Source organism: Euleptes europaea, chromosome 10, assembly GCF_029931775.1.
Source record: "Euleptes europaea isolate rEulEur1 chromosome 10, rEulEur1.hap1, whole genome shotgun sequence".
In the NCBI taxonomy this organism is placed as follows: Eukaryota; Metazoa; Chordata; class Lepidosauria; order Squamata; family Sphaerodactylidae; genus Euleptes; species Euleptes europaea.
Genome location: NC_079321.1, coordinates 23,441,967 through 23,586,145, shown reverse-complemented (window position 1 = coordinate 23,586,145; position 144,179 = coordinate 23,441,967). Strand labels below are relative to the sequence as shown.

Genomic DNA, 144,179 nt, shown 5'->3' with positions numbered 1-144,179 from the left:
GTTCTGGAACTCACTTCCTGGTCTCAAAATTCCAGACTAATTCAAGACTAAAGACCCCTGCAACAGATGAGCTTGTTCCAGATGTGAATTAATCTGACCCAGAAGTTTAACCCCTGAAGCATATGATATCCTTTCTTAATTATGCAGAGTTGAGCCACGACCTCAAGAAATATAACTTGGAGGCAGTTACCCTGACACCAACAGGGTTTAGGACCAATTGATATATGCATATCCATCACATGAATACCTGCATGTGGGAATGAACCAGAGCCAAAACAACTAACAAAGAGAACTTGATACCACCTCTCACATCACCTCAAGCGCTACCATGTGCTGAAGACAGCTTGTATGTTCATCTGCAAGTTACCAGTGTCTGCACAAGCGACACGAAATAACATGAATTAACCCTTGCAGAAATGTGGTTAAGATGATCACTCTCACACACACAAGCAGTTGTTGCCTTGGTCCTGACAGCTGATGCAGAAGACAACAGTTCTGATATTTTACAGCTTAAAACTTAAACCCTCCACTGGAGAAATGTGTGCTGTAGCGGCTATTCCAACCGACTACATGAGAGATTCAAAATATGTGGCTTTCTACAAACCAGCTAAAAGACACTGGGAGTGGCAGTTATGAGATCCGGCATGGTTTATTCGGTGGCGACATCTGCTGGTTGCAGCGTCGAGGGGAAAAATTAGCAGTCACTCCCTCTTAACAATGAAGTTCATGGTCAAATACCTATCAGGAAGGCAGTGAAACAGAGCCAAGGTCAGGCTTCCTGTGCACTCAGTGGGATTCCCTAGGCATCCAAGACAATATGGTCCTACGTCACTCAAACCAAACAGCCCGACGAGAACTGAGCATACTCAGGAGCCCTTGAAATGTTGAGGCTAAATGAACAACAGCCGAGGAGAGGGAATTGACCTTGAAATATTTGGACACCAGGGATTTTTTCCCCCAAATCATTTTGTCCTGCGCTCTCCATCCCTGATTCCTTGCACACCCTCAGCTTGTGAGAGAGACAACGGCAAAACTTTGACAGCTGTAGCGCATTCAGAAGTGTACTGTCCAAATTGGCTCACTGTTTCAGTTTTTATCACACAGTAAAACTTGTGGAGTGGGAAGGGGGGGAGAGAGTCGAAATTCCTTGTGAATACAAAAGGATCTCATGAATGAGCCTGCTAAAATACAAGGCACTGGTTCTGATGTTCAGTGCTGAAACTCTATGCGGCCCTGACCATGGGACTTACTCCCGAGTCAGCACATCTAGGCAGCCTGAATGTCTTCCAATATGCCATACTGAGGGAAGCCATGTCAGCGATTAGCAAGCAACAAGTATTACGCTGGCAGAAGGGAGGAGAAGGCAGAGAGAAAGTGCAGCTTTAGTGCTTGCATCCAGGTTTCCTGTTCTAATCCCAACAGCCAGAAAAGAAAACCAAGCAATCTTAAAGCATACAGTGTTTCGTCTATCCGGAGGCGCCGATACAGAAAACTGCAGGCATCTTACCAAGCACCTATGCCCTCTCCTGATGATACAGAGGGAGAGCAAGTTAACCATTATATTTAATTGGGAGGGCATCAAGAAAGCCAGCGCTCTTGAGAAGTTTCCTGTCTGCATTCTAGTCTTTTAAGTGTCAGTTTTACAGCTGGTTATCTGAACTATTTGATTCAACAAGCTTGAGAGAGGAAGAGGGGAGGAACAAACCGAATCAAATGCACGGGACACACAAATCTTGCTTGTGCGAGCAAAGGGTGGGGAATCTCTTTGAAGACATAATTAATACTCCGAGTTTAGGTGTTGAGTAGTTCTGTGGTTTAAATACTCCCCCCCCCCAAGACTATAGTCCTATTCAGCTTATCTGGAGCCTAGGCAGGACAAGTTCTGCTTTAAAGATCCATGTATCCAGTAAAGGACCAGTACAGAAGTCTACTCCTGCTTTGGTTTCCAAAGGTTTAGAGCTATTGCATGTTTCTATAATACCAGGAAAGGAAGCCATAAACACTTGAATTCAGCACATCAGTAAGTGCTCTTTGGTGCCTTCCTTTAGCCAAACAAACACCGTCATGAGCCACAGAAGGCACTGCTGGGTTTAGCAGCTACTGTGGCGCCCATTCACTCAACACTCTTTCCCAGTACTTCAGGCCATCAACGACATCTGAACAACTCTGATCTTTGCAAGTGGCCTCCTTTGGGAAGTCATCCCAACGCAAGCCGTTTGCGTGACTCATTTGCAGATATCACTGCTTCCCATTATGTGAAAATGCAGTTTTTTGTACACGTGTATAAAAGAGTTCACTCACACGAACACACACTGTGAATTAGCTCCAATCTGGAACAAGACCATCTCTACGTGGGAAACGGCAGCCACTGGATTTAGGGCTAGGGGCAGGGGTGCCAGATTCTCCCTGGCCACCGGTGTGGAGGTGGGGGGTAGGGGTGCCAGCTCCCTTGGAGCTGGAGATTTGGGGGTGGCGCCTGGGGAGGACAGGGACCTCAAGCGGGGTGCAACGCCACAGAGTCCACCCTCCAACACATCCATTTTCTCCAGGGCAACCGGTCCCTGTAGTCTGGAGAGCCGAGTTGAAACGCAACCCTCGGGGTCCCACCCGGAGTGACAAGTCGTTCCTCCGCCGGAAATTTTTAATAATTCCGGCACGTTGCAAATGATCAAGCTCGTCCTTTCATCCGTGCGGGATAGAAGATGTCTGTTTAGTAAGGCCTGGTAGACAGATAGGCCATTCATTCATGGAAGGTTTTGCATTGAATTTGCCACTCTTTAGATGTACTTTCCCCCCATCCATATTCTCAAAACTCAACAATAAGCCGCCATGCAGAGTTTTGAGAATTCAGATGGGGAAAATGTGCATCTCTAGAGTGACAAATCCAATGCAAAACCTTCCATGAATAAATGGCCATAGCGACGGTTGCGAGTTTCCCAGGAAAAATCCAAGGTGGGTTCATGGCTTTCTGATAGGCCCAAGGGAGAGAAGGAACAGAGGACCCCGCGAGCCTCCTTCGAGGGATTGCTGCTACAGAAGGGCAAACTCTTCGAAGGAGCAGCCTGGAAAAACGCAGAGGGAAGGGGGAGCCGCGCTTCAGGGGCAAACCACTCCGCTCCCGTCTCCCCCGCTGGGCCAGAGTTCAAACCCCAGGGCCCGAAAGGGCGCCCCACCTCGCCCAACCAGCCAAACATCCGGCCGGCCAGCGCCACGGAGGTGGGGAGAGAGAGAGGGAGCGGCGCCGCTCAGCGCCGGCGAGGGGAAAAGGCGCGGAGGGGAGGCAAATTCCAGTCCGGTTAGGAGAGCCGGCGGTCTGGTTTGGATTAAGCCCTTCAGGGGCGGCCGACACAGTAGGCCTTTGACCCCCCCCTCAACGGGGGGGAGGCTTAAGCCGCCGCAAGCCCCCGAGAAACCCCGCGGCAAGGGAGGGGCGCAGCTCCCAGCAAAGCGCAGCCCGGGGGAAAGGGCGAGGAAGGGGGCAGGAAGGCGCCTCTCCCCGCGCGCCCGGCCCCAGCTGGAACCGCTTTGCAGGCACCGAGGGGAGTAGGGACGGGACCCACGGGCTGTCTCCTGTTTGGGCTCCTCTCCCTCCAAGCCCGGGAGCGGGGGGAACCAGAGGGGCTTGGGAAACTTCCCCGCCCGCCCAAGGGCTGGAAAGGGACGGAAGGCGAGGGAAGGAAGCGGGCTCGCGGGGCTGCTTCTGGGGAGCAGCACACCCAAGCCCCTTCCCCCCCCCCGGGCCGGAGAGCGGGCGACCCCCGCCGGCGCCTTCCCGGCCACGTGCAGCCAAGGGCGCAAAAGGGGGTCCGCGGCGGCGGCAGCATCGCTTGAGCCGGTCTACTCACCGCCTGGAGGGCGCAGACCAAGGCGCACAGCAGCCCAGCGCGGAGCAGCTTGGCCATCTTGCAAGCCGCCTCGCTTCCCGGCCCAGCAGGCGAGTTTCTCCCTCTCCTCCGGAGCGCGCCGCGGGAAGCTCGAGGGGGGACCCGGGACGGAGCTCGCGCGCCTTCTAGCCTCAACCCGAGCCCACAGCCCTCACCTAGCCCGCAGGCCCCGCCCCCCCCTCCCGCAGGACCCCGCCACGCCCCCTCCCCGGCCCGGCCCGTCCAGCCCCCTCCCCTCTGCCCATAAGGAGCGCTTCCTCCGCCCCGCGGGGCTCCTGCCGAGGCTGACGCAATGGCCCGGCTCGCCCCATCAGACCTGCCTCACCTCCGCCAGAGGTTGCTTGCTTGCTCGCTCGCCCCCCTGATTTCACACGGCCCTGCCCTTGGGACCCGCCGGGGTTTGCCCGAGCGCGGCGCGCGCTGCGGGTTCGCCTCCCCCCTCCCCATCTCGAAATCTGGATATGGGGGGGGATTTACTGGGGGGGGGGTCCAGGGCACAGAAGGGCGGGAAATCCCGCCCCCCGCTGAAAGCCTGGCCTCTCGAGGCCGAGGAAGAGGATGGCAGCTGGTAGTGGCTGGAAAGCGATGCCGAGCGTCTGACGCTGCGGTCTCCAAATGTTCGGCTCAGGCCAGCCTTGCGAACGCTTCGGGTTCCCTTGCTTGCGTGTAGACAGCCTAAGCAGGGCTGCTCCGAAGTAAGTCTCCCTCTCCCCCCCCCCCCGTCTTTAATGCTGCTCGCTCCCACAACAGAACTCATAGGATCGGCTCCAGAGGTTTCCTGGCTGTAATCCGAAAGCGATTGATTCAGAAGCCAAGCCCCGTCGAGGCTGCAATCTTGAAGGACACGTGTGTGGGTAAAGTGCCTTCAAGTCGCAGCGACTTATGGCGGCCCCTTTTGGGGGGGGGTTTCATGGCAAGAGACTCAGAGAGGTGGTTTGCCAGTGCCTTCCTCTGCACGGCAACCCTGGTCTTCCTTGGTGGTCTCCCATCCAAATACTAACCAGGGCTGACCCTGCTTAGCTGCTGAGATCGGGCTAGCCTGGGCCATCCAGGTCAGGGCATTTGCCCGGAAGTAAAATCCCGTTTTTTTCAGTCGGGTTTACTTTTGAGTAGACCTGTGTAGGATTGCTCCCAGCGTCACTTTCCCCTCTAGGATATCTCGTCCGGATTGGTTCTACTGCAATACGGTGCAACCCTATGCACGCTTAACCAAGAGAGTGACTTCTCAGTAAACGTGCATAAGGTTTGTAACGTGAGAGTGCAATTCTATGCACGCTTACCGGGCAGTAGCCCTTGCTTCTGAGTAGCCACGCCTACGGTTGTGCTGAGACGCTGCATGCCGTCTGCGATTTATTCGGATTTATGCTCGGTTTGGTGTCTTTGTTTTATTTTGTTTAATTTATACTCCCGCACATTTCTTTACTGTCTTTAATCCCCCAAACCACCTTGGATGAAAACCCGATGCAATTGATCTGAGCCTGGCTGATTGATTTTGGTCGAGTGCACACACTGAGTCAGGCTTTCGACATCTTTTTGTTCGAGACACTGGAGACATATTTGATTTTTCTAAAAGGAGACGCACCACGGGGAAGCGCCTAACCCCGGAGGAGATTAAAATCTAGGCAACATGATATCTTTTTATTATACTTAAAAGTGACTGCACTGCTTCTCCCCCTCCCGGCTCCCGTGCCTTTAACACCTGCCTGGTTTGCTCGAAGGGAAATGAAGTGACGCGAAAGGTTTTTTTCCCCTAGCTGTCAGGTCGCTCTTAAAGGCACAAGACTCTTTTAGGGTTGCCTCTTTGCCACCGGCGGGAGGTTTTTTGGGCGAAGCCTGAGGAGGGCGGGGTTTGGAGAGGGGAGGGACTTCAGTGCCATAGAGTCCAATGGCCAAAGCGACCATTTTCTCCAGGTGAACTGATCTCTATCTGCTGGAGATCAGTTGCAATAGCAAATCTCCAGCCAGTACCTGGAGGTTGGCAACCGTAGACCCTTGCCAGAAAAAGTTGGCAACGCTAAGTGGGCCGAATAGTCCAATATGTATGACGCCAAAGCTGAAGACAGAAGTCCATCAACACTGAAGAAAATCCAGTGACGAGTTGTTCCTTCATCTGAAATTTTAAAAATTCTGGCACATTTTGAAGGATTCAGTTCCTCCTTTCAGGAAATATGATGTTTGTTTAGTAACGACAGAGCATAGGCCTGGTAGACAGGTGGGGACGGTTGCAAGTTTTCCAGTTTCACCAGGTAAAATCCAAGGTGGATTAACTGCTTTCTGCTACATGTAAGGGAGAGAAAGAATAGAGTACTCTGAACATGCTCAGAAAGACCCCCTTCTCTCTTTTTTTTCCCGGCCAAGTTGTGTAAGTAGCTTCCATGTTATAAAATGAGGATGGGAACTCTCCTCTCTCCATCCTGGTCCTATCAATGTTTACACGGAAGTAAATCCCACTGTTTTCAAGCAAATATGGCCGGGTTTGCAACTTCAAATTCACAAGTGCACCATCTTTGCAGAAAACTGCTCTTCGTTTAGTCTCAGGCGTGAGCTGTATTGAGCAGGAGTGGGGATTTTAAAAACCGCCTCCCTCCCTGTGGAATGTGGGAGGACAGGGAGGGAGTTGGATACACATCCCCCAACTCTAAGTTCAGACCCCCCCTCCCCATTACCCTTCTGTCTGCAGCTGAAAAGTTCCTTGAGTGGGACTATGACTAATTAGAGTTGGAATTCTTCCCCTTTTATCTTAAATAATTCCCCCTGAGGACTCAGTTAGCTTCACGTTGGTCAGAGCTAGTGAAGTGACCAAGTCCCCCGCCCTCAGCTTAAACAGCTAGTGAAGTGACCAAGTCCCCCCCACCCTCAACTTTCCACCGCTATTGGAGGACCATTGGTTCTGCATTTCTTAAGACCGTTTTAGTTCAAACGATTTCTGTTTACGGTTGTCAACCTCCACGTAGTAGCTGGAGATCTCCCGCTAATACAACTGATCTCCAGCCGACAGCAACCAGTTCACCTGGAGAAAATGGCCGCTTTGGCAATTGGACTCAATGGCATTGAAGTCTCTCCCCTCCCCAAACCCCACCCTCCTCAGGCTCCACCCCAAAAACCTCCCACTACTGGTGAAGAGGAATTTGGCAACCCTATTTCTGTTCCACCTGATCTCCTTGGACTCAAGTGGTGATGATTGGGGGGGGGGGTCTTTTTCAAAGTTTGCAAGGTATTTATTTATACCCTGCTTTTCACTCCCCTGGGGACCCAAAGCAGCTTACAACATCATTCTAGCCTTCTCCATTTTATCCTCACAACAACCACCCTGTGAGGAAAGTCAGGCTAATAAAGGGAGAGGGCAGAAGATGATTCCCAGTTACTTACAGGTATCCCTTATCCTGACTGCTTGGGACCAGAAGTGGTCCGTATTTCAGACCTTTCCATATTTTGGGATTTTTTGGAATTTTTGCATATACATAATGAGATATCTTGGGCATGGGGCCCAAATTCATTTATGTTTTATATATGTTTTGTATACACTTTGTACACATAGCCTGAATGTAATTTTAAACAATATATTTTAATAATTTTGTGTATATTGAACCATCAGAAAGCACAGGTGTAACTATCTCATCAGACTTCGGAGAGGCCGGGCGGCGTAGATATGAGTCAGGAGAGGCTGGGCGGCGCAGATCTGCCTACATGCCGGCTTGAAAGATCCAGTTTTCCAGTCCGTCTGGATAACGGATGTCCGGATAAGGGATACTCGACCTGCATTTGTACTTCCTAGTTCCTTATTTGTGAATCCAACTGCAGACGTTAATGATACTTAGAAAACTCTACCACCACTACCCAAATAAGCCATGGACAAAGTACAAATTATATCTCCCCACATTGCGGGGATTCTGCCCTGCAAGGGGGCCTACCTACGCTGTTTCCTGGCTCAAAGCTGGGGGGTTTTTTGCCCTAACTTCTCCATAATTCCATGTCCCCAGAAGAAATGCCGGTAAAGAAACTGGAGATGCCCACCAAATAAGCTTAGGGCCATCCCAAATTATACACCCAGACACTATGGGGACTATGTGCTGCTAGGTGACAGGTCTTAGGGGGGTCTTAGTAGACCAGACACTGAAGAAGAGGAAGAGGAGTTGGTTTTTATATGCTGACTTTCTCTACCACTTAAAGGAGACTCAAACCGGCTTACAATCACCTTCCCTTCCCCTCCCCACAACAGATACCCTATGAGGTAGGTGGGGTTGAGAGAGCGCTAACAGAGCTGTAACTTGCCCAAGGTCACCCAGCTGGCTTCATGTGTAGGAGTGGGGAAACAAATCCAATTCACCAGATTAGCCTCCGCCGCTCAGGTGGAAGAGTGGGGAATCAAACCCATATCAGATTCCACCTCTCCAAATCACCGCTCTTAACCAGTACACCTCGCTGGCTCTCTGAACATGAGTCAGCAGTGTGATGAGGTAGCTAAAAAGGCAAATGTGATCTTGGGCGGTATCAACAGAAGTATAAGTGTCCAGATCACGTAAAGTGATGGTATCACTTTACTCTGCTCTGGTTAGACCTCACGTAGAGTATTGGGTTCAGTTTTGGACACCACAATTTAAGAAGGATGTAGACAAGCTGGAACGTGTCCAGAGGAGGGCAACGAACATGGTGAGGGGTATGGAAACTTGGAGAGGAGATGACAGAGGTGATATGATGACCATGTTCAAGTACTTGAAGGCCTGTCATATAGAGGACGGTGCGGAGTTGTTTTCTGTTGCCCCAGAAGGTTGGACCAGAACCAACAGGTTGAAATAAAATCAAGAGAGTTTTCAGCTAAACATTAGGAAGAACTTCCTGATAGAACGATTCATCAGTGGAACAGGCTTCCTCAGGAGGTGGTGGGCTCTCCTTCTTTGGAGGTTTTTAAGCAGAGGCTAGATGGCCATCTGACATCAATGCTGATTCTGTGAACTTAGGCAGATCATGGGCGGGGGGCAGGAAGGGTTGCATCAGTGTTTCACTCTTGTGACCCTTTTTTACATGCCCAGGGAAATGCCAATTGCCACTTTGGGGTCAGGAAGCAATTTTCCTCCAGGCCAATTTGCTCATGGATCCTGGAGGGTTTTTTTGTTTTGTTTTGCTTTTGCCATCTTCTGAGCTTGGAGCAAGGGTAACTGGGGGTGTGGGAGGAAAGTAGTTGTGAATTTACTGCATTGTTCAGGGGGTTGGACTAGATGACCCTAGTGACTCTTCCCCACCTACCTCACAGGGTGTTGGTTGTGGGGAGGGAAAGGAAAGGTGATTGTAAGCCGGTTTGATTCTTCCTTAAGTGGTAGAGAAAGTCCGCATATAAAACACAACTCTTCTTCATGCCAACGCTCGATCCCCGATCCCCTCTGAACAAGTTGGCAACCCTCTGCAGCTGCATTTGGGCACATCACAATAGTGGGGTTGTTTGTCATATGGCACTCAGCTGATTGTGTGTGGGCAGGGGGAGTTTCAGGTTCCGTTCAGGGATAGGGACTGCCTCCCACTGCCATTTTGTTCTCATGTTCTGGCTGGGGGGGAAATGGTGAGAATGGAGTAGCCCTGGCCTGGATGGCCCAGGCTAGCCTGATCTCGTCAGATCTCAGAGGCTAAGCAGGGTCGATCCTGGTTAGTACTTGGATAGGAGACCACCAAGGAATACCAGGGTCTCTGTGCAGAGGAAGGTCACCTCTATTAGTCTCTTGCCTTGCAAGCCTTACCAGGTTTCCATAAGTCAGCTGTGACTTGACGGTGTTTTAGACACACAAGAATGGGCAGCATCACTTGAGACTACAGCTTGCAATGTTCCTTGGCTTTAAACACATTTCATGCAAATGAAAAATAGGGTTGCCAACTGCCTTTAACAGAGGCTTAATGGGATGCTATTTACCCAGTGACTGTTTTTACCCCCATGCCATGAAAAGCTTCAGTTGTCCATTTCCACACATTAAACCTATATGAAAGGGACAAGACATTTTTTTCCTCCAAGCTAGCTGGCCACCCTAAAAGTAGAACATCAAGAAAAAAGTTTCCAACCAATCTACTTGCTTGCTAGGCTGGTTTTCTACGTTCAGGGAGTTTTTAACACAGGGGAGCATGGAAAAAATGTGTCTGGAGCAGAGCATTCCTTCCTATAACTGCAACAAATTCATTTCCCTGACTGGGTAGAACAAGTTTCCCCAACGACCCTGGACATCCTGGCCCTTTAAGAGCTGGAAGTCCTGTCCTTCCTCCCTCTGAATTCCCGCGTGGTGTAGTGGGGTGGACTGTAATCTGGAGAACCAGGTTTGATTCCCCACTCCTGCACATGAACAACGGTCCCTAATCTGGTGGACTGGGTTGGTTTCTCCACTTCTCCACATGAAGCCTGCTGGGTGACCTTGGGCTAGTCACAGCTCTCTTAGAGCTCTCTCAGCCCCACCTACCTCACAAGGTGTCTGTTGTGGGGAGAGGAAGGGAAGGAGATTGTAAGCTGGTTTGATTCTTCCTTAAGTGGTAGCGAAAGTTGACATAAAAACCAACTCTTCTTCTTCTCTAGTAGGAGTTTCCTTTGCTGAGGTGAAAGTGTAGGTGGCTGAGCTTGTAGTTTTTAAAGCGTAATCTGTATGGTTGTGCATCTTCTTTGGCAAATACATCATCTGTCATCAGTCTATGAGCTGTATTTGAATATACTAAGTAAGTCAGGATTGGGGCAGGATATTAGCGTCTTGTTCCTTGTGAAATACGCAGCTTTGAGTATCTGAATAGCCAGACACCAAAAGTGAAATGCTTAACCAGAAATATTTCAGAGGCAAATGTTTAGGGTATTTTTCTTGTTGCAAAATAAATTAGGGTTTGTGAACAATCTAGTAGGTTTAATGCTTTGTTTGTGAGCTTCCCAGAGGCATTTCTTTTACCGCTATTGGAAACTTCATACTGCATTATTTAGCTTGATCCCAAGGGGTGGCTGTGTGCTTAATGAATTGTGTTTGGATCAGGCCACTTCCCCAGATTTCTTCTTGCTAGTTCTTTGATTATGATGTCGAGCAAACCTGTTGCTGATATATAAGGGATGGCTCTCGATTGTCACAAATGCCTGGCTTGTTTTCTGCACAGCATTTATAATAGATATGTTATTCCTTTTTTGAGCACACGATGCTGCCTTGTACTGAATTAGACCATGTGGCCCATCAAGGCCGGTATAGTCTATTCAGGCTGGCAGCAGCTCTCCAGGGTCTCAGGCAGAGGTCTTTCACATCACCCACTGCCAGATCCTTTTAACTGGAGATGCCAGGGATTGAACCTGGGACCTTCTGCACACCAAGCAGAGGCTCTGCCACTTCCCAAATCCTTCTTCCCAACCTTGCAGGTTCGTGGAGGATCCCTTTCCCATCTTTGCACTAAATGAGAAGTGATGCTCCTACTTGTAGGGTTGGACTAGTGGGTTCTGGGTTAGGGAGACCTTCCTCAGGCTCTGCCCCAAAAACCTCCCGCCTGAGGCGAAGCGGGACCAGGCAGCCCTGGGTGAGCCAGATTTTTCTGTTTCCCTGCAGAGGCTGGGAGCCCTGTGGTGAGATGCCTGAACTGGACAAGCCTGGTTTAGCTCTAAAATGTGTGTTTGGAGAGGTGATCCAGCTCGCCTCAACAGTGAAATATTTCTGCATTATCCCTAATTGGTGCTAGAAACTGTGCCTACTTTAATTTATGCACCCTGCTGTCTTCCAAGGTCTGGAGGTAGAGGAAGAGTAATTATACATAAATAAGCGTGAGCCCCTTAATTATATGTTTTAGGAGGGGAAAACGGTACCCCAGATTGTTGTTTCTAGCTTGTTCATAACCTCATAGCTGCTTTGTACATACTATATTTGGCATGCAGATATCAGAGTACAAAAGCCATGCACAGCAGGTCGTTTTGGGAAGGTGTGTCTGTTGCGTATTTAAAAGAGTGGCTGCAGTTGCTACCCCTCCGCACCTTCCAATACTGGTTTTGTTCTTTATATTTAGTACTAAGGTATCTGCACCTGAGTGCAGATTTAGTCCCGAGAAGCAAAAGCAGGTTGGGACCAGCGTAGAAGAGGAATTGAGTTTATGAAATTGGGGTGTGGAAAGAAACAGAGGCTGTGACACACTTCAGTGTTAACGTCGCTGAGAATCTCTGTGGCTCCTCCATTCCCTTTTCCTTTTTAAATTGCATGGCCAGAAAACAGAAAAAGAACCCGGCTAGATTCTTTTGTTTCTGGAATGGACAGAAGGTGCAGGTAGCACCAATGGCCCATAGTGAAACCTCGAAATAAAATCCATGGGACTCCAAATTAACACTGTGCAAGGTTTAATGTTCAATCTCCCTGTCCAAATTCTCACCATGGTTTAAACAGTTTAAAAGGGATCATGTCGGAGCTTCATACCTGGTCAATATCCCCTTCCATAACTTCAGAATAGCTTTTACCTCCCTCCGGTTCCAAACCATGCCAACGACTTGGATAGCTGGACGTTACTCCTGAACACCATGGGCCTCTCGCCTATATATTTGTGGAGCCGCTCCAGAGGACCTAATTCATTATACCTTATTCTGTCCTCTTTACACAGAGCCCAGATTTACATTTCTCGCAGCGTTTCTAAAGGGCCTAAATCTTTTGCCAGATCCAGAGAAGCTGCTCTTTCTCCTATCAGACACCGATCCTGATGTTTCCTTCAAAGTGTCACTCTTTGCTTTAGCAGCCAAGAAAATCCGAGCTAAAGCAGTTTTTAATCAGGGAACTTAACATATTTAAATACTAGCTTCTTGGGGGTCAGACTGTTTTAAAATTATTTCAATGTTATTTTGTTATTTTAATGTTATATAGTATATAGTATAATGTTCTCTAGAATGTTCTTCATCAGGTTGAATGATCAAAACCTATTGGGGGAACGGGAAATCATTTCCCTTGGCATTCTCCAGCTACAACCTGTTGAGATTTCTCCCTTCAGTCTGTCTAGCAGCTTCCTCCTCCCAGTTCAGCCCAGGAGCCTGCATTTTGCACGACTCTCGAAACTATGCATCTTAATCGCCACAGTCACCCAGGCAGTCTGCCTGGTGGCATTGCGGCTCCTAATGAATCGTCTGTCTAGGCCATGCCACTTCCTTCCTGGAGGGTGCACAGGAAAATGGTGGCAAAAGCCTTGCAGGAGTGCCAGGCCAAATGTCTTTCCATGCTGGCACCTTCCCTTGCGGGGATGGGAGAGGTGAAAAGTGTGTGGGTGAACGGTAATGAAGGGAGGAGGAGGTGTTGGCAGAGAATGGAGAGGAACAGTGGCACCGGAAGGTAGTGGGCAAGACGTAGGGTTGCCAACCTCCAGGTACTAGCTGGAGATCTCCTGCTATTACAATTGATCTCCAGCCAGCAGAGAAGAAGAATTGGTTTTTATATGCTGACTTTCTCTACCATTTAAGGGAGATTCAGACCAGCTTACAATCACTTTCCCTTCCCCTCCCCACAACAGACACTCTGTGAGGTAGGTGAGGCTGAGAGAATGTGACTAGCCCAAGGTCACCCAGCTGGCTTCGTGTGTAGGAGTGGGGGAAACAAATCCAGTTCACCAGATTAGCCTCCGCTGCTCATGTGGAGGAATGGGGAATCAAGCCCGGTTCTCCAAATCAGACTCCACTGCTCCAAACCACCGCTCTTAACCACTACACCACGCTGGCTCACCTGGAGAAAATGGCCGCTTTGGCAATTGGACTCTATGGCATTGAAGTCCCTCCCCTCCCCAAACCCCACCCTCCTCAGGCTCCACCCCAAAAACCTCCTGCTGGTGGCAAAGAGGGACCTGGCAACCCTACCAGGATGAGACCAGGACAAGGACAAAGAGTATGCAAGAGGCAGGATCTAGAGTTACAAGTCAGCATCATCCTTAGCATTAGTGTAACGCTTTTGAGTATTCTGAGCACCTGACGTTTATCATGTACACAGGTAGTAGAATAAGGTGTTAGGTCCTGAGTTGGTAGACTGTGTAGCTGCTCAGACTACGTGGATTGTCCTATTTTTGAACACTGGCATAGTTGAGCCCTGGTGATCGGCAGGAGAGTCTGGAGGCAGGGACAGTGTTAGTGATATCACGCCAATGCCATGACATCACTTCTGGTGCAAACCCAGAAGTGACATCACCACTTTGGGACAATGGCCCTGCCCGACCAACTAGCATTTATGTCATATCCGGCCCTTGTAACAATTGAGTTCAACACCCCCAATCTAGGATTCACCCTTTTGGGTGAATCCTAGAGTGGGGGTGTTGAACTCAATTGTTACAAGGGCCAGATATGACATAAATGCTAGTTGGTCGGGCCGGGCCATGCCTTGCCAGCCCAGATCGGGACTGGGTGTGTGTGGCTGCATTTGCACATAACAAAATATGTATTTTATCAAAGTAATTGTTGAACTGAAATACAATTGAGAAGAAGTATATTAATAGTGAAATAATTATTAAGCTCTAATTTAAAATTATTTTTTATTCATAACAAACTTAATAATGCAAACACTGTTGCTGTATGTAGGTTTTATTTTATTTGTTTTTTATCTTATATTTTGGAAATGTACAACCATTTTTTTCCCTTTAAATTTTTTTGGAGGGGGGCCAAGAGAGTGGGGCCCTAAGCTATAGCTTGTTTAGCTTAGACTTAAATCCGGCACTGCTCAGAGGGCCAGATCTGACCAGCGGGCCTTAAGTTTGACACCCCTGCTCTAACCACTACAACACACTGGATCAAAGTCCATCTATGGGCAGAAGTCCTACATTCCATTTTAGGGCCAAGGACTTCTACTGCCTCAGTCAGGTGTACATATAGACCCCAGTAATCCTTACAGCACTGTTTACTTCCACACAGAGTTATTTTCCCTGACTTTAATTCAAAGATGGCATGCTTGAGGTGGGGGGACAGCGGGGACGGGGAGCCAACCACCTGACTGTCAGGATCCGTCCTGATGCCTGGCTCTGGACATCAGTCAGGCCCGTTGCTGGATCCCTGGCTCTTGACAGCAGTCAGGCCTGTTGTGCACACTGCAAGTGTTTCCCTCGCTGCGGCCCCCTGATCTGTCCTTGACTCTCATGCTAGCAACTCTGGTGTTATGGCTTGCTCACTCCATTCCTCCTAGCTGGTGGTGTTATCTCCCTGTTCCCAGGCCTGCCTAGTACTGCACCTGGGATTGCGTTATGCTTATAGTTTAGGCCTGTAGACTGAACTGCCATTAGCAGCTTTGAACCTGTGGGTTGCTTATGCTTTACCTGCGGATCCTGAATAAACGTTAACCTGCTTTGGACTGGCAGTCTGAACGTGTGACTTTTTGGGATTACCGAGGGGAGCTGGAGAATCTCACACGGATATTGTGGCTCTGATTGTTCTTTCCTCATCCCCCAATGCACTATTTCCCAAACCTGCTGTATGCCAATCTTACTGGAAAGAATGCATTGTAAGGACATGACCGCATCATTTGGAAGGAATTAAGCACATTCCCCTGCTGCAAAGATCCTACCCACATCTGTGCCATTTTCTCAACTATCTTTCCCCCCCCCCCCTGCTTTCCTTTCTCTAGGGTTGTAGCTCCACGCTGGTAATAAAGGTTCCACCCTACCTGCCCTACACTTACCTGTGCTCACATTTATTCCCAGGGCCTGTTCTAGGAGCTTACAAAGGACTGGTGCCTGTCTGTTGAAGACAGCATAGGGCTCCTTTTTGGAGACAGTGGCCATCTGTTACTATGCCCAACTCTATGGGGTGATGCTGTTATCATGGCATTGTATAGCCGTCCTCTTCTTTGTCCTGCGATTGGTTTTTTTCATACTTGAGTGGGCAGTTCTACGATTCCACCTAATGTGTAGGGTTGCCATGTCCCTCTTCGCCACCGGGGGGAGGTGTTTGGGGCAGGAGCCTGAGGAGAAAGGGGTTTGGGGAGGGGAGGGATTTCAATGCCATAGAGTCCAATTGCCAAAGTGGCTGTTTTCTCCAGGTGATCTGTCGGCTGGAGATCAGTTGTAATAGCAGGAGATCTCCAGCTGCCACCTGGAGGTTGGCAGTCCTACTAATGTGGCAGTTGCAGAATCAAAATCTGGTGGGCATGCATCCATGAGGTAGGCTTTGTGGGAGAAATCTAAGAAGTGTCCTGCTGTACTTGTGTGTGTGTGTGAGTGAGAGAGAGATACATGCAAGCGCTCTTCTTTACACTTGGTGTACCATTGTTACCCATAGACCATTTATCTGTTTTCACTCTTGTGGTCTGACCTTCTGCCACCCAGTGGCTGGTCTCGGTATTAATTCTCACCTTGTTTTCTGGGGGTCTCAGTGCAGTGGTGTGGTTTCCCTTGTCAGACTGCCGCTCGCATCTTGCAAGGGGACTCCTAGCAATGGCTCTAGGCTTACCCTATTGGGCTTTGTAGCAACCAAGACTTGCCTGCTAAGAGCCCATGTTGTGCTTCAATCCCAATGCAGGGTAGAGGAACTGTACTGAGGTAGCTCACTGCTAGGCTGCGACCAAGCTCAACAGCTCTAATAATAATATTAATAATAATAATGTATTTGTACCCCGCCCTCCCCCAGCCAGCCGGGCTCAGGGCAGCTACCAACATAGTTAATAGACATAAACATTTGATTACAAAAAGTAAAAACATCAAAGCATTCTAATATGCTGCAATTCTTCTAGTATTAATTTTAGCGCCCAATTTGTCCCTGTAGGGAGACGTTATTGCGGCAGATATGGATTGCTGTAACACACTGTCCATATATCATAGTTCATATCTCATATCATATCCCGCTTGGGCAGGCTACAAGTTTAAGGCTGCATCTGAGGTAAAAATGGTGCTCCTAGTTTTCAATAAAAACCCCTCAGGTTTCCCGAAAACATTTTGACAAGCAGTCTAAAAACACTAGCAAGGCAGTTGAGCACCTTCCCACCCCGCTCTGATGGTTGACAACTCTAGTTTAGCATAGTGGGGCCAAGTTACTACTCTGGCAAAAACCTAATCTAACTTCCCTCAAACTTAACAAATACTACATATCTAATTTTTGTGTTTATAGTCTTTTATTTAATTGTTGTAATTTATATATGTGTGTGTGTGTGTGTGTGTATTTTAATGTTTGTTGTCTGAAATGTTTTAATGTTTGCTGTTTAAGGGACCCTAAATTGGGTAGAAAGGTGCAGTAGAAATGTTTTAAATAAATAAATGCTTAGCAAGTCTTTGGGAAGAAAATTAAGGAATAAAATTGAACTTTAATACCGTCATTCATTCATTCTCTCTCTCTCTCTCTCTCCTCTGTCATTATTGCCACTTCAGATATGTTAGTAAGCCAATCTTTTAAATATATTTTTAATTTGTCATGCAGGTTTTTGTTCTTGTTTCTTCTCTGCTCCTCACGTTTTCGGCCCTCAGGGCCCATGTCTGTTTTTAGTCCAACCCTTCTCTTTACTGCAGAACTAACTGTGGTGGTGGGGACTGATGGAGCTGCCTGAAGAAATGATCAGCCCAGTACACCTGTCATAGGGGTTTGTAGATTTAGCGATGATACATCTGCACAGAGGCTGTTTACCAGGAGTGAGGTTCATACATACCCCTTTTGGATGGGATCAAATGCACCCGAAAAAGACCCCTTTTGCAGGGCTGACGGAATTTTTTTTTAAGATTATTAAATAATGAAACTACTATAGATTTTTAAGGTAGTGTCTCTTCTGGAAGAGTGAAGAATAGGCAGGACTTCCTCTGCAAAAGAGTGTATATTTGAAACTAAGATTCTGTAGCTAATTATTCTTCATAATGCACTCTGAATTGAGAGATTCCAACACTTGCCAGTAACAGGAAGCAGAACACTGCTTTATTCAACAGATTTAACTTAACTATACACTCTACGCTTTCCCTCTTGTCTCCTCAAGAAGTGCTCCCCTTTGAACTCTGAACCGGGAATTATTCTCATACCTTTCCTATTTTCTCCAGGTGAACTGATCTCTATTGGCTGGAGAGCCTTTGTAATAGTGGGAGATCTCCAGCTACTACCTGGGGGTTGGCAACCCTAGCGTAGCGGCAGATAGGGACCCTAACAGCCCAACCACAAAATATTGTGAGGTGCTGAGTTTCCACATGAGGGTAAGAGGTTCAAAGCCAGGTGTCTTCTTATAATGAAGGCATCTGTTTCCAAATGAGTGATCGCTGTAAACATAAAGGTGATGCTTCCTGGGCTTTTCTGGGCCACCTTCTATTCCACTAAAGTAGAGCCAGGCACAGGGAAGTGATGCCTTTGGGGAAGAAACAAGTAACAGCGTGCCAGTAACAGAGAGCCAGTGTGGTGTAGTGGTAGGAGCGGTGGACTCTGATCTGGAGAACCAGGTTTGATTCCCCACTCCTCCACATGAGCAGTGGAGGCTAATCTGGTGAACTGGATTTGTTTCCCCACTCCTACACATGAAGCCAGCTGGGTGACCTTGGGCTAGTCACAGCTCTCTCAGCCTCATTTACCTCACAGGTTGTCTGTTGTGGGGAAGGGAAGGTGATTATAAGTTGGTTTGATTCTTCTTTAAGTGATGGAGAAAGTTGACAATGCATATAAAAGCCAACTCCAACTCCTCCTCCCTCTTACTCCTCCTCCTCCCCACCACCACCACCACCACCACACTGGTGGGCACTATGGCTGAATATCAAGTGTAACTATTGATACTGGAATGACTGCAGAGGATATGCAAGTTATACACCACCACATTTTTTAAAAAAGTGTTCTGAACTCCAGCATTGTGGGACACCTTCGCTTCCTTTTCTCCTCCTTTTATGTCTTCATCCATTTTCTGGATGAAAAGGCCATTTTTTTTTGTAATTATGGCAGTTTTAATTAGAGCCAAAAAAATGTGCAGCTGCATGGCTCTAGGCATAATTTTACTGAGCACATTTGTAGGGATCGTTTTTATTGTACATGCTTTGCTATAATTAGTTGGTAACCATTATTTTCCTTATGGTGAGTTTCTGAACCATGCAGGATAGCAAATTCGGCTTGGATTTTTTCTCTCCCTTCCCCATCACAAATCAAAGGCAAATTGTTAGGATAGCAAGGGAGCTTAACAATCTTGTTTAAGGAGTATCCCCAGATAGCACATAGTTGGACAGTTTAGGAGACATTATCAGCCAGAGCCATAGTTAATACTGTCTGTAGAGCAAGAATCCCCAACATTGTAGAACCTCTGGGCTCTCAGTCATAATAGGGATCTCTCTACCAAGCACTATCTAGTATGAATACTATATCAGAATGACAGCAAAGAAGGAAATGTGGTATGTGTATGGGAAGGGTAAGATAATCGCTGGCTGTAGAGAAGGGGGAGGTGCCCATAGAGAAGATGTGGTTGCACAAAAAGTTCAGTCTTCATACACTAAACTGCAAACGCCACATGCATGATCTCACAATACTCAAGAGGACTAGAAACTTGTTCTTCCTTCCTTCTTCCCTCGCTCCCTCCCCCCTCTCGTAAGATATTTTGCAAGTTAAGAAAAGTTCTGGCAACAGACGGAAGAAACTTATCCTTTGATGTAAATAAATAATATATCCACAGTGCAGGTACCAAAGCAGTCCCAGTAACACCATTTCCCAAAGGAGACTGTGCAATAAACCATTGACTTCAATGAAGTTAGAAGGGTGCAACTCTGCTCAGGATGGCACTGTGTCAGTGCCTCCCAACTTTTCTTTCCAGCGCTGGAATCCTCTGTCCTATGGGGGGAGGGATAGCTGAGAAGGCCAATTGAGTACTGTGAGGAAATGGCCAATGAGGGAAGCATTCAGTGATTTCTCTCCACTGCCTTCCCCCTCCCCACTTTTACAAAAGGACTTGGGGGAGGATATGAGGGACCACATGGAATGGAAATAAAGCTGGAATCCAGTTGCGTAAAGCCAAAAAGTTTTATTCCAGCAGAAGCTTTTGTGAGTCAGAGCTCAGTTCAGCAGGAACATTGGCGTATATATCCATTAGGTGGATGCTTTTATATTTACAACAAAAAGAGGTTGGTTTAAAAAGAATCAGAGAGGGTAAGGGCCAACTCCCAACTGTTATTAGTTAGACAAAGTAGGATTAACATAAAAAAAGGTACAAGATAAGCTGGTGTGTGCGAGGGCTGGGAAACAGTCTTGAATTTGTTGATGAATTCTAACCCAGCAATTTCACATTGGATTCTACCGTTTAGATTTCCTTGGTTGAGAACAATAATCTTTGATCCGCAACTGAAGAGGGTATGTTTGGCTTCCTTTCTAAGCAGCACTGCTTTCCAAGCAGATAGTGAGTCAGTTCATGTATGAATGATGACTACATTGTCCTGTCAGAACTTGCATGTTCGAAAATGGCTACCGCCAATCAAATATCCCTGCTGGAGCTCCCCTATCATCTAAAACAGTGTGTTTCAACAGAGACTATTCACGCAGCCGACAATGAGTCAGTGATGGATGAGACACTGAATATGTACAAGCAAGTATGAATCAGCCACAAGCCACTCATCCTCAGAGATATTCACACAGACAACGTAAGTCGAACCTGCTGACACAGACCTGTGGTCCATCTAGTCCAGCACAGCAGCCAACCCGTAGCCATGGAGGGCCAAACTGTTCCCTTTTATCACTGTTGTTAAAAGAACTTCACAATACCTCCTGGGATTGTATAATTTTGACCAAAATAAGATCTATCGGAGTTTCTTTGGAAGATTTGGCTCCAACTACTGAAGCCCACATTTTTAAAATTATTAAACAACGTCTCCTAGATATGGAGCTTCAAATGATGCATCCAGTCCATCCTTGTTTGCTCTTCAGCAATGTTGGGTCTTATGAATAAAATTGACAGTATCCCCCGCTACTTATATAATCTGGATATCCCTATCCTCCGTAGAGCATTCTCTCTTGCTAGGATCAATGCTTTTCCATCAAGGATGCTGTATGGAAGGTTCCACCAAATCCCAATACAGGAATGGATTTGTCCCTGTAGTTCCAACTCCCTGGATATGAAAAGCCATAGAGTCCAATAAAGACAATTAGGAGGAGGTTACAATCAGTTCTTTATTTAGCTAAACAACAGAGCTGGGGTGAAATAGCCCACAATTAAGATGCAGGGTACTCACCAGAGAGACAAAGGAAGCATCAAACCTTTATGCTTTCATATGGGGGCAGGCCCATGGCTATTGACACAGAAAAGCCCCAATCACACTTTAGGGATATACTTTACTTTGATTAGACTATCCTATAGATTTTGCCTGATGTTGTTTCTAGGCAAGCTCTAGGTCTTGTGATCTTGGAAGTAACTAGATACCACATTTCTCAACGGAAAGGTAATTCCGAAGATACGCTGCTTACTGGTGAAAGCCTGTATCAGCCACAGACAGCGTGAGCTGGCTGATTCATGGCCCCCCGATGCCAACCTTCCCAAAGCTTCCATGTGTGCATTATGAATACACAGTATTCCAAACCTGCTTTTATACTTTAGGCCTAGCTTTTCCAGAAGAGCAATTATGCAAACTGAACACATAAGCATACAATCATGATTACAGGCATTACAGATACAATTGAACATATACTGTTTGACTGTTCTCTATAAAAAACACCCCGTGGGAAATGGTTAAAGACTTGGTTATATTCAAAATATCACCTGTCAAAGTAAAATGTCAATTTTTATTGAATGATTCAGTACCGGAGATTACTGAGGATGTTGCCAATTTTCTAGTGGATGTGATGAAAGTGCAAAAACTTGCAAGCTCTGACATTTGATTAAATTGTTCTTTGTTTTATTTCTCTGATTTTGTTTTATGATCCCTTTTTGTAACAATTGTAATAATTATTATGCCATTAAAGCTTTATGATGATGGAGGGCCAAACAGAGCATAGATACCGAGGCTCTCTCCTGCCGCTGCCTCCCAGCACCGGTATTCAGAGTTTTGCTGCCTCTGAATTTGGACATTCCCTTTAGCCCACATCAGTGGCGGACTGGCCAGGGTGTCAGCTTGCCTGTTGGCAAGTGGGCCCCCTTAAACATTAGCCAATATGTTAATGACCTTTTAGTAGCTTGAAAATATAGATTTATTTTAAATTATTTATTTAAAATTTTAAAAATTAAAAATTCAATTATAAAAATCTGTATTTACTGTATACTGCCAGTAATATGTACAATATATGTACATTGTAATTACTAAAAATATATACATTTATTTTGCAAAAAAAATTTAATTGTACTTTTTTCTACTTATTTTTTTGAAAAAATTATTTCTTATAAAAATTAAATTTAATCCATTTAAGTTTAGTTCATCATTCTAAATGGAGTCTCCAACATGGCGCCACGGAGCCCTCTGACACCTTTTGTGGTGTCCAGCAAGCATTTTTGGAAAGGAGGCAGGCCAGGTGGGGCTTTTGGCCAGCAGGGCTTCTGATCGGTTATGCAAATTAAAAAAAAAAAAGTTTCTTCAGCAACAGCTGCTGTGACAAACGCAAAGATCTTCACTGCGTGACTGAAGGTATACAAGAACTTATTTTTAAACACTATGTTCATTATAAAAAGGCATCCTGTTAAACTGAGCTTCTGCCTGAAATGTTAAAACAGTTACTATGCAAAACTTCACTCCCTGACATTTTGTGGTTGGCTCTGCTTCCTGCAGCAGCCATTTCTCAGTTGTCCCCCCACCCCTTGTGTCAGAACTCCAAAGGTGTCCCCAGGCTTAAAAGCCTGATGAAGTCTTCACAAGGAGTTGAAAGCTCCAGATCAAAGGTGTCGAACTCAATTGTTACCAGGGCCAGATATGACATGTCACTTGGTTGGGCCGGGTCATGCCTCGCCAGTCCAAATCGAGAGTGTGTGTGTGTGTGGGGGAGCTGCCTCACAGACAGGATAAGAGCTCTCAAGGGGCCAAATCCAGCCTGCGAGCCTTATGTTTGACAACCCTGCGCTAGATGCTAATTCCAATTGTTCTTTGAAATTAGCCCAGAGATAATGTTTGCATCCCCACCCCGTTTGTACCAGCGTAGTGTAGTGGGTAAGAGCAGTGGTTTGGAGTGGTGGACTCTCATCTGGAGAACCGGGTTTGATTCCCCACTCCTCCACATGCGCAGCGGAGGCTACTCTGGTGAACTGGATTTGTTTCCCCATTCCTACACATGAAGCCAGCTAGGTGACCTTGGGCTAGTCACAGTCTCTCAGTCCCACCTACCTCATAGGGTGTCTGTTGTGGGGAGGGGAAGGGAAGGTAATTGTAAGATGGTGTGATTCTTCCTTAAGTTGTAGAGAAAGTTAGCATATAAAAACCAACTCTTCTTCTTCTACCTACCTTTTTGTGCAAATGGCCAACCTCGAGGTACCAGCAGTACAGAATGGTCGGCAGGGCTTGGCATTGTAAGCTTTGGTTAATTTTGCCAGATTACGTTTCACATGCTGTGTTTGTTTTAAGGACAACCTTGTCCAGACAACCACGTTGCAGTTGAATGATGCTAAAAACATGCAATACGTATCATTTCTGGGACTAGGACTCTAAAGTGATAAGTGAAGCTAGTCCAGACCAGTTATCAACAGACACTTAACGTGTAAGCGTGTTTGGCAGAAGCTAGAATAATAAAAATGGAATATTTCCCATAGAAGGTAATGCTCAAAAGGTTGCAAGATGACACAAGAAGCTCAATGAACAAAGAATGCACGGTCCACCGTAGAAAAGAACTGGACTGAAACAGCAAACACTAATTTATTGCTACAACTGAGCAGCACATAGGAAAATCAACAAGCAGGTGACTGATGTGTACTATCCTAAATACAATAGTGGTCAACAGTGTCAAGAAGATGGAAGGACCAGACATCCTTGCCCATCACCTCATCCCTAATAAAGTCTCCCCAAATACAGTTTATTACAATTCCTCTAGAGAGGAAAGTACGCCTGTTATCTTTCTAATGCATATACCTTGTGATCAGAGGCTGGGACAGGACAGAATAGCAAGAGGCCTCACGGCTATACCTTCAGCATTGTGATCAAGTAAATGGAAACTTTTCATTTGCTGAATAGGTTCTTCAATATCAAACGCAAGCCTAGAAAGTCCACCATTTATATTACCTATTTGTGGGCCCTGACCTGGATGACCCAGGCTAACCCAATCTTGTCAGATCTCGGATGCTAAGCAGGGTTGGCCCTGGTTAGTATTTGGATGGGAGACCACCAAGGAATTCCAGGGTCGCTTTGCAGAGGCAGGCAATGGCAAACCAGCTCTGAATGTCTCTTGCCTTGAAAACCCTATGGGATTGCCATGAGTCGGCTGTGACTTGACAGCACTTTCCACCACCACCAGAATTTGTAGTCCACAATCCTACAGATCTGGCTACCACTAGAGAACAGTGTTGCTTGTCCTATAGAATCCTCAATAAGCAGAATGTGTGTTTAAGACAGGATCACCAGTCTTCCCACAGTGACATTTTACTCTTTTTGTCCTGATGGATCTATTAGATACATGAATAGCAGTCAGGCCCTTTACCTAATTAACCTGTAATAGACCACCATATCTTTAACGCCGTTAGCACCGCCAGCATGCAATTACTGGTTCTCCAAGCCCTTTTTGCAGATATTGCCTCTTGATCCTAGGCCAATAACATTCACTATCCACTGCTTCACCCTCTCGGTTTCTGTACACAAGTTGCCCAGTCTGCACACTTATCAGGCGCGATCCTATGCAGATATCGTACCCCTTCCATCCCATTTTAAGCAGCGAAATGACCCTTCAGTATAGATAACACAGCAAAATGGATCCTGCTTACTGAAATCATTGCAATCCATAGATACTAATAAAAAGCCCACACAATAATTGACACCTCCACACGATAAGAATGTCATGGTGCCTGAGGGCTGAGCCACACACGCGCCAGTTCATAGTTTAATTCACGACTTACCTCCAGATTAGACTTACTGTAACTTGCTCTATGCAGGGCCACCCTTAAGACTGATCCGGAAACTTCAATTGGTCCGGAATTCAGCGGCGCGAGTCCTTAAGGGGACCCCACAGGGAGCACATATTCGACCAGTGTTCTGCCAGCTGCATTGGCTCCAGATTTGAGTACCGAATCAGGTTTAAGGTTTTGGTATTGACCTTGAGTGCTAACCAGGCATATGGTTGAGGCAATGGTTTACTGTTGGAACATATTTATCCTTATTTCCCTCTGTTGGCACCCACTATGGTCTTAGTGTTATGATATAGGATTTAAGGGTGCCTGGATTTTTAAAAGGATGTTATAGCTTAAAGTGTATATTATGATTGATTGTAACCTGTGTAAACTTGTTGTGAGCCACCCTGAGCCTGACTTGTGAGGTAAAAGTGGCATAGAAATCTAATAAATAATAGTAATAATGATTTTCATCTGAATATATGACCATACTCCTGATTGAAGAATGTTAACATTGGGCAGTCTAGAAGTTCTGTGATGATACAGATCTTTCCTTGAGGCTATTATTTACCAGCAAGGAATATGATGCATGGATGAAATTGCACCAAGAATTCCTACTTTACAAGCATTTTGCAATTCTCTCTCTCCTGGGTTGACTTCATGTTTCTTGTTTTTGTTTCAGCAGGTAAAAATGATTATACAACATTCCCTTACCACAGAGCAGTTGTCTGCTTCTGATTTGTGCTTGGAACACCAGATAATCAGGAAGGTGGACAGAAATGTTGATTTGCAGAAGCACCTTGCTTTGCACAAAGCATTATCATTCAAATGCTATATTTTGGAATCTGCTTACTGAATAGTTCTATCATACTTTCAAATCACCCAGTGAGAAAGGCAGCCTTTAAATCAAAATATAAAATAAAGCAATTGTTTAACTCAGTCAAACAGGATGGTATAATAATCTCTTAAATCCCATCAAATCAGAAGAAACTCAAACCAGTAAGGGTCTAATTTAATTGGCTGCAAGACGCACAGTACCTTGCATGTGCAATTAAAACTCATGCTTCCCTTAAACTTGCTCCCCCCCTTAGCCTGAATGGCTGGGAAATGTCCAGTTTTCTGAGTAAGCAATGCTCTGTGAACCACATAACCAGCAGAGATCTCTATTAGAAGTAGAAAACACCCCTTCCAAGTAGTTGGATATTTGATTAGGCACAGGATTAGCTTCCTTGTTTCCTCAAAGGAAATCCAGAGGAACAAGAGACCTTTGAATTGATGCAGACAGATTAAACAAACAAGGGGAGCGGCCCTGAAAGTGCAACGTGTGACTCAACATTATACAGACAAGAAAGGGCGGAGAGACTAACCTGAAAGCCCGCAGCAAGCTGCAAGTGAAACAATCTTGCTGGTATACTTGATAACAAGGAAATGTAGGTGGCCTCCAGTCGCTCAGTGGGGTAACATCACATTATAGAAAGACTAATTAGGGAACTGAAAGGCACAAGTCGGCAGCTTGCACTTCAAGACAAGTAATTGACTGAGAAGAACAAACGAAAACCTCATTATGTGAGACACTTCAAGAGCCTTGTATTCACTGTAAGAACTTGGGTCTGGATCCAAAGAATGAGTGCTAGTTCTTCATCGACAAAGGGGCCTTGGAGTCATTCCTTGAACACTTCTGCATGTACCCCTCCCTCATGTCTTTCAAAAGCACTGTGATCTGGCCTGAAAGGGTCTGTCATTCACACATAAGTAGTTCTGCTGGACATGCTCAAACCCTTGGGGTTGTGGGCTCTGATTCTAACACTCACCTATACTGTATCAGAAACATTTTCCCACCAGCCTTGAGTGTTAAAGAGTATAGCCGCCTACTTAATGGTTATGTCTTGCATTTCCAAGCTCACCCAGGATTGCCTCTGTATTTTGATGCATAGCCAGTACTATTTCAAATTTATCTAAAAATATTTTACAAAGTTCTAATTGTACTGTGGCCATTGATTAGGTAGTACAGAGAACTGTATAGTGTGTCTATAGTTTTGCTGAACAACCACATTTCCCAATAAGCTTAACATCATCCATATGACACTAGATGTAGTATTTTACTTAATTGAAAGCTGAGATTGTTAGCAGTAGATAAGCAAGAGAGCCAAACTTGGGATGGAAAGGAGGACAAACAAGTTCCTAAAACCAGAAGTGTGTGCATTCTTTTATGCTTATCTCCAGAGGGATTCCTGTGCTCTGCATTTCTTGTTTGCTTTCTGCTATCTTATACAGATTTTACAGATGGAAAGCAGAACAGCAGCGACTACAAAAGAAAAAAAACCATGTATGCTTAGAACTGAGATTCTGTAACTAATTATTGTTTGTAAGAATTATATTTAGTATTCTGATACAGCAGTGTAACACTTTTCTCTGATTACGAACTGCAAACACAAGAAATTTAGCTAAGTTATGTAAAATGTTGGACCTACCATGTTTTTCCCTTCCCAATTTAAACTGTTTTTAAAGTCTACAGTAATTACACAGGAACATGGTTTGATAGCAGCCTCTTGTGACAGAGGGCAAATTTTACTATGTCAATTTAGCTAAATCATTTGGATGCAAACCATACGGAGGGACAGGTCAAAACAGTAAGTACAAAAATATGGGAAACCGAAGGGAAAAACCCAGAAGTCTCCCAAACTGCTGAACCATAGGGGAGAAAAGACAATTTAATCTGGTATTAAATTGCTGAAAGGTATAGCTAAGGGGTTGCCAAAGGAAACTGACCAGCAATGATAGCCAAGAGTATAATACAACTGTTTTTGGAAGGAATTAAAACATAAGACCAAGCATGTTGCATAGTTATTCACACATTTTTCATTTTGTTGTTTTCTTTACAGCATATTACAAGTGAACATTACATTATTTAATATGAACTAAGAGCAGCCTAGAGGCAGAGCAGACCTAAACGCACTAGGCAAAGTGTTCCATAATCAAATCTACATAAGAGAAAAGACTGAAACAAAACAAACATGGTGGTTCTCAAAACTAAAGACATTTCCTATATTTTAAGTGAGAAAAGGTACTCCTGTTTTTCACACAACTGTGTAAATATATTTAATAAAATTGATTAGGAAAACCATCGTTCAGGTAAGAGAAGAGAGCATAAATATCCCACTTAGCCAGCCAAAGGGTCTTCAACAGACAAATGTACCAAACAATACTGCACTGTTTTAAGGATGTAAGAATCATTTTATAGATGAGAGAATACAATGACCCTACTTTCCCCAGCCCCAATGAAGTAGTGAATGAGAAGGTAAGATGGAGACTTGATGAAAACCCAGTGCAAAATACTAGGTTTCTTTTCTACTGGAAAATAAGATTTATATAAATACTGTCATTAATCTGGTATCGTAAAAGGTATATAGAGGAAAAACGAGAAAGCTAGCATATAAAACCAAATGTGACATACATTTAAATTCAACCATTAAGGAAGCCTGTGTTGAGCCACACTACAGCAAAAGATGCAATGATCTGTAGATGGTGTGATAAAAAGCACTGTATACATGAGTTGTGTCACTCTCCTGACTACTCACAAAAAGCTTTCATATGATCTCGTCTGATCATTACCTCCAGCCACTATCTTATGCCCTCAAGACGAAGAAGTGGTTACACAAAATACTGACTTGAACAAAATACAAAGCATTTTATCTCTCAGAAACTGAATATACAAAGTAAGCTTCTTTCCAAAATATTTTCATAGGCAAAGGATTAAAAAGGATTTTAATTATACACATATGGTCACAATTCTGCCTTAAAAAGGAAACTGGGAAAATGTACATAAGGCCGCTTGTAAATGTACATCTTTTATCTTACTGTTACAGTGTCATGTTCAGAGAAAAATTGACAGTATCATACATATTTGCTTTAGGATGAAACAAGCTGTTCAAAAATACAGTACTCTTCTGTACAAAAACAAATCGTGCCACATTTAAGATGGAAGAAGCACTGGTCTGGCGTGGTCAGCATTTCAGTCCATTAATTTGTGTTTATTTTCATATTTAAGTTGAATAATTTCCCAAAATGTTCATATTAACAGAATAGTTAGGTTATAAACACAAATGTTTCTCACAATAGATAAAAGAAAGCTGGTTCATATTTTTGAAACCATATAAAGATAGAATTTTTTAAAAATCAGTCTTGATTTTGCCGAAATAAATTTACATTATACAACACTATGTCAGGGCAATAAGGGAGAGGGTTATGAATATACACTAAAATGCAAATTTTCCTCCCAAAAAGGGGTAAAACAAATTACATTTACAGCATGAAGGTTTACAAATGTACATCTGTACAACCAAAGGTCAGCATCACTACTCAATTAGCAAAGCTTGTAAAACATTGAAAACAAAAGTTGTTTACAAACTGTAAACTTACATCTATTAACTATACTTATACAATGCTTATATTTATAAGGAAGCAAAAAGCTATCTGAATATTTAATCATGCTTTAGATGTTGAGCTATCAAGTTTCAGTGACCCCTTTCCTCCTCCATGAAACACCCATGGTTCGCACTCACCATGAACACAAAACGTATGCTCAACATTTTCAAATCCTGTCTTAAGTTATATATGCAAAGCAACACACTCCCTTCTCTTGCCTGTTGATTCAAAGCAAGTTTACTTCCCCCCCTCCCCAGACAGTACATTGCTGTACAGAAGTACCACCTTGATTTTATTCCCCTACCCTTCACATCAATTAAATATTTAAGTATATACACATCTTTTATACACTGCTAGAGAAAAACGGGCACTGTGATTAAAAAAAGGTTTCCAGAGACATAAAGGTAGAAACTATTCCTCAATGTTCACATTTTATCATCCTTACTGGTCTCTTCAGTGCCCTGATTGCTATTTGGATTACAAATTGTGAACCACCAAAATACAGAACTTAACCTTCTGGAACATGTTAAATAATAATTACGTAATTGCTCTATTGTCAACTGTTATAAAAAAAGATTTCACACAAAGGGAAGAAATGAAAACTAATTCTATATACAACTATATAAACATGTTGTGCTATGGTGCTGGGTAGACCTACCAGATTGTAAGCCAGTATATTAAAAGAATACTGTACTTTTTCCCTTTAAAAACTATTTTATTCAGTGACTTTACAAGGTAAAAATTTACAAAATGTGAGAGCTATTCTGATAGGTACATCATTTACAGGCATTCTGTGCTTTGTGAGCCATGCAATCTGATAGGTCTCTGATACGAAATGGCAATATGTTGCAATTCATTCCCCAAAAATATACACATGAATAAAAATTTTACAAATGGATGAAAAGTCAATAAATAGGTTTTTTTTTTAAAAAAACACAACATTTTCAGTTAAGTTGTGTGTTTTGATCATTCACAATAAAATGTATCTTCCAGATTGCTGCCTGAATTTGTCTTTAAAGCATTCCATTTGGTGGCCCCCCAACCGGCCCCAGATCAGCACTGTTCTTCAGGTAATACTTCTCCAGCTTGGCAAGGATGTGTTTGCCGTAGGTATATTTACGCAGGGTCGTAATATGGGGCCGAATCTGTAACAAGAAAAATCTACATTTTATTGAAATATCCTCAGTTGTTAAAACAGAGTGCCTTATGATGAATTATTTAGGGACTCTCTGCTAGTTTACCATCAATATTTATGAACTCGTATCAATGTGCTAGAACTTTCAACATCTGAAGTGACAAGTAATATTCAAGGTGACCCCAACTGAAGGGCAGGTTCAAGATACATTATTTTTGGTCAAAAGTAAGAACATTTTATAAGGGCAATTTAACTAAGCGTTTCTCCCCCTATCTTTGGGCACAATATTAACTGTCAGCGGCCTAAGAGAAATACAAATAGAGCAAAGCTACTCAGGTGGAAAACAGCCTACCCCTGCCTCTAAAGAACATGCTCTCCAAACAATTTGCCAACATGGGCGACAGACTTGGACCATCAACTTGATATCCACTTAACAAAGGGAAGTGTTGTGTAATGTTTACACCCCTTCTTTTTTTAATGCAGATATATATATATTTTCATTTCTTGTAGTCTTAGTGTGACACTGCTCAAAGCTGAATTGGCTGAATGAGCACTATCATTAAAGTAAACCTATCCACTTAACAAAGGACAGTGTTGTATAATGTTTACCTCCCACCCCCTTGGCAGAACAGCTGATTGCTAGAGGCTGAATGGATTGTCTCCTCCTGTTGATGTATGTGGTAAGGCTACTCTTCTCCAGCAGTTCGGAAGGGAAAGAGCAGGCAAGACTGTCACATGACACATAAAGAGAAGCTGCAAACCCAACCAGCCAACTACTCCTTTACTTCTTCGTATCAGATCTCTCCTTCACAGCAGTATGGGGACAATGTGGAGAGTCGCCGCATCAAGACTCTCCAGTCTGTAGAAACAACTTGATGAGAACTTGCTGCATACTGTACAGAGAGCAGTCAAACAGAACATGCTCAAGTGGGGAAGGGATCTCTTGCAACTACAGTAAGAAATTTTCGCCTCTAGTTTGCATGGAACTTGAAACTTGCTTCTGTTATGAAGGTAACATTCTCAGGGCCAGCTGAGTGCGCACATCTTAACTGTTCTTATGGTGAGACAGGGCTACTGAAAGAGAAGAGGTGGCTTGCTTCGTAAAGCTGTGGAAGCTTTCACACACGAGTTCAGATCAATAGGTGGGGACAGATATGACTTAAGGTCGCCTGTATTCCTTACGACATCCACCCTGTGGTGGTAGCCCCACGAGAGAGTACCTGAATCCAATAGGATGTGGGCTGACAAGCAGTGAAGTTCTCTAGTCCACCCACACAAACACACACACACACAGCAGGATCCAGGGCCTCTCCCCTTCCTTCCACATCTCCACCTCCTCCAACAGCATCACAATCCACAGAAGCCAACTGCAGCTTGGAGCTACATCAACATTGACTTCTGAACTCAAATATATACAATACCATCAAGAAAGTTACAAAGAAATGACCCTGCAAGAACTTGGTGTGTTTGGGTTAATGTTTTTTTAAGTTAGAGAGAAATGCTAGGATACCCTATACTAGACAACCCTTCACTGAATGTTGTGGGGGATATTACTCCACACAACAGGAAGCACCTGCACAGTAAGACTGATAATGACCATAGGATTCTAATCTATTAAGATTCTAACATATTAAGAAGGAACATTTGGACGGTAGCATATATGGTAAAAACTCACTATAATAAACTTTTTTTAAAAACTCAAACTACTCCAAAAACTACAATCTGAAAGTTGTTTTTCTAAAAAAAAAAATAGTTTTTATTACATAATTCTTTGGGATTAGAAAATTTCAGGCTAGATCCAAAATCCTCAGAAAGGTGCTTATGCTTGCAGGAGAAGATAATTTTGGTCATTTCTCCCTTCTGTTCTGTACCCACTATCCCCAACGTTTCCCTGAAATGGAAGTCACTTTTTGAGGCCACCTGAAAGCTAAAGCAGGAAAGGGGAAGAACTACTCCACAAACAGAACTCTATCCACAGTCCTCTTGATCTAACCCAAATTTTAAACTACCCAAATGACTTTCACGTCAAGATAACACTTTTTTTTATTCTATAAGCCTAATAAAGAAAGATTACTATTAATTTCTAGTGTTTCATTAAGAGCTGAAACAATTTTTCACAAATAGATTTTGAAGAAAACTGAAGCCAAGTGTGATCATGGCTGATTCTACTGGTAGACTTAGATTATGTATCTTCCTACTTGTGTCTTCTATTGATGGGGTGGACTTCTATCGCAAGGCACAATCCTCCGGCACCAGGCACTTATTGCTCATGCGAAGTCATTAGGAAGCTCCTCGTTGCACAAGAACATGCTCCACAACAGAGGACAGCACTGTGCAAGCAGGGAGGAAGATACCGGATCCAAGCCCTAATAAACTGCTTACACGTACGTCCAAAATGCGAACATTAAAAACAGCAGTTATATCAAACAGTATCAAGAGTCACAAAGGTGGTCAAGGATGGGAAATGAGGAACTTTAATTTTAATTTAAGACAGCGTACCAACTTAATGACTAACACATCAGGGCACCTTTTAAACAACAGATGAGGGTTTTAGTCCACAAAATAAATCTGTTAGTTGTTAAGGTGCTATAGGATACTTCTTTTGGCCTGAATGCAAAAGACGACAAGCTCTTCCAACCTTTGAAGCAGAAGCGTCCCGTTACCTTGTGCATTATAATCTTGCGCTGAGCAGGTTCAGCCATATCAATCATCTTCTGAACGACATAGTTTGCATACTGGTCCTTCATCATGGTGTATAAGGCACTGTGAGGACCATCGTTCTGGCAACACACCTCATCAATGAGCAAAGCTCTTTCAGCACGAGATGCGTGAGTTACACATTTTTCCACCACATTACTACAAAACAAAGATTACAAGATCAGTCATTAACAGAAAAAAACGTGTTTTATACTGCTCCAATTTAACTCAAAAGTATTTGAAATTACAAATACGAGTGCTACTTTAACTACCATAACATTCATTAAAGGGAAATAGTTTCCTGTGCAAGCACCTGGTCACTACTGACCCATGCAGTGATGCCACATCATATTTATATTAACCTTCATTACACCATGCTCATCTCAGTTGCATTGGGCTGGGTTCTTTAATTAGCCTTTGCAGCATGGATCCCACTGGAGCACAGCTCCACCTTTGCATCCCATCGGAAGACTTAGACCACATGGGGAGGCCTCAAGACCCCCATATATGCTAGCGTGACCTGGACATGTGGAAAGGGGATGTTGGTGCTGTCTCTTCTCATGGTCCTCAGGTTTCTGAGCTACACAGAAGCCCCATGCATAGTTGTCCTGATCGCAGGGGCATTCGCTGAGCTGGGAGGGGGAACGAGTACAAGCGTGCTGGCCCAGCCCTGTCTCCACAAAAGCACAAAGTAATGTGCATAGGGCTAACACAAGGAGGAAGTGCCAATGTACACCCCCTCTTCCTGTGATCAGCAACATTCCAAAACCAGTGCTGCTCATCGCGGGGAGGCACTTCCTCCATGCATTCACCCCATGTAGACCACTTGACCGTGTGGAGGCAGGGAGAGTGGCCAGCGTGCTTGTGTCTGCTCTCACGCTCTCTTTGTGGCGAGCCCCCCCCATGGCTGGGATGTCTGCACAGGGCCAGAGAGGCATAAGGCCACACTACGGCAGCTATCATGCCACAAAGACAACATAAAGAGAGGCCCCCAAACTTCAATTTGATAAGTGTCTAATGGCCAATCTAGATGCCTTGGCGGATGTGCATTTCATCAGGCATCTACCCAAACTGTGAAAAATGCAACTAACAGCAAACATGTGGGGGAGTTTACAGAATACTTTCCTTGGCTGTGGTTTGCCCCTTTGCAGACCTTCTTCCTGACCATTTTTCCCTGTGGCAACATGAGTTGAGAACCAGAGCTCAGTAGCGAAGAAAAGTTCTTGGGGACAGGGGGGAGAGACTGTAAGAAAGTCTGCTGGAAGCAGGAGGAGAGTTCTATACAACTTACCCCAGAGGATCCTTTTGCTATTAGTCTTTAATTCTCTGCCCCTCTTTTTCTACATGACTAGGACACACAGAGCTGCTGCCATTACACTGAGTTGGGCTCCAACTCTGATTCATTGAACAGTTTAATCAGTCTTAAACATTTGAAAGTTCCTTAGCAACAGCTGTTATTCATGTCTAGTTTTTAAGCCTCTGGGATGGGCCACAATTTCAATTTTTCCCACTGCAATCATAAGTTCAATATTTGCTTGTAATAGACTGCCACCACAATATCCTGGTTTTAAACAAAACACCGAGGCTTTCAATTTGAGCTCCTTGGATTCAACAAGTGGTTCAATTCTTCACCCATATATCAATAACAAGTATATATTTTTACTTTTATGCAAGCTCCCTGCGTTAAAGGCAGGATATGATACTTCATTTTACATAAACCATTTATCCCACTGTTTATTTCTTTTTAAGGCTGCCACATTTCGTCATCTGGAAGGTTCCCTTTCCAGACACTGAAGTGCAAGACAGCAGCACAAGATTTCAAGTCGCTTTGCACTTCCAACAGCACCATTGTTTGCTGTAGTGTGAACAAAATTCTGGCCAAGCAAACCAGGTGCTGGAACCTGCTGACCATCTACTATGGAGGCAGGAGAAAGGGAGGAAATTGGAGGAGTCGCCTTGTCCAGCTCCAACCACATCTACCTTATTGAAAAGAGATTTTGTTCCCTAGTGGACAGAGAAGAAATCAACCCAAGGTATGGACCATGGGATGGCAGTGAGAAGAAAAGGTATGTTGGTTAAAGTACATGGAAAGTTTAAAGCAAAATTCATTCAGTGCCTAACATTAAACAAAAAATTAAGGTCCTGCGTTGGATCCAAGTAACTCTAAGATCTGTTCGTAGAAAAGATCTTTGCCACCTTGACTATTATTACTGTACTCCCTGAACAACCACGGGGGGGGGGGCACTGAGTAACAATGGGGCTGCAAAGGCAACTGGAGAAAAGTGGAGGATGCGATGCAACTTAGGATCCAACCCACTGTGATCAGTCATACCTGGCAAATTTATGCTGACTTAGAGTTAGAACTTTTCCTCTGATTTCAGAGACAATTTTACTCTTGTCTTCAGGACGCCCATGTTCCAGCACATGTTGGATCACATAATTTCCATATTGATCCTGCAAGTAACACAATTTTAAGTTAGCTTTTGCTAAACTTACTGATTTGAAGTGCTGAAACAGCTTGGTATCATGGTAAGTGTTGAGCTAGTATCTGGGAGACCCAGGTTCCAATCCCCACTGTGCCATGAAGCTTTCAGGGTGAACTTGGGACAGTAACTCTCTCTCAACCTAACCTTACCGAACATGCTTGTTGTGAGGATAAACGGGGGGGGGGGAATGATGTATGCCACTCTGAGGAGGAAGAGCTGCATAAAATGTACTAAATACATACATACGTTTTTGGAAAAACTCAACCGGCTGAGATAAAGAAGAGACCATTTGTGCATCTATGTTCTGCCTATATCATCACAATGTCATATGGGCAAAACAATCATGTCTAAGATAAACACTTAGCCAAAGCCTTAAAAATGATTTGAAAAGATAGAAGTACATTCTAAAGAAAGTGCCTAACGCTCAAGCTATCTTTTACTCACATTTGTAAGAAATACTTTGTAATGTGTAACTTATTTTGTTGTCACCATATATCAAAGTATTGTGAGCTCTTGACCCATCGAACCAGAAATCACCACAGAGACAATCAGATTCCAAGCAGATGGCTTTACTGGTCAAATAGGCAATACAGTGCATTGAAGGCAAGATGACAGCTATGGTTTGTCTTGCCCGTTATTTGGAAATATAAGGCAGAGAAACGGCGGGAGATTACAAAGCATAAACAGAGCATTATTTCCCAGGAGTGGCGTTCCCAGGCTTTGGTATGTGTAGCCGTCCTTGAAGTCTGGACGGTTCAGCAGAGAAACGAAAGGAAACATCTAAACCGAGATAACAGCCTGACATCCTGCTCCCCTTAAGGCCCCCTCCCATCCGGCAAGGGGGCTGGTCTGTCCGGGTAGGTATTGTGAAAGGCGTTGACGAGTTTGGGGGCGGAGACATCCCGTGCGCGAACCCATTCGTCATAGGCAGGGGGGAAGTGTTTCCAGCGTATCAGGTATTGCAAGGCCCCGTGGTGTATGCGGGAATCCAGGATTTTGGAGACTTCGAAATGTTCTCCCCCCCCCCCCCACCATTATGGGCTGTTCAGGAGGCGTCTCCGGGTGCCATTGTGGGGAAGCAACATGGGGCTTTAGAAGGCTGATATGGAAAACGGGGTGCACACGCCTCAGAGTTTTGGGGAGAGACAGTTCCACCGTGACAGGATTTATGAGGCGGGTGATGGGAAATGGGCCAATGTATTTAGCACTGAGCTTATGGCACGGACGGGTGGAGCGCAGGTTCTTGGTGGAAAGGTATACCAAGTTACCCACTTGCAGGTCCCTACTGGGGGAACGATGCTTGTCAGCCTGCGCCTTGTATTTGCGCTTGGCTCGGTCTAGGTTGCTAACCAGCCAGGGCCATGTTGTACGGAGGGTGTGTGCTCAAGAGGCAATGTCGGCATCCCCCTCCCCCTCTGATCCTTCTATTGGGGTGATAGGACCGAAGTCCTGTCCATACACCGCATAAAACGGGCTGAAACCTGTGGACTGATGTACAGCATTATTGTAGGCATATTCTGCAAAAGGCAACAGTTCCACCCAGTCATCTTGGTGGTAATTGACATAACAGCGCAAATAGCATTCAAGTACAGCATTGACACGTTCGGTTTGACCATCCGTTTGGGGATGGTATGCACTAGACAACACCTGCTCCACCCCCACCAATTTGAGAAAAGCTTTCAAAAACTTAGCAACGAAACTACTTCCGCGGTCGCAGATTATCTTGCGCGGAAACGAATGTAGTCTAAAGACATGTGACACGAAGAGGCGGGCCAACTTCTGAGCGGAGGGGATCCCCGCACATGGAACCAAATGTATTTGCTTAGAAAATAAGTCAGTGATAACCCATAACACAGTTTTTCCCCCGCTGAGAGATCCGTCATAAAATCCATAGCAATCACTTCCCAGGGTTTGCTGGGTATTTCAAGTGGTTGCAGTAGTCCTGGGGGCTTGCCTTGAGATCGTTTGACTGTGGCGCAAACAGGACAGCTGCGAATAAAAGAGTCAATGTCAGAACGCATTCCCCCCCCCACCAAAATTGTCTGCGCAACAGGTGAATGGTCTTTAGGAACCCAAAGTGTCCAGCTGTTTTTACTCCATGAGCCAAGTGTAAGACGTCTTTTCGGAGCGCTTTGGGCACATATAATTTCGAGTCTTTGTACCAAGAGCCTCCTTGTTCGATTACACCAGGAGGCAGGGTTTGAGCAGAGCGTTCCATAAGGCATTGTTCCCGAAGGGAATTTAAGAAAGACTCGGAGACGGGAACCCCCCCCCCTTAATTACGGTGGTAGTAGGAGCAGTTATGGGGGTTGACGAAGGGGGAGCGCTTACATGCGGTGGTGTGCAGACTGCAGGCGGCTGGGCGGCCGGTTGGGTTGGAGGAGCTGGAGCGCCGGCTATCGTGTGCTTCTGTTGTGGGGGCAGCTGGGCGGCCGGTAGGGCTGGAGGAGCTTGCGCGCCGGCTGTGTGTTTCCGCTGGGGCAGCGTTTGTGATCGGGTTTGTACAGCCAGTACGGGCAGGGCTTCTCTTTGCGCGGGCGTAAATAAAGAGTCTGTTGGCCGATCGAGTTTCGCCGGGTATTGAGGCAACCGGGAGAGAGCATCTGCGAGAACGTTTTGTTTTCCAGGGACATGCTTCAGGACAAAATGAAACTGAGCAAAGAATTCCGCCCAACGCTGCTGTTTCGCAGATAACTTATGGGTTCCTGTGAGGGCAGCTAGATTTTTGTGATCGGTCCAAACTTCGAAGGGGACTTTAGACCCTTCCAGGAATTGTCGCCATAGAGTAAGCGCATGGTGAACGCTGAGGCTTCTTTCTCCCAAATGGGCCAGTTCAATTGGGAGTACGCAAATTTCTTTGAGAAGTAAGCGCAGGGGTGAAGGAGACCATCTGGTCCTCTTTGGAGCAGGGCCCCTCCCATAGCTACGTCGGAGGCATCGACTTGTACAATGAACATTCGATTTGGGTCTGGGTGCCGTAGCACAGGTTCCGACGTGAAAAGGCGTTTGAGGGCTACAAAGGCGGTCTGGCATTGATCAGTCCACAGTATCTTAGCGGAGGGTAACGTAGCAGAGCTTCCTTTACCTTTGGTTTTCAGAAGGTCGGTGATGGGCAGCGCTATTTGGGCGAAGTTAGGGATAAATCCGCGGTAGAAATTAGCAAAGCCCAGAAACTGTTGTACTTGCTTGCGGTTGGAGGGAGGAGTCCAATCGAGGACGGATTGGACCTTGGCCGGGTCCATGCTAAGGCCATGGTGGGAGATTATATATCCCAAGAAAGTTATTTTGCTCTGGTGAAATTCGCATTTAGCCAACTTTGCAAAGAGTTGGTGATTGCGCAGGCGGTGCAGAACTTCTCGGACCAAAGTGACGTGCTCATCCATGGTTTTTGAATAAATAAGAATGTCATCCAAATAAACTACTACCCCGCGGTACAGTAAATCATGGAGGATTTCGTTGATGAGTTGCATGAAGACCCCCGGGGCACCTTTTAACCCGAAGGGCATCACAAGGAATTCAAACATTCCAAAACAGCTAGAGAAGGCAGTGAGGGGTTCGTCCCCCTCGCGGATACGGACGCGGTAGTAGGCTTCTACTAGGTCCAATTTGGAGAATATACGTCCCTCTTGTAGCTGCCCCAAAATATCTGAAATTAGCGGTATAGGATAGGCGTTGGCTTGAGTAACGGCATTGAGTTTTCGGAAGTCAATGCAGAGGCGCAGGTCGCCTTCCTTTTTTCGGACGAAAAACGCGGGGGCTGAGTTGGGAGCATTCGATGGGCGAATGAACCCTCTGGCAAGGTTTTTGTCCAAAAAGTCCCGTAGTACAGTGCGCTCGGAAGCGCTCATAGGGTAAATCTTACTCTTGGTTAATGTGCAGTCCTTCACCACCTCAATTGCACAGTCAGTGGCCCGGTGGGGGGGTAAGGCATCACATTCTTTAATGTTAAAGACATCCGCAAAGTCCTGGTATACATCAGGTAGGGACGGCGGTGATGGGACATCGGAGATTAATGCCGGAGCGGGTGGAGACAGTACCGCAACTTGCTGTCGGTGCTGGTCGCATTTGGGGTTGGCAAAGGAGATAGTGTTCGTCTCCCAGTCTATACTGGGACTATGACCTTTAATCCAGTTAATTCCCAGGACCACTTCAAATCGGATAGGGGCTATGGTAAAGTCTATTTGCTCCCAAATTCTGCAGAGGTCTGTGGAGACGCTCCACTCACCACAGACCGGAGCCGTTTTTTGACAAATCAAGGGGGGTTTCCAGGTTTAAAGCTGGAGGATTCCATGGGTTCTCTTCGTCAGAAGGAGAGCTGTCCCCCAATGGGGCATTTGTAATCCGGGACCCGGCGGGGTCATTCGATGTAGGAAGGATAGATGAGTCCTCAACGTGAAGTGCAGAGGGTGTGGGTCTTCCCGGCGCTGCGCTGCGGGTGGCCGCGGTGCCTCTGCGTTGAGGTCGTCCTCTAGCTCGGACTGTCATGCTGGGACGAAAGAGTTCACGGCGATGTGGGCAGACTGCCGCAAAGTGGCCCAGTTCCCCACAAGTGAGGCAAGCACCTCTTTGAAACCGGGTTTTGCGATCCTGGGGTGGACGCGCGGGTTTCCGTGGATTGGGGGGCGGTGCCTTGGGCTGGGGTTTTTGGACGCTTTTCTCCTTGTTTCTTTGGCGGACAAGGGAAATAAAGCGCCGGCGGCTTTCCACCTCTTCGGCTAATAGAATCCAATCCTCGAGGGTGTCGGGATCACCCCGCATATACGACCAGTTCAGAATGTCAGGGTGTAAGGCTTCCCTGAAATGGTGAATTAGGGTGGCTTCAGGCCAGCTCACAATTCTGCTTGCTAGTCTCTGAAATTCATCGGCAAACTCTCGAACTGGAGTAGAGCCCTGTCTTAGTTGTAGAAGCTCCGCTTTGGCTCGTTCCCCCAGAAAGGGGTCCTCAAACCTCCTCCGTAAGGCAGTCATGAAATTGTTGAGGGAACGGATAGAGCGGGATCGGGTGTCGAACTGGAGGACCATCCAGTCGGCTGCTTTACCTGTCAAAAGGGAAGCCACATAGCGAACCCGGCTGTCCTCTGTAGGGAAGAACTGTCCTTGTTCTCGCATATAGCTGTCTACCTGATGCAAGAAACAGGGCAGGGTTTCGAGAGATCCATCGTACGTAGTTTTCAACTTGAGTTGTTTCCAAGGACCGGGCATGGGTTGGCCCGGTTGCACGGGTGCCCTGGGTGCAGGTAAAACGGGACCTCCGGGAACCGGGGGTTGAACAGGCACATTAGCGGGTGGCTGGGCTGGCACTCCCTGAACCGGTACTGCGGCCCCCTGTGGAACGGGTTGTGCCGGGGTTGTCAGGGCCTGCTGTAACTGCCTGTTGTCCTGAAGCAAGCGTTCCATTAGCTCCTGGAGTTGATCTACACGGCCAGATAGCTCTCGATTCTGAGCTCGTAACAGGTGAACGTCCTCACCCGGGCCACTTGTACGATGAGGTTTGCTTGTCCGAAAACTTGTGGCCCATTGAGAACTGTCCCCATACAAGTCCTCTTCCTCAGACTCCTCGGAGTCTTGGCATCGTTCCGCGAGGCGGCGTGCGCGTTGGGTCGTGCGCGACGGGGCAAATACCGGGGAAAACGACAGACCCAATGGAGGACCGCTCCTTCCGGAGTCTTTGGGGCGGCCGCCTGTCCGCGCCCGATCCGCAGCCAACTGCTGTTCTTTATCTCTTGCGGCTTGAGCCTCGGCTTCCGCCTTAGCCGCTTCAGCAGCTTCCCTATCCGCGAGAGCTTGTGCGCTTTCAAGTCTCAGAGCGGCAGCTGCGGTAATGTGCGGTAAAAGTTCCGTTTCCAGGAGCGTGAGTAGGGGGTCGGGCTCCCCACCTAGCAATGGTTGCACTCGGACCGCGACCGCGGGTGCATTGGCCCCGAACGTCGAGGTCAAACGTTGAGCCAAGGTGGCTATCGTGGTATCCTTTGTACAATCCGCAAAGAGGAGGGCCGTCTGGATAGCGACCCTCTTGGCTTCAGCTTGACAGTCAGCTGCATTGGGTACCAAAGAAAAACCTGCCGGTGCGGCTCCCGCCATGGTACCTTCCCCCAAGGCGACAGGACGCGTTAGAGCCGTGGATGAGAGAGTCTCACAGGCAATAAGCTTATCCAATAAACCGGTTAGTATTTGTAAGTCCTCAGTTGCCAGCCGGGCATCATCCAGCAACTGATCAAAATCCTGGAGGTCTAAACGAGCATTAGTATCCTCTGACGTTAACATCCAGAGAACCCTCACTAGAGATTGCCACTGTGTCTGGACCAGTCCACGCAAGCGGCAAACCTCTGAATTAGTCCTAAAGAGTTCAGCTACTATGTCCCGTAGAAGGGTAGGATCCTCTGATGAGGACTCCAGGGTTCCAAGAAGCAGTAGTCACGGTTCACTCGGAGAGCGCCCTCCTAGCTCCCATCCGAGTGGCAGGCGAACCCTCCAGGGCTCCAGCCTGACTAAAGAATCGATGAAGAAGAGTGGGATATAGCTGTCATAATGTGAGCTCTTGACCCATCGAACCAGAAATCACCACAGAGACAATCAGATTCCAAGCAGATGGCTTTACTGGTCAAATAGGCAATACAGTGCATTGAAGGCAAGATGACAGCTATGGTTTGTCTTGCCCGTTATTTGGAAATATAAGGCAGAGAAACGGCGGGAGATTACAAAGCATAAACAGTGCATTATTTCCCAGGAGTGGCGTTCCCAGGCTTTGGTATGTGTAGCCGTCCTTGAAGTCTGGACGGTTCAGCAGAGAAACGAAAGGAAACATCTAAACCGAGATAACAGCCTGACAAGTATACACCAACCTGCACAAGCTGTTCTGTATGTTGATGCAGTTCTTCTAAAATGGGCAAAGTCTGCTCAGCAGTGCAATGCTCCAGAATACGCTGGATTACTCTACAGCCGTAAGGATGAGTTGAAAGCACAAACACCTTAAAAACAACAGGATCACAGTTATTCACTGCTATATCTGTTCTGTTCCATAGGAAATGAAGACTAGAGTTGTAGTCTTCAAAAAAGAAAAACAAAGGTAGGACCCGGGGTGTCTGTGTGTCTTGTTTCCATTGTGGAACTCATTGTGTAACATCTGGCACAGGAGCTCACATTTCCCGTGGTGAGAAGAATTATACCTGCATCTGGATCCCACCTATCTCACTGTGGGAAGGTGCTTAAGCTCACATTTTGTAAGTGGTACAGAAACTGAGACTCCCACTCTGCATTGTAACATGTATAGAGCAGGGAAACAGAATCAGTGGCCTTCATAACACAGGTACTTCAATCTAACTGCTTGTTCAGGAACAGCCCATATATAGTGAACTGCTGAGTATATGGGAAAACATTCAACAAAACTGCCGAAGAAGGAGCCCGAGGTAAGTGAGGCAGTATCCCAGACAGGGAAGGGCCTTTACCTTCCTGATACAGAACCAATCTGCCATGGCTCAATAATTATTAGTGTGGAGGTTCAAAAGAAAAAGCAAGCCGTTTCCCTACATTGAGTGATGGAGCACACAGTATGGGCGTAAAGCTTCTCTGGCAGAGAAGAGAAGCATACTGTAACCCACTGAACAGATACATCATACATCAGATACAGATACATCAGATGCAGATACATCAACATATGTAGATCTCCTACACAGTGGCATGGGGTATCTTGATGCCAGTGGCATTAAGACCTAGTGGCTACAAGGGATAGAGTATTTCTCAGATCCCCATTCCTATTAGAGAACGTCTCTGCTTACTAGTAGTTGTGACTCCAGGACCAGATAGCCCTCTATGGTATCCCAGTTGTTGATGATCAACTAGACAAACATCTGAATATAGCCACCCATTCTCAGAGCATAGGGCAATGTCTGAATCAGTGCCTGTCCACCACAGACGCCTTTCTGTGCAATGAAGATATTGCTCCCTCTGACAAACCTTACCTAGCTAGGGGGTCCTTCCTATTCCCACAAAGGTTTCCCTCAAGCAGGAAAAAAAAATGAAACATGGAAGACGGCCCCCAGATTTTCTGATCTGTCATTACAAACATTAAGTATAAACTATCATTTCTAGTGGGACTGTTAAAGCATCCTGAAGCACTAAAATGAAGACATTTTTTTTTTACAATTTCTCCATTGGAAACACACAATCCCTTCTGAGGAGACTAATTGTTCTATTAGTGGGATGGGAGGAGAAGCAAGAGACAGAGGAACGGAGCTCCTTCTAGATACATTTGGTTACATCAGGTTGCTACCAGGTTTTGTTAGATATTCCTGTAAATCTCTACAGCCCGACTGCTGATGAAGGCTCTCTTGTCGAGCATTCGCCTTAGCTAAGAACATGCTGGGGCACCCATTTTAGACAAACACAAAAAGGAAATTTTCTAGACAATAAAAGGATATAAATCACTCTTCCCATTTTCCTCAAATTATCTGTTCCTAATGCTGAATACTACGTTCTCTCCCCTTGTCACCAATTTCACACAATAAACAAAATGATTACTAGTTCTGCATGAAAACAAAATTATATAACCAAAATCAAGCTGCATTGTACGTTGGCACTTGCAACAATTTCGGACAATATTAGCTACAGAATGCAATTATGGAGAGCAATCGACATTCATGCAGTCAAAGAAACAACTGAAACGCTAATTTTACCTGTCCTTTGAAAGCGTCAATAATAAATTGGAGTGATTGTGGCTGGACACATTCAATACACTTTTGTACCACATGGTTTCCATTTTGATCTTTCACACATTTCAAGACGTGACCATCTAGCTCCTTCACCATTTCATTCTGCAAAAGGAGGAAAGCGTTAGCAAATTCTATGTGTTTTCCCCAGAAGTGTGCTTTTAAAATTATTCTCCTCCAACATCAACACTTTCTATAAAGAATGCAAAGTTTCACTGCAAGCAAGTTTCACAACAATGCAAGGGAAAAAATATTTTATAGAGTACAAAAATATTGTTCTAACTTACAATTACCTGCTGGTCAGGTGAGATAGACTCTAGTGCTTTCTGAATGACACGACAACCGTACATCTGGAGTGCTAACGGGAGAACATGCCCACGAATGCGTGTTGCAAGAGCCAGCTTCTGGTCAATGCTTCCAAACTGTAAAAAAAAGGAAGGTACCATTAATAGAAGCAAGAAAGGCACAAGATTCTGAAGAAAAGTACAAGCGGAGCAGCTGTGCAATTGCGCTTTACAGCCTCAAATATCAGCTGTGGAAATATACATTTCGACATAGGTCTCAGACATTCACTGGGACACCAGGATTTTATGAACTTTATACCACCGGTGTGAGCTAAGGACAACAAAAATTCCATCATTTTCCTGACTGACCGCTGAAAAGTCCCAATGGTCCCACCATCAATTTTAACGGCCAACACTGTGAAATGACCCACCGCCACAACAAACAGAAAATAAAGTGAAGCTCCCTGTTCTCGTATGCCATGTAAAGAAGCTGATTTCAGAGCAAGTGGGCAGCATTTGTATGTCTACACAGCTGAAGTCTCAGGTCCACTTAATTCCAGGTGTACTTGGGAAACTATTCTTCCCAAGTGCCTATCTTTTCACCTATATTGTCCTTCTGGGTTCTATGCAGGGAAAGTAAGAATAGACAGAGAAAAGCTAAGATAAATGCAAGTCCCCATTCAACTGCTCACTTCTATCCAGAGAGCAAAATGAGACAAGCGTGCAAGGCACTCCACACCTGCTCCCAGGCCCCCAGGAAGACCACACAGGCAGGTTCCTCAGATGCCTGACTGGATAACTCTCTGAAAACAAACAACATTGCCCCTTCCCACCTTAGTAACAGTTTTATGAATAAGGAGACATTTGTAACACAAATTAACACAGCAAAAAGATCAGCAAGACATATACTAGAGTTATTTTATTTGGTAGCTTACTGATCATTTTGTAAGGATTTCTTGTAAAAGCTGTTCTCAAACTACATCCTCCACTGAAATTCTCCATTCAACTGACAGTGCTTTATTTATTTATTTTCAATTATTTTAACTGCATCAATTTCAGCCAGATTTTAAATGCGGGCATGTGCAAATGCTATTTTCATTTAGAAGTTTAAGATGCAATTCTTAAATCAATTAAGCCAAAGTATGTTTAAATCTATTTTTACAAAATCGGCAGCAGAGATTGTTACAGAGGCCTGTAACACTATCCGTATGCAGAGACCTAGACCACCTTCTGTTTGGATGAAGTTTTTATACAACAGCCCTCTTTCCATGTACACTCACCTCAAAGAACTTCTGTATGACATAGTTTCCAAACACATCAGTCATCAGCTGATACGCCGCTTGCAGAATCTCACTGAATACCATTTGGCGCTCCGCTGGAGTAGCTCTTTCTAGCTTCTGCTGTATAAACCTGTGAGCACCAGAAAGTTACATGTCATTTTAAATTAAAGTACTGTAAAATCTCTGAAGGTTACTGATGGCCACAGCAAGAATTTAAAATAACAGCTAAAGACCCCATAGAAGCCAACATTTGTTTTTAATGAGGGAATGGGACATTTTTAAATTGAAGAGTTTTTCTGAGAGCACAACCTGGTATTTGGTCCCCTCCTTTCTACACACCCCTTTCCTCTCCCAAGGGGACTCCCCTTTCTTCCTTCCCTCTCTTCCCACACTCACCCTCCGCATGCAAACCACAAAGCCAGTTTGTTAAAAAAAAAAGTTATGGAACATGCTGGACCAACTACTTTTCAACGTTAAATAGCAAAGGCAAGCTTTGAGATAGCGGAGATCATATATTGTTTTATGGATAAGATTTCAATTATTGATTAGAATGCTTGTTTTATAGAAGTGAATAAGATCCCTTCTTTTCCCTATCCTATCGATTTTTAGCACAGCTCAAACAGAAATGACATTAGGGTCATCAATTTTTGCAGGATGAAATCAGGACAGACAGTGTGCGACTGACCAAGTTTCATCTCATCCTTATCTTCTCAGTAAGAGGGAGCTTGTAGGCCCAGTTCCCACTTCTGCTCTTTCCATAGTAATCATGGACGTATTGTTTGAACAGACCCTTCAGTTCAAATATTTAATATTAAATTGACAGAAATTCAGTGGTTTCCTCATCGATGCAGTGCAAGGAACCACTTATTTTCAGACATCTACTCTTGTCTAGCATTCTCACAAAAGACTCACCTAGAACCATGCTGGTCTCGTGAAAACTCAACGATGTGTCCAACCAGGTCTCGCAGCTGAAGATTAGGAAAACGGTTGTTTCGGAAATCTTCCAACAACCGACTACGTCCAGAGGGCATAATGTCAGACCTACTGTAACGAAGACGCGAGGGAGGAAACAGCTGGCTGCTGGAGCTAAAGAGACTGGAGGTACTTGCTGCACTGCGATACTTTGCTTCTGCTCCAGGGGCTGCAGAGATATAGCGACCACTACCGTTGGTCAGTCCTCCTACAACGAAGCAGCTCTGTCAGTAAGAATGTCAGCATGCGCTATAAATACTAACGTTATACTAGAGCTAGGGAATGACAGAATAATGAGAAAGTGTCCTCTTGCACGCCCTTTTCACTTAATTCCAGAAGAGAACAAGCAAATCTTACTGATGGGTTAGGAAGCACCCAAACTGAGACAACTCCAACACAAAACAAGAACCCTGCCCCTGTTTTCTCAAAATCAGTTAAGGAAACTTCACTTCTTGTAGCTGTTGTTAAGTGTCAGGCCGGCCACATGAATTAAAGCACACACTCCAACGACCCTTTTCAAGTCTCTCCAAGGAACATGTCACATTACAGCACATCGCCAGGGTGTCAACTACAGAGTACTCCACAGCTTGTTATTTAGGCTCTTCTCCTTCTAATTAATTTAGAGTACATTAGCAGGCCTGCCTCTAATCTCACTACTGCATACAAAATATTTGAGAACCTAGAAGGCATACAAATGTGTGGTTAAGAACTATTCAGGTAAAGCTTCCAAAGCTCTAACTAATATACCTATCTTGCTTTACTACCGCTTCTCTTAAATACCCATGGCAGCTGCTCCATGATAGCTTCTAAGCACCTTCCTAAATCAACACGAGACCAGTGGAGTGAATTGCAGACTCTCCGCCAAGGCATTTAACCATGTTAACTAGCCAGCACTTAATACGTCAATACGCTGCACACAATTTAAGCAAAACTGAGAAATGCTGTATGGCAAGCAGGTACCAATTTTACCCAGCATGGAATCAGCCCTCTAAAGCAACAGGTCAAGCCACTCCAGAGCTAACTGTGTGGGATATGGAAGTATGGCAAATCTAACATCTACTTGAAATGTAGGACAGGAGCATGAAATGGTGTTTTCTTGCCTTCCCCTTTCCTGCTGTAGCCGCCTACACTGCCACAAAAAAAAAGTACTTCTGAATGTCAGGGACCCTTGAGAATGATATGGAACGTGGTAAGGGGCTGGAGGAAGGAATCCACTGAAGGTGCTCCCCCTTCCACCAGCATGACCAGAGCCAGGGGTATGGATCCAACCCATAGCATCACACTTCATTATAGATATTAAAGAAGTGAATGCTTGTTTAGGAAAAATGAGCAGTGAATCCTAACTACAAAATCATACTAAAGTTACAAGCCTACTTAGCATGAATTTAGGTAATTGCTAGTAAAGTGCAATCAAAACAATACAAGACGTTATCTCATCAATAAATTACAAGCTTGCTAAATCAAATTATTGCGGAGAAGCAGAAGCCTGCCAAACAATTAAAAATAATTTACAGAATTTGGGACATTCATTCACAGTAACTCAGTATATTTACTGCCTTATATATCATGAAAATGTTGCTTGCTTGATGTAAACTGCTCTGAGCCCAGCCTTGGCCAGGGATAGAGGGCGGTCTACAAATCCAAAAATAAATTTTAAAAAATTCATCTAAAGGGGAATATACACAGTATTTTGTTAGACTAAGAAACTTTAAAAGATCAGAATAAAACTTATGAGAAGGATTCATAAATTAAACTGTGAGTTAAAACATAGCACTACATTGTTATAAACTATTCGAACAACTCAAAATCTGCAGCAATTATTTTTAGGCTCTATAAACTGCCTCTATTTTCAGAGGCACTGAGAGATAAATGATAAACAAGTGACAAAAAATAACATTAATTTTGCATTTACTTAAACATCCAGAGAAAAGAAAGGAACATAACAATGAAGAAGCTTTGTATGTCAGACTACGTCCAAAAGATTTCTTCTGACTTCTTTTCTAAAGGTGAAAAGAATAAAATGCTGCAATATTTATGTTCTGGATATTAGCCTAGAGTGCAGAGGAAGCTTATTCTGCAACGCTATTAATATGGACATCTAAATATTGACTGAAATCTAGGAATATGGTCACTAGGAAGAACATAGCAATATTTTCAAAGCCACTAGGTGGCAGCCAAGCATGCTTAAAAAGAGTACAAGGTTTCCATCCCAGCGTTTCAAGTACACAGACTTAAATCTGTATTTCTGATCTGCACAAAAATTCCAATTTCCAGCCATAACAATGATGGGTGTTTGTGAGAAACAAAAATTCAGTTCCCATCCACTTTATGGTTTTATTAGCACACACAAGGCATAATGGATACATTAGAAATATCTTGCGCACTTAAAAAATGAAACCCACAAAGCTAAGTAATTGTTTGTCTTCAGACTTAAATTTACTATATTTAAATTTAGTAGACAGCTCAGATTACTAATCACAAATGTTATATAATCAAACCTACATCTGGCATGTGCTTAAGGATATAAACCATTTTTCTTGCTAAACGTTTTTGGAAAATTGTCCCTGGAAACAATTTTTTCCCTTTTGTTAGCATTTGATAGCTATTGGTAAAACTGCCTGAATGGGGTGCCATTTTTTTAGTTGTCATCTTCTATTGCAAATCTTCCCCCAGTAATTTTAACAAATTGTGCTGTTAAAGAATCCAATCACTTACATTTTCACTACCACTTCCACGGGAAATTAAGCTTTGTAGAATAAGTTTGTATATCTCTAAGAAAACGAATATTTCTTCAGTATGTGGAAGGCAATGATAGAAGGGTAGATACAACTTTAACAAAGGTGCAACAGCAGATCTCTGTTGGTGCAGATTGGGGCAGGGGAACACAAGCAAGCAGGCAGGGGATAATCAAAAAGTATGGGAGGGAAAATCCATAAGAAGGGGGCAGAGAACAGAACTGCACAAAATGAAGGTGGAATTCTATGGCACTGCATCTAAGTTCCTTGCATCCCCCAAACTCCACCCTCCAAATTTCCAGGAATTTCCCAAGCTGGAGTTGGCAACCACACTTGCACTCTTAGATGCCATTAATTTGAAGAAGAAGAAAAAAGGTTGGGGCCTCCGCATTTCTCCAGCGCTGAGAATATAAGAGCAAAAGCAAACCCTCCAGACCCCTTTTTGATAATGGGGAACAAGGCAACGACACTTCTTCCCAGTACTCTTTTCCCTTTGTGTCAGCAGCATTGACGCTAAGAAGATTGTGGTCCTAAGAGCCACATATTTCCTGCTTTTTGGAATCAGTCTCTTGCGCTGCCCAACAAGCTGCCCCCTGAATCACAGAGGAACTGCAGAGGTTTATGCGGATTCAACACAACCACAGATGCTGTTGGACATTTAAAAGTAAGGACCTTTGGTATACAAACACTTCTGCATGACTAAAGGGGATCTCCACATTAGGGCCAAAAAGTAACAAATATACGTGAAGGGAATTTTACTCAACATAGATACAATTACTGAAGACTGCTTTCTATTCATTTGGTCCAACATTTCCATTTGGAACAACACCTGTGGTGTGCATGCAAAGGATGCCTGATTTGTAGAATTTGGAATCAAATCGTAATTAAAATGTTTTATCATATAAAAACCGAAAACACAAAAAACTGGAGGCACTCAAAAGAGTTCTGACAACACATTCCTTTTAAACAGAAGGATCTATGTATATTTCACTATTAGTCTTTAGAAAATAATTTCATATATGAAGCGTTCTTGACTTAAATGATGCTACTGTGGATAGTTTAGAATAGCTCTACAGATAAAAAGTTTGCCATGCGGCATAATTTTGCTAGCATCATGAAAATACTGATGGGGCCTAGAAAAGATTCCTATAACAAATCAGGTAATTTCAATAGATAGGGTTCAGTAAACGGCACTTATTTGAGAGTAAACCCTGGGCTTGGATCTCCCGGAGCTTACCCAGGGTGGATTTCTGCCCACAGTACAACTTTCTCACCTCCCCGCTCCCTGCTGCAGCTCAAAATACCCCCCCCCCCAAATATACTATTCCTGAGGGTTAGGAGTAGCATTTGGGGCTGCAATGGGAGTGGGGAAGCAAAAAAACTTGTGCTCTGTGGCTGGAAATCCTTCGCTCAACAGAAAAACTCCAGAGGATCAGAGCCAGTGTTGGCACACATAACTGAGGGGAGGAACCAAATTTCAGATGTTGAAAATTCTGAGCTGAGATACCACCTTTAACTAATTGCAAATTCTCCTACAGTATAATTCTATAATAGAGCTCATAGTTTTGTCCCTGTATGAAGTCCACAACATAATGAGCCAAATAAAAATAATTAGCCACCACAAAAAATATGTGATGCTGATCCTATGATATTCCTCGCCTCTTGATAGTAGGTGGAAGTGACTCAACAGGATGCTTTTTCCTTTGGAGATTCAGTCTGGGCCATAATTTTGCAGCAGTTTTGTTTCTGCATTTTGTCAATTAGCTACCTGCATGTAAATGTCCAGTCAGGAGTCATCCAAAAGGGTCTTTATAAGAATCTGTGGTATCTTTTTACTCTATCAGGGAAATGGAATATGAAGATTCTTTTTTTATTCTCCAAAAGCAGGTATTATTTGATAGCTGTCCACTGTCTGACAAAGCATATATACCATTTTTTAATTAAAAGATACACCTGCTTTTTAAAATTTGCATGAAGTCAGGCTTCTGTACTGGATTCCTAATAAAAGATTACTTTCATTCCACTTCGTGTTTTAATTCTGAATAAGCATAAAAAAGCCAGAGTAGGGTAGTGATGAAAACACTTGTATTCCCACAGGTACTAATCCTGCTCTGTATGCAGGCTACTATTTTGTTAAATATTGTATTCAAGTGTTGTGTACTGCTACAGCTGTTGTGCTATTGCTTGTACAAGCAGAACTATCCTAAGTACATTTTTCTTTCTGCTCATGCTTCAGATAAAAGCCACTGACTTCGGCTTCCTAGGAATTGCAACGTTCGTTTTGTAAGAACAGCGAATTGCATCCTTCAGCTCTGCTCAACTAAGTGTGGAGCCTTTTCCACTGGAGGATGGCTTTTTGGGAAGGAGGAAGGCTCTATATGTAACTGCGCAAAGGGGCAGGATACAACCTAGCAAGCTCTTAAGCTATTATAGTTGTGAAGATATGCTTATGAACATTTGGAAAATGTCTAGTGTAACCTCAGAAGCCAGAGAAATTGCTAAATATCTGATTGGCAAGGGGAGGGCTATAGTGCCTCATGAAGCTCTTGGCTCCTCCCACAACTGACAGAAAAAGAACTATGCAAAGTGAAACATCTACATGTTTTTAATTAGTATGGTATAAGTTATATAACCACAGAAGTCACCCTTCACTGTTGCATGAACTGCACTACTGAAATAAACAAGTTTCTCTTTCAGTATGGCATACATTCAACCCTATTACCTGATGGTCAAAAGCTGCTTGCAGAGATATAACCACATGCTGGAGAGTGCTCTGGGATCTACTACACTTGCTATTGTGGACAGAAAACAATGTCTGATCCAAGTCATGATCCCCAATTATACGGTAACATCTTTTTTAAAAAAATAAGGCTAAAGCCAACAATTTTGGGGGTTACCGCACTTGTATTCCCAGCAATGTATTAAGAGTTTGAAAATGTTATAAAAAATACTGTTCGCACTTTCTATGTATTCCCACCATTGTATTAAGAATTTGAAAACGTTATAAAAAATACTGTTCGCACTTTGTTTGGCCCCTTTAGCTGTGAAGACGTCTTCCAACCATTTATAAGCCGTGGTATCCAAAAACCCTTTTTAAAGCGATGTTTTTATAACATTTTCAAACTCTTAATACATCGCTGGGAATACAAAGTGCGGTAACCCCCACAATATCATCGGCTCAAACACTTCAGTGTAAACAAAATTAAATAAAAAGATTACTGATGCAGTAGGTGTAACAGAAAGCATGCATTACAAACTGAATACTGCTGCCATTTCCCCCTCACGCCATTAAATTATTTTTGCCACCTGTTTGACAATGGCTTCTAAAGACTTACTGCAAAGTCATTATCCTGATTTGTTCAGTAAAGCAGCTTAACTGTGAACATTAACTCGAACTTTTCTTTAACAAAGATTCAAAACTTGTATCATTACCACGCACCAAACATTAGCCTAAAGTTGACTCCGTAAAAGCAGACACATGTTTTAACACATCAACAGGAAAAAATACCTTTGCCTGTCAAACAACAACAAAAACACACAACACAACCTGTTTCCCCTCCCCCCTCCCCCTAAGTAGCAGGCTTCGCTTTTATATTGCAAGTCTGGAGGGTCTTAGGGAAAACGGCTGTTGCTCCCCACCGCTGATTACTTTCAACGGTGATATCGGGGGGGGGGGGGGAATTGACTGCACTAAGCAACTTAACTGGGACTAGGCCCCACTACGCAATATTGTTTCACGGAAGAGGCAAATTGACATATTTAACCCAAACATAAAAATATTTATACACATATATAAATACATATACACACATACATATACAAACAAAAAAAGGGCTTTGGTTTTTTTTACCTAAATGCAAACTGGATGAGGATCCATGTGATGAAAGTGATGGCGGTGGCGTAAGTGAATGTCCTGGAGTTTGGCTTGGCAGAGGCATGCCTATTGGGCTTGGAGAGGAGGAAAATCCCAGACTATTGTAAAATGGCTGCCCTATGGGTGCTAGGCTGCTACTAGATCTTTTGTACAAGTCAGAGCTAGTAGATAGAGACTCTCTCCTTGTGGCACTACTACTTGCAGAACTGCCAACTGAAGAAGAAATAAAAAGACCCTATTACATACAGTGTCAACCAAATCAAACCTAGCCCCAACCTACAGCTGGGCAATAAACAGATGCGATCACAATAATTAATAAACAATCAAATAATTCTAAAGACAATTACTGTGATAACCACACATGCTTTTAATAAGTCACAAAATGAGCACAAGCATTCCTCGCGTAAAGGAAGGAAAGAACTTTAAAACAACCTCCAAGTCTCAATAACACTCAAGACTTGCTAATAATTTTTTAAGAGTTCAGTATTCTGGAGTCAGACTTTGGGACCAATAGTCAGGTATGTCATACTGCATTAATTTGAACCAACGAAGCCAATAATTAAGTTTAACTAATTTCTGCAAACAGTCCTTCAAATTTTTTTTCCAGATGAACTACTGTGGTAAGGGACAAACCCCAAGATGCTGGTTCAGACACACTACGTGATTCGTTTTGAATGAGAAGCTCAACAGAGCAGATATTCTGCTTCATCCATTTTCACAATTGCTGCTATAAAAACCCCACCTGAATCTGCACTTCTCAGTAACATACAAACCAACCACACACTCCAAGAAAACTTTCTTGGATGTAAACATAAAGTTCAATAGTATTTTAAAGGCAGGTCATAAAAGGATATGGATTGCAGAAGCAGAACACAGGGCTCAGTAGATCAGGTAAAACAGGAAATGGGATTTCTTCGTAGAGGATAATGTATGGACTGGAAGCTTATCAATACATTTCACAAAGGGAGTCTTAGAAAATTTCAATTATAGCAATTATAAAAGCTGTGCGATAGTGAGATGTTGAGAAGGTGTAGTTACTTATCTAGTGAACCTACAAAGCTAGCTAAGATATTGCATCGCTGTTTAGTGTGAGTGAATAGCCTGAAATTAATTGGGAAAAACGATTTTACCGGTTAGGTCAAACTTCCCCTTCCCCTTTGCGCTGAATTAAAAACTAATGCAGGGGCCCAAATAAGTGCCATCCACTGTATCGAATCACATAGAATCATTCTGATCTCTACCAGCTATATATAAGCACAGTACAACGTTTGTCATACCTCTATCTGCAAAACGTTATGTGGTATCTCAAGAGCCTGATATAGCACAATAAGCTATTTGGTTGAAGATATCATGGTTTTGGGGAGTTTTGTTTTTTGGCAATGTCATGGTATATACGGTACAGTAATGTGTGCTTAAATGTGGAAAACAGTTTCAGATTCCAAGTTAGCTATGAAGGTCACAGGATGGTCTTGATTAAGTCACTATTTTCCCTACCGTGGAGGATTATTGTAAAGCTAGAGAAACACAAAGCATCTTGGAGAAAGCGTGTATTTAAAAAATAAACTTTCATCTTAATGGTGACAATTCAGCTAAATCCTTGACTTTTAAGAGAAGATTCGCATCATTCTAGAAACTAATATTCTAATTCTAATTTAGGTCAACATTTCTTTTCACAAATACAATAATAAGTGGGGAAATGGGCACATTTTAACTTTTTAAATACATTAGGGACTTGAATACATTTATATTTTTGTAATCACATAGGATTTGCTTAAGCAAAAATAATTCTGAAATTGGCTGCCTAGTGACCAAATATATGCAGGACTAGATTTTATAAAGATAATTCAGTACCATACTAAAAAGATTGGAGTAAATCCTTAAAAGCTTGCCATAAAAGTTTATTTCAGTATTTGATCTTATGCCAAAATGACAGAAGAATAATTCTCCTATTTTCAGCTTCTCTGCAATCGTTTTCAGTTTAAAACATTTTAAGCGCTTCATATAAACTCTTCATATTAATGAAGTGTATTTATTACAGTACATTCTGCCAGTCCGCTCATTTTAATGGGCATCTTTACCAGATGAAACAAAATAAACTATAATAGTAAAAGGGGAAACTGAAGCATTCTAACACATTCTAAACCAGGGGTGTTGAACACAATTGTTACAAGGGCCAGATAATGACATGTCTCTTGGTTGGGCTGGGCCATGCCTTGCCAGCCCAGATCAAGGGGTGGGCTGCCTTGGCTGGCTTGTGGGCCGGATAAGAGCCCTCAAGGGGCCGGATCCGACCCATGGGCCTTATGTTTGACAGCCCTGTTCTAAACATTTAAAAAATTGTTTCCCATGGGACATTTTCCAAAGTGTGCAAGCTCAGTTCTATTGAACTGCAAAGTGCACAGAATTGTGTGTGCTTTACCCAAGCTTCTTCCTCCTATACAATGAAAGCAACTACTGACTATTCTGGTGTGTGCCTCGCCATATATTAATATTTTCTTCAAGAATAAACCAATCTCCACACTGACTTTTATGATTCTAAAGGGGTGCTATATGTATTTATATTATCAATCTGTGAATAAAGCAATAATAAAGACTGTTGTACAATAAAAACAGAATAAAAATAGTTAATCCCTTTTGAACAGACGTGGTTTTTTAAAAAAGGATAAAGTCTGTTTGTTGCAAGTTTTTTGAGAGACTAACATTTTTGAGAGATAGTGGCAAAAGAAAGCCCCCTTGCCTCTGCACAGAAGCAACAAGTGCCTGCAGAACAAGATGGGGGAAAATACATTTACTTCACTTCTCTATCACTATAGTGAGCCCAATCCTGGACGGTAGGTAAATGGCTACCACAGATGTACCAGGGGAGTACTCAGTGATTTATTGAGGAAGGAAACTCACTTTCTCACTTCCATTAACAATAGCCCCAATCGCTGATGTTGCGGGGGTGATGGAGAGGGGATGTCTCTTGCCCACTGCTCAGACAAATGCAGCCCTAATTACACTTAAAGGACATAAACTTGAGAAGTACGAGACTAACCAACCACAAAAACAAGCCATTAAAAAAAGCCCAAAATGAAAACTGTCACAGTCACCAACACATTCAACACCATTCCTCATGTGCAAGGCCTAGTGGGACAAACTACCTTCCTTTCAACTCCAGGTGTAACAATTATTAAAATTAAATTAAAATTAAAACCGTATATGTAATGGATAGAAAACCAGAATTTTTCTGTCACAGCAACTCACAGAACCTGTTGTTTTATTAGCTTACCTGATGATCCAAATCCACCAAGCGCTGAGCCAATAGCAGCTCCTAAAGAACTGCTGCTTCCAAAGCCAAGGGACGTGTTTCCTGGCTGGCCAGGACCGTGGGAAAAGAGCGAACTGCTCTGGGAGTTATTGGTCAAAGCATTGTTGCCATAAAACGAATTAGACTGCAGGCTACTGTTTGTTTGCTGTTGCTGCTGTTGCGGTTGGGCACCCAGAGGCCGAAAAAGCCCATTTGCGGCTCCTGTAAGATTGCTTGCTGATCCTCCAGCTGAGGCTGCTGCAGCTGCAAGACACATCATTTTTTATTACATTAATTAAAACATTTATATCCCACCTTTCCTTGTGGTCCAAGGAAGCTTATAGCAACAGTTTAAAACATAATCACTTAAAACGAAAAATAAAATGGCAAACCCCAAATCTTTCCCTCCCCCCTTAAAAGATGCCAGCCATTCAAACACACTCAAAAGCCCTGGCAAAAAGGCAGGCCTTGAAGAGCCTACTGAACATCTCCAAGGAGGGGCCCCCCCTCACCTCCTCAGGAAGCCCATTCCACAGAGCTGGAGCCACGATGGAGAAGGCCCAGGCTCTGGTCAATGCCACATAAGACAATCTTAAGCAATGGGGACAGCCAATACAAGGCTCACAGGGACATATGGAAGGAGATGGTCCTCCAATCATCAACGGGATTGTAAAACATTTCTATTATAAGAACAGGCTATTTGCATGAAACTGAGATAACATTCCTACTGCACAGAGGAATAGTCCAAACGGAAAAACATCACTACAATTATAGGAAGTTTTAGCCAAAGAATTTTCAAGTTGCAGTCTCCTTCTACCCCACAAATTAAAAATTTCTTTAAGAATGGTCATTATATTCTACAAATTTGGCCGCCTCTCATACTCTGGAGACTAGCTGTGCTCTAGGTGCCTGCTACAAAAATGCCCTCCACTGAGTTCTCCACAAACAGCAGACAGCTTGGAAAAGGAAGAATCTCTCACTCTGCACTAGGCATTTGTGGATGGGAGGAAGCAGAGAGATTTATGCTGCTGCTGCTAAATCCCAGTTTGGAGACAAGAGCCACCAAGCACGTGCAAAGAACTAAGGAAGGGGAAGAGTGTCTTTTGCTGAAAGCCAGACTTTCCCAGAAAGTAGAAACAGCATTCCTTCTGCAAAATGCCGGCATGAAAAGGAGGGGGGGGGGAATCTCCATTCTCGGTAGAAAGATAGCGAGTTATCACTTCACACTTTGCTCTGGCATCTCTCTAAACTCTGCATGGAAAAAGCCACCTCAGTTTACTATCCACTCTATTTTGTCCAGCTTACCTATAAAATGACTAGAGAAAACCTTTCCCTCTTCACCCAACCATGCTGTATGACAAAATTAAGCAAAGCACTGAGTCAGACAAACAGCAACTTCTGTTCCTCCCAAAACTTCCAGGATATGGCATCATTTAGAAAACATATCCATGCAGAACAGGCTGCAGACATCTGCACTTGCTTCATAAGGTTGCAAGCTACAGTTGCAATGTATCTGCTACTAGCCTTTGCTGGCCACAGCCACAAGGGGCCTGATTCACACAGATACTCTCTACATAATCCCATGTCCAAGAAAGAATGCACCAACCCTTTTGAACCTACAGGGATCAGGGCAGAGAGGGGATGCAAATCTCGAGATGAGCAATCCAATACAAGAAATTTCTCATTGGTACGTGGAGGAAATATAAGCGTTTCCTTTAAAGTAGCATTGTTTGGAAGGAGGCACAGAAAGGAAGCAATAACGGCTGCTTCCCTATTAGCTAGAACTCCCTGGGAGAGATCCACCTACCTGCTTGTGCAGCTGCAGAACTGATGATCACAGGTGTTGAAGCCACCAACCTGACAGGCGCTCCAAGTCCAGTTCTGGCTCCAGGACCTACCACCAAGGCACCCGTCTGATCGTAATAGGCAGTGGGGGCCAACACTTGATAGCCTAACCAATACAAAACATAATCTGGTGAGGTTATTTGTTTGGAGATGAACACTTTTATTCTGGATCTACCTGAATTTTATGGCAGCTGTCTATTAAAGCTGAAGGAATCAATTCTATTCCAAACTTAAGCCTCTGCCAACTTTCCCCCATACATAATAAGAATGCCCAACATTCGGCTCAGAGGTGGTTTGCCATTTATCCACCTGCCTAAAACTAACAAATGGCCCACGAATGCGCAATGGCACCTGCCCCTCCTTCATACTAGCCTCTCCCTGCCAGCCTGGTCTTCCTAGAGCTCTAAAGAGAGACTCATGTTGTGTGAGCTGCCTAATAGGGGATCTGAAGGATAACAGAGCTGTAGCATGTGTGTAGATTAACAGTGGCGGGAGAGTGGTGTGTAAGTAAAAATTAAGGGGGTGGAGGGTGCTATTCCCAAGTCATAGTAGTGGCTCTATTTCAGCTCATGAGGATCATGGTATATGCAGCCGCCCTGTTGTGAGTTTTAGCTTTATAATTAGCAGCTCACGACCAGCCTGCTTTCCCACTGGAAGGCCTTCCCTGTGTTATAACAGGTATTTAAACAACGATGAAGATAACCTACCTACTGTTTTGCTTTTCAATACCTATATTGCTTTCCACAATCGCTAAGGCTTAAACACACCCTGATACCAGACGTTCTTTGTGATTATTGCCGTATGTACATTTATCATCAATTTTAAGATCTAAGTATGTTGACCCAAAAACATTTAAGCCTATAATGTCTACCCACAACTGGCCCCAGAATTTGGAGTCATGTGTTTCTTACCCCAGTGGATAAAAATGCCCTAATGTCTTCATAGGCAGCACATAGGCTGCAACATGGACAACGTAATATAGCATCTCCCAGTGTTCCACTATTTAAAATAACCAGCCTCACGTTAACCTGCATATGTGTTTACAGGAAGCTGGAATCTACTGAAGTAATGCAGGGCTGATCTATAGCACCACCCTTGAACAGACTTTGTGTGGCTCTCCCACAGAAGGATACAACAGTCCTATCTCTCCTCCCCTTGCTTCAAAAGAACAGGTTACCCATTACCCGAGTGGTAACAGCCTGTATATGCAGTCCTGGAAAAAGAGTGAGGCTGTCAGATACCTCTATAGGAGACGTACATGGATCTCCCCACTTGAAGTTAATGGCGAAGTGTAAGATTCTGTGCCTCACGCAATGTCAAGGCGAGGCGCTCACACACGTAGCAGTGAGCACAGAGGAAATGGTGGATCGTGCCCAAGCAAGCAGCGGGAGAGACAGATACATGTAGGCATCTAACTACATACCATCTGTCTGATACCATATCAAGGCGCCTGAGCAACAATATAATTTCATATTACAAATGCACTGATAAAACTAGACTGTGCTGTACTGTTCTACTACCTTCACTACCATTTTCACATGCTAGCAAATGGCCAGGCTTTGACTGCACTCTGCTTTACTGCTCTTCTGTAAAGAATGCAGAATAGATTGTTAGAGAATAAATATTACAAGCAATACAACAACAAAAACTTTTACAGATGAACATATACACTTACAACATCCTAAGCACTAGGTGGACAAGCTACCAGAGATTACATGGTTATCATCAACATGTGGGGGCAAGTAGGAATTACTACTCATCTAGTCCTTTTCAGAACTTGAAGAGAGGCATGGTAATATGTAAACCACCTTGAAAGTAATTATTGCCATGTCATCCAAAACATGGACCATGGTGGCTGGATCTCTTCTTGATCAGTAATGCCTACATCACAGACTAAGAGGTCACAGATCAGAGCTCTGAATTTTTTTTATTCTTGTGTACAGATGCTTGTAATACCAGTGACCTAGTTTCTAATCAAATTAAGTAACAAGCAGCATGTTAATTAATACTACTTGTACAGTATTTCTTCAAATGGATCCCTGTCGAACTCACTTTGCTTTGGCAAGTTGCATGTAGTTTGGAAAATGTGAACATAATCAGCGTAAACGTAAAAAAATCAGAAAAGTTAGAACTGATTTTAACATTTCAGCAAGTTCCTCCTTAAACATATCTTACCTTAAAATGAAACATGTATGCAATCCAAACATGTTCAAATTTAATTTAGAAAACTGATACAGATGTGAAATAAGCAATTTACTTTATTTGATAAAAATAGCATTTACGTGCTGTTTTATATATTAATGTTCGTTATCTTAACAACCTGACACAAAACAGGACTTGGATGGGACGCTCCTAGACCAGATCACAAAGTTCTCAAAGAGACGGGACATGGCGGTCATGGGAGATTTTAATTACCCGGATATCTGTTGGAAGTCCAACGCTGCTAAAAATGCAAGATCCAATAAATTATTGACTTGTCTTGCTGACAACTTCCTATTCCAGAAGGTGGACAGGGAAACAAGGGGGTCTGCTATCTTAGACACCAACAGGGAAGAACTGGTCGATGAGGTTAAAGTAATAGGCACCCTGGGTAGTAGTGGCCACATACTATTGGAATTTACAATCTTGGGGAGAGGAAAACCTGTACGTAGTCAGACATGTAGGTTGGACTTCAAAAGAGCAAATTTTAACAAACTTAAACTTAAGCTAGGTAGAATCCCATGGTCAGAAATACTTAAGGAGAAGGGAGTTCAAGAAGGGTGGGCATTTCTTAAAAATAAAATACTGAAGGCGCAATCCCAAACCATTCCTATGAGAAGGAAAAATGGGGGAGCCTAAAGAGGCCAGGGTAGCTCCATAAACAGCTTTTTAAAGCGTTGAGAAATAAAAAAGACTCATTTAGGAAGTGGAAGGAGGGCCTTATAACCAAAGAGGAATATAAGCAAATAACAAGTGCTTGTAGGGAGAGTGTTAGGAAAGCTACAGCTCAGTATGAACTTAGGCTAGCGAGAGATGCTAAACGCAACAAAAAAGGGTTCTTTTCCTATGTACAGAGAAGAGTAAGGACAAGGACAAGATAAGCCCATTGCGTGGACCGGAAAGTGAAATTGTAACAGGAGATGAAGAGAGGGCAGAACTCCTCAATTCCTACTTTTCCTCAGTTTTTTCTCGTGAGAGAAGTGGTGCTCAACATGGTATAAACAGAACATGTGACAAGGGAAGGGATTTGCAGCCTAGAATTGTCATTGGGGTAGTGCACAAACACCTGGTTTCTTTAAATGAAACAAAATCCTCTGGGCCAGACGAACTGCACCCAAGGGTACTCAAAGAACTTGCAGATGTAATTTCGGAACCTCTTTCCATTATTTTTGAAAAGTCTTGGCAAACAGGTGAGATGCCAGACGATTGGAGGCGGGCAAGTCCCCATCTTCAAGAAGGGGAAAAAGGAGGATCCAGGTAACTACCGACCCATCAGCTTGACTTCTATACCAGGAAAAGTGTTCGAAAAAATCATCAAACAGTCAGTCCTTGAGCATTTAGAAAGGATGGATCTGATCAGTAAGAGCCAGCATGGGTTTCTCAATAATAAGTCATGTCAGACTAATCTTATCTCCTTTTTTGAGAAAGTTACTACCTTGCTGGATCAGGGGAATGCTGTAGACAGTTTACCTAGATTTCAGTAAGGCTTTTGATAAGGTTCTAGTTGACAAATTGGGAAAATGTGGGTTAGATCCTATTATTGTTAGATGGATCTGCAACTGGTTGACAGATCGTACCCAAAGAGTGCTAGTTAATGGTTCCTCGTCCACTTGGAGAGAAGTGACTAGTGGAGTTCCTCAGGGATCTGTGCTGGGCCCTGTGTTGTTCAACATCTTTATAAATGATTTGGATGAAGGAATAGAGGGGATGCTTATTAAATTTGCAGATGATACTAAATTGGGAGGGGTAGCAAATACGGTAGAAGACAGAGCCAAGATGCAGGATGATCTTGACAGGCTGGAGAAATGGGCTAGAATAAAATGCACTTCAACAAAGACAAATGTAAAGTTCTGCATTTAGGTAGGAAAAATCAAATGCATAATTATAGGATGGGGGAGACTTGTTTGAGCAGCAGTGTGTGCGAAAAGGATCTTGGGGTCTTAGTAGACCAAACACTGAACATGAGTTAGCAGTGTGATGCTGTAACTAAAAAGGCAAATGAAGTGTTTGGCTGCATCAACAGAAGTATAGTGTCCAGATCACGCTGATGGTATCGCTTTACTCTGCTCTGGTTAGACCTCAGCTAGAGTACTGTGTTGAGTTTTGGGCACCACAATTTAAGAAAGATGTAGACAAGCTGGAACGTGTCCAGAGAAGGGCAACAAAGATGGTGAAGGGTCTGGAGACCAAGTCCTATGAGGAAAGGTTGAAGGAGCTGGGTATGTTTAGCCTGAAGAGGAGGATATTATAACCATCTTCAAGTACTTGAAGGGCTGTCATATAGAGGAGGGTGCCAAGTTGTTTTCTGTTGCTCAAGATGGTCGGACCAGAACCAACGGGTTGAAATTAAATCAAAAGAGTTTCCGTCTAGACATTAGGAAGAATTTTCTAACAGTTAGAGCGGTTCCTCAGTGGAACAGGCTTCCTCGGGAGGTGGTAAGCTCTCCTTCCCTGGAGGTTTTTAAGAAGAGGTTAGATGGCCATCTGTCAGCAATGCTGATTCTGTGACCTTAGGCAGATGATGAGAGGGAGGGCATCTTGGCCATCTTCTGGTCACTAGGGGTGTGGAGGGGGGAGGTAGTTGTGAATTTCCTGCATTGTGCAGGGGGTTGGACTTGATGGCCCTGGTGGTCCCTTCCAATTCTATGATTCTATGAGCAAAAATGTTACACTGACATTTGACAGCTCAAATGTTTATGAAATATTAATTAAACAATAGTAAAATATTAAACACACTGATTCACTTGAGCAGAGAGAACCATGCTAAACTGCAAAAGGTGGATTCTAGAAAGCTCCCGTGGACTTTACAGTACCCTAGGCCAGACCACACAAAAGGGTCTTATCCTTCTGGCAACTTAACATATACTGTGGTAATTCACAGTGGGTAGCCGTGTTAGTCTGTTTGCAGTAGTCAAAAAGGGCAAGAGTCCAGTAGCACCTTAAAGACTAACAAAAATATTTTCTGGTAGGGTATGAGCTTTCGTGAGCCACAGCTCACTTCTTTAGAAGTCAGCTGTGGCTCACGAAAGCTCATATACTGTGGTAGTTCCAATTCCTAAGCACATGCAATCCGTGTTCACAACCCACATGACCACTAGGAGGAGCTAGACTGGTTCCCAACATGGTGCCCACTGGCACCTTTTCTGGCATCTGCCAAGTTTTTAGGAAGTGGGTGGGGGTGGGTAGGGCTTTTGCCTAGCAAGGCTTCTGATTGGTTGTGCAGATTTTAAAAAATATTTCTTTGGCAGGAGCCGCCGCCACATCACAAGGATCTTCACTGCATAGCTGTGGCAATCATTTTGTGGCTGGCTCCACCTCCTGTGGCAGCCATTTTGTGGCAACCATTTTGTTGCTCCACCAACCATGCTGTGTCCAATTCCAAAGGTGCCTGCAGGGTCAAAAAGGTTGGGGGGCCCTGAGCTAGACTATGTGGTCTACTTGAGAAGGAGTGAATAGAAGCTGTTGAAGAAAGAAGTTGTAGGGCAGGGGGTGGCCCGTTCTTAAATTAAAGTGTTGTGGTACTACAAGACTGACTTCTGCAGAGCTGGAGAATCTCACTCCTGCCATTACTATCCGATGATGCTATGGTGCAACAAGAAATTATAAAGCTGACATTTAATCAAGGGCACTCTTGACTTGGTGGAGTATCTCAGTATGTTACCAGTCAACTGACTGGCATTCCAGTCCACAGAAGCAAGGAGCACGGATGTTTTCCCTCAGCAGCACTTCCTTAACCCCGGAAAGTTTATTTCCAAGGCTACAGGATCTACATGGGTCAGAAGGCTCCAGTGAGAAAAGAATGAAACTGCCCTCTCCTCTCCTTCCTCTTCTGTCAGCAAAGCTGACGCCTGATCATGCTGGATCCAGCCCCAAACATTGCTAAGCAATGCATTGCAGTATATTTTCTCAAGCAGCAAAAATGAACTGGTCTCACTGTCTACATCTAAAGACCACTTGTGGACTGCACTAAGAGTATTCATTTGTTTTTGAATTTGCTGAACAATGGATGGAACTGAAAGCACTGCAGTAATCTTACACGAAGCAGCAAGTGCTGTTACTCTCTTTTACAAACCAGTTACTCTCTTTTACAATCCAGTTATCAATCACCTCTTACAAAATGTATAAATAAATAAAATGATAGAATGTTACTATACCTTCTTTAGAAGTATCTTGAATAATTTGGTATTGATTTACAAGGATTACTATTCTAGTTATGTTGCAACTGGGATGTAATTTGCTTCAGTGTTTTTATCTTGAAACTCCACAGTGAGCAACAGACTTAAAGATCAAAATTTTTAGTCACAATTGCTTGCTATGTCAGTCAGTCCCTGTAGTGGTTTTGACAGTCCCAAGAATGTAAGCAGTCTAATCTCCAAGCCTCCTTCAACAATCTCCATCATGGCCAAAGCTGCAGGAATGCAATGACTGATAAAGGCTATTAACTCATCAAAATCCTTGCTCACTATGCTTTTTTTCTTTTTTGGCAAATCTTCCTCTCTTCCTCAACATCTAATTGCCTGCGGTTAAAAAAAAAACCCTCTTGTACTTGAAAACACAAAATGATTATTTCCTTCCACCCTTTATTTTTTACCTACACACTTTGTAATAAGCTTCAATCTCATATTGACCATTAAAAAAATATATGAAAAGGTCTCCCACAAAGCAAATGATCCCAACTTTGAAAAGTTATCCTCCTGAACTATACAGGTGGAGTATCCCTTATCCGGACATCTGATATCCGGACTGATCCGAAAACCAGACCGTTTGAGCTGGCATGCAGGCATTACTCACAGGCCCTCAGCAGTGCCATTGATGGCTCAATGTACACACAATTAATGAGAATATTGTTTAAAATTACATTCAGGCTATGTGTATAAAGTCTATATAAAACATAAATGAATTTCATGTATAGACTTGGGTCCCATCCCGAAGATATTTCATTATGTATATTCAAAAATCCCAAAATACGGAAAGATCTGAAATACAAACCACTTCTGGTCCCAAGCAGTCTGAATAAGGGAAACTCAACCTGTACCAAATAGGAAGTTGCATGTAACACAAGCTCTCCCACAAATAACATGGTGAGTGATTAGGTGTGTATTTGGAAATACCTGCTCCATGAGACTGGATATATTTAGGGCTACAGGCTGATAATAAAAGATGCAACTAGCAGCCTTGCAGTTGAAATTGTCACATAACAGAATAACCTAACTACTTGGAATACTATAGACTTTCAACGCCAAAAGATTCCTACAGTTGTGTTTAAGATTTTGTTTGCTATTTAGAATGGAGTCAAGGAAATACTGCAAATCATAAAAGTAGAGCTACTTTATTATTATTCAGTGGCTCAAGGTTAAATTGCTTGCCAGCAAACTTATGTAAGAACAAAGTTTATGTCTCATGCCCCTTCACAGTTACTCTCACTTCTTCCTTTGCCTTTGTTCCCACAAGCAAAAGCTGCAATTTTCGCATGCCACTGCTCAACTTGTAATAAACTAACTTATACAAAGCTACTGACTTTACAGCCTGACTAAATCAGATTATCCATTCACCAGGAGCAGGAAGCTGAAATGGTCAGAAGAAAAGCGGTTCAGAGAGCACTTTTTAGAGCCAGTATTGAATATAGATATATTGCCACAATACAAAATGTTAAGATGTGTAAAAAGTATAATGGCTTACATCCTAGGAACATCTTGTAAGTAGAAGGCTTGTGGCCAAAGGGAACATTCAGCCACCTTATAGCCCACGTGCCATTCTGGGGGACTCTTCAACCCAAAAGAGAAAATTTTAGGGGATTCAAGGAGCTGCAATGAGCAGATGGCAAGAGAACCCACTGTACAAACCAGCTGAGTTTCTCTGGCTCTAAGCCATTATCTTCCCAGTTTCTGACAGCGTGATTAAAAAGAAGTCAGCATTATGTTTACTTCTCTTAGGGCCTATGCAGCCATGACCTCCTCACTGGTAGCAAGGGTGCAGAATCATGCATGCCCCCCAGACCCCACAAACATTCCCCTTTCCCATAATACAACAACTTGGGGGCACTCATTGAACTTGATGGGCAACAGGGTACAGGTCTGACAAAAGGAAATATTTTACTCAACAAGTAATGTGCGTGTAGTAATGGCCACATGTATTGATGGCTTTAAAAATGGATTAGACAGATTCACGAGGGCAGGTCTATCAAGGGCTCTCAACTATAATGTGGAAAGTGAACCTCCACATTCAGAGGAGGTAAACCTCTGAAACCCAGTGCTAGGAGGCAACATCAGGGGAGAACCTTGGCCTCTATGCCTTGTTTGTTGGCCCTTCAGGGCAACCGTTTGGCCACTGTAACAAGATGCTGGACTAGATAGACCACTGGTCTAATCCAGTAGTAGAGCTCTTTCTCATGTTCTTTGCATTTTTCTCCTGCCATTATCCTTCCAGCCTTGACCATGATAAATGCTAACTAGCATCCCTTCTCAACTAGGTTCAGTTCTTGATTTCAATTTCTACGAAAGACAAACTCTTAGTTAGCATTAACCATTTAAAAGTCTAAATTGATATAATCTTGAACCATGATTACGTGACTGGAAAAGCAACGTTTACTCAAGCCTTTACAGAAATTAGAGGTAAAAGAAATTAGCATCCATTTCAAATCATCTTGGGAAAACAGCACTCCCATCCATTGTGAATAGCACAAACCTGCATCCTTGTGGTCCACACGAGGTGCTTTTTGTAATTCATCCCAATTCACTGGTAGCTTGTTTAATAGGAGTACCAAAAAGGGAGACAGAGGTTCCAAAATCATGCACTTGCACTTGGGCAGCTGTATATAATTGATTGATAGCCAAATTCTCACCACTTCAATACTGTACAAGCTCGCTAGCTCAATGTTCACTGTCATCAGTGTGCTCTATGTAAAAGCACATTTCTTCCTTGTGGTTTAGAATCTAGTTCCAGTGCCACTGGTCATTCATGGCCCCAACTGTTTAAACCAGTGCAGCCATTAGTCCTGCCTCACTAAATACACTGTAAGGTTTATATTTTACATGTTTAAATCTTGCTGCAAATGTACAATTTTTTGAAAGGGTCTCTCATTAAGTAAAAATGTAAGACAGCATTCAATGGTTGTGAACCTCTGATTTAACACATCCCACTAAGAAGTCTGAGTAATTATTTTGTGGTGTGTGGAAAGTCAGTTTTAACCCACCCACCCCCGCCCCAAAAAAGCACAGGATAAAGAGATCACATCCACATAGTATATTATGAACACAACAGGATTTTATGTAATTCATCTCGGAACTATTCTTAGTTTCCTTAACTCGGTGTTATATACCTGGCATGCCTGTGGCAAGACCCTGACCAAAAGCCAAAGCTGGATTTGTTGCCGCAGCTGCTGCAAGTGACTCTGCCTGCTGCCCTTGCTGACCCTGATTGGGAGTAAGCGGGCGCTGACTTCCTCCAGTACGCAGAACCTACAAAAGACCAAATGGCGACACTATTTGCTTCATATCCGAAGGACAAAATTGGAAATTATAAAAACGATGGAACATCTACTGAATGTATCTGGGGTTGTATTTTTTTTTAAACATAAACAAGGAAGACGTTTAAAGCGGGCGAAGACTACTCTTTGATGGCATAACAGACACACATTCTCTTAGTCTTTCTTGTAATTCAGAACTACTAAACAGAAGTGCAGAAATAATAAAGAGCCCAGAATAAATATACAGCCAAGTCCAGATATCTAAGTAATAAAAGTAATGGCAAGAACCTTTTAATTATAAAATTATTATTACTGATAAATTGGGGTTGGGACATCACATGTTCTTGTCCCAGTGCTTCCTTTCATTGCCGTTAACTATACCTCACTGTTAAGGTCTTAGTCACAGTCCAAATAAGTGAAACCAAAGCTCCTAAGTTAGAGTTTGAAGCCAGTTTTGAACCAGGGTTTCAAATCCTGTTATGTGTGCAAACGGTTTGGTATTAACCATGGTACTTGGGCAGACACAATGACAAAACACGGTTAAGGATTAGGAGGGGGTCGGAGAGGCGGAGGGAATTAATGCAACACTAAGAGGGAGGGAGCACACTTTAGCTGACAACCCATTCCCGATCCCATGAATTCAGTTAAACACCAGCAAGTCTGCACTAGCTCCTTGCCTGGATAATGTACACTGATGTACAGGTCTTTTAAAACTGTGCCCTATGCCCTACCCCAAAGACTGCTTTCTTCAAATTCCCTTTACAAGCTTGAAGATAAATAATGTTTCTTCCCCTTTAGATGTTCTGTTTGAGAGGACATATAGCTTGACAATATACTGTCAATATTTTATGCTCATGCACCTATACTGGCAAAGTAATTATTCTAACAAATGATATAAAAAGTAAGCTCCCATTAGGTTGCTATCAAGAGCTTTTTATTGATTACTTTTTGTCTCATGTAACCAATAGTAGATTTTTAAGACCGTGCAGTCAGATATCTAAGAGCTTGCACAGATGTAATGTTTCTGACATTGCTTGCATTTGAACTCTCCTTCCCCTTTAACCATGGTGCACTGTTGTCTCCACTAATCCTAACACTACCTAATTAGCTCAAAAAAATCTTGCAAATCCTCTTCTAACCACGGCTGCAAACTCCAGTTTGAGGAAACCATCGCTAGCACAAACTTCCATGGAGATATAATGCTAACACTGAAATCTGCTCCAAAAACAGCAGGCTTTTGATCTCCCAACCATGGTTAAGGGAGCTTAGGAATACTACATCACATCTAAAATGTACTGAATATTACTTGTAGTGACGTGTAAGAATTTAAGTACAGAATGTACATTAACTTAGATGAACTTCCTTTTAAAATGCCTATAATTGTTAAAAAAGCATTACAGCACTCAAACAGAAGAACATTTTTGCAACTAGATGTTTATTGCATCTGTTTCAGTAATAGGGATGGGGTTGGATTACTGCCCTCTCACAAAATTCATAAAAATAAATGTAGGAATAGTTTATACTGCCACCCCAAAATGTAATTTTGCATTATGTATGATTGAGTCATTCAACAGCTTTACACTAAAATCATTAACAAATCAGACAAACTATGACTCAAAGGTAAGGTGAGCACAGGTGAAAAAGGAAATTCTGGATGTACTTATGAATTTGTACTTTTCTGTACCAAATGGGGACAGAATTGGTATACCCAACTGGGGATGGAGTTGTGGGTTAAAAGTGCAAAAGATGAATCTGAGGCCAAAAGCTAGCGCACTTTGCTTTCTTAGAAATACAAATGCAGCCAAAGCACATCTGAATGTCACTTTGGGTTAACACAGACAGCACGGAAAATTCAAAGCGGAGTTTGCAAATACAATTAAGGTGGAATTTTCATCTCAATAAGATTAAGGTGGAGTTTTCATCTCAATAAGATGAAACAATGGCCAAGCCTTATATAAACACAGCCTTCATTTCTAATTGGCCTCTAAATAATAAAGAAATCTTGCCTGATGGTCAAGATATCAGTCTGGGAGAGATGACCTCTAAGCTTATTGTTTTAAACACACACAAATTCCTGTATTTATCCTCACTTTTTCTGTGGACTTTGCCACTGATCCTTCATCTTCTCTAAGAATTGTCATGAGGAGATACTACAAAGGTAAAAATCAAGATCTCAGTACTTCTTAAAGTAATTATGCAAACATGACAGAGAAGCTAAGCATTTAGGAATTTCTCGGACTGTTGTACCAAAAGACTGTGATGGGGTTTTTTTTGTTTGTTTGTTTGTTTGCTCCACCATGATCAATTAGACCTCCATGTGCTTAATTTTACTTCACGCATTGCAAATGAAAGAGGTAATGTGGGAATTCCATGGTCTGAAACTGGATATTTCTAGGAACCTGCTCCTAGCCACAAGGGTAGGGCTTCCCTTCGTTTAGAAGCCACTTACCCTAAAATGCTATGCCTACAGATTAACAGGGGAATATTTAAAATCTGTCTGAATCTTGGGACCCATAAAGCCCCAAGAGGAAAACAAGTAGAGCTATCAGCTCATAGCTACTTCTCTAGTAAGAAGGCAGTAGCAAGGAATCTCTTGATGGTGTTCATATTTGAGACACCAAGAATCATAACACATTCTTAGGGTATATCACATACGCCCATGTAATATTGCAGGATCACTTCTGAAATCCTTTGGGGTTCAAAGGGACTGCTAGAAACAGACATTTGGACAAATCAAACTCTTGACATTCTGGTGAATTTCAAGCCATAGCCTTTGGGAATGGACTCCAGCAATCAGTAGTAGAACCATTTAAGATATCTACAAACTCCTACAGGTGGCTGCTGATGGTGGCATCTGACTGGGTAAGAAGTCAACTGGGCTTTCTGGAATGTGATATTATAATCTGGATCTATGGTTTCTATCTGAACTTGTTATTTCATTGGAAATATTCTTGCCTACTGTGAAGTGCTTTGGGAAGGAGAGACGGGAGGTTTGAAAGACTACTTTTTTTCTTTCTTTTAGGTAAGAGTTGCATCATCTTGTTTCCACTATGACTTCCTTCAGGGAAGATCCACAATCATGCTGCAGCTCAAGAAAAAACCAGCAAGGTTAGCCTTAGATCCATACCCCAGTTACATAACAACAGATTCCTTCTGGCAATCACACCAGAAGTAGGTCCAGGACCTGGCTTCTACCCATAGGGTGCTTGCCCCATGATGGATCAGCTAGAAAGACTGAAGTGAGAATAGACTAACTATGTAATTATGGCTTGGGACCTTGAGGCACCTGTCTAGGTAATCCTTGTCTAGGATTTCAAGGGCCCCAGGTGAATGCTGCCCTTGCAAGAACTGAGGATGAGGCTCTTAGGGCACAGTTCAGGCATCTAAACCTTAGCCTAAGGCAGTGTCTACCCTGATGTTTTGCTGGTTATAAGCGTCTCATCAGTCTCAAAGGGAATCAAGCATGTTGGAAGTAGAATTTGCCCAAGGCGATGCACAACAGCCACAACAGATGGTATAATTTTGGTAGATGCCAGCCATTACCTACAAAGATCAAGGAAGACTGAAGAAGCAGACTGACACAGGAAAACAGAGGCTATCCCTACAAATTTGGATAGCACCGGCATGGCAGCTCACTCTTCTTCCTCGGTTAGATTAAGCTGAAGGGTTTCAATGACATTGGCCAGAAAAGTCACCTTCGATTGATTTTTCTCTAATGTCCCAGTACCTCTCAGTCCTTACCCTCACAAGTTAGAGTGAGCAATTTTCACTGCTGACTGAAGAAGCATTCTCTGGGAGTGAAGTCTGGCCTGGGGAAGGCTTGGACAAAGTGGAAGCATTTATAAATTAATGTTTGATACTGCACTTTAGGAGCCCTCGGTGCAATCTGAAATCTAATTTACCCCGATCACAATTTAATAAAATTAAGTCTGCCACAACTGATTTCAATTTTAAACACGATAGAAAGTGCTGGCAAATGCGGGTCTAGTCTATTACCGTATTTTTCGCTCCATAGGACGCACCTTTCCATAAGGCGCACCTAGTTTTTAGAGGAGGAAAACAAGAAAAAATCTTGTTTTCCTCCTCTAAAAACTTGTCCTATGGAGTGAATGCCCTGTGAGGCGGGTGGGCGCACAGAGCCGGCTCGAGTCTTCCAGCGCGCCAAGCCGGCTCTGTGCTCCCCCCCCCCTTCCCAGCTGGGAGGCGGGCGGGCGCACAGATCGGGCTGGGAGGCGGGTGGGCCGGCGCGCCAAGCGTTCAGAGCAGGCTGGGAGGAGGCGGGCGGGCGAGCCAAGCGCTCAGAGCGGGCGGGCGCGCCAAGCCGCCCCCCCTCCACTTCCCAGCTGGGAGGCAGGCAAGCGCACAGAGCAGGCTGGGCGGGGTCACAGAGCGGGCTGGGCACACTGGAACGGCCCGAGGCGGCTTTCCTCGGCCGCCTCCCAGCGCGCCCAGCCGGCTCTGTGCGCACATTCGCTCTATAAGAGGAGGAAAAAAGTGCGTCTTATGGAGCGAAAAATACGGTATGTTATATCCCAAACATCCTTTGGGGAGAGGCTATGCTGTCAAGAGTTCTGGATAACTTAAGTGAGCCAGCGTGGTGTAGTGGTTAAGAGCAGTGGAGTCTGATCTGGAGAACAAGGTTTGATTCCCCACTCCTACACATGAAGCCAGCTGGGTGACCTTGGGCTAGTCACACGCTCTCAGCCTCACCTACCTCACAGGGTGTCTGTTGTGGGGAGGGGAAGGTGATTGTAAACCGGTTTGATTCTGCCTTAAGTGGTAGAGAAAGTCGGCATATAAAAACCAACTCTTCTTTTTCTTCTTAAGCTTGTGCTTATTATTTTGTAACATTTAATACAATCCTTAAAAAAGTATTGCAGGTAATCATTATTTAGTAACACACCATGTGCTATGAAGCAGGTAACTGATAGCCAGTCACAAAACTTTTATGAAAATCTATTGCTGAAAGGATGACTTCTGCTGACATACAGAGAACAAGAAAAGTTATCAAAGTGAGATTCGGCAGATACCTTTTTAGATGTCGGTATCATCAAAACTACTTGTTCTACTAAATGGAACTATCTATCTAAAAACATCAAACCCCCCTTTACAAAGGTGAATTTTTAGATAATACCTTTAACATATCTTAACAGTAGATATATGTTTAGATAGCATAACTGAGGGTACCACACCATTGCATTTTGTACAACCTAGAGAACATTTTGTATCAAGACATTTTACTGGGCTGCTGTGGTTAATGGAAAGTCTGTTATATGACTGGGGCAAATCTGTCACCTACAAGATGGTTTTGTTTAATATGGGCATTAAACAAATTAGAACATGTTAATTTATTCACAGAGATCATTCCGTTGTGCTGTAAATAAAATCAATGTGCTTCCTCTTCCAGGTAACAATCCCTTGAGTTTTGAAAGAACAGTTAAAGAAACAGTTGTGTCCATCCTGGGTTCCACATTAACTCTTCCCTATGGTATTCTTGGGAGCGTTACCTGAGATTTCACGGCCTTGCACTGCGCAAACTGCCATGGTTCAGAATCCTGCCGTGGCCCTTGTTGGCTTGTGGCCTTCTTCCGCCCCTCTAAAGGCAAAGGAAAGTGGCAATGGTGCTAGGGGTGTGGCAGCCCAATTTCACGGCCTGCAGATGGAGGCTAGGTAGGGCTCTTTTGTATGTATTCATTCACAGCCTTGCAAGCGCAAAGTCCTCCCCTGGAACTTGAAAGAGGGCAAGCCACCTGGAGACTGAAGGGAGAGGCCCCTCCTCCTCTGGTATGGTTCAGTAAAGGCCTTGAATACACAGACTTAGGTGGGGGGGGTTTAACCAGGGGAGGAACTTTCACAACAGTAGCTGCTCTCTTCCTTGGAAAGAAATTGAAAATTGCGGATCCACTTGAAAATCTAATGTATGTTGAAGAAATTGCACCTAGCCCATTCGTAAGATATAGCACAGCAAAACAAGTGTACAGATCTTGTACAGTTATAACAAGGTAGTAATTTTCCCCAACGGTGCCAACTATTACATGGCAAGCTGAACAAGGAGACAGAGAAATTCGTTTCTATCCAATTTACCTGCTGCTGTCCCTGTTGTGCCTGTGATGCAGCCTGTTGATTGGCTGTGTTGTTTGCTGCAGCGGCTGCTTGCTGCTGAAACAAATTGGCTGGATACACTCCCCAAGGAACGCCATAATACTGAGGAGGAACCACCGCTGGTCCTGAAAAGAAAACCCACCAACCTTTTGGTCTGCTGCACATAATTCTGCAAATTTGTATTAATAGTACATGTGAGAGTTCCCATTACAATGCAAATGTCAAAATAACTAAAGGGATCATAACACAAAAAAGTTGACCTCTACCGACTGATACTCAGCACTCTGACAAGTAAGATCTTTGTGACAGTTCCTCTGATGCTCCAAGATGCCAGCTACCGCAGGGGGCCCCAATCTGTATCAGGACCATGCAGAAGGGGAAAGTGGGATTCCTGCCCCCCCCCAAAAAACAGCCCCAGAGCGGCATTATTTGCCCTGTGGGGGACTAGATGTGCAAGAACTGAGGGCATGTGCAGCATGCAACAAAGCAAATAACACCCCGGAGCTATTTCAGGTTAGGAAAATATCATGGGGCCGTGCAGGACCACACTGGGTTGCAGTTCTGCTTCAAATCAGGACCCCACAGCACTTCTGAATTGAATTCCCACAAGAAATTTGCAGCTGGCACCCGACTGCAAGTACCCATGATGAACACATGGTAGATGTAGTCAGGCCTTAAAATGCATTTGGCGAACAAACTCTGCTTAAGCAAACCCATTTATCTTGATGTCTGAATGCAGCCACTGACAATGTTAGTAAAATAGGAAATTTAATTCATATTAAAAGGAAATGCCCAAGTGCTAACCAAAGGTCACCCAGGGACCTTTGTATTAACTAGCCTGAACACTGGGAACTGCAAGCAGATGTATTCCTGAGCAAAACAAACTGCCACCTTGATCTATCCCATGTCTACATGTGGCTGTCTCCATCTTAAAAGTAAAGCAGCACCGTTCATAGCACAACATGGTGGCCTGTATCCAGCCACAGTTAAGAATACTCAAGTGTTCTTAAAAGGGTGTAACTTTCTCCAGTTCCCCCTCCCAGTGGTTAAATGACTGACACTGGTTATATGAAAACGTTTCCAAACAAGTTGTTTTTTTTGGGGGGGGGAGAGAATTATTTTTGGTAATGGCATTCTCTTACCTGCTAGTGTGGCTGCTGCAGCTAAGCCTGCTGCAGTATATGGGTCAGCACCTGGTGGAGCAGCACTGATAATGTATGGGTTTGGCACAAAAGCAGCTGGAGCCAAGCCTGCTGAAAATACACCTGTTACAGTAACAAAAGGTTCAATTTCACCAAAAACAAGCATCACATTCACTGTCAATCACTGGGATTAAACCAAACAATCTTTAGTTTTACTGGTCTTAGAAATTCACACTACATACACTTGGCAAGATTTCAAAGGCAACACATTGGGACCAGAGATTATTTGTTTTGGGTGTGTGTGTGGGGAGGGGGGCATATTATTGTAAAAAGAGTAGGCTGCTGAGCTCTGAGGCTAATGAGTCCATTCCTGCTTGCCTAGCCCTGAACATCAGCAGTCTGACACTATTAACAGTTGCTTGGGAGGGGAAAAAATGGGGTTGGGGAATCAATGCCTAAAGAGGCAGATCCCCAATCCAAATTGCATCTCCCATTCCAGAAAACTAATGTGCTCTCACATCTTTGCTCCTTAAAGAGTGTTGGGGGCAGATTGGTTTAAGTATATCTCCTCCAATCCTACTTAATTCCCCTGCCAGGTTTCTAGGAGTTTTCTACTATAGCCTCCAATGACAATATAATGGATGGAGCACAGGGGTCAGAGAACACATGCTCCAGGCATGTGTCTTCCAACTTTATTCTGACTGTCCCCCCTTCTGGGCCACAATGGGCTTAATCTGGCACTTATTTTTTCCTCTGTAGTAATACATTCCTTATGACTGGCGCAGGGCCAGTCAATTAACTGTCTGATAGCATGATAAAGTAAAGCATCCTCCTTATGGAACATTGTATTATGAAATCTGATTTCATTACAAAAAATATCACACTGACAGAGCATCAGCTTACTATTAAACCAACACATACTTCCAGTCAGGTACTATATCCTACACTTTAAATCCAGCAATACACAAGCCGAAACTTAGAAACTAAGCACAATCGTGCAAAATCTTGTGCTTTGCTCCCTATATATGATAGTTCCCAGAAATTGGTTGCACAAGTGGAAGCACAAGTGGCTATCACAGTCTTTTTCTTGAGTTTCTGCTTATACAAGAGCTCTAGTGCAAGCAGAATTTTTTTGCTGAATCGAACTCAATATCACCATATCAAAAATGGTGAACATTTCTCTTCCAATAAGATATAGCACCTGCAAAACACCTCAGCCAGTTTTTTCCACTAACATTAGGGGAAAAAAATACAACGGCATGTGGAGCGGACATGCTTTGGGAAAACAAATCTCACCTATATGAGGTTGCTGTGCTGCTGCCAATGCATACTGTTGTTGTTGGGCTGCTGTTAACTGCTGAACGGTGAGAGCATTAGTCCTCTGGAAAAGCTAAGGAGAAAGCAACACTTTTTATTTTAGAAACACTACCACATTAGAACTTAAACTATGCACGGTTCATAAGACTGCCAACATTCACAACTAGTGTCATGAATTTTGAAGCTGAGGTAGAATTCATTAGCGGCAGAATTACACACGGGGTTTCTGACAAAAGTAACAGTCTTGTGCTGCATGCCCCCCATCTCTTTATGCAAGACGTGGATAAACTTGCACAGAACGCTGTGCTGCATATTTCCTCACCAATAAATGATGTGGAGTTGACAATGTGAGAAAAAGAAACAATATAATAGATTCCTCAACATATAGCTAAGGACACAGAGTGGAGTAATTTGTATGGAGCTGTCATTTTTGGTAACAGGCCACATTTATTATCACGTAGTTAATGTATAAAAGATACCTTTCCAGTATTTTCCAGGCTTTTTTCCCTCCCGAAAAAAATGATAGCAATTCAAAGCGAGCTGAAAAGCCGATCCCCGAATCATGCCGAATATTTACGGCATGATTTTCATCATGAATGTCAACCAGCCATTTTTTAAAAAGACTCCCTCCCCTCTCCCTTACTTACCTGCTTGCTGAGCTCGAAGGTGGCGGCCTGCACAGAGTAGCGAGTTGAGCTGACTCAGCCGAGCCCGGCTCACAGCTCGGCTCAGGTTGTCACCGCCACCTCCGGGCTCCATGTGCATCTGCAGCCCTGGAGAAGGTAAGGGGGGGGGGGATAGAGGGGCAGTAAAATTCAAATTCGGGTCTAATAGATCCAATTTTTTTGGGGGGGGGGATCCGGATATTCCCAATATGGACGTTCATGAATATCTGGGTTTACTGAAAAAAATCAAGTCCATTAGACCCAAATCTGAATTTTACCAATTTTTTTGCAAACGCCTAGCTACAATCTTAAAATGGCTGCACAAAAACCACTAACCTGCTGTTGTGAATTGTAATCAAAGAGTCCCACAGTAGCTCCTGAAGAGTCCATTTGTACCTGATTCCCAGGATAATCAAACTGCAGGGAATCAAGACCCACTTGTTCCATAGCATCCAAATTCTGAGATTCAGAGTTTGAAAACTCTTCTACTAGAGGCTTATGGGTTGTAGGATTAGGAAGGGAAGCCAATCCTTCGGCAGTGCTTGGGTTGGGTCCCAGACGTTCAGTTACTTCAGTTGGGGAGGCTTGCCGACTTCCAGGAGTACGACTGCTTAGGAAAAATGAAAAATAACGTCAGCTGTTTAAAGCAATTTGAGAAAGTTATGTGCGCTTAATATTAGACCAAACGCCTAAAACTGATTTCTGGGAGAAAGAATGGGCTACATTGATAAATTCCGTGAACAGAATAAATTTATGGAAGCAATTCCTGTTGTTTTTCCCATTCCCAGTGCTGCCTCCTATATCACACGTTCTCTGTCAGGAAACAGTAAGCAGTATATGTTGGGGTGAGGCTGCAACCAGAAGCAGTGATCAGTAAAAATCCCTCCCCACACACTGCATGAGCTTTTGCTCCTTTTGTGAAGCATGCTCTACACATGCACAAGTGTATAGAGGGAGGGCAATTCCTGTTCTGGCTGCAACCGACCAGGCCCTATCCCATGCTGTTTGAGCAACTTTTCAGGCAATGCAAGAGCTAGGAAAAGGAATATGGTAAAGAGACTTTCTGTGAATTTGCTCTGTTCATGGTATCGTTTGTGAAGGACGTAAGCCACTTTGGGTCCTCCCTGGGGAGAAAGGCAGGGTAAAAATGAATAAAATGTAAGAATAAAAGGTATGCTTTAGGATTTCAAAATTTCAATACCACCTTTCTGCAAGAATATGACCTGCAATGTACTTTCCAAAACTAACATACAAAACAGCTAACAGGAAAATCAGCATTAAGGCAACAGTAATTAAACAAGAGCTATACAAAACAGAGTTCACAGAAAAATACAAGGCCCAGCAATGAGCATCCAATTCAACTGAAGCGCCAGATTTCTCAACAAGCAGAATCAAATCAAAACGGAAGCCCAAGAAAGGGGAGGGGAGGACGGGGAACACTACAAACCAAACGGGGAGGATTTCATTCAGCATTTCCCTCTTTCCAGGTATTACTGCCTACTTGAATAGTCAGGTGGGCAATATCTGTTGTAAAACCCAAATTTAGCAGTAGGTGTGGCTCTTTAAGCTAACCCCAAATACCTGCAGTACCATAGCATATTTGCAGCTGCTATTTCTGGCCTTGTCCATGACACTGATAAAGAAGCTGAAGAGACTAACACTTGGAAACACTACCACAAACGCCGGGAGGAGGCTGGGAATGTGTTCAGCAAAAGGCCCAACTCACATCTCATAGATGCATATTTCAGAGAGACCAACCGTTTAATGCAATAAACAGCATGAAGGCAGGTGGGGACACTTCAGGTACAGATCCACCTACTTCACCAAGTTTCAAGGTGTACTGTCTCTGACTAATCTACACACAAGATAGGCCCTTGAAGATAAAATATTGCCACAGAAAAAGCCTTGTGTATTTTTTATTCCTGGGTATTTGTGATCTTGCTTATGCATTCAACAAATAAGTATCTGCTGTCAGAATCAGCCAGTCTGCCTTTCTCTTTGATCATCTGAGCTGAGAATATAGAAGGTCTGGCGTTTAAAACAGGAAGACACAAATTGGATGACCTTGCTTACCATTCCACATTCTTAATGTCAGTTGGGACATTAACAATATTAATACAGAAGAATATAGGAAATACCAAATCCATAACCTTGAATCACATAATGTGTATGTATTTCACATAAAGCAGTTACTTTCTCAGTTTTGTAAAATTTCTTCCATACAACATATTCATTAGGATTAAGGACTTTAAAATGTTGGTTTACAACAGGGGTGTCAAACATAAGGCCCGAGGGCCGGATCCGGCCCCTTGAGAGCTCCTATGCGGCCCAGGAGTCAGCTGAGACAGCCACCCCACCCATTCTCAATCTGGGCCAGCAAGGCATGGTCAGGCCCAACCAAGTGACATTTATGTCATATCCGGCCCTCGTAACAATTGAGTTCTACACCCCTGGTTTACAAGGTTATCATCTTATTCTGGTGATAATTATACCGTATATACTCATGTATAAGCCGACCCGCGTATAAGCCGAGGTGCCTAATTTTACCCCAAAAATGGGTACCCCAGGCCGCAGAGAAGGCGCGTGGGGGGGGCGGGGGGGGGGGGGCGGGGGGGCCTGCCTGCACTCAGGCAGGCCCTGCAGGCCTCTCCCAGGCCGCAGAGAAGGCGCGGGGGGGGGGGGCGGCGGCGGGGGGCGGCGGGGCCTGCCTGCACTCAGGCAGGCCCTGCAGGCCTCTCCCAGGCCGCAGAGAAGGCATGCGGGATGGCGGCGGCAGCGGCGGTAAGTTCCCCCTCCCTCTATCCCTCCCCCCCTCCCCCTATCCCTCCCCCCTCCCCCCGCCTACCGTATTGACCCGCGTATAAGCAGAGTTGGCTTTTTTCAGCCCTTTTTTTGGGCTGAAAAACTCGGCTTATACGCGAGTATATACGGTATTGTTGCAGCTAAGTTGCACCAGTATTTCAGCTATAATCTAGTAACATATTTTCTTTCTATGCCCCTATGCTTTTAGTCTTTTAAATGATTACAGAACACTTTTACATAGTCTGAACAAAACCCGAAGACACCATGCTCTGGCAATAGAAAAGAACAAGAGTCCAGTAGCAAAAATTTCTGGCAGGGTATGAGTTTTTGTGAGTCACAGCTGACTTCTTCAGATTTCCGTCTCTGACTAATCCACACACAAGATAGGCCCATACCTTGAAAATGAAATAGGTCACAGAAAAAGCCACGTGTATTTTTTTATTCCTGGGTATTTGTGATCTTGCTTTAAAGTTACAGTTGACAAATAACTATCTGCTATGTCATCAGAATCAGACAGTCAGCCTTTCTCTTTGATCTCTGCTGTGGCAGAAATCTACACTCTTATTCTTAAAACATTTAGTTTCCGTTCAATTACTTAGGGTCATGGTATCAGTTTGGTATATTGTTAGCAATCCTTACATGAATAGACCAGTTTTATGTACTTGACAGACATTTTATGAAATCTATTAGGAATTTAAAATCACAGATATTTCCTGTTTTCGCAAGCATAACATGCGTTTCTAAGGTACACACAGCAGGTTAGTAGATAGTACTCTAAAAAATAGACAAATACCGTAACTTCAACACTGTACTATTACACCTCACATGCTAGGCATTTTCCTCTTAAAAATCCACGTTTTTAGCATTTGGCAAGGAATTCATGAAAAATCATTGATAATACATCAAACTAATATATTTTTTTTATTGATTTAACATGCTTTAGATGTTTGAAGTTAATTCAGAGCAAGAAAATAAGATTTTTCCATCCACTTAAGACTACAGCTTTTCACACTGCAGAGTAGGCCCTCCTGGGAAAACACTAGTGCTTCAATTCCAAGGAGGATCCACTGCTGCCAGAAATAGGCAACAGTTGTGGATTATTTCCCCTAAGGACCTGTGCATTCAACTCCTCTTGCAAACTAATCCTAACCAAGTTAGACTGAGTTGGAATGCATCAGATTACATCTGAGAAACTATTCTTGAGGACTGCAGCCTTAAAGTATCACATTTGTGAGAGCAAAGAAGATTAGAAATTCTGACACAAGTAGCCTAGAGATCATGAATGCCTAGAATCCAAGTAGAGCACCTGATTTAAAAGATCTACCGTCATGGAAAGGATGTTGTACTGATCAACTGTTATTTTTCTTCAAGGTAATAATATGGTTGCTCTACATATTTTATTTGGCCGTAATTCTGAATGCATTCTTTATTTTGAAACTGGTCTACAAACTAAATCTTATATATGGAGAAAGAAGAAGAGGAAGAAGAGTTGGTTTTTACACACCAACTTTCTCCACCACTTAAGGAAGAATCAAACCGGCTTCCAATCACCTTCCCTTCACCTCCCCAAATCAGACACCCTGTGAGGTAGGTGTGGCTGAGAGATCTCTTAAGAGAACTGTGACTAGCCCAAGGTCACCCAGCTGGCTTCAAGTGTAGGAGTGGGGAAATCAAACCGGTTCATTAGATTAACATCCACCGCTCATGTGGAAGAGGGGAATCAAACCTGGTTCTCCAGATTAGAATCCACTGCTCCAAACCACTGCTCTTAACCACTACACCTCATGAAGGTTAGTAGACTAAATCTACAGTTCTGCACACAGCCTTTATTGTGGAAAAACCTTAAGCACAGCAAGGTAACCATACTGCACAAATCTTAAGCACAGATGATAATTCTTTCACTATCCTATTGCAAGGTTCAGAGTGGAGCCACCAAAGAATTGGCCTCCATATCAAGTTAGGCCTGTATGAAGTAAGTTCTCCACAATTGTAAGGCTCTCCCCTTTTGAAGACTCAAGTCCAAGTATCTTTGAGCATCATTTTATTTGGATCAGCTGCGGTAGGCTACAGTTATTGTTGTGTTTTCCTCTAATTTTACAGTTTTTAAATTTAAAATATTTATATACCTCCTGTTCAGTAACATTGTACAAAACTATGAACCGTTTCTAAAAATGTAAAAATAAATCACATTAAAGATTTAAAAGTAAATCACTAATACAACAGACAGAATCAAGTCTTTATTCGGTACATAACCAGCAAAGTTGCAAAAAGTCTAATACACAGGTATATCTAACCCGCCATCCAAATGCAATGGATGGGATACAACACCCCACAATAAGTTGACTATAAATATAAAATACACATATAAAGCCCAACAAATCACCTAAATAAAGTTATCTTTACTAGGTAGCTCTTCACTTAGATCACCACTTTATCTTTGCGAATTTTAAGGGCTATAGGTAAAAATCTAGCACAATTCAATATAAACTCCGGGTTTGTCTCAAATAATAGTTTCTGGCTTATTTCGGCATCGGTAATTCCATGCCATCGTTTTATTATTGGAGAAATAAGCTTCCATCTACTTGCTTCATAAAACCTACAGTGCAATATGATATGGTCCATCAACTCGATCCTCCCTGATCCAATGGTACCTTTTTATACCGGCCTTCTGTTATGGCTGAGGGGAAAGTATTACATCTTGCCATTGTATATGCCCTAATATGTGATGGGACCTCTTAGAGTGAAAGATATAATGCTGGAGTGGCTATATATTTTGTTGTCTGTTGAGCCCAATATTTAAAAACACATGCAATGTCATTGTGCCTTTCTATATCATACAGACTTTGCTTAACAAATTGGCATAATCTGTAGGACTCAAATGACAACCCAAGTAAGGATATCCTATGATGAACAGCCTTAAGCCAGGCTGAACAGTAGCTGTCACTGAGGATTATGGAAGTAAAATCAGAGGAATTATGACATAGTCTTAACCAGGTGTTTATAGACCCTAAAACTATCCTAGCCTCTATTTTAATCAAACCTGATTCTAATCAAAGGGTGGTATTAGTACAGACAGAATCAAATTATGTCAATGTGTTTTTATCCATCTCAAAAGTGTATTTTTCTTCATCTTACAGATGGGCTGAAATAGTATGCGACATACTTCACAGCCTGCATGAAAGAAGTTCAGAGCAGCCAAATTAGCCACTACATGAACTTGTCTCATGCGACTCACATTAAGATATTGCCATAAACACAGCAACACAGAATTTGAACAAATAATCTGAAAGTGAAAAGAGCTTTAAGCCCGAAACACAAGACAGACATATTTAGACACACCTGTCATCTTGAGATTAAATGTAAAGACTTACTTAAAATCTTTGCAATCAGCATCCATTCCATTCGGCAAACCCCTGCCATTTATTTTAGTAACATCGTCATCATCTCCTTGTTTAAGATCTCTGTTTTTGTCCTCCTCAAATGGGGAAGACTTGCCTTTCTGGTCTCCTTTCTCAGGTCCATCTGTTTCAGGTTCTCTAGTGCCCTGAGGAAAAAAGAATTTGCTTCACTCTGAATCTTTAACAGAACATCATAAGATAATCTACTTTTACAGAACACTGCAATGTAAACACCATCAAGTCAATCTGCATTTGGCATATGTTTTGATTTGCCAGGTTTCAACTGTCAAATGCATTACCAGTATATGAGGAAAAGTTGTTAGGGGGTATAGAAGAACCAAATCAACCTTTGCTTCAGCAGTGAAGTTAACATTCCACTAAACTAAAATCACACACTGCAAAAGATAAAGCTATGCAGTTGAAGTAAAAAGTCAAATTTCATTCATTTTAAATTATTTCTCTCCTTAAATGTGAAAGAGCTTAGCAAACGAATACAACTAGTTCATTTCGTTACATGAAAATGTATACTTATCTAAATAAATCTTCACGTTATGGCCTTTAATAATGCAAAGATTGAGCATGAAACTTTTCATCAGCTTCAGGAAGAAAATTCAACAGTGAACTTAAATATGCAAATACACTGATACCACTACAGACACATCAGCTGAGTAAAGGGCACTCTAATCAGCAACACACTATCCAGGATCCAAGGAAACATACCCAAACAATTCCGTATGCACAGGGGGAGCATGTCCGATTTCTTCTTCTAGGCCCCTGTACTACATTGAAAGCGACTCCAGAGCTCAGCCCAACTTTCCCAAGCTGCTTTCCATGGTCAGAGGGAACTTCTGCAAAAGCCCCAGTTGTGTACATGGAAGCTCTGAAAGCAGGAAGCACTTTGGATCCTAGTGTACTAAGGATGATAACTATGGGGCTAACCCTCATATAAGTAACATGAATCAGAACCTCATGTGCACACAGACACGCTATTCTTTTCTGTGTGCAACAGAAAAAACATAACTGTACAAATCTCCTTTTACATTGTGTGCTTTTAGACTAGTAGTGTTGCCACACCGTTATAACTGAGGATGTTGGTTCTTCTACACATTTTAACCCTTTCCTACATACAGATCAGAACAGGAATCCAAATTTATGTCTGTTTTATTCCTAAGCTAAATGGGTTCAGCTCACCTGGTAGCATAACTGAGGAAGATTTAGTATTTCTGCTGATATAACCAAGTTACTTACAAAAGCTCCTTTCCTGAACCGGGAGTCCAATTTATCTGCTGGAGAAGAACTTAACACATATTCTACCATGCTCACACCGAGACCACCACTCTCTGATCGAGGAGATAAGACAGCATTCACTTCACTGTTGCCATGAAAAACATGTCCAGGCTTTCTCTGAACCATAATAGGTTGGGACATGGAGTGATCTGTTTTTAAAGACATTAAAATTGGTATGATACAATTTACACCAATAAAAGGTCTATTTTTTTAACAAAAACATTTATTAAGTATTTCATGCCATTGATTTCAAGCTACTTTTGTTCAGTGGTATTTTTAGTGTAATTAAAAATTAAGTAACCCACGTTTGAATTTCTGTAAAGCTAGCCCTATCTCAGAAGTTTACTGATCATGAGTTATTTGAAAGCACGTCACTTGCAAGGTTTTCCTCAGCAGTCTCTCCCCATTCATCACCAAGGAATAAGTCAGTGTAGCATAGTGGTTAGAGTGTTGAACTAGGATCTGGAAGACCCAGGTTTGAATCCCCACTCTGCAATCGAAGTTCACTGGATGATCTTGAGTCAGTCAACACACTCTATAACCTACCTCGCAGGGTTGTTACAAAAATAAAATGGAGGCTGGGAGAGCAGAATTGTAAGCTGCTCTGGGTCCCCAGTGCGGAGAAAAGCAGGATAGAAATATATACATAAAATAAAATAACTTACGAGGTGTTCCCCAGGCAGTTTCTCTCCATTCATCACCAAGGAATATGCCTTTTTGTCCATCCTTTGCTGGATCATCTGGTTCCCAAAATTTTTTGGCAGGTAGCAGCTATTAACAAAAAATTACCAAACTGAAATATGTGTTTCACTGACAAGCTTCTGCACTCTTGCATAAAAGAAGTTACTTCGATACAATGAAGTGTTTCAAATCAAAATTAAAGGTTACAGTTCAGCTGAAGCGGATGCTGGCAGTCTATTAAATAAGAACAGCATCTATTTGCTAAAAACAGACGTTCTGCAATATAACAGAAGTTATACAACAATGGAATACATTTAATGTATACTTTGAAATACAGACTTCTTTCCATAAATGCACGAAAAATGCTAAATAGCTCTTATCTCTCCCTCTCCTTCCTTTTTTCATGTTTTACAATGGAGTTACTACACAAAATGTTATGCTATATTTGATGGTTCTGGGGAAAGGAGGCTACCAGGGTATGCTTGTATTGAACAAGATAATACAGTTGCTTTCTTACTGTAGAGGCATTGGCTGAATCCTATGGTAAACCTTTGCTAATGGAAAGCATATCTGTGGGATGGGATTTCCACACCTCCCACTGCAGCCCAAAACAGTACTCCCGGGGAACAGTACTGTACTCTTTGGAAGCCAGTTAGTGCAAAATGCTCACTTTTCTTCCTGGCAGGGATGAGCTGTGAAGAATGTATAAATCAGATTGTACCTTGACTGTACTGGCTGCCCAACTGCAGGACCATTTCAATTACTTGTATTGAATCGAAAAGCCTTAAACAATAGTGCACAAGAAGCTTCTTCTCACACATAAGCCTTCTTAGCCTTTCAGAAGCCCTAATCCCCAGCCCCTTTCTTCTAGGGCTGTGAACACACACACACAATAAGGACCATCCTGCCACTGTGTTGCATTTACTTCCTGTATTGGCAACTGGTTAAAAAAACATTTCAGCCTTGACCTGGATAGCCCCAGGTTAGCTTGATCTCATCAGATCTCAGAAGCTAAGCAGGGTCGGCCCTGGCTAGTATTTGGATGGGAGACCTCCAAGGAATATCAGGGTTGTAATATGGAGGCAGGCAATGACAAATCACCTCTGAATGTCTCCCGCCTTGAAAAACCTGTGGCTGTGACTTGATGGCAAAAAAAGTTGCTCACAAGCAACTGGTAGTCTTTGCACATTAGAGCTATAACTTGGAAACTTCTAGACCTAGCTTTTAGGCATGAAACTCTCCCCTCTCAGAAGCATAATCTCAAATCTTTATGCCTGTGGAGGAAGAGGTATGCCTTTCTGCTCAGTTTGTTTAAAAAAGATGAATGCTGCAACAAGATAACAGCACCTGTTGCAGGGAAAGAGTGGGATTTGTGAATGCATAGACAATCACTCAAAAAAATCAATTAGAGGCAAGCAATCCATTTTTCTTTTGGTGTTTTCTGTGCATCACACAGAGCCAGTGTGGTGTAGTGGTTAGTGTTGGACTAGGATCTGGTAGACCCAGGTCTGAATCTCTGCTTGCCACCGAAATTTCTAGATGACCTTGGGCCAACCTAAGCTACCTGACAGAGTTTCTGTAAGGATAAAATAGAGGGAAGGAGAATGATGCAAGCTGCTTTGGGTACCCACTGGGGAGGAAAATGGGGCATAAATGACTTAAACGATGGACAAAGACAAGAGAGATGATCAACATGGAAGCAGATACAGGTGCGGTTAAGAAAAGGCAAACAAATGTGAAAGACTGGCCAGGTTACTGCTCTCCAGACAACAGAAAGATGGATCTTTCTGCTGAAGGAACTGTCAACCGTTTGTCTCCTAGCCCTGCTTTGGCCCAAATCTTTCAGCACTTGGTGTTGCATGATGAGACAAACAGGCCTAACTCTGGTGTGCCCAAACAATGGACAACTGGTCTCAGGTAAGCCTTGGTCAAGAACCATTCATAGGCAAGAGTCCCTTAGTGGCTGAATGCACCTGCCAAAGTGTTGTCCTTGCCAGCTATGTGAATTGCTGTTAGTGTAATCTGTATAAGATGCATCTCTCCTAAACGCTGCAAGCTGGGCAAGAAAGAGTGACAGATGCAGGGACACCTTGTTCATGTGACATTCTGTGACCATGCTGTTTGTAGACACCTGCACTACTTACCCTTTTGCAATGGCAAAAAGATGTTAAGTGACTTGTAGACAACCGGAGGATGATGGAGTCATCTTTCCCAAGATGACTGTGGCTGATTGATGGTATGTCTGCCACAATGACCCACCCCCACCAAGAGGCATTTGTTGTGAGAGTCACTTGAGGTGCTGGCTTTAAAAGGACTCCATGACATGTGGGACAAGAGGAAATCCACAGATGAGGCTTCTGAGTGCTCCTGATGAAATATTTAGAATTGTTTCCTCAAAGTCCAGCGTTGCTTGGAAATCATAGTTGATCAAGCACTGGAAAAGTCTCATTCTCAGTCCTGTGAATTGCACTACAACGCAAACTGCCATGAGGCCTAGAAGTCTCTGAGTTGTCTTGCAAAGGGTGGAAGACAGATCTGTGAGCAAGACAGTCCTATACAGAGGGAGGAAATCCCTTGCTGAGATACAATAAACGGTGTGAAGGGACAGTTTCAAGTTCCGCCCTCCAGAAGCCTCTGCCAGTCACTTTCAAACAGTGGACTGGAATGGTGAACAGAAAAAGGAGGAGCTAGGCAATTTAACTACTGGCCAGCTGACAGAGCTATGGATTGTTGGATTTTGGTGGGAGAACGGTTAGCAAGTGTGCTGGATAGACATGGAGTCTATTAGGGACTTTAGGTATTTTGAAAATAGACAGGGTTTGTTACTTTAATACTGAAAAGGCTGGAGAAAAGGAAAACCACTAACCAAGCAGGCTAGACATACCACTAAAATAAGCCTGTTTCTTCATTGTTTTCACCAAGCCTACCAGGGTTCCTCCAAGCCTATAATCCCCTCATAATAGGCCAAGTGAATGGTGGATGGCAGCCTGAGTCCAGGCACTGCCCTCATGGAGGGCTAGAAGACTAAGTAGTCCCAAAAGTTTGTAGTGTGTGAAATTTAAGTCCCTAGTTTCTAGTGTTAGCAATCGGGGTCTGTAAATGGGGTGTTGTCACAAAGGGTCACTCCAAAATAAACTCCAAAATCTATAGAGTGTGTGTACGGCACTTCTAAAGGCTGACAGATGTGATGCTGGCTCTGTAGTATAGCTTACAGAGTTTTTCCTTAGACAGTTTGCAGTTTGCCTTGCTTTCTGGTTTTGTAATCCTAGATCTTTTGCACTGTTCACTTAATGTCTTATGGTGTCTGGTTGCAGGGTTTTATATTCTACAATCTGCCTAGAGTCTTAGCAAGAAAGACATGCCACGAATTAAATAAATAAACTGAAGGTGTTGGTTCTTGTAGGTTATCCGGGCTGTGTGACCGTGGTGGTCTTGGTATTTTCTTTCCTGACGTTTCGCCAGCAGCTGTGGCAGGCATCTTCAGAGGAGTAACACTGAAGGACAGTGTCTCTCAGTGTCAAATGTGTAGGAAGAGTAATATATAGTCAGAAAGGGGTTGGGTTTGAGCTGAATCATTGTCCTGCAAAAAGTATCAAAGGTAATGTGCTAATCATTGTCCTGTAAGTATCAAGATACTGTGCTAATGAGGGTGTGGTATGTTAATATGGAACCATTGTATCCTGAAGTGATCTGTTAATGTGTGAAATCCAAAGCTAACCCGCATGGCTATTGTGGACTGTAGTCTTTGTTAGTCTGGAGGTTTTCAGGACAGGAAGCCAAGCGGGAAAGCAGTGTGGGGGGAGGGGCGCCTCCGACCCCCTCCTCCTCCTCAAGTTCCAGCAGCCGCCGCCGAGGGAAAAAAAAGACGGAGCGGTGAGGATGGAAGAGGAGGAGGGGGGGAGAATGGAAGCACCCGACGCCGAGGGGGAGCGTGCGCATGGCGTAGGATGAGGGGGCGTGGCTGGGGAGCGCGTGTTAGGCCTCATAATATACATGCTGCGTTGTGTACGCACTGTTACTGTGTTACTGGTATCTATTTTTATTTTGAAATTTACCAGTAGCTGCTGCATTTCCCACCCTAGGCTTATACTCGAGTCAATAAGTTTTCCCAGTTTTTTATGGTAAAATTAGGTGCCTCGGCTTATATTCGGGTAGGCTTATACTCAAGTATACAGACAGACAGACAGACAGACAGACAGACAGACTAAAGGAAGAATAGCACTTGCGCAGCAGGTATAAGAGTAACTAGCAGGAATGTGTGATTCCTCCCCCCCGAGAATACTTTTATGTAGCTGTGTTGCTTAATTTTTTAAATATTTTTTAATGGATGGCTGTTGTGTCATCTTTTTTAGTGCTGTACAACATGTTGGGCAGCAATTTTAATGGAACTGTGGTCAACAGTTAAATAACCCATCCTGTAAACTTCATCCACAAGTATTTACCTCTCCCATTCCCCGAGATTCTAGTGCAAGAGCTTGAAACTCATGATTCATTTCATCCACAGAGCGAACCTAAAAAAACAAAGATGAAAATTAGAATACCAAGCAAATAAGTGATTTCATGTTGAATCCATACTATACTATATTTGAGTTTGATACACATCCGCAGAATTTGCAGCTTGCCTAGCTTAACATTTATTACTGAGGCGGGGGGAAACTGAAATATAGACTCACAAACTTTTAAGTCAATAAAAGGCTACAAAAATTTGGAAAGACGTTTAATAGAACATCAGAATACCGTAATCAAATTAATGTGATCAGCATAAATTATTAACTCAACACCAAGTTATTGACATGGGAAAGTTTATGACACCAAGCAAGAGTCATCTTATTATAAATGTAACAGACAGCATTTCATAAAACAATGGCTTGAAGTTGAATGGCTGATCTATTGATTGAAGATACAATCACCTTTCCCACTAGCCATTCATATCTTGAGTATGAACTTACAATGACTTCAAATCCCTTCACCACATTAGCGATAATAATATTTTCTAATGGAACATCTATATTTAAACTCAAAATGTTAATTACAAATTTAGAAACGAGTGATATGACATTTACAACAAACATTCTTCCAGGTAAAATTAAAATAGGAGAGCATAAAAACAGCATGGAAAAAGTATGTGATTGGCTTTAAATGGCTAAAGCACAATGTAGCACAAAGTAAATCTGTCTAGCAGAATAATCACATGATTAGCGTATTTCCCAGGTGTCTAATAATCACACCCAGCATTTCTACCAAGCCAAAACTCAAACACACTAAAACCTCATGAAAAGATTTACAGCAGCTAATGCTCACATCCTAGACTAGAAAAGGGCTGGCACACTTAAAACAGTAACTGAAACCATTTATCAGGCCTTTTCAAACACAGCATATTTAAGTATTTACAATATGCTCATTTAAAATGCTCAAATACATCAATTACATCCCTCAAACCAACTATCTTCAATCTTTCCAATCCTGGGACCCACTGAACACGAAACTGACCTGCAATCATGTGACAGAAAAAGGGGCTCCAGAGTTACGACCTCACTGATGTTAAGGCCCACACTGTGGATAGAGACCAACAGATCTGAGGAGAAAAAACACAACCCAAGTGCCAGAAGGTTTACCGTCTGAGGAATAAGCCCTGAGTCACAGCCATGGAGGAATCTTCTCCAACCACCGAGTGACACTGCCTTGACAAACTACTGCTCCTGTCAGATGCATGCAAAGTGAAGTAGGAGACATGGTGCCCTTGCTACAAATCCTTCCGGAAGGCAGCCCCTCCCCCCCAAAAAAAGGTGTTCTGTAGACCCTCATGACTCACTCTGCAAACCCAAGTGAGGGTTCCATAGGTTGAAGACCACTACCTTAGACTGTGCTAAATAATATGGGATAAATCAAATCCTTTCTTTCCACTTGCACAAGACACTCCTTCTGCGAGTCTAGAAAGAACCCTGACCTACAGAAGCTGCTTTTGAGGGAACGAAGAGGGCTGCAATGGAAAGATTGCATTCCGCGAGTAACGCTCTGCTTGTGGTATCTTTGTATCCAAACATACAACAGTTAAAAAGCAAAGTTCCATATTCTGACAAATTTCCTGTTTAAGGTGCCCTTCAATGTTTCCATCTATAAGTCATGCCCATTGCAGCTTTTTATGGTGCACTGCCATATATGATAGAACAAAGGAGGTTTTTATGGTAGCAAAGCGCTTGCCACTGTAAATTCCCCTGCTTTAGAGATAGGCAGAGGAGGGCCAAAGTATCCCAGAAAACAGATGTGGACAAAACTTGGGAGCTTCCAAGTTCAGTAAAATGAGAAGCCAGCTTGCTGGGGGTAAAGTGTAGATGACTGGGGAAGGCAATGACAAACCAACCCATAAACATAGTCTGCCTAGTAAACGTCATGATGTGACATTACCCCATGGGTCAGTAATGACCCGGTGTTTGTCAGGGGACTACCTTTACCAACCTTTTTAAAGGTATGTTTATAAAAACATTTGAATAGAGTGCAGGGTTGGCATATTGCTTGAATTCTAGACATGTCACCAGGGATTAATTTCATGCATTAACTGGTCCAGATCTGCAGCTATTAAGAGAAAAAAACCTAATAATTGTAGAAGTAAAGGTTGAAATGTACGCAGTAGTCTGCTCCATTCTTTACCGAAGTAATGTCACTGTCATCTTCCACTGACTTGGAAGTCTGTGAGCAGAACTCACACCTCCCCTGCAGCCACTGAGCTCCCAAAAGTCTGTTCCTGCAGGACAAAGTGCACTCATGAATTGCACTGGGGGCAAGGTATGGTTCTGCTGGGTCACCACCCTCAACCAATGGAAGCAGACTGCAAAATCCAAGTCAATAAGAGCAATGCTGTGAGAAGTGGTGATACACCGCATTTCTTATATGGCATTAGAAACCAATGATGTATTCAGTAAAAGAGGAGGAAAGGGAAAAGACTGTTTCCTTTTGTCATCAATTAGCCAGAACCGTAGGACAGAATCTGGTGAGGAAGATAAAAGTTGCATCACAAACATCTACAGCAAGAGTCCCCAATCTTGTTGAACCTGTGCGCACTTTTGGAATTTTAATAAAAGACAGTGGGCATCCACAAAATGGCTGCCATGAGAGGTTCAAAGCCAAGCACCCTTCTATGACAAGATGTTTCCAAATGGGTACATCCTGCAGATGTAAAGACAATGTCACCTAGACTCTTCTGAAGCATGGTTTTCACTGAGGAGTTGGAATTGATTCTTTGCTATGAGGAAAATATGCTGTTTGGTTTTGATTTCCAAAGGAAGGGGGAAGCTTGCTCCCTGTGCAGTCAAGGAGAGGTAAAACCCAGGTTTCAAATATTAATTTCTTCCATGACTCCAAAGTTGCCATATACTCAAAAGAAGGGCAACACTTTCCTTAAGATATGTGATAGCTGCTAATGAATGGAGTGTCAACAAATAAAGATCATGAGATTCTGTGCACTGAGTCTAGTTTTATTCCACTGACGTGCCATGAAGTGGTGGCTCCACTATTTTTACAATGCAGTCAGAGAGTACATATTTGAGCTGCTATTAGATGGTGGATTCTAGGGTCTGCATACAAAAATCATGACACTCTGTATCTAAAATAAGGAAAGTTGTATTTTACAGCAGCAGAAAAAAGGGGGGTATCAACAGAGTTTGAAAGCAGGTTGCTAGCAGCACATGAAACTCCACTGGACTGTGACTAGACAATAAGAATTTTGTTTTAAACAGCATTATGTATATACATCCATTTCTATGTTCACTTCATACCTGTTTTATTTGCATGACTTGCATGTTCACACCCTGAGAAAATATCACTGTAATGTGCAAATTGCTGGCTAGTAAAGCAGAATCCAGAGGTCTAGAGACTGACCAGGCCAGAACAAAGCTAAGTTTAGCCTAGATCTATTGTTGGAAGTCACTAAACACACACATATGTACACATACAAACTGCATGTCCAAAAATGATAACTGAACGTAGAGCTTGCCCACCTACCCTCTATAGCACCTAACGGATCTCACTTCTTGTCTTATTACTATACTGGGCCAAGTGGCAGAGAAACATTCAGCATAATGACATCGTAACACAAAATAAATTCAACTAGACACTGCACTCAGTTTGGAGTATATTTGGTATGGTTGAACAATGTTGGCTGTGGATGTTTTTGTTTGCAGTGTGGTGATTGTTCTGGTTTATTTTGTAAACAATGGCTCTGTTGCCTATTGCATTCCCTTTTCAGTTTTTGCTGTAAGTTTGATTCTGGGGTGTGGAAGAAAGGGGAACAACGGTCAGCTCTTTATAAATTTAACTTGCTTTTTTGAAAATGGGAAGTAAAGAAAATTTGGACAGAAAGAAAATCTTAAAAAGTTTTTCAATAATAAAATTGTTCTGTCAATCTTCTTTCCTATGTCTATCTAACAAAATCTCCCTTGTTACAGCTGTAGTTTGCTCTACTCTGGTGTGTGTGTCCCGTTCCATTTCCCTCTGCAACATTTTGTACATAATGCACTGTTTTTAGGACTGGATTGGCCTCACTAAAGAAAAAAATAATAGAAAAAAATCCCCTTCCCCTCTCCCTTTCCCCAACAAAAAAATAATAGAAAAAAATCCCCTTCCCCTCTCCCTTTCCCCATGAAACTATTTTCCAAAATGCTTTTTCCATACCTTTGAATCTCTTCACCTTTTGTATTTAATTTTAAAATTAAATTTTAAAGTTAATGTACTCAAGAAACCTGGATGCAAGATATTTCACATGGATACCTAAAGAGAAAAAGGCTAGATAACTAACACCTTTCCATAGGGATATCTTACAATATGCAGTTCTTATAATTAGGATTTCAACAGGGGTCGATACAAAACACTAGCTTAAGTTTCTCTTTGGACATTACTCTAGAAGAAGATACACTGTGGCCATCAAGCTACCTGCCTCCATCTTTCAACTGTTCTTCAACAACCCATTATTTTGAAATACAGAACTTTAAAGAATTCATACAGTATATTTACTATACACATTATGCTTTGTACATTTTATGCTGTTTTGCTTTTTTCTAGCCTAAGAAACCCTTATACCATAAGAGGTAAATTTTTATTTGGCAAGAAGAGATGGACATATGGATGGGAGATAATCTTCCACACTAACGTAACTACAGTTACGTTTCTATGCAATTACTACAACCCAAGAAACTGCCTCTGTATTTTAACATTTTTGGCTAACTGAATATGAAAATGTTTAATGGACAAACTATATTCTTTTTTGTTGAACGCAAACAAAAAAACTTTTAAACAAAACACTGCCCAAAATGTTACTCAGACATTTTAAACAACTCATGGGCTAAACCCCCTCTCCCTCATTTTGGAATTACTAACAAGAACACTACCTAGGAAACCCAGTTGAAATGGTTTAAATCACACACAGTAGGTTTATGGATGAGGTTCCATAGTTCACTGGTGGACCACATGACTTGTATTCACATACATTTGCTAATGTAAAGCTGTGGAAGGTACCAACTTATGACTAATCTCTTTATAGGCCAAGTTATTTTTAGAATTAACACATCAAGCTGAATAATAAAAATGCTGTTCTAAAATCAGCTAGTTTAGTTTATTGAATTTATATCTTGCCCTTTCCTGACTTCAGGCAGGCTCAGGGCAGCTAACAATCAAAATGATACAATCAATTAAAAGATGCCTTTTTGTTTTGTATAAATTAAATCTGTGTTGGAAATACACTGATGCAGCAGTCATAACTTGAATTTCCAACTCCTGCCATTAATACTGCATTAATTCTGAACCTCAACACTGCATAGTATAAGCTTATATTTTAAACAGCCTGCAGGTTTTTGCAGTAATTTAACAAAATATTGTTTGTTTTGTTAAGCATGTCTCTTTGCAAGCAATTAAACTAGATGAATAATAACCCTTCCAGTCCTAAATTCATTTCAATGGGCTTAGACTGAAGTAACTTTTTAGGATTGCACTGTGAGTCTGTCAAAAGTGAAAGGTGGAATGTAAGTGATGTTAATTTTTAATGTGTTTTGATTAACAGAAAAAACTGATGTCCATTCAACATCTATTTTCAATTATCCACACTCAATTACTACAAACAGATTAAACTGAGTTAGGGGACAAACACAGCTTGATTGCATAGTCATGTGCTGTCCTTGTTCCTCCCTTCTCCCTGTATGTGATGGTGGTTGTGGAAAGTGCCGTCAAGTACCAGCTGACTTATGGTGACCCCTCACGGGGATTTCAAGACAAGCCATGTTCAGAGGTGGTTTGCCATTGCCTGCCTCCGTGTAGCAACCCTGGACTATCTCCATGGTCGCCCATTCAAATACTAACCAGGGCCAACCCTGCTTAGCTTTCGAGATCTGATGAAAATAGGCTAGCTTGAGCCATCCAGGTCTGGGCTCTCTTAGTATGTGCACAGCTTAATTCAAAATTTCAATGTTTTGATAAAGCTCCAATTCAGTGAAACATCCAAATTCAGGCACCTTGGAGAATTAGAACTTATTCCCTGCAAACTAGGATTCCAAACTGGGATGAAACCAAGTAGTAGAGAGTAAGCAAACTATTTTGTCAGGGTACTTGTATTCTCGTCACTGAACTGGAGCTTCATCAAACAAGGAACTTGGGAACAAAGTTCTGCATGCATAAGTGGTTTGCCATTGCTTGCCTACGCTTAACGACCCTAGCATTCCTTGGAGGTCTCCCATCCAAATAGTTGCCAGGGCTGACCCGGCTTAGCTTCTGAGATCTGACCAGATCAGGCTAGCCTGGGGCTATCCAGGTTAGAGTGATGATACCCAATGAAAAACAGGTAATTTTCAACTGCAGGAAGATGACATGTGAAAATGCTGGGCTCCCTAATTTGATTCCCACTGACACTTCGAGTGCATTCCTGGGGGGGGATGGGGACTGAAGCTCCATAGGAGCCAATGTGACCCCGTGCCCATTTAACCCCAGATAACATGCATTTATGCAGTCCCAGTGGTGTTCACGCTGGCGTCTGGGCACCCCAGAGCGGCATGGGCCTCCACCGCCACCACACAGGGACCTAAATCCCAGAAGTGGCAGGCCGCGCTGGCGGGGGGGGGGGGGGGCTCCCAGGGCGTAGCTGACAATAGTCAGCTTCCTAACCCCTTTAGCCTCGGGAATGCCCCATGAGATGCGACGGGGCTGCGCCACCTTTTCTGGTGTTTGCTAACAGCCTTGCTGTTTGCAATGGGGCATTTTCCCCTTATTTCATTTTTTTTTAAAGCTGGGGTTTTTTGCTAGCCATCGCAGATCTAACCCCCCCCAGGAATGGGCTGTCTGTCCATCAAATAAAATTTATCTCCAACACTGTTACATTTTTCCTTTGTTCTGAGTCTTTAAGAGAACTGCTCTGTTCTACATGGCATTAGAGAAAATTGAAGCGCGTTTTCTGGGAAAATATTAATTTAAAATTTCTAATGCCGTACTTAGAGAATGATCGGTGTTAGCATGTTTATTTTTACTTATATTTAATTATCAACACTTAAGTACCCTATGTTAATATTATGTTCTGATACCAACAAATACATGAATTGAAATATTTTATTAGAGGAAAAAATTAGTCAAATGAGGTTTAAATACACTAAAACAAATCCAAAGCTTTACAAGGAAATTATTTTATTAAAATTATAGCTGTAATTTATAGCATGTCCTTTCTTTGCACAATACATTTTAAAATTATATTAAATATATAAAAGAATTAAATGCCATTACCATCTTTACAAAGAAATACATATTTACAAACAATGCTTCTCTCTTCCCAAACAACACTTTTATGTCAAATGAAGGGGAACCAAAGACAGTGAAAATTGCTGGACACATTAACAGCACAATCCCATGCAGAGTTGGCACACTCTAAGCACACTGAAACCAATAAGCTTAGATGGGGAGTACATCTTCACAGGACTGCACTGCAATTTTAACACACCTCAAGAACAGTGCATGATGTGTCATGTACATGGCCATCCACTCATCCATTTCAACAGAATTTAACACTTCCACAGAGGTCACGGGTGCATCTCAATTTCACTGTCATTCTCCACAGTATCATTTGCATTACTATATTTTTCCCTACCAGTCTAACAGTAACATACCTGCCACCGTATAAAAGGAGACAAGAATTTGAGCTTTGGTTCTCATTTCACCTGCACAGGCGAATTCATAACTAATTTTTAAAAATTGTATTATATATATTTGTGGTTTTATCCACATCACACTTATAACTTAATATATCACATGTATACTCTTTCACAAAATTCCTACGGATAATCACCTGAAAAGCATTAACTTCCAACTATGAAACTGCCAAGCTTGCCTAACAGTGCCTTGGCAATGGTATCCACTAATTATTACTAATTTACAAAACTGACCTTTATAAATAGAATATTTCTGTGGAAAGGTAAAACACTATTTCCCCCTAGAAAACATCTACTTTTGAAGAAATTATCTACCTCATCTTTGTCAGAGAAACATTTGATTAATTTTTAAGAAATACTAAAACAGATGCCATCAGTGTTTTCACTATGAACACACAACTAAACTTTCTGTCAGAAACACACATGAACATAAAACTCAGTGTTTTCTCTATGAAAAATATTGAGAAATATTCTCTATAAATCTATAGTGCTGTCCAAAGAGAACTGTGTGATCTATATATAAATACAATAGTTCAATTCCTCAACAAAATCTAGTTTTTCAATTACAGCTGTAATTGTACATTTAAGTTCTACCAGATTCAGCAGATGTTCTGTAATTTACTGGACTGAATCAAGGTCTAACTAGCATTTTAACACAAAAAAGTGGCTTTCCAGATGCCTCTGTGAAGCTTAGACAGGCCATAAAGGCAAAAGCATTCAGCATCTGGTACTCAAGGATATAGTGAATATGGAGGTTCTACTTAGCAAGTATGATTAATAGCCATTTGACAGTGTCCATGAATTTGTCTGATTGTTTCAACAACTAGTCATGACGAATGGTATCATTATGTTGTGGCATGGACCACAACATAAAGGAGAATATACTAAGCTTCACATCACTAAAACCTTTAAAAAAGAAATGCAGCCCCACCAATCAGCTGTTTAACAGGGGTGGGAAATGAATCCAACCCTAATTTATTCTTCAACAGCTGACCAGGGAGATTCAGAATTATTAATAAGGCTACATGTATGTACACCATCCAAGCTCCTGCACTGAACTGGGGAGCATCTTGCAGTCCCTCATCTGTACACATAAAATTCTACCCTGTTAAGAGACATGCAAACAAAAGCTTGCTTCCATGCCTATACAGCCTCTACCTGGATCTGGGCAACCTTGTGTGCTCTTTTTTTGATCCTGAACTCACTGACAACCGACTTCATAGGATGATATACACTTTCAATATTGTGCAAGGAAATCCTTCTACTCACTTTTCCCATGTAAACTTCAATTACGTTGTGCTCTTGGTAACTTTTTTCTGAGACTAAAAAATAACCCAACTACTGTAGCCTTTCCTCTAGGGATGTGCAACCTAATTTTAGTAGCCTTTCCTCCAACTTTATCTTCAGAACATCCTTTGAGGTATATTTATTGGATGCAAGTTCACAGCCAAAATGATTACTGCATTTTACAAAACACTAGAAAACATGGAGCTCTTAATAAAAAAAATGTATTTTTCCTGAAGGTTCAATGAGTTATATTCCTATGAAAAGTTTAAACTATAGTAGATCTTAGAGGATAGTTTTTAATCCACTTAAACTCTACTTATCAAGTATTTATTTGGAATATTTTTATGCCACCTCTTCAGAGTCCTGCTCAAGGAGGCTTACAATTAAAAATCACAGTATAAATAAGTAAATAAAACCCTTGCTACTACACAGCTTTCCAGGTCATCCAACATCCCTATCTCAACATAAAGAGGAAAGAAATAACATTTCTGCAACACAAGTTAGCCAACACAGGTATTAGAAGTTTTCAAAATGGTGTAACAATACAAACTTCTTTGCAACTAGCCTTAACCATGGTTTGTACTTGCCACTGCAACCTTGACAAGTCAGCTGTTATTTATTTCACAAAGCAGGAAATAGCTTATTGTCTTCTAAAGTCACAGATGTTTTAAACAGTGAAAATAAAGTTGCATACGAAAACAAGACAAACATATGGGCAAGGGGCAGTATGATAAGCTATTATGTATTTGATCAGTTTATGTCTAAATATTTTAGCAAGCTTTTGTAAGCCCAGGCTTCCTGAAAATGTATTTAATCCATTTATACTTCACCCTTCACCCCAATGGGGACCCTTAAGAGACTTATATCACTCTCTCCTCCTCCTGCTACCCTCACAATGACCCTGTAAGTTAGGTTAGGAGAAAAGTGTCTGACTTGTCCAAGATCACCCAGCAAGCTTTCATGGTAGAGTGGGGAATCTGAACCCTGATCTCCACATCCTAACCCAACACTAACCTCTACACTGTAATAATTTAATGCTCACTATAGAATTACTTGCAATTCCATTGCAAGTGTAACTGGCAAAACAAGAATTTAGATCCATCTAAAGCAATCCACACGTAGACTGTATATCAAGTTCTGATCAAGGTGGGAATGAAGCACAAAAGACAAGGAGCTACAAAACCATACCAAATTATTTCTTCCACTAACCTGAAAATGTGAATACATGTAAAGTTTTTACTGGTGTTCAATTTCAAAAGCTTCCTCAGAGTAATGAAACATCACACAAATATGTGATCTTTAAAACATACTGACTTGTGTAAACACTTTGATATTGTTAGCTTCTCTATTATACTTACCAACACATAACACATAAAATGTAGTTTTCCAGGAGAATGTATAATGCATAGGAGGTTTTTTAAAAGAACTATTCACTATAAACAACCTGAATTCATTAAGATTGCTCCTTCTTGATATAAAATAATAAATGATATATTTCAATAGCCCTGAAAAAAGTTAAATTTTCTGCCTTATAACACTTCAATGCAATCAATTATCTTACACAGTCTTGTGAGCTAAAAAAGGGAAAGGGTACGTGTAGCCCAATTATAATTATTAGAACTTTCCCCCCAAATGTCAGTTGCTCATTTCACAAAAGATGCTTCATTATATCTGTAACTATTATAAATAAATATCTAACATACAGTAATTCTGCACCCCTACTATAACAATAAAAAAATTCCTGAATGCATGCTACATAATACTGATTCCTGAAATATTTTACTTGAATATCCCATTTTTGTTTGTGTCAAAGGCTTTTAAAAACTATTTTCTATTCAACTTAACATGATACTGTTAATAATTGTTCAAATTTCTTCCACATTAGCTCCTGTTCCGTTCTAGACTATCACACTTTTTGTGGCCCTTCTTACAGAGATGTGCTATATTTCCCCCCCTAAGCAACGGAATAGTTTCTCAGTAATTCTTCTTACAGAGCTCTGAATTTTATTCAACTACTGATTCTTAAGAACAGAATGAATTTGTCTCCCTTGGCTCTCTGCGACATCTTTATGGATTGCATTTCTAAGAATCCAAAGGGGCTGTCCCACACACCAAACAAACTAGATGCTTCCTTCACATATAAAAAAACACCTTCATATGACATATTCAATCTTCTGATTCCTGCTTAAACACTATAGCTAAAATATTTGTGGGTTGCCATAAACAAAGGTTTTCAACAGCAACAGTTTGCAAATCTAAAACCTGCCTTCCACACACCTTATCAGCCCCCTTCCTCTATGTAGGACAAAAACATTCCCGTTTTCTGTCTCCATTTCAAACGCCTACTTCCCTTCCACATACCCTTTTGTTACCACTACCCCTTCGTGGATTACCAAAACACACAAATACAAAGCAATCCCTTCCTGCCAGGCAACAAAGGGAGTAAACCTCCACACATGTTCTATTAATAACTCTTTTGCTCCCAAATAACAGGTCCCACCTAAAAGGGTTAGAAGAACTAGGGTGGTTTATGTTGGCACACAGAGGGACACACGCACACAAGTAGTTCCGAGCGGAGTCCTCTCGATTGACCAAACCTCCGATCTCCTTCCACCCTACATAATACAGCGTAGGCCTTCAACCCACCCCGTTCAGAGACCCGCATCCCTCCAGGTCGGCCAATCCCATGCACGCCGAGGAAAAGGGGAAGTGGAGATTTCGCCCTCTTCATCTGAACACAAACCCCCCCTCCAAGATCTCTCTCTCGCTCTCGCACACGCACCCACTTTCTCACAACATTGCCCCACCCACTTCCAAATTCACCTCTCCCCCTCCACGCTCGCAAACACACGCGCTCCTTCAAACGTTCTCGCGTTTTACAAAAGGCACACACCCCTTTCTCTAACAGCAACGGGGTGGGGGGGAAGAGAGAGGGGGGAGGGGGAAGAGAGAGGGGGGAGGGGGAAGAGAGAGGGGGGGAGGGGGAAGAGAGAGGGGGGGAGGGGGGGAGGGGGGGAGGGGGAAGAGAGAGAGGGGGAGAATGGGGGGAGAGGGGGGGGAGAATGGGGGGAGAGGGGGGGAGAATGGGGGGAGAGGGGGGGAGAATGGGGGGAGAGGGGGGGAGAATGGGGGGGAGAGGGGGGGAACCCAACCCACCCATTCAAACGTCCCCACCAGCACCATGTTGGCTCCTTGAAGCACCACACCCACACCGCCTATCTCCTTTCTTCTCTTCGTCCTTCTCACCCACCCACCCCCCGCCGCTTTTGTATGGCTTCCTCGCCTCCAGCAGTCCAGGCCTACTTCTACAACACAAAGGGAGGGAGGGAAGGCGGGGACGAGCGCGCAGCCACCAGCCAGGCCCGGAGCAGCTGCGGCGCTTGCCCTCCTTTTCTCTCCTTCTTCCTACCTCCCCTCCCCCCCCCCGCCGGCCTTTCCCTGGGACCTAAACAATGGAACGTGGGTGAGCGTCGGGGAAGGGGGGGGAGGGGAGAGAATTCTCGCTCCTCGGAATTCTCTCGCTCCTCCCCCTCGCGCGCTTCCCCTTCGTTCCATCCCCCCTCCCCCCCGCGGGCAACCCAACGGCCGAATACTTACGGGCTGGTCTGGCGGCGCTGCTGCTCTCTGTAACGGACGCGGAGAGGGGGCCTCCTCCTTCTCCTCCTCCTCCTCCGGGACCACCCTTGTCTGTAACTACCCAGCTGCCACCCTCGCCTTCCCGCCACCGCCGCCCCTCCCCCGCCGCCGTCGTGAGGAAGACTCACAACAACATGGCGAGTGCAAGAGAGAAAGAGAGGGACGGACATACACAAGAAGCAGCAGCAACGGCAAGCCGCTAGGACGCATGCGCGCCGTCAACCCATCCGTGGACGCCGGGAAAGGGGAGGAGGGGAGAAGGACGGAGGGACTGACAGAGCGACAGAGGCAAGGGCCCGCGCGCCTGCGCCGCCCCGGCCGGCGAGAGCGAGTTCCGCGCATGCGTCGTAGCCGCAATCGGGGGGGGAAAGGGCCGAAAGGGGGCGGGGCGTGGGAGAAGGGCTCTGGTTTTGAGGGATCCCTGTCGCGATTTCCGCTGCACAGCTGACGGGATTCCGGCCAAGAAAGACTTAGCAAAGAGCAAGAGTTTAAGAATGAATAAGGCTTGGCTTCCTGTCTTGAAAACCTCCAGACTAACAAAGACTACAGTCCACAATAGCCATGCAGATTCGCTTTGGATTGCACGCATTAACAGATCACTTCAGGATACAATGGTTCCACATTAACATACCACACCTCCATTAGCACATTATCTTGATACTTACAGGACAATGATTAGCACATTACCTTTGATACTTTTTGCAGGACAATGATTCAGCTCAAACCCAACCCTTTTCTGACTATATATTACTCTTCCTACACACTTGACACTGAGAGACACTGTCCTTCAGTGTTACTCCTCTGAAGATGCCTGCCACAGCTGCTGGCGAAACGTCAGGAAAGAAAATACCAAGACCACGGTCACACAGCCCGGATAACCTACAAGAACCAATGAACTCTGAACGTGAAAGCCTTCGACAACATTCCTCGAAATACTCCGTTATTTTTAGTGCTGATCTGCTTTTAGACTGGGAGCTATTTTAATGGATAAAGTTTTAGGCTGCTTCATGTTTGTTCTTAACGGCTTGTTTTAATATTGATCGTTTTATGGGGGGTGGGGGTTAAAATTATTTTGCTGAATTTATTTTTACTCGGTGAACTGCCTTAAGTAGGTCTCTGGAGAGGCAGCATATACATTTTATAAGTAAATGGATAAGATTCCTATGCTTTAAAAGCTCTGTAACAGGTGAAAGTTCAACCCTTTCTTCTCCTGGCAGTCCAGCAGTGAGGAAGGCTGTTAAGATCCACCTTTTTGTGCAGCCCATTTAAGGGGGGATAGGCTGTTCCAGAGCTGCCTTAATGTCAAAGAGCATTCCAAGATTCTCCAAGTGGGCTCTTACGCCTGCTTTCGTAAGCCGCCTTGAGTCACCCTTTGACATAGTAAAGCCATAGTTTCAATACTGAAATAACTAAATAAATGTGTGTTCTAGTCCCTTTGCAGTTCGTTCACAGGCTCTCTCCCCCCTCTTCATTTTCTGAACAAATAATAACCTGTTGCTGCCCTCTCTAAATGCCTTTGCTTCTCTGTTAGACTGTATAAGATCGATTGGAAGAGAAAGGTAGCTTTAGCTTCTGCCACTTGGAGAACATTGCTTGGACTGAGAAGCAGGAGCGCTTTCCAGAACACTTAACTCTTTGTAACTCTTATTTATAGATAAAGCAATGATATAGACAGAGATGGGCAATATCAGCATTTAACTTCTCTGTTGTCTGCCTGTGTCTTTTTGTACTCACCATTGGCACCAAAGCTTTTGCTCCCAAATTCGTTTTTTTTTTTTTAACCTAAGGGCATCATTATTGGACAGCGCAGCAGGATCCTCTAGACCAGCTTTGTTTTATCTCCACTATACCCTGACCTGGGTAGCCCCAGGCTAGCCTGATGTCATGGATCGAGGGAGAGATTGATTTTCCAAAAATAATAAGACCGTCAGAAATTGTTGGCACACGAGAGGCTCTGTGAGGTAAAAATTTAAAACAGCAGATTTTATTTTCAACAACGTCATAGGATGAGGTTGAAAGTAGGCAAACTAGGTTTCAGATAAAGTATTTAGCTTCTCACAGACAAATAGAGTAGGCTTTTCTTGTGTGTGTGTGTGTGTGTGTACAAGAGATATTTTGTTGTTTCAGATGGTACTACCAAATTTTACTTATAACTGCTTGTGTGATAGACAGGAGAAGGTTCCATCCTCTTTTCTCCTGGTTCAGTGATAACCAGTTGGATTTGAAAGGCTGAATATAATGCTAAAGCGAGGGAGAAAAACAACAACCTGGGGTATGATCCTTGAATTAGACCACACAAAGCCTGTTACAGATTACACACACACACACACACACATCTGGTACATAGAACAGGTTACCATATTGGCTTGAAAGCAAGATGACACGATTCAACATTTTTAGCTCTCTAAAACAGGCAGGGTCGTTTTCAGTTCAGGTACATGACAGGCGCTGGTGGGGATGGGGACTGCTGCACACGGAGCCCAGCTAGGGTTACCAACCTCCAGGTACTAGCTGGAGATCTGCTATTACAACTGTCCCTCCCTTCCCCAAACCCTGCCCTCCTCAGGCTCCGCCCCAGAAACCTCCCACTGGTGGCAAAGAGGGACCTGGCAACCCTACTTATATTCAGGGTTGCTTCATTTGGGGTAAATCTGGTATTTACCCCCCTGGGTTGTAGATGAACTGTATCCCTCAGATGAAGTGGCTAGCATTTGCTTACAGATAATGGGGTTGTGAAGTCTCCAACATAGGTCCAGAGTATTGGGGGGGGGGGGGTGCAGGTAGTTGTGGTCACTGTAAATTTATGTCTATTTGAGTACTTATAACATTCAATGGTGAACAACTATTCTGCAAGTCTCAAGATCTGTGACACAAATAATTTGATTTCAATCATTCATCCTCTGCCGGATAAGGTACTACTGCTCCAACCTTATAAGAAGAAATGTCATATGTTAAAATTGATCTCTGAGGTCTGTAGCAGTTGCTTAGAGTTCTCAAATGCTTGTTTTCTTGAAAAGCTCAATGTGGCATTCTTAAGGAAGATATACCGAGACCCTTGGACCTTTGATAAGTTTGGCAAAAGATGCAGCAATAGTTTAAAAACCCAACGCAGGTTTTCAGCTTGGAGACAATGTTAGGCACAGGAGCTGCATGACCTGCTTTTATTTTGCCACCTACAAGATGTAATTCCATGGGCATTTACTGGATATCCAAAATGTGTTGCTTTTGGAACTCTCTCCCCCATACAGAGTGCATAGATCAGCAAGGTATACTTTTGCATGAGGAATTCCCTGAGCCAATCCCTCAATGGCCCTTAGAATGACATCAGAGTAAGGAAGGGTAAATGATAATAGTTAAGTAGACCTTTATGTGTGCTGATGATAATGCACTGTATTGTAAGTGGTTTTCAAAAGATATTGCTGGTGGGTATTTATGCACCTAATACAAACCAAAAATGTTTTATAATAATTTGGCATCAATATTAGCTGAATATGCTAAAGAAAAAATGATCTGGACGGGAGACTTTAACAGTGTGATGGAACCAAGATTGGACAGATCTGCAAAGAAGAAAAAGGGTAATTGTGAGGGCAAATTACCCGGTATTTTTAACCATCTCATAGACCAGTGGGAAATGTTTGATATATGGAGACTGGTAAACGGTAATAAAAAGGGATATACATATTATTCATCTAGACATCTTACTCATTCAAGAATAGACATGGTATGGCTTTCTAAAGGAATTATAAGTTTGTCAGAAAATCCGGAAATTTTACCCAAGATATTATCTGACCATAATGCCGTTTCAATTAGAATTAAGATTGGGGACAAGAGAAATAAACCATGGTCTATAAATATTTTATTAAAAAATAAAAAAAAGGAGATAAGATAAAAATAGACATACAAAATTATTTTTTTGAGAATGGAGATAAAGGAATCTCAGATGAAGTAGTATGGGATGCCGGCAAAGCAGTAATTAGAGGACTTTTGATACAACAAAATTCAAGATGGTTTAAAGAGAGGGAGGCACAAAAGATGAAGATATTAGAAGAAATTAAACTGGGAGAAAGACAGCTAAGAAAATCACAAGATAAATTATTTAAACGAGAACAGACAGATAGGTTAAAAAAGTTACAATATCAATATGAATTTTTAATAACTTCAGAAATTGAGAAAAAAATAATGTTTAACAGACAGACTTTTTGAACATGCCAATAAACCGGGTAAATTATTAGCTTGGCAGCTTAAACATAAAGAGAAGAAATCACCAATATTAAAAATTAAGAAGGAGGGTAAAATAAAAACAGATAAACAAAAAATTATGGAAACTTTCATAGATTATTATTCAAACTTATATAAACAAAATGTTTCAGAGAGGGAAATGGATGTCTATTTAAATCAATTTGACTGGGTTGGTATATCACAAGAGCATAGGGAGTTATTGGATTCCAGAATAACTATGGAGGAATTAAAAATTGTTATAGGTAAAAGTAAATTAAATAAATCTCCAGGCGAAGATGGATTTACAGCATTTTATTATAAAACCTTCATAGAACAACTTTCTCCATATTTATTAAAGGTGATGAATCACTGCTTGCAGAACAGATCCATTCCACAAACCTGGAAACAAGCAAATATAGTCTTAATACCAAAACCAAACTCGGATTCATTGGATGTCAAAAATTAAAGACCAATTTCTTTATTGAATAACGATTATAATTTTTTTGTAACTATTTTAGCAAATAGATTAAAAGCAGTATTAAACCAGGTTATACATGAGGATCAAGCTGGATTTCTCCCAGGTAGATTGATCAGTCAAAATGTTAGAATAGTAATAGATCTTTTAGAATATGCTGAGTCTGTCACTACTCCTATAGCAATTATATTTTTAGATGCAGAAAAAGCGTTTGATAATGTAAACTGGAAATTTATGAAAAAAATATTAGATTTTATGGGCATGGGAAAAAAATTTAAGTCAGCTATTGGAAATATTTATACTTATCAATCAGCAAGACTGCTGATCAATGGTAACTTAACATCACAATTTGAAATCCAAAAAGGTACTAGACAAGGTTGCCCTCTTTCACCTTTACTGTTTATTTTAGGGTTAGAAGTTGTATTGAAAAAGATTAGAAATATCCCAGATATAACAGGATGTCAATTGGGGAGAAATCACTTTAAGGTTAAAGCTTATGCTGATGATTTAGTTTGTTTTTTGCCTAATCCTATTAGTCAAATTGATAACTGGAACAAAACGATTGAGGTTATGGAAAGCTTGCAGGTTTTAAAATAAATAAAAATAAAAATAAAATACTGGTTAAAAATATGACACTCTTGCAGCAACAAGAATTATCAAAAAGGACAGGCTTCTCTATTGAACATAAAATAAAATATTTAGGCATTTGGCTAACTTCAAACAACCTTAATCTATTAAAAAAATAATTACCGGTATATTAAGTTATGGCAACAAATTGTTATAGATTTTAAAAATTGGGAAAAAATTCCCCTATCTTTGTGGGGTAGAATTTCGGTAATTAAAATGATGGTATTACCTAAAATGCTCTTTTTGTTTCAAAATTTATCAATTATAAAAGGGGCTCAAATATTTAAAATTTGGAAAAAATATATTTTAAAATTTTTATGGGGCAAGGGAAGACATAGAATAGCATATAATAATTTAATTGAGCTAAAAGAAATGGGAGGTTTGGGGTTACCAGATTTGAGAATGTATTATGAGGCATCTTGTTTTGTTTGGTTAAAGACCTGGCTATTGTTAGAGAATCCCAAAATATTGGAAATAGAAGGTTTTAATTTACGTTTTGGATGGCATGCATATTTGTGGTATGATAAGGGAAAGGTAAACAAAGATTTTAATATTTATATTATTAGATTTGGTTTACTTCAAACTTGGAAAAAATATAAAAGGTTTCTGGAAAATAAAACTCCGGGATGGATTAATCCAGTAGAAGTATTTATGAAGAGAGGATACAATTAAATTTAGATATGGAAGAATATAGAGAAATTATGGATTATAAGGAAGGAAATTGGGTTTTAAAAAGTAGAGAAGAAATTAATATTAAAGATTGGTTTATGTATTATAAATTAAAATATATATTTAACAAAGACAAGCAAGTTGGATTTAATAAAAATAAATCTAAATTAGAAAATATACTAATCAAGGGAAATAAAGGATTGATAGGAAGGATATATAGGTTATTAATTGAAGTAAATTTAGAACAAGAAAGAATTAAGCCAGTAATGCTGAAATGGATGAAGGAGTTAGGATATAATATCAATTTGGAAATATGGGAAAACTTGTGGAAGAAAGAATTCAAATTCACAATAACTAATGAAATTAGAGAGAATTTATATAAAATGTTTTATAGATGGTATATAACTCCCGTGATGATAAGCAAAATGAAAAAGGAGATATGGATTTATGTTGGAAATGTAGAAAAGAAAGAGGAACTTTTATGCATGCATGGTGGATATGTAAAAAAAAATTTTAAAAATAGAAAGAAGTAATAAGAGAAACTAATAATTTGATTAATACGAGAGTAAAAAGAAATCCAGCATTTTGTTTATTGGGGATTCAAGAAAAAATGGATAAAAAAGACAGGGTCATTTGCCAATATTGTTTTGCTGCTGCAAGAATTATAATAGCTAAAGTTTGGAAACAAGTAAATAAACCTTCAATTAGTGACTGGAGAGAGAAATTATGGATGTATATGAGGATGGCCAAATTAACAGAATTTCTACATGGAAATGATATGGAAGAATTTAAAGAAACATGGGCGAAGGCCGTCACATATTGGGATAAACTTGCAAAAATGGATTTTACTATTTTTGTTAATGAGTTATAGAAATAAGTTTGACATTTTTATCTTATTGTCAATAGTGTAATCTTTAAACTGTTTAGACACTTCTCCGGAAGTCTGGTGATGGGTCACTTTCTTGGTGGGTGGTGGGTCAAAAGGATATTTTGAATTCTTGTAATTTTTTAATTTTGATTGTATTAAGTAGATTATATAATTGATATTCTTTTGTATTTTCTTTTTATTATTGTATTTGTTTGTTTTGTTTCATGTGTTTATGTTATAAATATATATAAATATATATATAAATATATATATATATATATATATATATATATATATATATATATATATATATATATATATATATATATATATAAAAGAATCCTTATCCAATATGTGCATGACTCCTTTCCAGTTTTGTAAACAACTGCCTTCCAGCAAAGGATGGCAACAGGTCCTCAGGCTGCAGAAATTTTTTTTCCAGTTGCAATGCTTAATTTACAGTTTTTCTGCAATCACTGAATATGCACACAGAGCCATCTTGCTTTAATTGAGGTTCATGTGCCCAATTTGCAAAACTTCACAGGTTTAATAATACCTGCTTCCTGACGTCTTTTCAAATCCACTCCAACTTTTGGCTTCACTGGAAAAAAAAATTAAACACAGTGTGTTGTTGGGTTTATGATATATTTTTGCAGTAGTCCCCTTCAAAGTACCTAGTAGTACCTCTTGGAAAACTGTCTGATACTCATTGAATACCTTTTCAAAAGGAATTTTGAACTGATATACCTCTTTCATTCAAATGAAACGTAGAGTGTTGGGCTGGGGGAACCTCAGTGCAAAAAAGCTCACTGAGTAACCTTGGGCCAGTTATTCCCTCTCAGTTTAGATACTTCACAGAAAGTTGTTGTGAGGATTAATGGGGAGGGGGCATCATTGCTACCCTGAGTTCTTTGGAGAAAAGTTGAAATTTTAAAAGATTGGTTTAAAGAGAGAGAGAAAGATAACCATCCTTTATCCAGTAATTTCAGACCCCAATATGAAACCATTTTGTTGGCAATTATCTCATTTGGTCTTTATATGGTTGATCTTCATTATGGCTCTTCCTAATATCATAACAGTGACCACTTCATAGAATCATAGAATCATAGAGTTGGAAGGAACCACCAGGGTCATCTAGTTCAACCCCCTAGATGACTAGAGTTGCCAGGTCCCTCTTTGCCACTGGTGGGAGGTTTTAGGGGTGGAGCCTGAGGAGGGTGGGGGTGGGGAGGGGAGGGACTTCAATGCCATAGAGTGCAATTGCTGAAGCAGCCATTTCCTCCAGGGGAACTGATCTCTATTGGCTGGGGATTAGTTATAATAGCTGGAGATCTCCAGCTAGTTCCTCAAGGTTGGTTAACCCTATAGATGACCCTGCATAATTTAATTTTACTGTTTTGCAGTGAAAATGCCTCTTCAGGTGCCTCTTTCAGTACAGCTCATATGATACTTGACCTATAAGTCACGTTCTATCCTATGCTTTATCCAGATGGTACCTTCCTATTATTGGTATTCAATACGATAAGAGTAGGATTGATTTTTCTTCCCTTTCACTGAAGCGTGTGTAAGCTACTTTGTCACCCATGCTTTCAGCACTTGTTTCCCCTTTTCTGCATGGTTTGATCAAATCTGGAACTTTTTCTTCCCATACACTTGCTACGTGATGTGGCCAAACCACAGTTATGGCATTTTTCATTTAAAAATCTACAGCCTTCCTTTCCTCCACAGTGATAAGACCGTTCCTGAGGGCACAGCCGTTTCCTTTTCATGAGCTTTTTGCAAATTTAAATACATATTGCTATGTTGCCCATGTGCTTATTTTGGTGTTTCCTGTTTCCCAGGTATGCTGCCTATAAATCCTATACAGGTTTTGTTTGCTGATCCCATGACCAAGACCAACTTTAAAGCAGACTCTAAAATTAATTGTGGTTCAGACAGCCACCATCTCTGCATATATTTTTTCTCCACTTATTCCTCTTACTAGCATGTCCCTTAACTGCCACATCAAAGTTGCACCATAATTTTGATTCTGAAAAAGCTGCTTCAGAGCAGCCACAAACTCTCTGGCTATCTCAACGCATGTACCAATTCTTCAAAGGTTCTATCTGCTGACTTTCAGGAATGAATTGATTTCTTATTGAACCTCAGGTAGGAGCGCAGTGTGGTAAGCTGCAGTACTGCAGTCCAAGCTCTGTTCACGACCTGAGTTCGATCTCGACGAAAGTCGGTTTCAGGTAGCCGGCTCAAGGTTGACTCAGCCTTCCATCCTTCCGAGGTCGGTCAAATGAGGACCCAGCTTGCTGGGGGGTAAAGGGAAGATGACTGGGGAAGGCACTGGCAAACCACTCCGTAAACAAAGTCTGCCTAGTAAACGTCGGGATGTGACATCACCCCATGGGTCAGGAATGACCCGGTGCTTGCACAGAGGACCTTTACCTTTACCTAGGAGCTCCAACTTTACTTTGGGGTTTTGCTTTCGGGTTTTTTTTGGCCTTTATTCATTGGTGATATAGCAGTGAAAATGTGAGTCAGCACTTCAAAAGGACTCCTCCCAGGTTTGCTGTTGCTGATTAAACTGTGGAAGAGTTTCCCCAAATGTGGCAGTTATTATCTCTCAGAGGCTAGGAGGGCTCACAAGCAAAAACTGCATCTTTTCCTTATTCCTTTCTCTGAACAGGCTGGCAGATTCAGCTTCGCTTCATTGCAGTATGCTCTGTTTTGGTGTTTGAGAACATGAGTCTTACACCACGGGTCTACCGAGATCAGCATTGTCTACTCTGACAGGCAGTGGCTCTCCAGGGTCTCAGGGTTCCTTTCATACCACCTACCGCATGGTTATTTTAACTGGAGATGGTGGGGATTGAAACTGGAACCTTCTGCACGCAAAGCAGATGCTCGATCAATGAGCCATGGCCCTTCTCTGCCTTGAACAACAAAGGTTACAAAACATACTCCACTGGCTGCTTGAATACATCAAAACACTTTTCCAAAATGGAAAGCTGATGGGCATGAAGATTGGTGTGTAGAATAAGGCATGGAAGTGAAGGAACAGGAGCCGGAAAAGGGATTTACAGGGATGATCTCAGATAGGGTTGCTAGGTCCTCCCTGGCCACCAGCGGTGGATGGGGGTAAGGTTGCCAAATCCAGGTTGGGAAACTCGGAGATTTGGGGATAGCGCCTGGGGAGGATATGGGCCACAGTGGGGTACAATGCCATAGAGCTAGGGTTATCAACCTCCAAGTACTAGCTGGGGATCTCCTGCTATTACAACTGATCTCCAGCTGATAGAGATTAGTTCACCTGGAGAAAATGGCTGCTTTGGCAATTGGACTCTATGGCATTGAAGTCCCTCGCATCCCCAAAACCCCGCCTTCCCCAGGCTCCACCCCAAAAACCTCCCGCTGGTGGGGAAGAGGGACCTGGCGACCCTACACAGAGCCCACCCTCCAAAACAGCCATTTTCTGCAGGGGAACTGATATCTGTAGTCTGGAGATGAGCTGTAATTCCAGAGGATCCCCAGGTCCCACCTGGAGGCTGGCATCCCTAATCTCAGATGAGATCGTGTCAGACTGGCAGAGCAAAAATGATGGTTGGAAAGTTGTTCATGTAGAAGTGGGGGGGGGGGACACTTGGAACGGATACAGACAGGGACTAGTAGCCAAGGCAAAGAAGCTGACATAAATCCCTTTTCAGCAATGAAGCTTCGTGAAAATCTTTGGGTCTGTCACTGTCTCTCAGCCTACTTCTCAGGGTTGTTGTGAGGACAAAAGTGCAGAGGAACCAGATACCCTGCACTAAATTCCTCAAAGGAAGTGTGATAATTTACAATGAAGAGTTAAGCAACATTGGCCCAATTTGTTTCCCCCCCACACACACTTCCTTTCCATAATGAATAGAGGAAAAAATGTGTTTAAAAGCTTGATTCATATATGATTAAAGCTGCCAATTAAATCAGATCTTGAAGCTTGAACAGCCATGGTAACAGATTTCCCCCCAGTTTATCTCTCTCTCTCTCTCTCTCTCTCTCTCTCTCTCTCTCTTCTCTCTCTCTCTCTCTTAAAAACAAACTACTTCCCCTGCAGGAAGTATTGTAAAAGTAGAGACTTATAGTGCAAAGCTAAGCAGAGTTACACCTTTCAAAGTCCATTGAAGTCAGTGGGCACAGAAGGGTATAACTCTGCTTAGGATTGTACTATTAATACTATATGTCACATAGGTGTACCTTGTCTCAAGAATGTTTTGTAAAATAGAACTGTTTTACTATTTAAAGACCAGTAGATGGCAACAGGTGATTGGTTCAATCCAGAGTAGCCCTAGGATTTCTACAGAATTTACTGGTGTTATATTTCCCAGAATTCAAAGCTGGACCAATTCTGACTCTTTGGTTGTTGTTGTGTCTTCATTAAAGAGAGATGAAAATCACACGCAATCCTCGGTCTTGCTTACGAGTGATCTTGGAATGCAGATCCCCATGTAAAGTGATAGCTTTGATCTCCGCTGGAGCTACTGTTGTCGCTGAGATGAAAGCACAATGCATAACATTAGAACTGGCTTTGCCACAACCATTCCGCTTAGTACTGCACAGCAATGCAAGCTGTTAAATAGACTGATCCAGTAATACAAATCCTTCCTTGTTATCGGTAACCACCTTACAATCCTGTAATAACATATTTTAAGCATAAAACAATAAGCCACATTCAGAGGATTTTTCAGGCTTAGGTAACAGTGTCATAGTATGCTTGACACGGCTATCACAACTCAGTGCTAGTTGTAGCTACTCCAAACAAGACTACAGGCTACTAGGAACAGCAAGTCTGATGACCTTTGAGATGTTCTTGGGTCAGTTGCAATTATTTCAGAAGCTGGAAATGTAAGGAAGTAGGTGGAACTTTTTTCATACATGGTAGTCATGCAAGGAGCTAAAAAATTTTTTGGTGCAAAGTACATACTGAAATTTAAAAAATCTTGAAGATCAAATTTGCAATGAGCCCTAAAGTTATGTTGTTAGGAATTTTACCATCAGCAACAGGGAAACACATGGAAGAACTGTTCAGATATATGATCACAGCAGCAAGAGTGGTTGTTGCCATAAAGTGGAAACTGGAAGAATGTCCAACTATAGAAGACTGGAAAGACAAATCTGCAGAGTATGCAGTGATGGCTAAGCTGACGAACTCTGTGAACAAAAGACCCAGCAAACAAGAAAAACTGGAAATTATATAACGCATACATTGCGTAAATTGTTCAAAACCTGAAATGAAATTGTTTAATAATATATTAATATAGAGAAATAGAATATAGTAGAATCTATTGAATACAAACAAGTCTATATAAAACTGTATGGTAGCTTTTTTTTTTACAATATTAGTTTGAAGTACTTATGAGATAGAATGATTGAATAAAAAGCAGTTAATCTATTACCAAAAAGTTGTAAAATTCATGATAGAAAATTATGATAGTGGCTTGCAGGGAAGATGGTAAGAGGGTAGTAAAATAGTATATGGTCACCCAGTTAAAACCTGTTCTGTTTTTTGTTAGTTTAGGTGTGTGTATTATAATGTAATGTATGTGGTTTTTGTTTTGTTTTGATGTTATGTGTTTTATATATTTGGAAAATAAAAATTTAATTTAAAAAAGACTGCAGGTTACTAGGATCAGCAAGTTGGACTGGTTTTAGTTGGGAGCTATAAGTGACAAAGAATGACAACAGAACACCTCTGGTTGTCACTTATAGCTCCCAACTAAAACCAGTCCAACGTATTATTAAGGACCTACAACCAATGCTGGATTGTGACACTTCCCTCGCTGAAGCACTGGGGGGGCGTCCCTTTCTTGCTTACAGACAGCCGGCTAACCTAAAACAACTTCTCACCCATGATGATAAACTACTTAACAGGAACATGGACTCTGGCACCAAGGCCTGCAACAAACCAAGGTGCCAACTTTGCCCTCATATAGATTCTAGGAACATCATCTCTGGACCCACCAATGTCAGCCATACTATCTCAGGTCCATATTCCTGCTCATCTTCTAATGTGATTTATGCCATCACATGCCAGCAATGCCCTTCCACAATCTACATTGGACAAACAGGTCAGTCTCTTAGACAAAGACTAAATGGACATAAGTCTGACATCAGAAACCACAATATTCAAAAACCAGTGGGAGAACATTTCAACCTTCCAGGACATTCTGTTGCAGATTTAAGAGTAGCAGTTCTCTTACAAAGGAATTTCAAAGGGAGATTGGAAAGAGAAACTGCTGAATTACAGTTGATATTCAAACTAAAGTCAATGCATTTACCTGGGCTGAATAAAGACCTTGCATTCATGGCTCATTACCAATGCTGATTTCTCCACACCCATCTCTCCCCTGGACATCACAGACTCTTCTGCATACCACACTTAATCCCATCACACCTGCTATTCACATTTACATACTGTTAACATTTACATACTAATGCTTGTCTGAATTCACTCTCCTCTAATTAAAGACAGATGGATTCACATTCTAGCTGTATCTGAAGAAGTGAGCTGTGGCTCACGAAAGCTCATACCCTACCAGAAAATATTTTTGTTAGTCTTTAAGGTGCTACTGGACTCTGGCCCTTTTCTACTACTGCAGACAGACTAACACGGCTACCCACTGTTTCTAAAGTGTTTAATATTCTGGCTCAGATTGGGACCAAAGCATGTGGGGGGAAGGGGCTTCAGCCTCCCCACTGTGCTGTTTTCACAACCCAAAATGGTGCCAGGGTCACTATTTATCCTGTTGGGGGGGGTCTGTGCATGTCCTAACCAGCTCCACAGATTGACAGCACAATCCTATGAAGAGTTACTCCTGTCTACCCCAATTAGGGTTGCCAGGTCCCTCTTCACCACCGGCAGGAGATTTTGGGGGCAGAGCCTGAGGAAGGCAGGGTTTGGGAAGGGAGGGACTTCAATGCCATAGAGTCCAATTGCCAAAGTGGCCATTTTTCTGCAGGTGAACTGATCTCTATTGGCTGGAGATCAGTTGTAATAGCAGGAGATCTCCAGCTAGTACCTGGCAGTTGGCAACCCTAACGCCAATGAGTTTAAATGGCTATAACACTGCTTGGCAACTAGTCCTGTTGCACACAGTGGAAGTTACATTGGTAAACCTTCCTAGCAGCAGGCTGCTCTTTTATGACAAAGTTTTCCCATCAGACACACCAAGGTAATATAATACTTGTTTCACACTGTTTTGACTTATTAACAAAACCACTGTGACAACCTTGGTGTGAACAATTATCAAACTGCTTTTTTAATCAGTCACAAGGCATAAAGTACAGCGGAGACAGGGGCTTATCTCCTTCCCATTTCACCTGATGATGAAAGTGCAAAGCTGCTATCTTGTCGGGAAATCGTAAACTGCAAGAACTTAAATGCCCTCTTCTCTGCTTGTAGCTAGGAAATTAAGATGAGGACGACCAGCAGGATCTGAGCCAAAATGAAACCGTTCTCTTAAAAAAAAAAACAAAAAAAACATGAAATAAGTATAAAAGGATTAACGAAGCTGCAACAAAGAAAGGTTAAGCAAGCTGTAACAAACATCGGTAGCCCTGCCGGTAGCCTCATTCTTTGAGAAACTCAAGTGTAACACCCAAACTTGGCAGGATGCTTCTTTGGCTGACTTCCTGTAATTATTAACTCGGATTCAAGGATCCAGAAAGTGTCGTCTACGTTGCCTTTCTTCCTGACTGTCCGTGGGTGCCGTCGCGGGTCCTTGCGCCGAAGCAACAAGTTTTGCTGGCTCCATCATGAGGCGAAAGGGACGAGGCGAAGAAGCGGCCGGTTCAGCGGCTCAGCAAAGCGACACGGCCGAAACGAAGCTGAGCCTGAAGCGGGAGATTGGGCTGACCAGTGCCGTGTCACTAATTGCGGGGACTATGATCGGGTCAGGTATTTTCATGTCTCCCGAGTGGGTACTGCGTAACATCGGTAGCCCTGCCGGTAGCCTCATCATTTGGGCCGCCTGCGGCCTTCTGGCCACCTTCGGGGCGCTGTCGTATGCTGAGCTGGGAACGATAATTAAAGAGTCCGGCGGAGAATATATTTACATTCTGAGGAATTTTGGCTCTCTCCCTGCCTTTCTTTTTGCGTATACGTCCGTCATCGTGGTGAGGCCCGCGGGAGTGGCGGCCATCTCACTGAGCTTTGCCGAATACGCCGTGGCTCCCTTTTATCCAGGGTGTGCCTCGCCTCCAGCGGCGGTCAAGTGCACCGCCGCCGCCTGCATCCTCCTCCTCACTTTGGTCAACTGTCTTAGCGTGAGGCTGGCCACTTCCGTTATGAACATTTTTACGGGCGCCAAGCTCTTAGCGCTCCTGATCATTGTTGTGGGAGGGGTGGTGTTGCTGGCGAATGGGCAGACGCAAACTTTTCAGAATGCCTTTCACAACACAAAGTATGGGGCTGGAGCGATTGGGATTGCTTTTTATCAGGGACTGTGGTCGTACGATGGATGGAACAACCTGAATTACGTGACGGAGGAAATTAAAAAGCCTGAAGTAAGTGAAGATTTTTTTTTTTAATCCTGTGTTGGTAACAAACTCAACTGCATATATTTTATATTGCATATATTTATGCTAGAGGCTGGCCCGCACATTTTACATCTTCCATGCACAGAGATTTATTTATTTATTTACTTTATACCCCGCCCTCCACAGCCAAAGGCTGGGCTCAGAGTGGCTCACATAAAACTCCAGTATATGTTAAAATAGAATAAAACGTTGAAAAACAGCAATTAAAACAGCCCTGTAAAATCCTAAATAGCATAAAGCTATCCGATGGCGTCCCCCAGATTGTCACATGGAGCTACAGAGGGGCGAACAGATGAATAGGCCCCCACGGATGGTAAAAAGGGGAAAAGAGAAGTAGTGGAGGATTGGGGAGGCCAGCATTTACAGAGAATGGAACCGTAGCTGGCGTCAACCGTACATCTGGCAGAATAGCTCTGTCTTACAGGCCCTGCAGAACTCTTTAAGGTCCCACAGGGCCCTGGTCTCACCGGAGAGGCTATTCCACCAGGCAAGGGCCAGGGCAGAGAAAGCCCTGGTCGAGGCCAGCCGGACACTCTTCGGGCCAGGGACCAAGAGAAGGTTGGCATTTGAAGTTCGTCCAGTCTCTGGGGAACATACCAGGAGAGGCGGTCCCGCAAATACGATTCTTAGCTTTGTAATACTGGAGGGTACTGGTGAAAAGCAAGTCCCCCGGAAACCATTAATATTATTAAGGCGCCAGTTTTAAAGATGTACACTAGTATATCTGCATGCAACACCACAGTGTGGTCCTACTTTTTGACTGCACAAGTCCAGGTGCAAATGTGCTCCTTTCTGAACTGTGGGCAGTCTTACAGGAATTTGTAGATAAGAACCAGCATTCTAAATTTAACTCAGGGAAATCATTGAAAAGAATCATGCTTTGAATCACCAAACCAGACTGAATATATGTCTTCTTTGACGAATACTATAATTTGAATTTCGTACTACAAAGTATACCAATGAGGTTCCATCTTGAGATCCAATGTGGTGTAGTAGTTAGGAGCGGTGGACTCTAATCTGGAGAACCAGGTTTGACTCCCCATTCCTCCACGTGAGCGGCGGACTCTAATCTGGTGAACCGGGTTGGTTTCCCCACTCCTACACATGAAGTCAGTTGGATTGACCTTGGGCTAGTCACAGTTCTCTTTGAACTCTGTCAGCCTCACCTACCTCAAAGGGTGTTGTGGGAAGAAGATCGTAAGCCAGTTTGATTCTCAGGCAGAGAAAGTCGGCATATAAAAACCAACTCCTCTTCCAAGTTAAATCAAACGTTTATTTAATAAACTTAGATTACGTACCTAATCAAAGCCAATATCAGACTTGTCAAACTTAAAGGGCATTCCTGAGATTCGGTGTGCGTGGATGGCGGGGAGGAGGCGCTGCCGCTCCGGGTCCTAAAGCCATTGCCCGCACGCCGAAAAACAAAAAAAGCATTTCAGAGGCTTTTTGTGTGTGAAATGGGCCCTTTTCTCCGTGCCAGCATTCCCGGGGCAAAAGGGGACAGGAGGCTGCCTAACGGCAGCTCCCCCCCCTGCCCGCCCCTGGAATGCCTTCCGGGAGTCCTCCCAGGATGCCGGCGTGGGCCTTTACACTGGTGGGATGCTGGCGGAAGGTCCCAACGGCGTCCTGGGGTGCTGCTACTGCAGCGGCACCTGGCATCCGGGCCTTCCCGCCAATGTTGGGGCCACTAATGCTGGCGTAAGTTGTCCGGAGGCTGGCGCGGGGGGGGGGGAATGCTGGTGCAGCGCCTTCCTGGCCCAGGAATACGCTGTTATATTAGTTTTACACCACTCTGTAACAGCACAATCCTAAAATGTTTTCCTGGGTGTAAGCTCCATTGACTAGACCAGAGTAGGACTCTGAGTAGACCTTCCTATGGTAGCACTGTAAATATCCTGTTTTGCCAAAGCATCCTGGAAATTGTAGTCTAAACGTGTGCTAAGTGTTCTCTGTTGAATACTTCTTGTTCCCGCCTTCACCCCCATCTCACACAACTAAAATTCCCGGGGTTTCCTCAGCAGTGGGAATGACTGCTGAATCAGTTTAAAGGCTGTCATGTGGATATACTCATTACGTTGCTGAAACTGTACAAATTATCAGTATCAGTCATATATACCTGTGCTGGAAACCCACAATTGGCAGTTACTTCTCTCAGTCTCATCCTGAGAAGGTCTACTCAGATTATTACTTTGGTCTAGTCACTAGGGCTTAGTATTTGTACTTTGGTCTAGTCAATGGGGCTTAGTATGTGCACTATAAGTGTGGTTGCACATAGCAAACTAGATACAAGCAACCTCTTTACATGATGTAGTACATTAATGTGTTTAAATTTTTATCGTTTCAGAGGGTAGCCATGCTGGTCTGAATTAGGGTTGCCAGATCCCTCTTCCCCACCTGCGGGAGGTTTTTGGTGCGGAGTCTTAGGAGGGTGTGGTTTGGGGAGGGGAGGGACTTCAGTGCCATGGAGTCCAATGGCCAAAGCAGCCATTTTCTCCAGGTGTACTGATCCCTCTCGGCTGGAGATCAGTTGTAATAGCAGGAGATCATCAGATAGTACTTGGAGGTTGGCAACCCTAGTCTGAATTAGCACAGCTAGATTCAAGTCTACTAGCACCTTAGAGACCTACAAGCTAATACCCCGGAGATCTTGTTGCTCTGTAAGGTGCTACTGCCCTGGCATCTTTAATTTTTATGTCATACTCTTATACATATCGTACCTTTGCATGCTATTAATATCAGATAGGAACCTCTCAACTGTGTGGTTTATCTCCTGAGTCATGATAGTGTCCCATATTTATTTTTAAAATAAACGCCTCTGCATTCTTTTTAATTATGCGCCTGGACAATGCTAGCTGAGGAGGCTCCGCTTACATACTTCTGTGATGGATATCGTCTGTTCTTAGATTGCTGGTTAATATTTCACTTGCTCACCATTTTTAAAGTTACTTTCTGCCCTGGACTTTCCTTTTTCATGGCTAATTAGTTGCCTTGATGGTGTATTTTCTGTCTATTTGTGTTCATCATTAAATGGGGTTTGATGGGCATTTTGTCTCACTCTGTTCTAATTCTGTATATCTAAATTTGTGAGGTCCTTCTGGATCAGTCATTTAGCCTTTCTTAATTCACCCACTGTAGCAATTTCATGACACCCACCTTTCTATCGGGCAATGGATTAGAGAATTTTCTATTTCAAGGCTAACCTGATCATGGAGGTGGGAGGTTCATGAACAGATTTCCTCTGAGGGCAAGCTTAACATTTAACCTGCCCTCTGAAAAAGAAACCTACATACCTTGCTTTTGGGGTATATTTCTATCCGAAACCAAATCTCTCATGAATCTAGGGTTAAAAACATTCCACAAAGTTTTTGTTTGTGGTTGGCCTGAAGGGGCACCACTTAGAACACTTAAAGTGCATTCCTGAGCTCTTTCGCCAAAAGAGCTCAGGAGGCGAAAAGGGAGCTGCACCGGTGTAAGTGGGATGGCCACCAGCGGCCGTCCCACTTATGCCGTGCAGAGCGGTCCGGATGCCGGCGGGGAGGCCTGGACGCTGTCCTCACTGCGCTGTTCTGGCAGTACAGCCCAGGGACTCCGGCACAGCCTCATGCTAGCATCTGGACAGCACACTTCCATGCAGCACCCCCGGGAGGGCGTTCCCGGGGCATTCCTGGGGCGTTCCGGTGCTGGGCTGGGGTAGGAGCTGCCTTTAGGCAGCCTCCAAAGCCCTTTCAGTCCTGGAATGCCCCTTCTTTATTTTGGCGAGATACGCCACCTATGAAGGGTTGCATGGATTTTTCCTGCCTCAAGGAGGATTCGGCCCCAGTGGGAGAGCCATTCTGCTCAGGCACCTGGGATCACTATCTTCTTAATAAACTCATGGGGTAGAAAAAAATATATGCTAGGGGGTAGAAAAATACTTCCCATGGCATTTTGTTGTCAAAATGCATATATTATCTTGTATTTATTTTCTACATAGGTGCTTTTTTTTAAAAAGGAAGTAAACTATAAGCAGTAAGTGGCTATACTTTGGGGACATTGTTTACTGCTTTATAAGTGGCAATGTCCTGGAGGAAAATGTTCTAGAGCCACTTTCCCCTGAATTCTACCCATAAAAGTACAACTGGGTAGCTAATTCATTCCAATAGTGTTTTTCATAGTTAAAAGCCACTGGGGGAGGGAGTCCAGATTCAAGATACTGCACCTGATAATTGGATTAATGCTTTAATCCATCCACTTTTCTCTACCATATGTTTCTACCAGAGCTCCTGTTTGTCCAAGAGTAGGGGAATATACGCACCATCTCTTTCTTTCCCCTAGTGGAGTTGGGAGGCAAGGATGAGTGGCATCAGAAAAACAATATGGAGGAAGGAGTACCCCCCCCCCAAAGTGCCATAGTACCAATCCAATACTCCCCTTCCCATGGCTACTACTATGGCTACAACCAGTTTCAAGCCGCTGAGATATAAAACGATACATTACAAATTCATAAATGACCTATTGTGAGTACATGGATTGTGGAATGTAAAATCAAATGCATAAAATAGTCAGTGGCTGACAGCCCAAATTCACAAGTAGTCCACACTGTGAATTGTACCTTATGCATTGATTTCCTCAACCACAGCTGATATTTGTTGCAACTTAATTTTTTTTAAAGTTTGCAGCGCAGTCCTGAGCAGAGTTACACCCTCATAAGTCCACTGAAGTCAGTGGATTTAAATAATGTAACTCAGTTTAACAGTACACTGCTCATGTCAAGAAAGTTTTAAAGTAAACATTATCTGTCTTTTACGTTTTTACCACACCCATCTTCCCAGGAGCTCAGAGAAGCATGCAAAGTTTTCCTTTCCCTATTCTATCCTCGTGGCAACCCTGTGAGGGAGGTTAGACTTAGAATGACCAAGGCCACCCAGCAAGATTCCATGGCAAGGTGGGGATTTGAACTGAGATATCCCAAAACCTACTCTAGCCAATAACTAGCACTGCCTTCCAGATCTTCAGCTACGAGAAATGTGGACATGCCACTTTATTTAAGCGGTGGATGTATAGATGTTGGTAACTAAGATGGTGGTAACTAAGATGCATACAATAAAAGTGACATGTTAAAATATCAAATATATCAAATATCAAATATATCAAATATTAATATATCAAATATTAATATATCAAAAGTATGCTATGGTGATTCAGTATGAAAAGTCTTGTACAGTTGTAGAGGCTCCATTATACCATTTGTACGGCTGCATACAGTATATCTCGTTTTTATACCTCTAGCTAATTTTCTTCCCATCATACACTTTGATGTTATTACTTTGAGGAAAATATACGCTCCTTGCTTTTGGGAGTTCGCTTACAGTGCAATCCTGTGTGTGGGGGGAGCGCCATAGGAGCTGGTATAACCCTGTGCTGGCGTCCATACCACTTTGCACCAAGATAAAGTGGAATGGATATCGGCGCAAGGGTACTTAAGCCGGTGCCTTGGAGCGACACAGCAGTGCAGGTCTCGGCTGCTGGTGCTACTCTGTGGGCAGCAAAAACCCAGAAGTGGTTGCCCACAGCAGCATTGCGGGGGGGCGGGTGTTCCCAGGGCATTCCCAGGGCCGGAGCTGGCATTAGTCAGCTTCCCACCCCTTTCAGCCTGGGAATGCCCCTCTATGATGCAGAGTTTCTACGCCAGCAAAATAGCTGGTGTAGCCCCGTGTAACTCCATGGAAGTATTTCATGGATTTCTTTAAAAAATGCATTTTAAACATTTATATTTTTTTGGGCCAGGAAATCCTTCAGGAATGGGCTGTTTTTCCTGATAAAGAGTTCAAATTATCACATTTTTATACTGCCTTTTGTTCAAGGAGGTCAGGTGGTGTATATAGTTCTCTCCATCTTGACAACCACCTTGTGCAGTTAGGCTGAAAGACAGTGATTGGCCTAAGATTGCCCAGTGTGTTGTGAAGAGATCTGATACAGGGTCGAAAAATTAAATGGAGTATCCCATGCCCTAATCTTTTACCTAACAGAGGGGTCTCCAACCTCATTAGACCTATGGAAACTTTTGGAATTTTGCAAAATAGTGGGCACCACTACAAAATAGCTGCCAAGGTTGGGTGGGAATTTGCCTATTATTTACTTGTTGTGGCAGAGAATGACTTACCCCCTGCTCCAATTTCCTGCCCCGATAAAGTGATGAATAGGAGAAAAATGGCCCACACTAGGAATTTCCCATAGTCTCTAGGATAATGACCATAGAGATTGGGGGGGCAGCCTGGAGTATCACCCAGACGTGACATCACTTCCTCCCCCTTCTTTGCCATCCATGGACACTCCCCCCCCCCAAATCTCCTGGCATTTGCCAAGGCAGTATTGGAAACTCTAGATGAGAGTATGGCCAACCACAAAATTGTTGTCATGAAGGCTGGGTCCAGTCACAAATGTTCAGACATCCTCAGGAAATGCCCTCCTACCAAGGAAACAGCTGTTGTTGAATGCATGCTACCTGCTTCCTGGACTCTTGAAACACCCCATGCTCCAATGTGGCAGAGGAGAGCCAGGACTGGTTTGTTGACGGTCCAAGCAGGCCCTTTTCCAAACGGAAGCAGCTATTGGATACCAAGAAACATGTCAGTTAATGCATCAGCTAAATGTATAAAATACACATGCTGTTGTGTAAACATACACACATTGTTTCTTTATTTTCTCTCCAGGTATACCTGCCTAGGGCAATGATGATTGCTATTCCCTTGGTTACATGTTTTTATTTGCTGGTAAACATGAGTTACTTTGCAGCCATGACTCCGAGTGAACTTCTGTCTTCGGGAGCCGTGGCCATTACCTGGGGGTGAGCTAAACTTCTCTACTCTGACTACTCCTCTGCATGCCCATCAAAAGCAGCTACATTTTACCTGATCCTCAGTTCTTGTACATCTACAAACTGCACAGTGTGTAACAAGAAGGTCACTTTTTGGGCTACTGAATCCTATCTTAGGACTTCTACACATGGCTGTTTCCTTGCGGTCACTCCCCTGACTGCCTCGGGGCATTGCTTTGATTATGCATGCCTTTTCTGACCATCAGAGTAATCCAGAAACAGCATCCAGAAAACACGGGCAAAATGCGCGGAATGCAGGAGGAGAAAGAGGTAACCGCTGACAGTGGGAAAAGGCATGCATAATCAAACCAAAGCCCCGAAGCAGATGGGGGGGGGGGTAACAAGAGGGAAACAGCCTTTCATAAAAGCTGCCCTGAGTCTGTTGTGAATGATGGAATGTAAGTAATTTAAATGAATAAATGAGCATAGCAAGTAGATTGTTGCATCTTGTGGAGGAATGGGTTTGTGACATTTCAATGCTCTCTCACATTCCTCACACACACACAGAGAGAGAGAGAGAGAGAGAGAGAGAGAGAGAGAGAGACTCAGGAGATGCACTCTCCAAAGTACATATGCATTGATGAAAGTATCCCAAATATATAGAATTCTTTAGCATTCGATTTAGGAAGAAATTCATAGCTGAGTTGGAGGAGGTGTATGTAGATGGATGAAGACAGCTTGAGTGGTTAAGAATAGAGGACACATCCAATACCTTGGCTCCTAAAACAAGTAACACCTAAATGTTTAATCTGGTACCAGTATTTCCATATGGGGTATTAAAGGACCTAATAACACCAGCTGTAGCATGTAGGGCTCAGGCACTTGTTTACCCACCAATATAATACAGGACATCATGTGTCAACGTGGTGCAATGGTTAGAGTGTCAGATTAGGATCTGGAAAACCCAGGTTCAAATCCCCATCCATCCATGAAGCTCACAGGGTGACCTTGGTAGGCCAGTTATACTCTCTCAGTCTCACCTACCTCACAGGGTTGATGCGAGAATAAAATGGAGGAGAGGAGAATGTTGGACATTGGCCTGAGCCCTTTGAATGAAGGGTAGGATAGAAATGTACTAAATTTTTAAAAGTGACATTAAAAACATTTAATATTCAGAAACAAGTGGGGGAACATTTTAAACTTTCAGGACATATCACCGCTGATCTAAAGGTTACTGTTCTTTTTAAAAAGATCTTCAAAGGGAGAATCTAATGTGAAAGATCTGAATTATGACTCATCAAAAGGTTCAAATAGCCCCCAGGTTCAAATATTTATCCCCCCCCCATTTAGAATTCCTCACTCACTATAGGTGCTAATAGCTTAGCATGACCTACCTTTCATAGATGTCAGTTAGTTCACCTATATTTTTATATAGTGTCTACTACCCTAACTGGATCTGCTTACCATGTTTCACACTGCACTTTCCTTGATTTGATTTAATTTTATGTTAATCCTACTCTGCCTGTCTATCAACATTTGGGAGTGTTCTTCACCCATTCTGAATGGATACATTTCCCTTTGATAATGTTTTTTTAAACTGGCCTTTCTTTTGAAATATCTCCCCATTTCTGCCTGTAGCTTTAATTATAAATATATCTGTTATGGATGTACATTTTGTGCATCTGGAGAAGTGAGCTCAGGCTCATGAAAGCTTATGTTGGAATAAATTTTGTTAATCTTAAAGGTGCCATTGGACTTCAATAATTTTATACGAGTAATGAGTTTGTATTCAAAAGTTTTTGAGGGGAAGCATGCGAATGTATAATCACCATACCAGAAAATATCACAGGGTGTCATCAAATGTCTGTGCTGCACTTCCATCTCCTGTAGGGTTGCCAACCTCCAAGTACTAGCTGGAGAGCTCCTGCTATTACAACTGATCTCCAGCTGACAGAGATCAGTTCACCTGGAGAAAATGGCCGCTTTGGCAGTTGGACTCTATGGCATTGAAGTCCCTCCCTTCTCCAAACCCCGCCCTCCTCAGGCTCCACCCCAAAAACCTCCCGCCAGTGGTGAAGAGGGACCTGGCAACCGTAATTTCCTGGGCGTAGTGAGAGACCAGAGAGAGACAAGAGTGCTTCTGAGTGCATGAACCTGATAGGTATGTACTCCAGCTAAAACACTTAGCCCTTGTTCACACCACACATCATCATCCCTGACTGGCATTTCTGTGCACAGCATTTCTCAAATCATATAGAGAATAAAACTGGAATGGCTTATCCTTTATCGGGCCAGCCAGTTGTTACAGGTATCGCAACCTTTGTTGTTTCCCTCCATGAGTTTTTAAAGCATAAAGAACCCATGAGACTGCCTTACTCTGAACCAGACCATCAGCCCATCAAGGTCAATATTGTCTACTCAGATTGGCAGTGGCTCTCCAGGGTCTCAGGCGGAGGTCTTTCCTATCACCTACTACCTCATCCTTTTAACTAGGGATGCTGAGGATTGAAACTGGGAATTTCCGAGTGCACAGCCCTTCCCCAGACTAGTAGCATAGGCTCTTATACCTCCCCATTTGATTACAGTCTGAGCCAACAGACAAAAGACAACTGAAGATAGTTACATTCCAGAAGCTTTAGAATCCTGGATAAAGGGATTTATAGAACAGTACAAAAATCTAGAGTTACCATGGTAACACCTATTCACAGCAAATTCCAGAAGACAAGCCATGTAAGTCTCTTGCAGCAAAAAAGACATTCTTGTGGCATCCAAAGACTAATTAATTGTGGCATACTTTACCAAATGCTAGAATCATAGAGTTGGAAGAGACCACCAGGGTCATCTATTCAAACCCCCTGCACAATGCAGGAAATTCACAACTACCTCCCTCCCCCCACACCTCCAGTGACTCCTACTCCATGCCCAGAAGATGGCCAAAAATAATCCTCCAGGATCCCTGGCCAATCTGGCCTGAAAAAGTGCTGAGCGTTACTTGCAAGTGTCAGAGACTGTTTGTGTATGAGAGAAAAGTATTGAACAGTGAACACATGAACACATGAAGCTGCCTTCTACTGAATCAGACCCTTGGTCCATCGAAGTCAGTATTGTCTACTCAGACCAGGAGAGGCTCTCCAGGCTCTCAGGCAGAGGTCTTTCACATCACCTTCCTGCCTAGTCCCTTTAAGTGGAAATGCTGGGGATTGAATTTGGGACCTTCTACATGCCAAGCAGATGCTCTACCACTGAGCCATGGCCTCTCCCCTAAAAAAAAAGAACTGCATCTGCTCACTGTTATTATGCAAAGTGACATTAAAACAGAAAAAGAATATATCTCTAAAGAAGGGATAACAAGCTTGGCACAGTCAGCTGTAATTTATCACTAGGTATCAACAGTGATGTTGCTAATCTTCATACTTGAACATTTTGTGGGCTGGTGTTTAATTTCGAGGGGTGGTCTTAACCTATGGGCAGCAGGGGTTGCTGCCCCGAGCCCCTACTGAGGGCAGCTACTGCCCCAACTCCCCCAATGGAGGGTGGCAGCCGGCTAGGCAGCAGCGGCCACACGCACCTGCCCCATCTGAGGCTCGGGCAGCCAGCTTCTGGTGACAGCAGCAGCTCCCTCCCATTTCGTGCAGGTCGAAGGTAGGGTTGCCAGCCTCCAGGTGGAGATCTTCCACTATTACAACTCATCTCCAGCCGATACAGATCAGTTCACCTGGAGAAAAAGGCTGCTTTGGCCATTGGACTCTATGGCATTGAAGTCCCTCCCCTCCCCAAACCCTGCCCTCCTCAAGCTCCGCCCCCCAAACCTCCCTCTTGTGATGAAGAGGGACCTGGCAACCACAGTCGAGGGGTGCCCCTTTCTTGGACCCTGTTGGCAGAGGGTAGGTACAGCAGGGACCCTGGTGGGAGGTGGCCGTGATTATGAGGCTCCACCCCGGGTTTTTGTCCAGAGCTCCAGAATCGCTACAGCTGCCCCATGTTATTATCTGGCACTTCCTACACATTTATTATTATTAAATAAAAACCAATTTGCTTTCCTTCCTAGAGTGAGACAGAATTTAAGGTACAACGGTCCTCTTTTTTTTTATAAAACAAAAAAGCATTGCTGTTAATATACCTGTACGTGATTCATCCACTATTTATGTTAATGCATCCATATGTGATTCATTCCTGGTGATGAAAAGCATCCTCCAAAAGCAAGTAACAAATTCTATTTAATTGCTCATGTCATGATGACCTTTCCATGCATTTCCCACCCTTTATATTCCTGATTCACAAGATATTTGTTCGGGTTCTCCTTGGTTACCATTCCCCACCCCCTCTCCTTTTAAAGCTCTGCTCCTCCTGTCCGATTAACCTTTTTTTCCTGTTCCTGTGACCCACACCAGGTTGAAAAAGCAGGGAGAGACGGGTGTGGGGACTACCAGATGGTGTGTCCAGTAAAACTGCTGATCTCACAGAGCATATGGAGGAGCAGGAGGTCATAGATACACCAGAAAGTATAACATTAGCAACTGAAACATGACACTCAGGGTAAAAGACAAAGCAAGGATGTTCTTTTCTAGATACTTCTTTCATTTATTAGGTTCAAAACTTACATATAAAATGAAGAGTGGGTGGATTATCTGACCTTTTGCTGTTGTATCACAGGCTGGGTGCAGAACTAGAGTATGCCCATCACAAGTAATCTCAGTCTGGTGTGCCATGTAGTGCACATGGGTGAAAACCTAACCAGTTCTGAAATTGGTGGGATAGACCGCCAATACCGGATGCACAGCTAGGGTTGCCAACCTCCAGGTAGTGGCTGGAGATCTCCCGCTATTACAACTGATCTCCAGGTGATAGAAATCAATTCCCCTGAAGAAATTGGCCACCTTGGCAATTGGACTCTATGGCATTGGTGTCCCTCCCCAAACCCCACCCACCTCAGACTCCACCCCCAAAATCTCCAGGTATTCCCTTCCCTGGAGTTGGCAACCCTATGCACAGCTGTTCTGATGGACAGCAAGGCATGCAAATAGGCACATGTACAAAATGAAATTGTTCATATCATATGATAGAACACAGTTCCTATCACTATTTAAAAAAAGCGAGGGAGATCCATATAGTTGCTTTCCTAAGCTGAAAGCATTAATACCCTTTCTTGTACACCAATCCTAGATCTATTATGTATAAGTAAATTGCATTGATTCTGGTAAGCATGTTGAAGATCCCAGCCTCGTTTGTATCTAAATCAATGACACTTCTTTTTAAGTATATGTAATTAGGATTAAGAGCCCCATGGTGCAGAGTGGTAAGCCGCAGTATTGCAGTCTAAGCTCTGCTCACGACCTGAGTTCGATCCCGACGGAAGTTGGTTTTAGGGGAAGTTCCATCCTTCCGAGGTCGGTAAATTGAGTACTAGGCTTGCTGAGGGTAAAGTGTAGATGACTGGGGAAGGCACTGGCAAACCACCCCGTAAACGTAGTCTGCCTACTAAACGTCAGGATGTGACATCAACCCATGGGTCAGGAATGACCCGGTGCTTGCACAGGGGACTACCTTTACCTTTTTAATTAGGATTGTCAAAACAGGAAGCCAGCCACATTTCATACATTTGGTCCTTGAGAGCAATTTATGTACATAGGGAGCCACCTTGTACCAAAGTCAGACCATTGGTCCGCCGAGCACAGGAGGGCCTTTCCTTGGAGCTCATACTTAAAATCACTTAACTAGCGATACAAGTGATTGCACATGGAACTGTCTAAGTGTGGGCTGTACCACTGAGTCATGGGCCTTCCTTCATTGCTGAATCTATTCATTTAAATGCGTTTATCTTACTTTCCCACCGGGTTTGAGTCCCCACTCCTGCACATGAAGCCTGCTGGGTGACCTTGGGCCAGCCACAGTCCTCTCAGAACTCTCTCAGCCCACTCAGAGACCGGCCATGGCAAAAGCACCTCTGAATGTCTCTTGCCTTGAAAACCCACCGGGCGGCCGAAAGTCAGCTGTGACCTGACGTCACTTTCCACCACCACCATCTCACCTTTCCTACCATCGACAACTGTTCACGTATAAACTGAGAGACAATTCCACAAGCCAGACATACAGCTTCTTGGTACTGGAAGTGGCCCTTCTACCTAGATTTCACCTAGGAAAGTGGTCTCATCTGGACAACAAAGACATATAAATGGAATGATTTTTATACCTTTTCCCCAAAGAGATGCAAAGTGGGTTATCCCAACTCCTGGTGTAATATTAGTATCACTAAACACACGTATGAGAAGTGAGTTCTTGAGAGAGGTGTTCTAATAAAAAAGGTAAAGTTCCCCTGTGCAAGCACCGGGTCATTCCGGACCCATGGGGTGATGTCACATCCTGACTTTTACTAGGCAGACTTTTGTTTACGGGGTGGTTTGCCAGTGCCTTCCCCAGTCATCTTCCCTTTGTCCCCAGCCAGCTGGGTACTCATTTTACCAACCTCGGAAGGATGGAAGGCTGAGTCAACCTTGAGCCAGCTACCTGAAAACGACTTCTGTTGGGATCGAACTCAGGTCGTGAGCAGAACTTGGACTGCAGTACTGCGGCTTACCACTCTGCGCCACGGGGCTCTTTTTTAAGGTGTTCTAATACATGCCAGTTAGATATTTGTGCATTGGCTTGGCGTGGGGCATCAACCACAGCAAGTATCAAGCTGAAACGGAAGCATAAGTGACCTGCTGAAACAGAGTTCAAACCCCTTCAGCAGAGCAATTATCTTAGTACAGTAGAGCAAAATCCTAGGCCCAGGTCCATAAACACTGAAAAACCTTTCTAGCCAACCCACCCTTTAATTCAGGACAATCTGGCAAAACAAGATGGGCGTCCTCTTTTAGCCCTGGCGTCTGAATTCAGTTTTAATTTCCCGCTTTAGGAACAAAGTCCTGGGTAACTCGGCATGGCTGATCTCACTGTCAGTTGCACTGTCTACATTTGGGGCAGCACATGGAACGCTCTTCGGTGGAGGTCGCTTGGGCTACATTGCAGCAAGGGAGGGCCACATGGTAAGAACTCTGAACCCACTTGTATTTCTGCTACCTGAATGCAGATATTTAGTGAGATTTTGCTCTCTTACATCCACTGCAATCCTATCACTTTTTGGTGGTTTTTTTTTTTTTTAAGAAGATATGCATATTTGATCCTTCCATGTATTACTGTGGCTGCCTCCCAACCAATTAGGTCATTCCTGCAGATTCTCAGGGGCTGCAGGTCCTATTGTAGCAAGAAATAAACCACGGGGCATTTGTCAAGTGGGTACAGCCGACACTGTAAGTCCTTTCCACACTAATGCCCATTATAGATGCCGAAGGACTTCTTCTGATACCCACTGGATATGGAATTAAAACAACAGGTTCACACAGCACTGAGAGCCAGATTGGTGTAGTGGTTAAGAGTGGTGGTTTGGAGCAGTGGACTCTGATCTGGAGAACCGGGTTTGTTTCCCCACTACTACACACGAAGCCAGCTGGGTGACCTTGGGCTAGTCACACTCTCTCAGCCTCACTTACCTCACAGGGTGTCTGTTGTGGGGAGGGGAAGGGAAGGTGATTGTAAGCCAGTTTGAGTCTCCCTTAAGTGGTAGAGAAAGTCGGCATATAACAACCACTACTACTACTTCTTCTTCTTCTTTCCTCATAAGCATTCCACAATACCCACCGCTGTGTCTAAATTATGTTAACTCCAAAGTAAGACCGTTACCGCACTTGTATTCCCACCGATGTATTAAGAGTTTGAAAATGTTATAAAGAATACTGTTCGTACTTTGTTTGGCCCCTTTAGCTGTGAAGACGTCTTCCAACCATTTATAAGCCATGGTATCCAAAAACCCTTTTAAAGCGGTGTTTTTTATAACATTTTCAAACTCTTAATACATCGCTGGGAATACAAAGTGCGGTAACCCCCTAAGTCTCATTTGGATCAATGGTTTTGATCTGAACAAAAGAATGTTTAGTACAATTGTTACCATGGCTGCTATTCCACCCAGCCCTTTGACTAATCAAGGTGGCATTTGTTCTGGCCACCTGCAGAGCGATGGCCCTTTCTATCGTCTCCATCATCTAGCTCCAATGGAGTGCCTTCCTCTTCTCTGGTACCCGGCAACCCCAACTTCTTTCCCATAGCCCTGGGCTAACTTTCAAAGGAGAAAATTCCAAACACAGCAGCGGACCCCAAGGAGCAAACCAGCCAAGATTCTCCTTTCACAAGAATAGAGAGGGAAGAACAGGCAGTAGCCCCTGTACTATTGCCGCTGTTCTAGAAGATTTTGTTCCATTGGGGCACAAATATCAACCAATGTTTAGGCAAACAATCACTTTAAAAAACAGAATGTGTATGCATGTTTGCAAGAGAGAGAAAATGCACAACAAAGATTCCACTTCTCCCCATGGACTGTCCTGAGGTGGCAGTAAAACTGAACAAAATATTAAAACACCAACAGAACTAAGAAAAGTTCAGAGGAAGGTCACCTGGAGAAGTAGGGGGTTAGAGTAAAAGTCCGAGCTCTAGCCCGAAACTGAGATATAAAGAAGTTCAAGATAAGAAGTCAATTGGGAAGCTTCAAAGGGAAGATGCTGTAAGGCGGTGAAGGTGCCAAGCTTATATGCAAATGATGGTATCCAAAACTGACCACTAATATTGTGTAAAATATACTCTTAGAAAGATGCTGTATCCAATGATATTGTTTAGATTATATTCAAAAAGAACCAATTAGACATGAGTAAAAATGTTGTATAACATCAGCCAATATGCAAATGAAGGATTCTAAGGAGAACTTTTATAACCAATGAAATTGCTTAAAATAAAAGGTTGTTTGACCAATAGCGAAAAGATGTGTTATAGAACCAATAGGGAATAAGACTGTAGTATGCATAGCAAATGGACCCTTCATTATGAATAATCCATATTAATGAACCTGTTGGAAGTTGATAAAAGACACCTGTTGCTTTTGTTCGGGGCCCAGCCCTTTTTGATGCTTGAAAGAGCAGGACTGGGTCTTTTTGCAGCTGCAAATAAATAAATAAATACTGTTTTTCCTGAAACACGGTCTCAAGGTCTCTTTGCTCCAGCACTGGTCTTGGACCCTCCTGCAACAGTCCCTTTACACTTTCCTTGTTTTCCTCTTTGTTATTTCTGTTCCTCAGGTTAATTTCCTCCCTCACAGTGGACTAGCATTCATGAATGGATCCTCAATCAGTTTGAAGGGGGAGATGCCTGTAATTACTACTATTCTCTTTGCTGCCCAAGGGATTGATCATGATATTATTTTTATTATCATAAATGCCCACTGGTCGTGGAAACTAAAAGAAATAAAATAACAACCCCCCTTCAACTGCAAAGTGGACAGCAGTAATTAAAGCCTTCTGCCGACATGAATTGATTGAAGATCCATTCAGAAATAATGCATTGATTGCAAGTCAACAGGAAGTGATTGATTAAATGGAGGAACAAAAGCAACGGAGAAGAAGGGGGTAGGGTTGTCAATTCCACTCTGGAAAATTCCTGGAGATTTGGGGGTGGAGCCTAGAGAAGGGAGGGAGCTCAGCAGAGATGTGAGGCCACACAGTTCATCTTCCAAAGCTGCCATTTTCTTCAGGGGAACTCATCTCTGTAGTCTGGAGATCAGTTGTAATCCTAGGGAAACTCTAGGCCCCACCTGGAGGTTGGCAACCCTAGAAAGCTCTGGAAAGTCTCAATAGAACTTGTAATACCCGGGAGGGCAGCTGGCATTGCAATTGTGTTTTAATGGAGGGGAGAATTACAGATCAGGTCAGAAAAAAAGACAGATCAACATGGCAAGCACTAGATTGGATGGGCTGACAACAGACGCTGAATTCTTTGCAAAAATGGAGTGATTAAATCATGTCTATGTTAGATTAAGCAACCACAGCAGATTTTATCTGATTTTTCTTTCCTCTTCTTTTGCACGCAACTAGCATAAATCCTGTTTTTCTTCCTTCTTTTGCAAGAGGATTATTGAACTCTGCAGCAGCAATAGCCAACCTTTATTGGCAACTGTGTCAGTCAGCGGTCAAGGTATTTTAGCATAGATGTATGGTGCCCCCTTGTGCTCTGGTGAGGTTTTAATCATTCTTCTCTTCCTCTAAACTTGCCCACCCAGAAAAGGATGTTAAAATCCAAACTACAGAACTCCCATAGACGATTATGGAATGTTTTCAAGGAACTATCTGAATATTGGTGCAGGTTTGGGCCTTTGGGCCTTCAGCAAAAACTGTGACTTTCAAACCGCACAGGAGCCACAGGAATCATCTGCACATTTTTGTCCCATTGTCATCCAAGGGATTTCCATCCAATTAGAATAGAATGTTTTGCATAGAAAGAGCTCAGATCAGCTGCTGTGTTGCAGGGATGCTGGGTAAAACAGTGACATTCAAAATGAAATGAATGTGATACAACGGGTGGGGGGTGAATCACATGAAATTCATTGTACTCCTTACAACACAATTTTCACTTTAATTGCTCATTTCATAGAATCATAGAGTTGGAAGGGACCACCAGGGTTATCTAGTCCAACCCCCTGCACAATGCAGGAAATTCACAACTACCTCCCCCCCCAAGTGACCCCTACTCCATGCCCAGAAGATAGCCAAGATGCCCTTCCTCTCATCATCTGCTTAAGGTCATCGAATTAGCATTGCTGACAGATGGCCATCTAGCCTCTTCTTAAAAACCTCCAGGGAAGGAGAGTTTACCACCTCCCAAGGAAGCCTGTTCCACTGAGGAACCGCTCAAACTGTTAGAAAATTCTTCCTAATGTCTAGACGGAAACTCTTTTGATTTAATTTCAACCCGTTGCTTCTGGTCCGACCTTCTGGGGCAACAGAAAACAACTCGGCACCATCCTCTATATATGACAGCCCTTCAAGCCTTTCAATTTGCTAGCTAAAGTCTGATATCTGAATTTTGGAGAAAGCTCTACTGAGGCCAAGAAGGAAAATTATGCTTTCTTATTATCTTCTGCTTGGTTTCTTGATTTGCAGCCAAACATCTTATCAATGGCGCATGTACGACGCCTCACCCCTTCTCCGGCTCTCATATTTACATCAGCAGTGTCTTTAATTATGATTATACCTGGAAGTTTCAGCCACATAGTGAACCTTTTCAGGTCAGTATGCACTGTACTCTCATCACTACAGTTCGGTTTTCCCAGTATCATTTGGATTATATTTTCTTCACAATTCTACACTGCTACAGATTGTTAGGACCTAAATGACTTGGTGGGGTCTGACTGGGGATCCAGCTGGTTTACTATCGGTTGCCAGCTCTGGGTTGGGAAATATCTGGAGGGTGGGGTTTGGGGAGGGGAGGGACCTTGGCATGGTATAATGCCATAAAGCAGCCATTTTCTCCAGTGGAACTGATCTTGATAATCTGGAGATTAATTCTAATAGCAGGAGATCTCCAGGTACCACCTGGAGGTTGGCAACCCTAACAATATTTGAGCAATAGCTCTGTGCAGGATCAGGCATACATGAGGTATAGTAGCATCTGAGGCCCAAACGACATCGTTCATTACCCCATGTGTCGGGTCACGGTTCTTCCAATCCGACTCACATTCTGCACAGCTACAAAGATTAAGATGTAAAATACTGTATGTTTCCCATACAACATGCAAACTTAACTCAGATGCTCATTTAGAAATGAAAACTGTTGTTCAGTGTCTGCTTGGTAGCTGCCAATTTGAGTATTGACAGAATGGGGGGAAAGAACTTAAAAGTGTGGTCCTAAGCACAGTTACAGCCTTCTGGGTCTGAAGTCAACGGACTTAGAAAGCTATAACTCTGTTCAGGATGGCAATACAAATATACTAAATGTTGTGTGGTAGATATAGAAAATGTAGGATCTAGCAATCATGGAAATGTTACTAGCTTCATACAACAGAAAAAGATATTATCAGTTAACTTTAAAAAAGTATTGGTAGCCCTTAATATTGGAGTGGGGAGGATAGTTTGTCTTTTTGTTTAAACACTTTATACCCTACATTGTCCAAAATCTTCCCAATATTCACAGGTTTTCAAACATACAGAGGAAGAAAATGTTTTTTGTTTGCTTCAAGTATATGTGCAAATCATTATGCACATGACATATTTTGCCACTCTGCTTATATTTATTATTTCTTTTTAAATTAGCACACAAAACTAGAACCAGTTCAAATATCAGTGACATGAAATTCCACTATCCTGTCTTCAGTGTTACGCATATGGCTGTGAATCTGGGAATTTTAAAAAGTCCTTTTGGTGCTTGTTTTGCATAATTTATGATCTTTTATTATTAAGAATTTTTAAATAGCAGCACTTTATTGAGTTGGATCCAAGAAGATTTTATGCTGGTTAGAACGACCCTTTCACCACCACATAAAGGCTATGCTGGGGACCATGGGTAGGGTTGCCAGCTCTGGTTTGGGAAATACCTGGAGGTTTTTGGGGCGGGGCCTGAAGAGGGCAGGGTTTGGGGAGGGATTTCAATGCCATAGAGTCCAATTGCAAAGTGGCCATTTTCTCCAGGTTAACTGATCTCTGTCAGCTAGAGATCAGTTGTAATAGCAGGAGATCTCCAGCTAGTACCTGGAGGTTGGCAACCCTAACCATGGGAGCTATATTTACAAAAGCCATATGGGACAGTTTATAGTAAGGAGGGGGATTAATTGAGACAGAACAAAATAGCTGGCTGTATCTACATGCATGATCACTTATGATCTAGATGCTTCATATGTTATTTCTATTTCAGTTTCACAGCTTGGCTTTTCTATGGTATAACTATAGCGGGACTCCTGTATTTAAAGATTAAGAAACCAGAACTGCCAAGATCTTACAGGGTAAGCACAAAAGTCAGTTGTGCCCATTAATAAATATATTCAATTCAACAATATGCTTTCAAGTAAAATACCTGGATGAAAAATTGCTCAATCTGGTTTAGAGGTTACCACTGCATTCAGATTTCCCTAGACGCTGCAATTAAACCCCAGCTGGGCAGGAAAACATTTAGTTGCTGTGCTCATGCGCATGTCCACTTCTCTCTGGGTTGCCAACTGCCAGGTAGCAGCAGGAGATCTCCTGCTAATTCAACTGATCTCCAGCCGATAGAGATCAGATCACCTGGAGAAAAATGGCCGCTTTGGCAATTGAACTCTATGGCATTATAGTCCCTCCCCTCCCCAAACCCTGTCCTCTTCAGGCTCTGCCCCCAAAATATCCCGCCGGTTGAGAAGAGGGACCTGGCAACCCTATTGACTGAACATGTCCTGGTTGAATCAAGCTCCAAATCATTGTGACATCCAATTGTAAGAACTTTGGTGAATTTTACAGTTTTGACCAAAACCCTTGGTTTAAATCTAGTTCACAATCCTAGTTTGTGTGGAGTGACCAAGGGCTGAATCCAGGTTTCAGGAGTCCTGGGCAGAGAGTTCTTGGGGACTCTCCTCCCCTCTGTTGCCCACCTCTAGGCCCACCACTTGCACCTACTTTTGTGCCTCCCTCATCTGCCTATGCATCCTTCCCCTATCTGCTCACTAGCCCTCCCACCACAGATGCTCACATACATAACCTGCAGCCCTTTCCCCAACAGCACTGGCTGGTGTGCGTGGTTGCGAGTACTGCTTCTGTGGCCACCAGGAACATGAGCACTCAACACACTCTGCCATAAGCCCTGGGCCCTAGCATCTGCCCCACTTCAGGGTATGCTGATACCTACTTGTAGTTACTAGGGTTGCCAACCTCCAGGTACTAGCTGGAGACCTCCTGCTATTACAACTGATCTCCAGCCGATAGAGATCAGTTCACCTGGAGAAAATGGCCGTTTTGGCAATTGGACTCTATGGCATTGAAGTCCCTCCCCTCCCCAAACCCAGCCCTCAGACTCCACCCCAAAAACCTCCCGCCGGTGGCAAAGAGGAACCTGGCAACCCTACTACTTACCAATCGGCAGTTCCCAACATGGTAATCTGCAGGTCCCAACGAAAAGAGAAGAAAAAGGAAAAACTCAACCTGAACTAAACAAAGAACCTAAAAGGTGAGCTTAAAGTTGTAACAAAATAATATTTATTATACAGTGTACACAAAAATAAAAATACTGGGCTTTATATACAGGCTAATCAATTAAAAGAATATATATAAATAATTACTAACTTTCCAACATTGTTGATGATAAAAACCAATATTAATGACCAATAAATAACCAGATGCGTTTCAGCCTGTATGGCCTTCTTCAGTGGTCATATATACAATTACAATTATTATGGAGACACATTCAGAAATGCATGTAAAAGGTGTAACATAAGAACATAAGAAAGGCCCTGCTGGATCAGACCAAGGCCCATCAAGTCCAGCAGTCTGCTCACACAGTGGCCAACCAGGTGCCTCTAGGAAGCCACAAACAAGACGACTGCAGCAGCACCATCCTGCCTGTGTTCCACCGCACCCAAAATAATAGGCATGCTCCTCTGATACTAGAGAGAATAGGTATGCAGTGCTATAAATAGGTATGTGTGCTATAAAGCAACAACCTTATATATTGTGTGGCCCATTGTCACTTATTGTTGTATATCATGGATATTTCACCATTGGAATTGGGTCACACAGAAGTCTTGTAATGGATTTCTAATGTTGTACAGATGTGTACACCATCAACCAGCGATGGTAATAGTGCTTGATCAAGCCAGGAAATGTTCAGTGTAGCCAGGCATGCTACAGGAGGAGGGTACAGGGGCCACACATGTAAGCACAGCAATTAATTGGTTCATTCCTTATTTAAGTTGAATTGCAGCTTTGTAATGAACGTGGTCTGAGGGGTTTTGTTTTGCAAGGGAGAAAATTCTATGTGGAACACGTTTAGGACCTGGCAAAATCTGTGCACTATTATATGGAGAAGTAACTGTTGCACAATTCATTTGGGAGAGCAAAGATTGGCAAATTATTCGAAAAGCCAAACGTATTTTGTTAGTTATTTTTGCTACCCTACTTGGCCATGAAGCAGTGGCGTATCTGACCTCAGGTCTACGGTCTGAAAACTTTGTAACTCCTAGCTATCTTTAATTATTTACTTACTTATTTAATCTATACCTCACTTTTCTTCACAATGGGGACCCAAACTAGTATACAATGTTTTTTCTCCTCTCCATTTTACCTTGACATGCTCCTCTTGTTGGTTTGGAGTTCTGAGGACAGAAGCAAAGAGGGTCATTGTGAAACACTAATCTACTGGGATACGAAGTGGAATCCCAAACAGATTTACATTTTTCTGACCCATTGGCTTCAAAAATTTGGCTTAACTTCATGCATAACCAAAAATTTAACAGAGTTCTTTTACTGCAAGGCTGTTTTCCTCGCTGTCACCCCTCCAATGACTTTGGGTCTTTGTGTTGATTATGCATGTTGTTTCTGACTGTCAGGGGTTGCCTTGTTCTCCCCCTGCGTTTCCCCATGTTTTTAGAGACCTGTTTTATCTTGTACTTGAAAATGCAGGCAAAACGTGGAAATGCAGGGGGAGAGCGAGACAACCTCTGGCAGTCAGAAATGGCATGCATAATCTACTCAAAGACCCGAAGTCATTGGAGGGGCGATGGCAAGTGAAACAGCCATGTATAAAAGACCAGAATGTCACCAGTTGGGCTTAGAAAGGTGTAACTCTATTTAGGATTACACTGTCAATCTGATCCATGATGTTCTGCTATAGTTTGGTCAGATACATGGGATAACAGGAAATATTTTTGAAGAGCTACTTGAGCGCTACCCCAGAAGTATCCCTGATGTATGCCTTCCATGAATATATGCTCTGCTTACACAGGTACCCATCATCATCCCAATAGTTGTGTTGATGACATCTGTCTACCTTGTGTTGGCGCCTATCATTGACCAACCTCAGACTGAGTTCCTCTATGTCATCCTCTTCATTTTCAGTGGGGTCATCTTTTATTTCCCCTTGGTGCGCTACCAGCATCATCCTGCCTTCTTAGGAAGATTCACTTTGCATCTGCAGCTGCTTCTGGAAGTTGCCACAGCTGAAAAGAATGTGAACTGATTTAGTATCCATATGATTGTAGGGAGGGCAGCTGGGAGGGGAGGGGTTTTTTTGAGGGCAGCTGGTAGAGGAGGGGGTTTTAGTGGGAGCAACTGTGAAGGTTTTTATTATGTGAGAATATACAACACTGAATAAAATCCAGTATGTTCCTTGTGGTAGTGCATTATTTAATTTTTGATGTGTGTGTTAAGTGCCGTCAAGTCGCTTCCGACTCATGGCGACCCTATGAATGAAAGTCCTCCAAAATGTCCTATCTTTGACAGCTTTGCTCAGATCTTGCAAATTGAAGGCTGTGGCTTCCTTTATTGAGTCAATCCATCTCTTGTTGGGTCTTCCTCTTTTCCTGCTGCTCTCGACTATTCCTAGCATGACTGTCTTTTCCAGTGACTCTTGTCGTCTCATGACGTGACCAAAATACGATAGCCTCAGTTTAGTCATTTTAGCTTCTAGGGTCAGTTCAGGCTTGATTTGATCTATAACCAACTGATTTGTTTTTTTGGGCAGTCCACGGAATCCGTAACACTCTCCTCCAACACCACATTTCAAAGGAATATACAATGCTTAATAAATCCAATATGTTCCTTGTGGTAGTGCATTATTTAATTTTGGATAGTTAAGGACTAATCTCACTCACCCACTTCATCACAGGGTAAACTCAAATAACCAAGTAGCCAGAGAATTGGTTTGGAACTGACGTAAAAGCACTTGGTAAAATTCTTTGCAGGCTAGCCACCTATGAGGCAAATTATATGAATATTTTAAAATACACTCTGACCGTCCTCAAGCATACTGTTGAGGTACATTTCACTTCTCCCCTGCCTTGGTAATTAGTGTCACACTGTTTATAAATGTATCTGTTTTAGGTAAAAGGGGACAGGCAAGTCTCTCTGGGGAGAGAGTTGCAGAGTTCTGGTGCCATGACCAAGAAGGTCCTCTCCTGGGTTGCCACCAACCTAATTTAAGAAGATGGGAGCACCTGGAGCAGGGCCTTGGAAGATTACAGTAGCAGTTGGGTAGGTTCATAACGGAGTCGGCAGTCCTTCAAGTATGACGGTTCCAGGCCATATAGGAATTTGAAGATTGACACCAATACTTTGAATTGTGCCTAGAAACAGATTGGGAGAGAGTGTAGATGGGCCAAGACTGGAGCAATATGGTCACTACAAGCCACTCCAGTCAATATCCTGGAGCCAGATTTCTGCACCAATTAAAGTTTCTGAATAGTTTTCAAGGGCAGCTCCATTCAGAGTACGTTGCAGTAACCTAATCTAGATGAGACCAGGATATGTAAGCACTACAATGGCCAGATCTTTTCTGCCCAGGAAAGGCTGCAGCTGACTAACCCATCAAAGCTAGTAAAAACACATCTAGTCACAGCTGTCATCTGCTTATTCAGCAGCAGGCCTGGGTCAAAGAATACCCCCAAACTACAGACCTTCCTTCCAGGGAAGTGCAATCCCATTCAGAATGGGTGACACTTTAAATCCCAGGTCAGACCTTCCATTCACCAGCAGCACTTCCATCTTGTTGTGATTAAGCTTCACTTTATTACCCTGCATCCACTCCAAAACTGCCTCTAGACACCAGGTCAGGGTTTCTGCAGCTTCCTTGGAATTGGCCAGAAGTGTGAGACACAGCTGAGAGTCATCTGCATATTGGTGACAATCCAGTCCAAATCTCTGGATGACCTCAGCCAGTGTTTCATGTAGATGTTAAAAAACATAGGGGACAAGGTAGAGCCTTGAGGGACCCCTCAGGCCAAAGTCCAAGGGGCTGAGCAGCAGTCCTCTGGCACTATCTTCTGAAACATACCCTTCAGGTAGAACCGGAACCACTGCAAAATGGTGCTTCCCAGTCCCAGCCTGGAAAGGCAGTCCAGAAGGAGACTATGTTAATTGGTATCAAAAGCTGCTGAGAGATTCAGGAGAATCAACAGAAGCCATTTCCTTCCAGCACAGGTCATCTACCAGAGTGACCAAGACTTTTTCCATCTACTAGCCAGGCCTTAAACCAGACTGGAACGGATCCAAACTAGGAATGGATAAAGTTGTCAAGGCACCGCCCATTAAATCACCTTGCTCAAGAATGGATCTTTGAGACTGGTTGATAGTTACTGAAGTCTCCTGAATCTAGGGTAGGCTTCTTTAGTAGTGGGCACACCACAGTCTTTTTCAAGGCTGGGGTGACCACCCTCTCTCTCAAAGAGGCATTAACTACCTCTTGGACCCAGTCAACCTGCCCCTGCTTGACTGATTTAAGTAGCCAGGAAGGGCAAGGGTCATATAAACAGGAGGTAGGCCTCAAACCTCCGGTAACTCTGTTCACATCCTCACACTGGATAAACTGAAAAGTATCCCAAACAGCTGGACAACTCACCACCCTAGAACCATCTGACACTGTTACTGCTAATGAAGAGTCCAAGTTGGTATGCATGTGAGAGATTTTCTCTGCAAAATGTCGACCAGAATGGTGGCCATCACCTTTGATTTCCAATGGCGGTGTTCCACTGTCGATCTAGTTGTGTAGGATTAGCACCACACTGGACTGACACAGTGAGACTCTAAGACTGACCTGTCCATCAAGCTGAATAAGGGCCAGGGGTAAGCGTGTGTATATACACATATCAACACCTCATCTGAATCTTTTCTCTCCTTAATTCAGCAAGCCTAGAACAGCAAGGGTCAAATCTTTTTCATCTGTTCCTCCCAATCCTGCCCCGGAACTTTATGTAAAAGGTATGATTCATACTTTGGCTTGTACACAACTTCTGCTACTACCTACACTCATGCATCTGTTGTCCTAATGATCTTAACAGGAGAGATCTTTTTCTTCTTCAGTAAGCTGCCATGACATGAGAGCATGTGGGTAGCTTGGGCTTATGCCTATCTGATGATAGCAGGATTTGTTTTCTTTGTTAAACATATGGTCCCAAGAGAACAGTCAAGAGAACTGTGAGGTTCAGAAGAAAAAGTAGGCAGATGTGTAGGAGGGTTAAGTTAAGGAGAGCTTTGGAAATGTTCTAAGAGCTTCAAAATATCAGAAATAAGATAAACAATTGGAAGGTAAGATGACAGGAAAGAGCAAGTTGGGGCAGAAAAAGGAACCAAATGTCACAGAGGCAATCAAATTCTGGATTAACAAGCACATGAAGAAATGTCCTGGGACAAGGAGGAGGTAGAGGCCCAGCATGGTGTAATGGTTAAGGTGTCGGACCAGGATGTGAGAAACCCGGGTTCAAATCCCCACTCTGCTGTGGAAATTTGTTGGGTGACCAGT

General features: G+C 42.9%; 2 protein-coding genes across 11 annotated transcripts; one reads left to right on the top strand and one right to left on the bottom strand.

Annotated features, from left to right (window-relative positions):
- Positions 1-29,739: 29,739 nt before the first annotated feature.
- On the bottom strand, positions 29,740-102,205 carry PUM2 (pumilio RNA binding family member 2). Of its 10 annotated transcripts, none has more exons than XM_056856752.1 (21): positions 102,153-102,205; positions 89,979-90,047; positions 85,521-85,626; positions 84,817-85,004; positions 83,542-83,714; positions 77,705-77,978; positions 76,683-76,776; positions 75,387-75,494; positions 74,227-74,369; positions 67,996-68,134; positions 58,441-58,584; positions 56,616-56,897; positions 53,321-53,557; positions 46,676-46,943; positions 45,764-45,893; positions 44,487-44,621; positions 44,167-44,304; positions 42,337-42,462; positions 35,341-35,462; positions 32,975-33,167; positions 29,740-30,321 (listed from the first exon to the last, which is right to left on the bottom strand). In XM_056856752.1, exons 1-21 carry the CDS (start codon positions 102,177-102,179, stop codon positions 30,190-30,192), a joined length of 3,228 nt encoding a protein of 1,075 aa, XP_056712730.1. In that variant the 5' UTR covers positions 102,180-102,205; the 3' UTR covers positions 29,740-30,189. The 10 variants fall into 10 exon arrangements, with proteins under 10 accessions (XP_056712730.1, XP_056712725.1, XP_056712726.1 ...); XM_056856747.1 differs by having other exon boundaries at positions 75,387-75,509; positions 102,153-102,204; XM_056856748.1 differs by having other exon boundaries at positions 75,387-75,509; positions 77,705-77,975; positions 102,153-102,204.
- A 15,066-nt stretch (positions 102,206-117,271) lies between these two features.
- On the top strand, positions 117,272-140,903 carry LOC130483979 (b(0,+)-type amino acid transporter 1-like). Its single transcript, XM_056856894.1, has 6 exons — positions 117,272-118,021; positions 124,747-124,880; positions 131,746-131,875; positions 135,869-135,993; positions 137,616-137,703; positions 140,670-140,903. Exons 1-6 carry the CDS (start codon positions 117,272-117,274, stop codon positions 140,901-140,903), a joined length of 1,461 nt encoding a protein of 486 aa, XP_056712872.1.
- The last annotated feature ends 3,276 nt before the right edge of the window (positions 140,904-144,179 follow it).

Coding starts and splice junctions, on each gene's coding strand:
- PUM2 (XM_056856747.1), bottom strand. CDS start 102,179: ATGGTGCTGGTGGGGACGTTTGAATGG. Junction 68,135..74,226: donor CACAACAGGGACAGCAGCAG/GTAAATTGGATA, acceptor GGTCTTTTGTAG/GTTCTGCGTACTGGAGGAAG. Junction 58,585..67,995: donor TCTTGCCACAGGCATGCCAG/GTATATAACACC, acceptor TGTATTGGTTAG/GCTATCAAGTGTTGGCCCCC.
- LOC130483979 (XM_056856894.1), top strand. CDS start 117,272: ATGAGGCGAAAGGGACGAGGCGAAGAAGCGGCCGGTTCAGCGGCTCAG. Junction 124,881..131,745: donor GCCGTGGCCATTACCTGGGG/GTGAGCTAAACT, acceptor TTCCCGCTTTAG/GAACAAAGTCCTGGGTAACT. Junction 131,876..135,868: donor CAGCAAGGGAGGGCCACATG/GTAAGAACTCTG, acceptor CTTGATTTGCAG/CCAAACATCTTATCAATGGC.